This window comes from Oncorhynchus mykiss, chromosome 9 (genome assembly GCF_057628025.1).
Source record: "Oncorhynchus mykiss isolate SJ-2025 chromosome 9, ASM5762802v1, whole genome shotgun sequence".
Classification (NCBI taxonomy): Eukaryota; Metazoa; Chordata; class Actinopteri; order Salmoniformes; family Salmonidae; genus Oncorhynchus; species Oncorhynchus mykiss.
The window spans coordinates 70,800,211-70,943,359 of record NC_143030.1 but is presented as its reverse complement, the minus strand read 5'-3'; the positions used below and the strand labels follow the sequence as shown (position 1 = coordinate 70,943,359).

At 45.7% G+C, this 143,149-nt stretch overlaps 4 protein-coding genes across 11 annotated transcripts in view; 1 reads left to right on the top strand and 3 right to left on the bottom strand.

Annotated features, from left to right (window-relative positions):
- The window catches only part of LOC110532699 (activin receptor type-1B), a 25,032-nt gene extending 3,046 nt beyond the window's left edge, over window positions 1–21,986 (top strand). Inside the window, exons 2-10 of the mRNA XM_021616793.3 lie at window positions 15,463–15,702; window positions 15,998–16,127; window positions 16,387–16,499; window positions 16,745–16,975; window positions 18,692–18,859; window positions 19,513–19,669; window positions 19,776–19,900; window positions 20,163–20,293; window positions 20,515–21,986. Coding sequence (XP_021472468.1) covers window positions 15,463–15,702; window positions 15,998–16,127; window positions 16,387–16,499; window positions 16,745–16,975; window positions 18,692–18,859; window positions 19,513–19,669; window positions 19,776–19,900; window positions 20,163–20,293; window positions 20,515–20,640 — 1,421 coding nt within the window. The 3' untranslated portion in view covers window positions 20,641–21,986. The remainder of the gene's footprint in view (window positions 1–15,462; window positions 15,703–15,997; window positions 16,128–16,386; window positions 16,500–16,744; window positions 16,976–18,691; window positions 18,860–19,512; window positions 19,670–19,775; window positions 19,901–20,162; window positions 20,294–20,514) is intronic.
- Window positions 21,987–22,948: 962 nt separating this feature from the next.
- LOC110532701 (histone-lysine N-methyltransferase 2D) lies at window positions 22,949–70,338 on the bottom strand. 7 transcript variants are annotated; one of them, XM_036988713.2, is made up of 49 exons: window positions 69,670–70,338; window positions 67,280–67,356; window positions 66,982–67,093; window positions 66,349–66,560; window positions 64,118–64,233; window positions 63,711–63,873; window positions 63,392–63,563; window positions 62,926–63,040; window positions 62,430–62,608; window positions 61,738–62,168; window positions 60,535–61,502; window positions 60,219–60,356; window positions 59,298–59,417; window positions 59,051–59,155; window positions 58,600–58,781; window positions 58,007–58,171; window positions 55,948–56,057; window positions 55,814–55,861; window positions 53,999–54,181; window positions 53,517–53,696; window positions 53,086–53,226; window positions 50,191–50,321; window positions 49,634–49,934; window positions 49,292–49,468; window positions 48,709–49,017; window positions 48,376–48,500; window positions 46,513–48,198; window positions 46,208–46,375; window positions 45,834–45,964; window positions 43,906–45,656; window positions 43,609–43,820; window positions 43,394–43,460; window positions 42,980–43,212; window positions 39,737–42,868; window positions 39,143–39,286; window positions 38,754–38,918; window positions 37,599–37,734; window positions 36,634–36,715; window positions 36,058–36,233; window positions 35,738–35,862; window positions 35,345–35,477; window positions 34,917–35,053; window positions 29,552–30,917; window positions 29,202–29,338; window positions 28,813–28,943; window positions 26,529–26,835; window positions 26,226–26,299; window positions 26,044–26,152; window positions 22,949–25,827 (listed from the first exon to the last, which is right to left on the bottom strand). In XM_036988713.2, the coding sequence occupies exons 2-49, from the start codon at window positions 67,326–67,328 to the stop codon at window positions 25,735–25,737; spliced, it is 15,627 nt and encodes a 5,208-aa protein (XP_036844608.2). In that variant the 5' UTR covers window positions 67,329–67,356; window positions 69,670–70,338; the 3' UTR covers window positions 22,949–25,734. The 7 variants fall into 7 exon arrangements, with proteins under 7 accessions (XP_036844608.2, XP_036844610.2, XP_036844609.2 ...); XM_036988715.2 differs by having other exon boundaries at window positions 49,295–49,468; XM_036988714.2 differs by lacking the exon at window positions 69,670–70,338 and adding an exon at window positions 67,725–68,158.
- Window positions 70,339–73,223: 2,885 nt separating this feature from the next.
- LOC110532702 (indian hedgehog protein) lies at window positions 73,224–81,666 on the bottom strand. The gene is made up of 3 exons (XM_021616797.3): window positions 80,580–81,666; window positions 75,316–75,577; window positions 73,224–75,100 (listed from the first exon to the last, which is right to left on the bottom strand). The coding sequence occupies exons 1-3, from the start codon at window positions 81,000–81,002 to the stop codon at window positions 74,256–74,258; spliced, it is 1,530 nt and encodes a 509-aa protein (XP_021472472.2). The 5' UTR covers window positions 81,003–81,666; the 3' UTR covers window positions 73,224–74,255.
- A 9,557-nt stretch (window positions 81,667–91,223) lies between these two features.
- Window positions 91,224–117,314, bottom strand: LOC110532703 (limb region 1 homolog-like protein). 2 transcript variants are annotated; one of them, XM_021616798.3, is made up of 13 exons: window positions 117,001–117,314; window positions 107,659–107,746; window positions 103,764–103,797; window positions 103,293–103,432; window positions 102,294–102,518; window positions 102,077–102,145; window positions 101,755–101,819; window positions 101,584–101,656; window positions 101,387–101,473; window positions 96,827–96,981; window positions 95,266–95,497; window positions 94,801–94,962; window positions 91,224–93,704 (listed from the first exon to the last, which is right to left on the bottom strand). In XM_021616798.3, exons 1-13 carry the CDS (start codon window positions 117,061–117,063, stop codon window positions 93,619–93,621), a joined length of 1,479 nt encoding a protein of 492 aa, XP_021472473.3. In that variant the 5' UTR covers window positions 117,064–117,314; the 3' UTR covers window positions 91,224–93,618. The 2 variants fall into 2 exon arrangements, with proteins under 2 accessions (XP_021472473.3, XP_021472474.3); XM_021616799.3 differs by lacking the exon at window positions 107,659–107,746 and having other exon boundaries at window positions 117,001–117,266.
- Window positions 117,315–143,149: the final 25,835 nt, after the last annotated feature.

The window sequence follows — 143,149 nt, the reverse complement described above, 5'->3', positions numbered from 1 at the left end:
TTCCATCTCATATAGTGCAAGTGAACAGCAAACCTGGTTTCACAAAACAAAGCAACACCTCACAGCACAACGCCTCTCCCCTGAGTGGCAAGTGGCCTAGTGTTTAGAACATTGGGCCAGTAACTGAAAGGTTGCTGGATCGAATCCCTGACCTGTTCTTCCCATGAGCAACGCAGTTAACCCACTTTCCCGGGAGCTGAAGACATGGATGTCAATAATGGCAGCCCCCCGCATCTCTCTGATTCAGTTGGGTTAAACCCCAAAGATGCATTTCAGTTGTAAAACTGACTAGGTATCCCCCTTTCCCATGTGACCTAGTTGTTGTGTGTATGTGTAACTGACTAGCTGTCACCATCGGCTAATGGGGATCCTGATAAATAAACAATCTTCCCGTTGCAACTTGCCACTGACAAAAACATTTTAAAATGGAGAGACTGAGAAAGTTACCCATATCTGCCAATGTCAATAACCTTAAGTGACTCATTCAACTTCCAAGAAGCAGAGAGCAACATTGCATTCCTCCCTTGACCGGATGGTTTTTAGATGAGGACATGGTGCACTTTGATTGCTCACATTTGAGTATTTTCACATAGGCCGTGTTGAAGTGAGATGGATAGAGGTGAGAGCAGCATAGACTACAGGGTTGAGACTCTATGCGAAAGTATATCTAGGACCGGCTGGGATGTACCGGAGTTGACCATTTGACTGGGTTAGTCAAATGTCACACTCCAGTGTAATGTAGTCCTCTAGTACCAGTGAGAGCGGAGGAGGTTGGTTTCTCAGGCCAAGCAGACAGACTGGGCATGAAGGGTTTGTCCAGCTGGACTGGGGTTGCTTTATGAAGAGGGGCCCACTCGGCTCTGTCTGGGGCCACAGTTTCACACCACATAATGGATTATGCCATGCCAAAGCTGAAACCAGATGGTACCAGAAGTAGCCTAGCTAGTGCGGTTAAAAGTTGTTGGGCTACTGTTGGCCCTGGGGGTCTGGTCTGTGACTCAATTTACTCACAGGATCGTCATGGCTCACAGGACGCCAGTTTCATCTCCTGTTGATGGCATCATTTGAACGTACCAGTCATTAGCTTAGTCATGATGCCTTTGTGACGTAACTTATTTTTGTGGATCGATTGTTTTTCTCTAAGCTTTGGTGCACAATTAAAGGTCAATACACTGCTTTTCAACCAGTCAGGAATAATCTAATGAGTTCAGGGCTTATGAAAGTATACCTAGGCTAAATAGAAGCCTTCAACAACCATAAGACCCACCAATTACATTATTTTATCAAAATAGTTTAAGCTTCTTTTTTTTTTTTTTCAATCACCGATCTGGCTTTCAAGCCTATGAAAATTGCCATTTTGTTACAATTGTAACCAGAACCAGTCACATCCACTAATAATGAACAACATCTGGTAGCAGTCTTTATAGAGCATTAACACAGCTTTCAAACAGTTTCTCAAGCACAAGCCCACCGCTAGCGAGTAGCCAGCTAGTTTGTATATTTAAAGTCTAGCCAACTTGGATCTATTTGTTTGTTAACAAGGTAGAACAGTTGAACTGTTATAAATACACCCTGCTGTCTGTCTCCAACTGTTTAAACAGCCTGTTCACTTTTAGATGTTGAAATCAAGTGGGCTACCTGGGTAAGGTGATGCTTATTACTCAGAATGAGCACGAGTTGCCAAGTAGAGAGAAATGAAAAGGTATCGTTATGAGAATCAACTGATTCTGTTGGAACAAACTTCAAATGTAAATAGCGAGTTGAAACTTTCTCAGACAACAAGCAGTTATCTTTCATCTTTGTTGTTGTGAGTGGCAGGGGGAGGGGCTTGGTGTCTGTGTGTACAAGTGGGAAGGAGCTAAGCAGACACCACACAGAAGGAGTTAAGGAGACGAGACCAAAAAGACAAATGTTTAATAATAATTAGATATATTGCCTAGTCCCAAATGTATTTATTTCATGCTAATAAGGTGAATTTATTGCCTTAGAAGGCCTTGCCTATATATAAAGTTATATTGGTTAACCAGAAGAGCATCTAGAACTGGGGTCTGTCAGGTCCATTCAGCCTCAGGTCTGATTGCCCCCCCCCCTTTCTTAAAAAACAACATTTTTTTTATCGGACCTGGGTCTGATTGTCTGTCTGGGTCCAACTTTTTGCACCCGAGAAGACCTCTACCAGAGACACTGCTGTGAGGCAGTGCAGGGCACATCTCTCCTGCTTTCTTTCTCTTCCCGTCTCTCCTGCTTTCTCTTCCTGTCTCCTGCTTTCTCTTCCTGTCTCCTGCTTTCTCTTCCTGTCTCTTCTGCTTTCTCTTCCTCTTCCTGTCTCTCCTGCTGTCTCTTCCTGTGTGTCACATTCACAAAGCCTATAGTGGACCTGGCTGTCCCTTCAGACTTTTATCTGTCGTCTCACTTATGCCTCCTTCCTCTGCCCACTCTGCCAGTAACCTATAGACATATATCTAGTCTGGGTTCTGTTTCCTTGTCGGTAAAGGAAGCTCTGTGCTCCAACTAGCCTGCTGCATTGCTGCTGTATTATACAGCCAAGGCTACCTCTCTTGTAGCTACTGCCTGTCGTTGCTGCTGTATTATACAACCAAGGCTACCTCTCTTGTAGCCACTGCCTGTCATTGCTGCTGTATTATACAGCCAAGGCTACCTCTCTTGTAGCCACTGCCTGTCATTGCTGCTGTATTATACAGCCAAGGCTACCTCTCTTGTAGCCACTGCCTGTCGTTGCCTTGTGTGTTCAGAATCAGATTTCATGTAACCAGAGATGACTTAATAAATACAAGAAAATACCCTTTTTCCTTGGCTGAACTGTAAACTGTACACAGAATATGATTCGGTGTGGTGCTGAACTATCTCTACAGCTGCTGGTGTGGTGCTGTTTCATGTCCTAATGATGTTGTGGGAATGAAAAGGAGCGCATCAAGTCAGATTCCAACATGTGCATGCCTGTCTACCAGATTAGAGTCAGGGGAATGTACAGGAACAGAGCTGCCTGGGAGTCACAAGTGATGGGAAGTTGGGACTCTTTTTACTGGCTGATGTTTTCAACCTGTTCAGTGAAAAGAACAGATCATTCTACTAATTTAGTTTGTTTGATTCAGTAATGCCCTAGAGCACGCAGGACTGGCGAACGAGGAACTTAAACTTGAAAGTTCTACAAGCTTCTTATTCACCATAGGGGTCTTATTGGTGCTGCCATTGAACACTGTTATGCACACAAATCTGGTTATTTATTAACCATGTCACATCCAACCTCTTTATGTGGGTAAAGTACATGTGGGTTATAAAATGGCCTGATGGAAACAGAACATTTTTCAGTAAACTTTCCAAATGTCGACAAAACAAAATACGCTAAACACGGCTTTGTGTCGGTAAAATGACCTGTGAGAAATGTTGGTGAAAATGTGATTATGTGCGAATATTGATATATTGATAATCTCATGTAGGCAATATGTGCGCTCTGTTCTTATCTGCGCTCTGTTGGCTAGAGCTCACATGCCAATACCAGAGTATCACACAACCATATAACACTACATTTGTTTGTGAGAGAACCATCAGTAGAGTTGAAAATGCGATGGAAACCCATTTTGTGCACAACTTCATCACGTATAGCATTTTAATTTGCAACAAGTCAAAACATATTGTTTTATACAGATTTTTTAAATATATTTGCATGTGAATCTATTGCCAGTTGGCTGTAAATCTAGTTGTTGATACCTTTTTTGAAACGAGGTCTAGTTGTGGCTGCAACCGGACTAGATTGTGAACGGCTCTTGTCGGAATGCTTGAGCCTTCCATGTTTGTTGATCAGTGGTAGGCTGTGTTTTGGTTCTACAAGGCTGTCCATCAATAAAACTCAATCAATTTGTTGCATTCATTCTTACACCACGTGATCAATTATCAGTTATTTTCCTTCTCTGTGCTGCCTGCAGCATGACCTATTTTCCTTCCTGCACATATACAGTTGGTGGTGGTTGGAGCCCGTCTCCGGAGCCGCCAGCAGCTCGGGCTTTATTGCCAAAATCCAGAACTATCCCTTTAACGACCTGGCTAATAACCTCTTCTCTCTGCGTGGTGAATGTTGTAGCCTGGGTCCGCTGGGGATGAGTGTAGTTTTCCCCTTTAATTACCCGGCCCTCTAATGACCTCCATCAACCGAGAAAGCTCTGGATGGCTAATTACAGCTGCAGACATTCTGGCCTCTCATTGACCCGTGGACATAAGTGCTCTGGTATTGTTGCTGTTGGATGAAAACCTCTTATCTGCAAAACAGAAACCTTTCAGTAAATTGGGGGGCTGGGGATTTTCCATAAATGAACATACAATTATACAACTTCAGAAGCTATTTAGGAAACAAATGATTGGGGTCCAGGGGTTCTCAAATGGGGGTCTGGTCCGTGGAGGTACTGCATTTCATTTCTAACATATTCAATGACTTTCGACCAAGGATTTGTGGAATACGTTTTTTAAATTGTGTAATACAATTCCTATTCATCTACCATGTACAGTTGAAGTCGGAAGTTTACATACACTTAGGTTGGAGTCATTAAAACTCATAGTTTTGGCAAGTCGGTGAGGACATCTACTTTGTGCATGACACAAGTCATTTTTCCAACAATTGTTTACAGACAGATTATTTCACTTATAATTCACTGTATCACAATTCCAGTGGGTCAGAAGTTTACATACACTAAGTTGACTGTGCCTTTAAATAGCTTGGAAAATGTCATGGCTTTAGTCTTCTGAAAGGCTAATTGACACTATACTGTGGAGGTATTTTAAGGCCTACCTTCAAACTCAGTGCCTCTTTGCTTGACATCATGGGAAAATCAAAAGAAATCAGCCAAGACCTCAGGAATTGTTTTTTAGACCTCCAAGTCTGGTTCATCCTTGGGAGCAATATCCAAATGCCTGAAGGTACCACGTTCATCTGTACAAACAATAGTACGCAAGTATAAACACCATGGGACCACGCAGCTGTCATACCGCTCAGGAAGGAGATGCGTTCTGTCTCCTAGAGATGAATGAACTTTGGTGCAAATCAATCCCAGAACAACAGCAAAGGACCTTGTGAAGATGCTGGAGGAAACAGGTACAAAAGTATGTGTATCCACAGTAAAACGAGTCCTATATCGACATAACCTGAAAGGCCGCTCAGCAAGGAAGAAGCCACTGCTCCAAAAAAGCCCGACTACAGAGGAATGGGCCAAAATTCACCCAACTTATTGTGGTAAGCTTAGCTAGCGTCCCACCACGCTAGCGTCCCACCTCGACAACAGCCAGTGAAATTGCAGGGCGCCAAATTCAAAACAGAAATCTCATAATTAAAATTCCTCAAACATAAGTATTTTACACCATTTTAAAGCGAAACTTGTTGTTAATCCCACCAGTGTCCGATTTCAAAAAGGCTTTACGACGAAAGCACCAAACGATTGTTAGGTCAGTACCTAGTTACAGAAACACAGCCATTTTTCCAGCCAAAGAGTAGTCACAAAAAGCAGAAATGGAGAAAATTAATTACTAACCTTAGATCTTCATCAGATGACACTCATAGGACTTCATGTTACACAATACATGTATGTTTTGTTCGATAAAGTTCATATTTATATCCAAAAATCTCAGTTTACATTGGCGCGTTGTCTCAAACAAACATCAAGTAAAAGTGCAGAGAGCCACATCAAATTACAGAAATACTCATCATACACATTGATAAACAATACAAGTGTTAAACATACGAATACAGAAACTTCTCTTTAAGGCAACTGCTGTGTCAGATTTCAAAAAGGTTTTACGGAGAAAGCACACTGCGATTATGTTAAGTCTGCATCTAGCCACAGAAACCCATACAGCCATTTTCCAGCAAAGGAGAGTCAAAGTCAGAAATGGCATTAAAATGAATCACTTAACTTCATCTGGTGGCACTCCCAGGTCTCCATGGTAGACGACAAATGTTTTTTTTTGTTCGATAATGTCCCTCTTTATGACCAAATAGCTCCTTTTTTGTTTGCACGTTTTGTCCAGTAATCCAAATGCTTAAGGCGCATGCACTAAAGAAATCCAGACAAAGTTATTTTTTTTCTCCCCCAAGTACAATAAAAGTTTGTAGAAACATGCCACACGATGTTTAAAATCAATCCTCCAGTTGTTCTTGTCATAAATAATCAATAATATTTCAACCGGACAAAAGCTTCATCAATAGGAAAGGAGAAACCAGAAATGCGTGTTCCCGATCAGGCGCATGGCTGATGAATGGAGATGTCCACTGGCCACTCCTTGAAAGTGCTGTATCTCCCTCATTTTTCAGAGTAAAAGCCTGAAACAATGCCTAAAGACTGGCCACATGTAGCGGAAGCCATAGAGATGGTGAACTGGGTCCTAAGTCTTTGTATGGTAGATTGTTTTTCCATTGAAAGCCTGCCTTTCAAAATAATAGTACTTCCTGGATGGATTTTCCTCTGGTTTTCGCCTGCCATATCAGTTCTGTTATACTCAGGCATTATTTTAACAGTTTTGGAAACTTTAGAGTTTTCTATCCAAATCTACTAATTATATGCATATCCTATCTTCTGGGCCTGAGTAGCAGGCAGTTTAATTTGGGCACGCTTTTCATCCAAAATTCAGAGTGCTGCCCCCTACCCTAGTGAAGTTAAGCAATTTTAAGGCAGTGCTACCAAATACTAATTGAGTGTATGTAAACTTCTGACCCACTGGGAATGTGATGAAATAAATAAAAGCTGAAAAAAATCTCTACTATTATTCTGACATTTCACATTCTTAAAATAAAGTGGTGATTCTAACCGACCTAAGACAGGGAATTTTAACTAGGATTTAATGTCAGGAATTGTGAAACTGCGTTTTAAATGTATGTAAACCTCCGACTCCAACGGTATATTCTTAACCCTGGGCAACATGGGCCTGGGAGGCTCACAGGGATATTGGTATCCATAGTACTCTACCAATTTTACATTTTTTGTTCAGATGTTGAAGTCAAGTGGCCTTCCTTACTTCTCAGAATGACAGTGCGTTGCCAACTCCTTAAACAACTATCCTTTATGCTTATTGCCCATTTCTAAAACTGACCAGACATCTAATATAACAGTCTGACTAAACTGCTGCTAGTGGTAATGGTACCACAATGTGCGACAGACTGAGCAATCATTTTCCAGAATCAATGTTCCATCGACACTCCTGTTTTAGTAGTGCCTGCTCTGCACACAATATGAGGAGTTGAGACAAACCGGGTATCGTTAAAGGTTAACCTCTATTACAGTAACATAAATGTTGCCATGTCTTTCGGTGTCCAAATGACCGATTTGTTGGCCCAAACCTCAAATGCAAATAGCAAGTTGAAACCGCTCGTCAGAGAGGAAGAAGTGATCTCATCTTTGATGTGAGTGGCAGGGGGAGGGGCTTGGTGTGTGGAGTGTCAATCTACCATGTAGATTCTTAACCCTGGGCAACATGGGCCTGGGAGGCTCACAGGGATATTGGTATCCACAGTACTCTACCAATTATACATATTTTTTGTTCAGATGTTGAAATCAAGTGGCCTTCCTTTTTCTCCAATTCCTTATACAGCATCTGAACAAAACCTTTTATTCCTAATTTGTATTTTATTTTAAACTTACATAAACACAGCCATTTAAATGATGCACTATGCAGAAATCACCCCATTTCCTGGTTGCAAAAATGTGAATAGTTCACCTAATTTTAGTTGGTTACAAAACAAGCTAGTGTAGAGAATCATTGAACCATCTAAACCGCTGTTAAATATATTTTCCTTAAACAAAAATATTGTTTGAAGCTGGTGTACAAAACCAAAAGAAGCCAAAACTAAACTTAAGACCGGGAAGCATAGAAATGGTGCACACAGAACAGATCTACCGTTTCTTTGAATTCGCTTTCAATGAAGATGACAGAACTTCCATTTCTGGGCCTTTAAAATGTGATTTCCCCATTGCCCGAGGGACCTGGTTCATCCGGCCATGCACAGCCGAAGTCACAGTAAAACTCCTTGTTGTATATTTTATTTATCTCACATTGTGTTCTGACTATGAGGGGGTCCCTGCTAAATTTGCTATTACAAAAGGGGTCCCTGGTCCTAAAAAGTTTGAGTCATGAAATGTATAGTGAATTGGAGGGCAGTTAGGCTACTGCTTTCAATACTAGTGGAAAAATGGTTACATGGTCAGACATTGACAGTATTTTACAGACCGGAGTAGGGGACTTCAGTCATGTTAGTCACCTTGTCAAATAGGGTACAGATGTCAGACCTGAAATTAAGTCTCAGACAGTGTAGCCTCTCACGGACCTGTGGACATGATCACTGCTCTCACAGGAGTAGTGTAGAGTATTCCTCATCCCTCGGTACAAGTAGTTCCACCTGTCTGGGTCCTTGGCAGTTTATTTCCTCAAGCATGTTAGTTGGGCCTACTCTTAATTAGTTCCGAATGCAGACCCGGAACATGATTAGGTGGTCATTCATATTATATGTGGATTTCAAATACTAGGCCTGTCCTGAGCTCTGTCAAAATTAAACGGAAGCACTGGTTGTGGCAACAACGTTTTCTTAATTCCTTCCTTCACTGTGTTACATCCCAAATGGCACCCTATTCCGTATTTTAGTGTGCTACTGGGGCTCTGGTCAAAAGGAGTGCACTACATAGGGAATAGGGTGCCATTTGGGACAGTGCATGTCTGTCTGGCAGGAACACAGCAGGAATGATAGGAACTTCACACTTTCTTGCAGCCAAAACAGCTCCATCTATCCTGCATTCAATTATTTATTTATTTTTAAGTCAAAGTCTAGACTGGGTTTTAATGACTGAATGTCACAGCTGCTTGCTCTAGCTAGCTGTAGACCTCACAGCTGGGGGGGATGCTTAAGCCCCCACCCCCACCCTTATTGTCCCCTCCCATCATATCAGTTCTCCACAGAAGACAACATTTTCATTCACTCTTTACAGGACATTAGAAGTTTGCATCAAAAATAGATTTATTGTTCACAACCAACACGTTTCATCAAATGACATCATGGTATTGGATCTGTATTCTCTATCCCCAGAGCACAAGGTCTGGTGAGTGTGACCCACCCGCCACTCCGGCTGCCCCTCCCCCATTCACCCTCTCCATGCTTCCCTGCTCTTTGTTGGGCACAGGGCCAGTCCAGTCGCTCCTCGTTTCCCTCTAATCTCAGCACAAAGGACCAGTGTAAGGACACCAATTATGTGAACTGGATACAAGAGCAGAGTTCACCCAACCAACTCAAACGCCACACTGTGCCCAACTGTCCTTCCCACGGGCCATTCATATTTAGATATTAGGCCTACTCAATTCTGTTTCAAAACGCCAAGGAAATTAAATCATGAGCAAAAATGTTGTTCTCTGACGGCTCTGTTTATTTTGGGCACTGATGTGTCGTGGTAGTCCCCCCCGCCCCTCATTCTCAGTTTGAGAACATTGGTCATTTTTTCTTTCTTCAAAATCTATGTTCAAGTGTAGTATGTTACCATCTAGGTTTTTTAATTGAGCTTGGAGAAATTGTGATCTTTTCACACTTGTACAGCCGTTGTGCAGCTCAAAGTCCAGATCAGATTCAGCTTGGCTAGTTTTAAAGCCATAATTACCATAAGGACTAACTGGCCACAACCCAAGGCTCTGGTAGGCCACAGACCACACAGTGACCAGTCACTAACTACTTCTAGGAACGGCTGCTGTGTTGTGTTCAGCCATGTTGATTTTCCTTCCTCAGCTGCTGGGGTACTGGTTTTCTGTCTATGTACCCAGAAAGCCTATCACCTCTATCTTGTCTGTGAACTGGTCAATAGAGGTGTGTTTGAATACATTCAATTATGAGTTTCTCTCATTTTCTGAAAATATGTTCAAGATTGATCTGACATCTAAGGAATGGCCACATTGACATTCTCTGATGTATTCAAGAAGACTTCTGTTCTCCAGTCATCATAAGGATAGAGGGAGTCTAGAGGGAGTCTATGTAGCATAGCAGACTGTCCTTGTACCGAGCTCTTAGTTCAAGGCTGATCCCCTGTGTTATGGAAACCTTCCCTGAGGCTTTGAAAACTTCTGTAAACTGCGTGTGTTGTCTGGGCCAATCGCCAGGCTATAGAAGGTCTGCAGTAGCCTCTCTGCCTGGGTCTTTCTCCTGGTCATATTTAGCTAAACCATGTTCTCTATATAGCTTCAGGTTAGAAGGATGTGGCACTGGCTTGTTTTTCTCCCTTTGTCAGAGCCTGCTGCTTCACCGCTGTATAATCTGCAGGAAATGTGTGTGAACTTTATTGAACATGAACACGCGCTCCACTAGGAGTTACTTACTGGCATTTTCCCGGTCAGACCGACATACCGACATGAGATGTAGCAAGACAGACTCACTCTACTTCTTCCAGAAAAAAACAACACTGTTCCAACAACACGCATGCACACATTTAAAAACACACACCCACACCTACGCAAAACACAGCAGCTGTTTAACTGTGGGAATCGCTCCCAGGACTTGGGTGGAGTGGTTTGGCCACTTGCATGTCACCGTCACTCATCATGATGTTGCAATGTGTGTGTGGGAATGAGTAAACCTGGGAAGTGGGTTGAGTAAGACCGAGAGGAGAGGGAATACTGTAACAAACTCAGAGAAAGATTAATGGATACCAAGGAGAGATGTGTGGTGGTTACCCTTTTTATGCAGGTTTTATATAAATTCTGTTGAAAGTCCAAACCTAGAGGTAGTCCTAAAGCGTGTACTGACATGGCTTGCCAGTGAGTTGGAGAGACAGAGACTAGTGCTAACAGGAGAGAGCTCAAGGGCTGTTTGAAAAGCCTCCAGAACAGGGAAAGGATTAGCAGAACGCTTCAGAGTAAATCCCCCTTTTTTTTATCCATGCGGAGGATGTAGAAGTCTGACGGCGCTAAGCCCTTTAGGGGTCTGTCTTTAGTAGGTACCAAGCCTGAATCCACCCAGTCCCACTCAGGGTTTGAATATATTCTAATGCCACAGTGACTGGGCAACTATTGTAGCCAGGTTAAAAACGGTAGGAACCCTGTATTCACCATTGAGCACAGTGTTTAGTCTGGTTTAATCAGGCTACTGCCATTGTCCTTGGATCCGTTCTTAAGGTGCCACTCTTCACTCGCATCCCAGTTTGTTCCGCCCCTAACTGACTGGGGATCAGTGTGTTGTCCCCCTCTGTGAATACCTGTCCTGCTGATATAGCGTAACAAATCTAAAAGAAAGTATTTCATTCATATCGGAATCAGATTACTTCCTGGGTTGCAGCAACCAAAATCGGCTACTTATCTAGCTACATGTCTTTGTAAGAGTCGAGTCTGTCAGATTTGGAATATCGGTCTTAATTTGAATGTTTTAAGTGCAACATTCCGTATGTCTGTATCACAAGAAGCAGGTATATTTGTATTTTTATGAGAGTCTTAACGCCCGTCCGTCTTCTTGGTCTCCTTCTGCGGTGACACGCCCCTTTTACACCCCTCCCCCTGCCAGATCACTTCTTCCTCTCTGACGAGCAGTTTCAACTTGCTATTTGCATTTGAGGTTTGGGCCAACAATCGGTCATATGGACACCGAAAGACATGGCAACATTTATGTTACTGTAATAGAGGTTAACCTTTAACGATACCCGGTTTGTCTCAACTCCTCATATTGTGTGCAGAGCAGGCACTACTAAAACAGGAGTGTCGATGGAACATTGATTCTGGAAAATGATTGCTCAGTCTGTCGCACATTGTGGTACCATTACCACTAGCAGCAGTTTAGTCAGACTGTTATACTAGCTGTCTGGTCAGTTTTAGAAATGGGCAACAAGCATAAAGGATAGTTGTTTAAGGAGTTGGCAACGCGCTGTCATTCTGAGAAGTAAGGAAGGCCACTTGACTTCAACATCTGAACAAAGTACACAGGCTAGGAAAGCATGCTGTTAAAACCGTTGGAGATGGACAGAAGGCTGTGTTCATAACAATTCAACTGTTTTACCTAGCAAATAGATCCAAGTTGGCTAAACTTAAAATATAAAGATTAGAGAGCTACTCTCTAGCATGTGGTGAGTAAGGTCAAGTGTTGGTCCCATGTTTCATGAGTTGAAATAAAACATACCAGAAATGTTCCATATGCACAAAACACTTATTATTTTGGGTGAGTGTGTAATTGGCATGCTAACTGCAGGAATATCCACCAGAGCGGTTGCCAGAGAATTGACCACTTCTCTACCATAAGCCGCCTCCAACATTGTTTTAGAGAATTTGGCAGTACGTCCAACCGGCCTCACAACCGCAGACCACGTGTAACCACGCCAGCCCAGGACCTCCACATCCGGCTTCTTCACCTGCGGCATAGTCCAAAACCAGACAGCAGATGAAACTGGGTTTGCACAACCCAATAATTTGTCAGAAACCGTCTTAAAGATGCTCATCTGCATGCTCATCCTCACCAGAGTCTTGACCTGACTGCAATTTGGCGTCGTAACTGACTTCTGTCGGCATATGGTCACCTTCTATGGCCACTAGCATGCTGGAGAAGTGTGTTCTTCATGGATTAATTGTGATTTCAACTGTACCGGGCAGAAGACAGACAGCGTGTATGGCGTTGTGTGGGCGGGGGGTTTGATGTTGTGAACAGAGTGCCCCGTGGTGGTGGGGTTATGGAATGGGCAGGTATAAGTTACGGACTACGAACACCAATTAACATTTTATCAATGGCAATTTGAATGCACATAGATACTGTGAGTTCCTGAGAACCATTGTCGTGACTTTCATCCACCACCATCACCTCATGTTTCAACATGATAATGCATGGCCCCATGTTGCAAGGATCTGTACACAATACCTGGAAGCTGAAAACGTCTGTTCTTCCATGGCCTGCATACTCACCAGCCATGTCACCCATTAAGCATGTTTGGGATGCTCTGGATCGATGTGTACGACACCGTGTTCCAGTTCCCACCAATGTCCAGCAATTTCGCACAGCCATTGAAGAGTGGGACAACAGGCCACAATCAACAGCCTGATCAGCTCTATACGAAGGAGATGTCGTGCTGCATGAGGCAAAAGGTTTTGGAATGAGATGTTGGCCGAGCAGGCATCCACATACTTATGATCATGTGTTATATCTCAACAATAAGTTTAAAAATATATATATTTTATTTTTTAGGCCATATCGCCCATCCCTACCCGCCAGTGTTGTGATTGGCTGTGATTTTCACCTTTTTTGATTTCTCCTACCGGGCTGGTGTCTATTTTTTGCTGTCTTATATAGTGGAAATTGGGTCATGCAGCCAATGTAGAAATTGCGCTGTCATTTCCTGGTTGCTCAAATTCTACATTGTAGGCTCCCAGGACAGTGTCCTCTCCCTTCCTCTCCTCTGTGTGTTTTGGGTTCATCTGCAGTGGTGGATCTGGTTTCAGCCACAGGGCTGTCTGCACAGACCCCACTCCACTGGGTGTGTTGTCTATTCTGATTGGGACTATCCTGGGTAGTCCATTTAGATGGAATGTATGTATGTTTTTCTTTAATAGTTGGTTTAGGATGCCCTCTGCTGGAAATAGTTAATTGTTTTCCACTTATGGGTTGATGCTCAACGACAGTTCATCTCATTCTGTTCTGGAAATAAATCGATGCTGATTTTTAAAATATATATTTTTTAAATTGATTTGTAATAATCACAATTACAACAATACTGAATGAACACTTTTAACTGAATACATCAATAAAATACATTTAGCCTCAAATAAATAATGAAACCTGTTCAATTTGGTTTAAATAATGCAAAAACAAAGTGTTGGAGAAGAAAGTAAAAGTGCAATATGTGCCATGTAAGAAAGCTAATGTTTAAGTTCCTTGCTCAGAACATGAGAACATATAAAAGCTGGTGGTTCCTTTTAACACGAGTCTTCATTATTCCCAGGTAAGAAGTTTTAGGTTGTAGTTATTATAGGACTAGTTCTCTCTATACCATTTGTATTTCATATACCTTTGACCATATACCTTTATTAGATGTTCTTATAGGCACTTTAGTATTGCCAGTGTAACAGTATAGCTTCGGCCCCTCTCCTCGCTCCTACCTGGGCTCGAACCAGGAACACAACGACAACAGCCACCATCGAAGCAGCGTTACCCATGCAGAGCAAGGGGAACAACTACTCCAAGTCTCAGCGCGAATGAAGTTTGAAACGCTATTAGCGTGCACCCCGCTAACTAGCTAGCCATTTCACATCACATCGTTACACCAGCCTAATCTCGGGAGTTGATAGGCTTGAAGTCATAAACAGCAGAGCTGCTGGCAAAACACACGAAAGTGCTGTTTGAATGAATGCTTACGAGCCTGCAGCTGCCTACCATCGCTCAGTCAGACTGCTCTATCAAATCATAGACTTAATTATAACATAACACACAGAAATGCGAGCCTTAGGTCATTAATATGGTCGAATCCGGAAACATTCATCTCGAAAACAAGACGTTATTCTTTCAGTGAAATACGGAATTGTTCCGTATTTTATCTAACAGGTGGCATCCCTAAGTCTAAATATTCCTGTTACATTGCACAACCTTCAATGTTATGTCATAATTACGTAAAATTCTGGCAAATTAGATCGCAATGAGCCAGGTGGCCCAAACTGTTGCATATACCCTGACTCTGCGTGCAATGAACGCAAGAGAAGTGACACAATTTCACCTGGTTAATATTGCCTGCTAACCTGGATTTCTTTTAGCTAAATATGCAGGTTTAAAAATATATACTTGTGTGTATTGATTTTAAGAAAGACATTGGTGTTTATGGTTAGGTTCACGTTGGAGCAATGAGTCCTTTTTCGCGAATGCGCACCGCATCGATTATATGCAACGCAGGACACGCTAGATAAACTAGTAATATACTAGTGATTTATGATTGATTAAGTTTAATGCTAGCTAGCAACTTACCTTGGCTTCTTACTGCATTTGCGTAACAGGTGGGCTCCTCGTGAGGCAGTTAGTCAGAGCGTTGGACTAGTTAACCGTAAGGTTGCAAGATTGAATCCCTGAGCTAATAAGGTAAAAATCTGTCGTTCTGCCCCTGAACAGGCAGTTAACCCACCGTTCCTAGACCGTCATTGAAAATAAGAATGTGTTCTTAACTGACTTGCCTAGTTAAAAAAATATATACATATATTTTTTAAATTAAATAGGCAAAATCGGCGTCCAAAATTACCTATTTAACGATTTGTTATGACAACTTGAAATCGGCCCTAATTAATCGGCCATTCCGATTGATCGGTCGACCTCTACCCTCTGTCTGTTATCTTGGTCTCTGATTCAAGCTTCCATGATGCTCCTCAGACCACAACGGAAATGTCTGACTTTGCAATCCTTAATCACAGTTGTTTTTACTGACCAAATAAAAATCATCAATTGGCAGTTTTTCTAACCTCCTTCCTCTCTCTTTTCCCCAGCCCTGCGGTGTAACTGCACCAACTGTGCAAAGTCTGGTTATGAGTGTGAGACGGACGGGGCGTGCATGGCCTCCACCTCCTTCATCCAGGGGCATGAGCAGCATGTAAGGATCTGTATTACCAGAGACAGCCTTGTGCCCCCTGGCCAACCTTTCTACTGTCTGAGTGCTGAGGGACTTCTCAACACACACTGCTGCTACACTGACTACTGCAACAGCGTTGACCTCAAGGTCCCCTCGCGTGAGTAAAGCTGAAGTTACACCAGCCGTGTATTGCATGTGCATTCCACAAGAATAACTTCCTGTCATCGTCTCCTTTATCTGCAGTCATTTGAGAGAACAGGACTGGTGAAGGCCACCCCCTTGTAGACATTCCCCATGTTGCTTTTACCCCTCCAATTCTTTCATATCAGTGTAGATAAGGGAGAGGTGATGAGAGGAAGCCACTTTGGACTATTGAGATGCACCCTTTGTGTTTAGTTTAAACCGGAAAGATAGTAATACCACTACCTTTTTCTCAATGTCTCCCTCTCCAGTTCCAGTGAGCTCTGGTGGCCCCTGGGGGCCAGTGGAGCTTGTGGCTGTGATCGCAGGGCCAGTCTTCCTTCTGTGCATGCTGCTGCTGGTGGGAGTGTTCCTGTTCCAACACCACCAAAGGGCCTACAGGTGAGTTGGCACTGCGTGATGGGAGGGCCCTATAGGTTGGTTGGCACTGCGTGATGAGAGTGCCCTACAGGTGGTCCATCAGGTAGCCTAGAGGTTAGAGAGGTGGGCCAGTAGCTGGAAGGTTGCTAGTTCAAGCCCTGAGTGGGAACTGACCTGGCAACTGGAGGGCTGCTGGTATCAGATCTGTGTGGGTTGAGATGACCAGAAGGTGCATTTCAGGTTCTCACCATAGAGACAATAAATCTCTCTTCTGGTACAGCCACAGGCAGAGGCTGGAGGTGGAGGACCCCTCCTGTGAACACCTCTACCTGGCCAAGGACAAGACCCTGCAGGATCTCATCTACGACATGTCCACCTCCGGGTCTGGTTCTGGTGAGTAGACTGAGCCTACACTGCTTGAATAAAAGGTTCTAGATATGGAACTGCAAAGCATGCTTATTTTTTTTAGCAGTATCCTCTACCCTCTCCTGCAAGCATTGCTGTTCAATGTTAAGAATATCCTTTAGCCATCTCCATAAGGAATGTAGTAGATGCATACAAGTTTGTATTTAGGTAAAAGCCAAGCGGCATCAGCCAGGAGTACCACTATTTGCTCTTCTCTCTGCTTCCCCCGGCAGGCCTGCCCCTGTTTGTGCAGCGTACCGTAGCCAGGACCATTGTTTTGCAGGAGATCATAGGGAAAGGCCGCTTTGGAGAGGTGTGGCGGGGGAAGTGGCGTGGAGGAGACGTGGCGGTGAAGATCTTCTCTTCCCGGGAGGAGCGGTCGTGGTTCAGAGAGGCTGAGATCTACCAGACCGTCATGCTGCGACACGAGAACATTCTGGGATTCATTGCCGCCGACAATAAAGGTGAGCGTTCTCTCACCACACACACAATAGGGCAGGGTTTCCATTGTAGCACTGGGCGTTTCACCAGCAACATTCATTTATTTACCAGACATTTTATAAATGTACTGGACCCATATGCATTGCATGCATAACCTGATTTCATTTGATTTTTTTACCTTTATTTAACTAGGCAAGTCAGTTAAGAACAAATTCTTATTTTCAATGACTTTCAATGATTCTTACAAAATTCCGATGCTCATTTTGAAGATGTTTAGGATAATTGTTTACATTTCCTTTTCCTCAGCCAGCAAGACGAGTAATGAATAGCAACATCGCTAGTCTATGTCAATCTAATATCCCCCATACTAGAAAAGTGTACCTATTCTATTGGTCAGCTTGTTGTTCTGTGCATGAAAGAAATGGCCTAATAACTGTTGTGGGATGATGGATCCCAAATTCATCCAACCAGTAGGACCTAGGCTACATAAGAAGCAATGAGGCTGATACAACTAATCAGAACGTTTGGCTTAAGATGTTGCTAAACTATTATTTCTTCACATTATAAACGCAGCAATGTGCACAAAGCAGCAGGCTACGCGCAAATGTTTGTTCCATAATGCAATTAGTGGGGACACACTGTTAAAAGGGCACATTCATGTGACGGAGATTAAAATATCCATTATAAATTTAGAAAGATGGGAGATCTAAAGATGCAACAACTAGCATGGGTTAGTAATATGACTAGGATTGTGCCTTTGGCGAATGGACAATGAAAGAAAGTTGATTTGAAAACCAAGAGAACATGAAAAAAATAGGCTACTGGTTTCAATGGTATATGTAAATCATTATAAAATAATTGCTTCTATGGTTGGATATAAATTTGAAGCAAGGTAAGACTTTCCTCATCTGAAGCAAGACGTTCAGGTTTCAAACAAATATGTATATGTTTTCAGAAAAATAAAAACCAGATACCTTATTTACATAAGTATTCAGACCCTTTGCTTTGAGACTTGATATTGAGCTCTGGTGCATTCTGTTTCTATTGATCATCCTTGAGATGTTTCTACAACTTGATTGGAGTCCATCTGTGGTAAATTAAATTGATTGGACATGATTTGGAAAGACACACACCTATCTATATAAGGTCCCACAGTTGACAGTGCATGGTGGAGCAAAACCAAGGAATTGTCCGTAGAGCTCCAAGACAGGACTGTCGGCACAGATCTGGGGAAGGGTACTAAAACATTTCTGCAGCATTGAAGGTCCTCAAGAACACAGTGGCCTCCATCATTCTTAAATGGAAGAAGTTTGAAACCACCAAGACTCTTCCTAAAGCTGGCTGCCCGGCCAAATTGAGCCAGCAGGAGAGAAGGGCCTTGGTCAGGGAGGTGACCAAGAACCCAATGGTCACTCTGACAGAGCTCCAGAGTTCCTCTATGGACATGGAAGAACCTTCCAGAAGGACAACCATCTCTGCAACAACACTCCATCAATCAGGCCTTTATGGTAGAGCTGCCAGGCAGGAGCCACTCCTCAGTGAATGTGCATCTTAAAACATAATAATATTTTTGTTTGTGTTGTGGAAAACATCGAGTCATGTGAATACGTTCTGAAGGCATTGTATCTCTGGTGTTATGTAGGTGCATTTCAAAACAGCGCACCTACTGGCTGTAGTTTATTGACCATAGAATTCTCTCTCCCTCCCTTCTGTCTCTGTGTCTTCTCTTCCCTCGCCAGATAACGGAACATGGACTCAGCTGTGGCTGGTGTCAGACTACCACGAGCACGGCTCTCTGTTTGACTACCTGAACCACTACTCTGTGACCATCGAAGGCATGATCAAACTGTCCCTGTCTGCTGCCAGCGGCCTGGCTCACCTGCACATGGAGATACTTGGAACGCAGGGTTAGCACAGCGGGGAGATTTAATTATATGGACCATCCACGTTCACTCAGCCCATACGTGTTTACATTCATAGACTAGGGCGCGTTCAGCAGGCTTGGAACATTCAGATAGAAATATGTTATGTACAACAAACATTCCTCTGACATGTAGAACAAGGAATCATGTCAGCTCTATTCATGCCATTTCTATCTGCAATGTTTTGCAGCTGAACGTGGCCCAGGTAACCAGATCGATTGGTGGTTTAGCTCCTCTCTTGTTAAAATATTCCAGATATTAGTAAGGAAGTTGGCCTTGTCCGAGCCAGAACTGCTATATGTAAATATAATGTATTCCAGATATTTGTTTTGCTGATTTGAATTGTTTTTCTTCACTTGACATGTTACACCCCTCACCATGGCCATAGCTTGCACCTATTGCCCTGCCTTTGAATTTTATAAGGATTCTCATTAGCTGTCGTCAAGGCGTCAGCTAATCTTCCTGGCGTCTAACACACAACTAAAAATACATTACAGACAAAATACAAGACTGTTTACAAAGTAGTAGACATTAAAAACATTTAACAAAATAGACAGTACAGACATTAATTCACCTGGTTTAAATATTGTGTGCTCCCTCCATTCCAGTCTTCCAACTCAGTGTGTGTTCCCCTCTAGGCAAACCTGGCATCGCCCACCGTGATCTGAAGTCTAAGAACATTCTGGTGAAGAAGAATGGCATGTGTGCCATTGCTGACCTGGGGCTGGCAGTACGCCATGAGTCAATCTCTGATACTATAGACATCGCCCCTAACCAGCGCGTTGGCACCAAGAGGTACTGAGACCACTGGTTGCCCCATCACACACACACACACACACACACCTTTTCAATCTTTGAATTGGTTTTAAAATGAACTTTAATTCAATCCTGTCTGTTCCAGGTATATGGCTCCAGAGGTCCTGGAAGAGACCATCAACATGAAACACTTTGACTCATTTAAGTGCGCTGATATCTACGCCCTGGGGCTGGTTTACTGGGAGATCGCACGCCGCTGCAACACTGGAGGTAAGATACTGACTGGGTTTCAAGTCTTTCTTGGAGTCGCCTGGAGAAGGTTAGTACGCGCTTGAGATTGATTAAATAACAAACTGCATAGAATCACTGATCTACAAATCAGTGCCCCAAATAACTAGTCACTATGAGTTCAACATTAGGGATTCTGTGCCACACCCTGTAACTTCTCAGGAACCACATTAATATGAACAAATGATCTGATGTTCTGATATGTGTTCATGAGTGTCCTGGCTGCTGCTCTGCCCCCCTATAGGTATCCATGAAGAATACCAGCTCCCCTACTTTGACCTGGTGCCCTCTGACCCTTCCATAGATGAGATGAGGAAAGTGGTGTGTGACCAGAGGCTGAGGCCTAACGTACCCAACTGGTGGCAGAGCTACGAGGTAATGAGCGAGCACAAATACAAACACCTCTGGACAGAAACATCGCATTTGTTGACTTGCTGGACAGAAACATTGTTTGACTGAGCGTTTAAATGTAGACATGGTGGCAACATAACAAATCTTATTTTTATTGTACTTTATTCATACAAGGCAAATCGTTTGACATTTCCTTTGTGTGTGTGTATGTAGTTGGTTGACCGAACCCTCTCACTCTTCTCCAGTCTCTGCGTGTGATGGGTAAGATCATGAGGGAGTGCTGGTACTCTAACGGCGCAGCCCGCCTCACAGCTCTACGCATCAAGAAGACCCTTGCTCAGCTCAGTGTCGAAGAGGACATCAAGATGTAAGCTCAGTGTGGGACGGACGGCAGAGCCATGTAGCTCGCTGGAGACTCACAACTACAGACGACATGAAATGTGTCCCAAAGGGCACCCTATTCCCAGTGTAGTGCACTACTTTTGACCAGGGCCTATAGAGCTCTCGTCAAAAGTAGTGCACTATATATGCACTAGAGTGCCATTTGGGACTAGACTACAGAGAGAGGACTGACACTACACAGGGAAAGAAAGGACAGACCAAATCCTGCCAGTTTAAAAGCCACTCCAAGTTGTGACAAGGCCTACCTCAACTTTTTATCCAAAACGACTGAGAAATGCCCTTCTGCCCCTCTTCCTCCCTTTGTTCTCCTTCACCATGATATCCCACCCTCCTCTCCTTCCCATTTCACCTCACTACCGCTGTTCATACTACCATTATTATCAGTACAAACTGCCCTGTTCAGTTTGTTTTGTGTTCTGAGGCAGGAATTATTACTATTGTACAGTGACAGGAAAAAAAAAGAATGTTTTTATCTTAAAAACAAGAGTTCCCTTCAACGGACTAGCTACATCCTGAAAACTCATTGATGTGACTTCATGCCCACATTTTTAAGTTCAGAGTATTGTGTTATAACTTGTTTGTTTTCATGGCAATGTATTGCTTTTGCATGTGGGAGAGTAGCACAAGCACTGTTTTTGTCCTCCAGCCCCACCGTCTGTACAGGATGAAACCAACCTACCATATAAGGCAGGAAAGTCACTTCTCTAGGCATGTCCCAATATACATCAGCAGAGTAGACTGCAGCTATTCTAATACTGTTTTCAGAAGCCTGGAAAAAACTACAGGCTATTGGACATTTCACATTTGTCATTTAACATTGTGTTTTTATTTAAAGCGATGTAGTGTGCATTCTGCTACTTGAATAATCCACAAAAAACATGTTGCACTCCAAGTCTGTGACTCACTCCTCCTTATACGTGACTCCTATATGTATCTAATTTTACATTTGGTCCAGTTTTTTATTTAATTTAAATGTTTTAAATCTGGCAGGGATGTTTAAGGGTTTTATTTATTTGTTAATAGTTGTATTATTTCATATTTTGATGAATACACTGTGATTTTTGATGTGATGAGGAAGCCAGTGTCTCAGCCAGTCAGATGATTTATAACATTTTTAATTCTGCATTTGTGATAAGTTAGAGGTTGGAGCTACCCCAGTTAACTACTGGCTTTCACATGTTCATTCTAACAAAATGGACTCCTTTCACCTGGGGGTAGTGCTAGTGGCCAATACACTGAGCAATGAAAATCCTGTTTTATTATAGACACTACTGATGGATCTGTTTTGATTTGTATATAAACATCTTTTATCTCATTGGGTGTGTAGTCATTTTTCAGCGACACATCTTCAGTGGTTCTGATGCAGAACGCAAAGGAAAGCTTGTCGCAGAGCAAAACACTCTGTCCTTTCTTGGGTTGTAGCCATCTATTTTCCTTTTGACACTGGAATAGTTAGTTATCTCCCCATAATTGGGGCGGCAGGGTAGCCTAGTGGTTAGAGCTGTCGTTCTGCCCCGAACAGGCAGTTAACCCACTGTTCCTAGGCCATCATTGAAAATAAGAATGTTATTAACTGGCTTGCCTAGTTATATATTTTTTTACCTTTATTTATTTTATTTTCGATTGAACAAGGCAATAGGTTGGCTGTGCATTATAATGGTTATTAGGCTAACACTTGAACTAGGCTCTCTGAAACAGGACCTTGTTCTGCCCCTAAGCAAGGCAATTAACCCACTGTTCCCTGAGTGCCGACGACGTGGATGTCAATTATGGTAGACACCAGCACCTCCGATTCAGTGGGGTTAAATGTGGTAGACACATTTCAGGTGAACTGACTTGGTAGCCCCCTTTCCCTTGTTCTGCATGCCGTCTCAACACTGGGACCTCCTTTTTGGAGGTAAAGATGCATGCTATTTGTTTTTCATTTTGATATAGGGCGTGTATACCAATAATTGTATGTTGCTGGTACTATAATATTGGAAAGGATTATACCACTGATTTAAGTACTTTGGGGTCAATCCTGGTATTTCATGAGCTTTGAGGAACAAATGGTTGTCAATAGAACCTAATGTCATATTCCAGTCTAACGGGATTTAGTTTTATTAAACATACTGTATACACACCCCTTCAATATTTTAAACCAATGTTTTCCAGAATAGTTTGAGTTTTAATTTGAGTCAATGTCACTTAGATTTAGCCTACTTTAACTTAACCTATTTCAAGTCTCATTCTAATCTCAAGTTAATATTTTTTATAAAACAAATGCAAGATCCAAGATTATATTTAAAATGCATTTTATTTTCCTTTACAAGAAAAAAAAAAAAGCAAGAAATGGGAAAAGCTGTAACCTCTGCCGCCGTCCCAAAAAATTTACAATTCAAAATTATATTCATACAAAACATGCCACAACCTTTTTTATATTCCCTAAAAGCGCTGCTGTAACAAACATTTTTAAAAAGTAGGTTAGGTAAAAAAAAACTTTTTTTAGCAATCTTTAAATCCATAAGATATTCAAATGATTTAGGCTGAAATTCAGTGAGCTGCAAAATGTCTTGGTCTTTCCTTGAAATATAAATATACCAAGAAAAAAATGGCAATCACTGCCTCATAAAACTTTGAGAATTACTCCATTTACTATTGAGTGCAATTCATTCTCAGGTACGGGGTTCACTTTGAATATTTAGTTATGACATACAGGCCGAGTAGCAGTTTTCACAAGATATACCAACACGTTCACTTCTATAGGGAAGATAAAAATAAAACACCATATTTAATATCTCAGTCAAGGAAGAGTTGAAGATTTTCCATTTACTTATAATCCAATGATGACCAAGGTATAGATAGGTTTTGGTAACGACAAGCAGTAGCATAAATAACTAAATTAACTAAATGTTATGCACCGTTGTACTCCTTTTACACAGTAAGTGATTTCTCATGTAATAATCATGACAACTTTCCATAATGGATCAACTTTCTCAACATTTATTCCACCGGTGGCTTCTCGTCCAAGTCTTTGGAGAAGCCCAGTCGTGTCCACATACCTATTTTAACAAACTGTCTTTGAAATCTTATAGCACAAAACGCTAATAGAAAAACAGGTCAATGCAAAAACACTGGTTCATTTACATAAAGATATTACATAGTTCCTTATATATATATACACAGCTTAATCTCTCATAAAATGATATCCAGTGGTAGATTTTTTAAATCAACTTTATTTCTCTACAATTTTAGATTTTTATTGATTAAAAAGGGGTTGATAGTTTTTTGCCCCCTATAGTATATAATATACAGTTTGTACACTTTTGCATTTTTCTTACGTGAGGTCAAGGTAGGAGTACAAGTAGAAGGGAGACGTCGTCATGGAGACCTCAGAACCCCCACATACTTTCTTTAAAGATTTACTTTGTTATTAATTTACTTTCATAGAAAAATGCCCTTTTTTTTAACAAGTCTTCCCCTGCCATTTCTTCAAGCCTCCAATATAGAAGACCGTACTACCACTAAACCACAATACAGGGACATTTATAAATACACCTAGCTGTGGTGTGGTAAGACAGGCAGGGAAAGACTCACTACAGTAAAGTTTACAACAGTCCACTACATGATAAAGAGAGGAAGAGGCTAGATTCATGGTTGATGGTCATTCAAGAAAAGAAAATATCAAAATGCAGATGGGATTTTAAGGACTAAAAGGTGAAAAACAAATGGGATAGTAGTCTAGTCTTGCATCATTACCAGCAAGCTTTTTGCTTAATGTGTGACTTAAAGGCATTAAGCAGCAAGCGTACATTACATTTCCTTCACTCATTAGTTGGACTTGATCGTCTTGCCAAAGACTTGTTCAATTAGCGGTGTGATCCTGCTTCACTTTACATACTGAAGCTGTGTAAGCAACAATCATTCACAACAATCTCTCCCTCTCAGTCCTCAGCAACACAAGGGTGACTTATTGTGTCAATTCCCACACAAAGGAAAAACAATAAAAGATACATGGAATCCAGGATGATCAGGAGTCATTTAAAGACACCTATTAAGCTTGTGATTGATCTTAATGCGATGGCTTAATTAATAATAGGATTGTTGGCTAATTATTGTAAAATGATCATCAGCATAGAACAGAGAACAAACCTGCTGTTAGTTAAAGTTTCCCTGCTTGTCTGAGAAGGCTATATACTAATAGCCTAATGAAAACATCCCCCCCCCCCCACAGTAGCAGTTAACAGTATTTATACAAAGTAAGCAGTCACTTCCCACTAGATTAATGAGGTAGACTGAGGGTCCAACTAACCCACCTTTAAACTCCTTTAGTCAGGACAAGAATAAAACACCTGTCTGTCTGGTGCCTCTGGAGCCACAGGTCAACTTTTATAGTATTTGACAGCTTTCTCTTCTGCCTCTCAAGGATACATAGTTCTTCTCTACACACTCAGAGCCACTGTCTTCAGGATTGTCTAGCTAGCCAATAATATCCACTTTGGGAAGTCAATCTTCAATGACGATGGGAACGTGTATTTTCCTTGGGGGTAGGAAGGGGGGAGTGCAGGAGGAGGAGGATAGGTCTGCCTTTTTAAAAAAATGCATTCGTTATTTATTAGTACTTAAAATGTCTTCTTTCATCAAAGCTCAAGGTAAGGTCTGCCCTATGAGAGTATTGATATCACATAGAATCTGAACATTTGGTAGATGTGGAGAGGATTGTAATTCCATCCATAGTTACTTAAGGGGTAGGTAGAGGAAAGAGTTGCTTTTGGCAGAGAGGACACAGTTCATCCACAAAAAGACTGTCCCATCATTCGACTGGATGTCAATACAGTTGGTTTGTTTTCTTGTATATCCATAATGCTCTTCAAACCTTTGGCTACAGGTGTGAATGCAAACGTCTTAGTCTTATTCTTTTGGAGGTCAGTTTCCCTCCTCGTTCGTCAGCTTATGAACAGCTTACGAACAGCTTATGTACTGGGTAGTAGTAGCAATATTCTAAAGGCTTTGGCGCAGTAGTGTTCTGGCACCGGGGAGAAAGATACATTTTTTTTTTTCCCTCTCCATTTCTCACAGTTAGTTTAGTTCATCCACTTTCGGCAATTCCAGGCTCCGCAGTGGCAAGGGATTTTGTGCTGATCGTCCTCAAAGTCAAACTGATAGTCGTACGTCAGCTAAGAGAAGAAACAGAGGTCAGTAAACAACACTCTGCTGTAACATGTATTCATAAAATCTGGTTCAGTTGTCCAAACATGCTTTACAGTAACACAACCAAGACCCTCTAAAGAGCCAGTTAAGATTTAAACGACTAAATCAGTGAAGGAAATTGTATATTATGTACACAGTGGTACAAAAACGGTATACTGCGTGACCAGGGCTCTGTGTCTCACCTCTTCTCCCTTGGGGATCCTACGACTGGAGATGATGATGATCTTGTCCTCTTTGTCAAACGTCACCACCTCGGCAACACAGTTGGGCGCACAGGAGTGGTTGACATAGCTGAAGAGGAAAACAGGGTGAGACAGGGACAAACAAGCATAATATGAAAGAAAAAAATAGACCCAACACTTACCGAGCAGGACCGCCAGTCAGAGTGGCATCGATTACATGCTCGTTATTGGTGCGGAACATGTAGATCCCACGGTTCTAGAAGAAAAGAAGCAGGAAGAGAGGTCATGTAAACATTTCCAATCCACTGATACCTTATGGACAAAGATATTACAACCTTAGTCTTTTAACCTTCTTATTCAGTTTGTGTGTAAAATCAATAAACAATTGATCACAGCTAATGGGGATCCAAATAAACAAAGAAAACAAAGACTATTGTCTGCTACTACTAGTCAACTACCTAGACTACTACTCAAGAACCACCCACCTGTTCCTCATAGATCTTCTCCCGGCGGTTGGCCACCTCGTTGCGGATGATGGTTCCTATATACTCGATGACCATGGTGTGTTTGTCCAGGTCCTTGGCAGCGTATAGCCCCAGGCCCTGGATCTGGGACCGGGCCAGGTAGACGTTGTTCTTCCACTCGGTCTTCAGGCGCCGGTACTGGGAGGACTTGGAGTGGACAAACTGCTTGCTGTAGGGGGTGTTGATCTCGCCGGTGAAGGTGCTCTGGTAGGCCTTGGACATGGACGTACTGTTCAGGGTGTGAGGCCTAAGAGAGAGAGACACAGAACTAGATCAGAGTCAGTCTGCACAGTCATCATGTCAATCATTCAGTTTAGACTTGTTAGTTTACTACTAAGAAACTACTAGTTTCACTGCTCAGTATGACAACATTTGATAAAACACATTATGAGGGGATGTGGTATATGGCCAACATACCACGGCTAAGGGCTGTTCTTAGGCACGACACAACGCGGAGTATATACCACAAACCCCCAAGGTGCCTTATTGTTATTATAAACTGGTTACCAATGTACAGTGCATTCGGAAAGTATTCAGACCCTATAACTTTTTCCACATTTTGTTAAGTTACAGCCTCATTCTAAAATGGATTAACATTGTTATCTCCTCTCGTCAAGCTAAAACACAATACCACTAAATGACAAAGCAAACACAGGTTTAGACATTTTTCCAAATGTATTACAGAGGAAAAACTGAAATATGACATTTCCATAAGTATTCAGACCCTTTACTCAGTATAATGTTGAAGCACCTTTGGCAGCGATTACAGCCTGGAGTCTTTTTGGATATGACACTAAAAGCTTGGCACATCTGTATTTGGGGAGTTTCTCTCATTCTTCTCTGCAGATCTGACAGGTTGGATGGGGAGCGTCGCTACACAGCTATTTTCAGGTCTCTCCAGAGATGTTCGATTGGGTTCAAGTCCAGGCTCTGGCTGGGCCACTCAAGGACATTCAGAGACTTGTCCCAAAGCCACTCCTGCGTTGTCTTGGCTGTGTGCTTAGGGTCATTGTCCTGTTGGAAGGTGAACCTTCACCCCAGTCCTGAGCGCTCTGAAGCAGGTTTTCATCAAGGATATCTCTGTACTTGGCTCTGTTCAGCTTTCCATCGATCCTGACTAGTCTCCCAGTCCCTGCCGCTGAAAAACATCCCCACAGCATGATGCTGCCACCACCATGCTTCACCGTAGGGATGGTACCAGGTTTCCTCCAGACGTGACACTTGGTATTCTAGCCAAGAGTTCAATCTTGGTTTCATCAGAGCAAAGGATCTTGTTACACATGGTCTGAGTCCTTTAGGTGCCTTTTGGCAAACTCCAAGCGGGCTGTCATGTGTCTTTTACTGAGGAGTGGCTTCCGTCTGGCCACTCTACCATAAAGGCCTGATTGAGTGCTCCACAGAGGAGCTCTTGAGCTCTGTCAGAGTGACCATTGCATTTTTGGTCACCTACCTGATCTAGGAAGGGTCTATGTGGTTCCAAACTTCTTCCATTTAAGAATGATGGAGCCCACTGTATTCTTGGGTACCTTCAATACTGCAGAAATGTTTTGGTACACTTCCCCAGATCTTTTCCTCGACACAATCCTGTCAGAGCGCTACAGACAATTCCTTCAACGTCATGGCTTGGTTTTGCTCCGACATGCACTGTCAACTGTGGGACCATATATAGACAGGTGTTTGCCTTTCCAAATCATGTCCAATCAATTTACCGCAGGTGGACTCCAATCAAGCAGTAGAAACATCAAGGATGATCAATGGAAACAGGATGTCCCTGAGCTCAATTTCGAGTCTCATAGCAAAGGATCTGAATACTTATGTAAATAAGGTATTTTTATTTTTTATAAATTTGCAAAAAAAAACATTTTGCTTTGTCATTATGGGGTATTGTGTGTGTGAACTGATGATACTTTTTGTAAATGTTGATCCATTTTAGAATAAGGCTGTAACGTAACAAAATGAGTGAAAGGGGAAGAGGTCTAAATACTTTCTGAATGCACTGTACATTTTTACAGTTAAAATACATGTTTTGTCCTACTCGCAGTATACGGTCTGATATACCACGGCTTTCAGCCAATCAGCATTCAGGTCTCGAACCACCCAGTTTATAATATAACTATTACTATAGATCTATTTGGAATAGTATATTGCAGTCTTACATCTTGCAGTGCAAAAGGATCTTGATCCTACCTGCAGTTTCTCTCTACAGTACAATAACAATCTGTGGAGGACTATACTGCATTCTTACCTCTTGCAGTGTGTGAGGATCTTGGGTTCGGAACGGGCGCAGCCAGTGGGGTTGATCATAAGGGGCAGCTCCATCAGAGGGTGGCGACCATAACGGAACACATAGTTCTGGCAGTTCTCCACTCCAGGCAACTGATAATGTAACACACAGGATGTTAGTGAAGTTAACGATGAAATAACATTGTCTATCTCTCAGATGAAACCTTATTTCCTCTACAGTGCACTACTGTTAACCAAAGTCCTGGTGACTCTGGTCGAAAGGACTCAAAGTAGGGCACTGTATGGCTTAATAGGGTGACATTGGAGACACAGACATTGATATTATGGAAACAAATGAGAGCAGATGGGAAAAACAAAATGGCGATGCCGCTTTCCCTTAGGACTTCTTACCGACTCAGTGATGCGCAGCACGGCGTGGACAGTGAGGCCGTACATCTCCTCTGCCTTCACGTGATCAGTGAACAGTTTCAGCATGGCAGACTCTTCTCTCAGCTTAGCTACAGACTGAACCACTCTGTCCCAGATCCCTAGAGGAAACACAGGACATGGTTACAGATTAGTAAATAGCAGAGGTGGAGTCAATTTCATTTCAATTACAGAAATGGCTGGGATTGCAATGAAATTCTGAATTAAAGGCAATTTAGACATATTAACCTGAACTGTGGTCAGTTCTGTGACTACACATTTCAACACAGAGCGGCAGCCAGAGCAGGGTGTGGCGACAGACTTTAAAAATGTACCTTCTGGGCTGGTGTCGCGGTAGTGCAGGTCCTCCTGTCCATGCTCCAGCACCCGTACCTCGAACATCGGCCTTCCCTCCGTCTCGCTGATACGGCAACGATACCGACACCGGCGGTTAGGCACCCGCGTGCTCCAGTAGATCCTGGTAGCCTCGAAGCCCACAGGGAAGATGGCGGTCGGGGAGTGGAAGGCTTGCATCTGAGACGGCAGCAGCTGGCCCACGGCGTGGAAGATGAGGCCCCCTACGCGGAACAGGTGGATGCGGTCGCCGCGTTGTAAGATACTGGCGATCTGCTTGACCTCGTCTCTCTCGATGTAAACGCGCCGGAATACGGCGAAGCCCGTCAGCTCCTCCTCGCTGGGTCCTTTCAGTTTGTGTTGGGTGCACAGCATGGTCTTGTCCCTGAAGAACATGCAGCGGGCCCGGATGCCGCAGGTGAAGTGGTAGACGTTGGGGCAGCGCAGGCGGTTGCAGCTGTTGGTAGCACCAGTCTTCTGGCAGCAGGCACAGCGGGTGCGGAGACCGCGCCTCAATGCCATTTCTACGTTCATCAACGCGCCTCCCTGCGTCTCGTACACCTCCGTGCTCCACAGGGCGCAGTTGAGATGAACCCACAGGTCCACATCGATGTTGAGGAGCCTGGCGGGGCCGTCTGTGGCGCCATCGCCCTCCTCGTGGCAGAAGCAGCACTTGCGTTTGTCCCGGGGCAGCTTGTCAGGCCTCAGGGTGATGCGGAGACGCTCCATGAGCTCTGAGACCCCGCGGCTGCTCTCCTTCTTGGAACCTCCTTTACGGATGGTGATGACGATCTGGAGACGCTTCCAGCGAAGGCCCTTCCACTTCTTCACCTTGGGCCGGACCACCATCTCCTCAGGGTCGGGGGAGAGGGGCCTGCTGCGGTGCTTGACCTTGGGGGAGGTCACCTCCAGGCTGGGGGTTGGGGAGGTGGGGATGTCCTGGGGGGCTGGCTGGTCAGCAGGCTTGGCATCATAGTCTGCCTCAGCATTAGCATCAGGAGGAGGAAGGATGGCTTCAGCGTCAGGCTCCATTTTGATCTGAACAGTGGTGGTGCCAGGCTCTGTTTTGACCTGAATGGTGGTCTGAGCAGGACTGGAGGGAGCTTGAGAGGGAGATGCTGGCTGTGTGGTGGAGGGGGAGGCTGGCTGGGTGGTGGAGGGGGAGGCTGGCTGGGTTGGAGGCTCAGTCTCAGGCTCACTAGTAAGAGCAGGGGCAGGAGGTGGAGGAGAAGGAGAGGAGGGCGGGGAGTCTTCAACAGGGATGACGGGAAGGTGGTGTACATCCAGGTCAGACACGTTAGTTGTATAACAGTGCTGAACCGGTTTGTCCTCTTGCTCCGGCAACTCCTGAGAGAGAAATGAAAGTGTTTTTAGGGATCATCTCCCGGTCACTGACAAAAAGAAAGCCCTGTGCAAAGGTCTCCAGCTAACCAGACTAATAGTAATTGATTGGATTTACAGTGACTTTTTTCCTATGTTGTTGCCTTGCAACCTGGATTTTGGGGAATTTTGTATCATTTGATTAACACAACATGCCTACCACTTTGAAGATGCAAAATATTTTTTTTATTGTGAAAACAAAAAGACAAAAACCAGAAAACTTGAGCGTACATAACTATTCACCCCCCCCAAAGTCAATACTTTGTAGAGTCACCTTTTGCAGCAAGTCTCTTGGGCTGTGTCTCTAAGCTTGGCACATCTTTCCACTGCGATTTTTGCCCATTCTTCAAGGCAAAACTTCTCCAGTTGGATGGGTTCCGCTGGTGTACAGCAATATTTAAGTCATAGCACAGATTCTCAATTGGATTGAGGTCTGCGCTTTGACTAGCCAATTCCAAGACATGGAACTCGAGTATTGCTTTAGCAGTATGCTTAGGGTCATTGTCCTGCTGGAAGGTGAACCTCCGTCCCAGTCTCAAATCTCTGGAAGACTGAAACAGGTTTCCCTCAAGAACTTCCCTGTATTTAGCACCATCAAACATTCCTTCAATTCTGACCAGTTTACCAGTCCCTGCCGATGAAAAACATCCCCACAGCATGATGCTGCCATCAGGTTGATTCAAAACTCGGATAGAAAAGTCGAGGTGATGAGATGTTGGGTTTGAGCCAGACATAGCGTTTTCCTTAATGGCCAAAAAGCTCAATTTTAGTCTCATCTGACCAGAGTACCTTATTCCATATGTTTGGGGAGCCTCCCATAAACCTTTTGGTGAACACCAAATGTGTTTGCTTACTTTTTCTTTAACAATGGCTTTTTTCTGGCCACTCTTCCGTAAAGCCCAGCTCTGTGGAGTGAACGGCTTAAAGTGGTCCTATGGACAGATACTCCAATCTCTGCTGTGGAGGTTATCAAGGTTATCTTTGGTCTCTTTGTTGCCCCTCTGATTAATGCCCTCCTTGCCTGGTCCGTGAGTTTTGGTGGGCAGCCCACTCTTGGCAGGTTTGTTTTGGTGCCATATTCTTTCCATGTTTTAAATAATGGATTCTTAATAACCCAACCCTGATCTGTACCTCTTCACAACTTTGCCCTTGACCTGTTTGGAAAGCTACTTGGTCTTCATGGTGCCGCTTGCTTGGTGGTGCCCCTTGCTTAGTAGTGTTGCAGACTCTGGGGCCTTTCAGAACAGGTGTATATATACACTGAGATCATATGACACTTAGATGAAGTTCACCTGTGTGTAATCTAACTAATTATGTGACTTCTGAAGGTAACTGGTTGCACCCGATCTTATTTAGGCGCTTCATAGCAAAGTGGTGAATACATATGTACACACCACTTTTCCTTTTATTTTTTAAACAAGTACTTTTTTTTAAAAATTCCACTTCACCAATTTGGACTATTTTGTGTATGTCCATTACATAAAAATCATAAAATTACAGGCTGTAATGCAACAAAATAGGAAAAAACACCAAGGGAGGTGAATACTTTTAAAAGGCACTGTATATAGCTATTTCCAGATGCTCAAAGGATTTTACATAATAAGGGATAAAGGGTCATTTTTGGAATGTTATATATAGACAAGTATAGACAAGCACAGATTTATATGAGCATACTATTAACATATTTGAGCTAAAATATAATGATAAATTGGGTATTTCAAGCCCTGAATGCTGATTGGCTGACAGCCGTGGTATATCAGACCATATACCACAGGTATGACAAAAAATTTTACTGTTCTAATTATGTTGGTAACCAGTTTATAATAGCATTAAGGCACTCCGCGTTGCGTCGTGCATAAGAACAGCCCTTAGCCGTGGTATATTGGCCATATACCCCACCCCCTCTGGCCTTGTTGTTTAAATATAGCTACATCATAAATATACAAGGTTATATCATAGGGAGACTGTACAGGGATGTGATCAGGATAAGGATGTTGGCGTAGCGATAGGTCTGCAGACTCAGTTGTCCTGAGTCTGCACAACACTGCCAGGACCTAGAATCAATGGAGACAAGTTTTTTAATTCTATATCTCTTGACACATTCATGAAAATAGTCATGGCCTCTAAATCTTGAAGTTGCATACTGGACCCAAATCCAAATAAACTACTGAAAGAGCTGCTTCCTGTGATTGGCCCTCCTACGCTGAACATGGCAAACGGCTACCAATCCACCGGATGTAGCCGTGGCAATAATACATCTCTTGAAAAAGCCAAATCTTGACCCAGAAATTGTAAAAACACTCAATTCGGCCTTAAACGAATCTCCCATTCCTCTAAAAAAAAAAATGAAAACGCTGTTGCGCGTAACTCACTGCCTTCCTGAAGACAAATAATGTTTTTGAAACGCTTCAACAGTCTGGTTTTAGACCCCATCATAGCACTGAGACTGCATTCGTGAAGGTGGTAAATTACCTTTTAATGGCGTCAGACCAAGGCTCTGCATCTGTCCTCGTGCACCTAGACCTTAGAGCTGCTTTTGACACCATCGATCACCACAGTCTTTTGGAGAGATTGGAAACCCTAATTGGTCTACACGGACAAGTTCTTGCCTGGTTTAGATCTTATCTGTCGGAAAGATATCAGTTTGTCTCTCTGGATGGTTTGTCCTCTGACAAATCAATTGTAAATGTCGGTGTTCATCAAGGTTCCGTTTTAGGACCTCTATTGTTTTCACTATATATTTTACCTCTTGGTGTTGTCATTCGGAAACATAATGTTAACTTTCACTGCTATGTGGACGATACACAGCTGTACATTTCGATGAAACACGGTGAAGCCCCAAAATTGCCTACCGTGGAAGTTTGTGTTTCAGACATAAAGAAGTGGATGGCGGTAAAAGTTTTACTTTTAAACTCAGACTATTTAAACTGACTCTACTACGAGGGCTGAGTCACTGGCTTACTAGTGCTCTTCCATGCCATCCCTAGGAGGGTTGAGTCACTGACGTGATCTTCCTGTCCGGGTTGGTGCCCCCTTGGGCTCATGCGGTGGTGATCTTCGTGGGCTTTACTCAACCTGGTCTCAGGGTAGTAGGTTGGTGGTCTGTTGATATCCCTCTAGTGGTGTGGGGGCTGTGCAACTGCCTGGTTGGCCCTGTTCGGGGGTATCAGATGGGGCCACAGTGTCTCCCGACCCCTCCGGTCTCAGCCTCCAGTATTTATGCTGCAATAGTTCATGTGTCAGGGGGCAAGGGTCAGTCTGTTATATCTGGTGTAATTCTCCCGTCTTATCTGGTGTCCTGTGTGAATTTAAGTATGCTCCCTCTAATTCTCTCGCTCTCCCTCTCCTCCCGGAGGACATGAGCCCTAGGACCATACCTCAGGACTACCTGGCCTGATGACTCCTTGCTGTCCCCAGTCGTGCTGCTGCTCCCGTTTCAACTGTTCTGCCTGTGGCTATAGAACCCTGACCTGTTCACTGGATGTGCCACCTTGTCCCAGACCTGCTGTTTTCGAATCTCTCTACCACACGCACCTGCTGTCTCAAACTCTGAATGCTCGGCTATGAAAAACCAACGGACATTTACTCCTGAGGCTGTTGCCCCCTCTACAACCACTGTGATTATTATTATTTGACCCTGCTGGTCATCTATGAACATTTGAACATCTTGGCCATGTTCTGTTATAATCTCCACCCAGCACAGCCAGAAGAGGACTGGCCACCCCTCAGAGCCTGGTTCCTCTCTAGGTTCCTTCCTAGGTTCCTAGGGAGTTTTCCCTAGCCACCGTTCTTCTACATCTGCATTGCTTGCTGTTTGGGGTTTTAGGCTGGGTTTCTGTATAGCTTTATAAATACATGTGATTGATTGATTCTATATTATTGGAGAATAAATCTAAAAAAGTAAGCCTTTCTGATTAATCAGGAAATATCCCATTCCTGAAATAAATAGAATGCAGTGGGACGTACCTGTTTGATGAGTGAGAGGATGTCCACCTGTTTCTTCAGAGTGCAGCCTGGCAGAGAAATATCAAACTGTCTCAGCCACTCTGCATTCTGGCTGGGTGAACTACCTTCTATACCACCAGTCTTCACACACAGGGCACCTGAGGGGAGACTTCACTGTTACCGTGATTGGTTTTATCAATAAATGTATCTGACCATTTTATGTTCTGTTTCTCCAATACATTTATCTAGCTAACCATGTTCTCCAAAGTAAGACGGGGTAAATTCAACCTGGAGAAACTTTAAACTCAGGATGAGCTTATCCTCCTTGCTAAACCTTAGGTTTCTGGTTAGATCAATATTTAGTAGGTAACAACATTGTATCTACATTATATTTGGGACTTTTTAAGTGTGAAGATAAATATAATACAAGTCAGCTGGAGGTCCAGTACCTGGTTGTACGGGTTCTTTGCCAGGTCCTGAGGCTCCTGCCCTGCCTGGGCTGGGAGAGAAAGCTACCTCATAGGAACCAGGCATCCGTATGTGCAGCAGCTGAGCCACCACCACCATCACATGGTTCAGATTCTAGAGAAATATACATCAACCATTCAATCAAGATCTTGGTTGTTTTCAATGAGACACAGTTCATGGTTCAGTTCAGGCAGAAGATCGCCTGGTGCCACATCGGTTTGTGTCATATTGCCAAACATGATGCAACAATTACCATAGGAGTTGGCAAGACAGCACAAACTGATATGGGACCAGTCTAGATAGGAGAGGGGTTGAAGTGAAAATGAGAGTGGGTAGGAAAGGGGTGTAAGGATGGAAGGGGGTTAGCTCGGTACCTTGGCTGCAGCGGAGGACAGTGTGAAGGTCACAGCAACCTCGTTGCTCCTGGCTTTGTCCCAGGGGTTGGTTGTAGACACGGCCTTGCCATCAGCTGCTTCAAACAGCTGGTTCTCTGGAAACACTGGACAAGGACAGACAAAAGGTGACGTGGACTGGCAAGACAGAGTGAATCCATAAGTAAGTTATTTCAGAAGTGATAGTCCAAATATTTGTTTTATGTACTTTTTAAAGTATTTTAGTTATTAGATGCTTAAGAATCACCTACAATAAGTGCATTTTCAACAAATATATTTTTATGCCTGTATAGTGGTCCTACCAGGGATGGCAGTGCGGGGGATGAGTGGTATGGTAGGGGAGATGGATCTCTCCATCTCCTCCTCTTTGGGTTCTCGGAAGCGAGGGAAGCGTAGCGCCTCGTCACCTAAGTCACACTCAGGAGAGGACGCTGGGACAATACTATCTGGAGCATCGCTGTCCTCATCACTTTCCATCCTGAACGATACAGGGAAGGTCATGTCTGAGATTAACGTCATACTAAATAACTACTCATTATTATTGGAGTACTTTTTTAGTATTGAGAGCAAAATTTATGCTCTCCATCCTGGAAAATACAGTTGGTCAGTCTAAAGGCCACACTGGGTAATATAATGGGAGGTAATATACATGGCAGAGAAGTAGAGGAGGATATTGAGGGAAAGTTTAAAACAGTAACAGCAATGTGATCCCAATAAAAGCATGTCATCCCATTGGCTTAGGCAATTTAAAAAGTTATTTTCTCAAATGTATTTTCACCTATCCTCCTTCAAAACGCTTTAAAATCACTAACACAGCCGTCACTGATACGGTACATGTCACGCAGAGACGCAGGATTCAGACAGGCTCTGTATCATACCTGATGTCCTCGTTCTGGTTGTGAGGTGGGGTGGGGAGCGCAGCTAAAATATCCACACTCTTCACCTCCTCAGTCACAGAATCTACAGGCAAATTATAGAGATACAACTATTAACATACTGTTCAGCTGCTCATCAAGTCAGACTGCAATCTACAAAACCCTTCCTTACATTGGTCCTTCAAGCCGGATGGGAACACAAAATTGCTAAGGGTTTTAGATTACACAATTCACTACCTGAATTGTGGGGTGGCTGTACAAAACCCCACAGACGTTCAGAAGAGAGACTTAAGTGGTGTGGGGGCTGTGCTTTGGCAAAGTGGGTGGGGTTATATCCTTCCTGTTTGGCCCTGTCCGGGCGTGTCCTCGGATGGGGCCACCCCTCCTGTCTCAGCCTCCAGTATTTATGCTGCAGTAGTTTGTGTCGGGGGGCTAGGGTCAGTTTGTTATATCTGGAGTACTTCTCCTGTCCTATTCAGTGTCCTGTGTGAATCTAAGTGTGCGTTCTTTAATTCTCTCCTTCTCTCTCTCTCTCTCTCTCTCTCGGTGGACCTGAGCCCTAAGACCATGCCCCAGGACTACCTGACATGTTGTCCCCAGTCCACCTGGCCGTGCTGCTGCTCCAGTTTCAACTGTTCTGCCTTATTATTATTCGACCATGCTGGTCATTTATGAACATTTGAACATCTTGGCCATGTTCTGTTATAATCTCCACCCGGCACAGCCAGAAGAGGACTGGCCACCACACATAGCCTGGTTCCTCTCTAGGTTTCATCCTAGGTTTTGGCCTTTCTAGGGAGTTTTTCCTAGCCACCGTGCTTCTACACCTGCATTGCTTGCTGTTTGGGGTTTTAGGCTGTACAGCACTTTGAGATATCAGCTGATGTACGAAGGGCTATATAAATCAATTTGATTTGACTTAAGTGTGATTTCATTTTTAATAAAATTAAATAAAAGCATCTTCTTACCCATAGTGTCCTCTGTTTCCTGTTCCTCAGTCAGCTCCTCCACAGCTGTAGCCCCGTTGAGCAATTTGTGCTGCACCGAGGGGGGTGGTGTGGGGGGCAGGGAAGACGGGGGTGTCGGTGGATTACTAAGGTTACTCTGTTAGGATATAGGGTTAGCCAAGGTTACACAGTTGACAGTGGGATAATTGAGAGCAATAAAAGTGCTTGTTGTCATATGCACATCTTCTTAAACTTAGTTGCTGGGCGAGTGAATACATACTGAATTTTTTTTTTTTTTTAAATAGAAACACAACATGTAAAGTGTAGGTCCCCTGTTTTATGAGCTGAAATAAAAAGATCCCAGAAATGTTTCATATGCACAAAAGGCACATTTCTCAAATTTGGTGCACAAATGTGTTTATATCCCCGTTAGTGAGCATTTCTCCTTTGCCAAGATAATCCATGCACCTGACAGGTGTGGCATATGAAGAAGCTGATTTAAACAGCATGATCATTACACAGGTGCACCTTGTGCTGAGGACAATAACAGGCCACACTAAAATCTGCAGTTTTGTCACACAACACCAAAGATGTCTCAAGTTGAGGGAGCGTGCAATTGGCATGCAGATTGCAGGAATGTCCACCAGAGCTTTTGCCAGAGAATTGAATGTTCATTTCCTCCGACATCATTTTAGAGAATTTGGCAGTACATCCAACAGGCCTCACAACCCGCAGACCACGCGTAACCACGCCAGCCCAGGACCTCCACATCCGTCTTCTTCACCTGCGGGATCGTCTGGAACCAGCTACCCAGACAGCTGATGAAACTGAGGAGTATTTCTGTCTGTAATAAAGCCCTTTTGTGGGGAAAAACTCATTCTGATTGGCTGGGCTTAGCTCCCCAGCGGTAGGGCCCTCCCAGGCCCAGCCATGCACTCTGCCCCTGCCAAGTCATGTGAGATCCATTGATTAGGATCTAATTAATTTATTTAAATTGACTGATGTCCTTTTATAAACTGTAACTCAGTAAAATGGTTGAAATTGTTGCATGTTGCTTTTATAGTTTTGTTCAGTATACACACTAATACTCCTGCATCAAGAGCAATATGCAGCTGGAAATTTGGACCACAACAGTAAGTCCATGCTGTACTCATCAGGTTGCTTAACGGAACATACCTTGGTGAGCAGCTGAGAGTAGTAGTCTGGGATGTTCCCCAGTAACGCATTTCCAAAGGAGCCCTTGAGCTGGGCCTTGCCGTTGGCTGGGCTGCTGCCGAAGGGGGCGAACAGGTCCAGACTGGCAGTGATGGAGGGCTCCATCAGGGGAAGGAGAGAAAGGCCCTGGAAGAAAAGAATGACAAAATTGTTACGTTTTTGTCACAGCAACAAAACAAGCCATATTAGGTATTACTGTCAACAGTGGCATCCTACTAAACATGTACTGTGTAAATAAAGTTGTTTTTTATATTGCTTTTCATCACACATTAATTGAAAAAAATATATACAGTTCCATCCTTTCATTAAATTCAAGTGTCACACTACGTTTCAGTAAGAAAAGGTGTTACCTGTTTCAGTTGTTTCATCAGGGCCTCAGTGCTCTTCCCAATCTCCTCTTTCTTCTTCTTACGGGACTGGGGTGCTCGTTCTCCAGGCTTGTTGGATCGCTTTGCCTTGGCAACAGGAGCCCTCTTTGTGATGGACTGCAGATCCTGAGACAAACAAAAGCAATGAAGCAATTCATTGGCACAAATTCATCCACTTCAACTTTTAAAATAGAAGTAGATCTGTAGGCATCCATAGCACTGTTTTAAGCATCAATTTGTTCCCATGTTCTTACCCAAATTGTGTGCAACACCAGTTAAACTCTAATATGCCTCAAACACAGGGACGGGATAAGGACCTTGGAGTTTGATGAAAAACAGCAGCTTTTTGGGGGAATAATAACCTCCATGCCAAGTAAAAATGACTGACATGGCAGATTCTGACCGGACAAAATGTACAGATGTCGTCTTTTGTGAACGTAATTACATTACCCGACCTCCCCCAGTAAAACGAAACCTGTCCAAATAGGGCTCAAGTCTATTTCTATGACTAGTACCTACTAGTTTTCAACATGGAGAAGAAAGACATCTGTAACGGACAGGATATATCCGACTCACCTCCATATTGCGTGGAGTCCCCTGTAGTTTCTGCTCCAGCATGGCCAGCTTGCTGTTGATGTGTCCGTTTATCTCATTGTGGATGCCCTCAGAGGGCCTCTGAGCGGCCAGCTGCAGATTCTTGGTCCTCAGAAGCTTCTGCAGTAGCTGTTGTCCTGTCTCAGTCCTAGGGACGTGGGCTCCAGGGTCCCCTCCTAGTCCAGGACCATTGTTACCAAACCCTCCAACCGGCTCCCCAGTCACCTCCCTTTTGATGGCCCCAGAGTGAGGACCACTACTTCCTTCCCCGTCACAAGTCAACTCTCTGGGCTCCTGTTTGATGTTCTGTAGTGTCATCTTACACAGAGTTCCCTCTCTTGAGCCTGGTAGAGGTTGAGGACCACCCTGGTTCACTGAGCCCTGTTGTGGATGCTGTTGCAGTCCATTCTCGCCCTTCTGAGGCGAAAGTCTATTCGGGGGGACTTGACTCTGGGTTGTGTCGCCACTTTCGGCCTTAAGACCAGGGTAGTCCAGGGGACTCTTGGATGCTCCAGGCGACCTGAGAGGAGAGGGCTTGCTCTGACTGTAAGGACTACGTCTCCCAGCTGCCCCGTCGGTTACAGACGGAGAGGCAACGTGGGTGGAGTGTGGCGTGCCGGGGGTAGCTGGGCTCATGCCTGCTTCCGGTTTCTGGACTGAGGATCCTGCAGGGGAGCCTGCGTGGGAGGGAGAGCCCTGGAAGCGTTTTTGAGCCATGTGGAGCTGTTGTTGCTGGTGTTGCATGACTTGGTTTGGGTTGGGTTGACGCATCCCCAACCCCTGTGTCATGGCGTGCCGCTGGGGTTCTCCTGGGGAGTTGGCCAGGGGCTGACGGGGAGACATGGGCCTGATCTGGCAGCCTTGGGGGGGCCCACCACGTACCTGACCCATGGGGGAGCGAGTCATGGGCAGCTGGCCTCTCATCTGGTGTTGTTGGGCCTGTTGCTGCATCATCTGCTGCTGTTGGACACTCAAGGCATACTGAGGCGAGGCTCCTGGCTGCTGCTGTTGGACTACAGGTCCCATGATCCCTTGCTGCTGCAGCTGAGGAGTCACCACGCCTGGTGGTTGGCCGGGGGCTATCATCCCTGGTTGTTGCGGGGAGCCCAATCCCCCTGGTTTCCCCAGAGCTCCTCCATAGTGCATCTGCTGGGCCTCCAGACCTCCAGGCATTCTCTGGATCTGTCCCACCTGCTGCCCCAGACCAGGGGGCCCCTGGGGCCTCATCTGCCCTGACTGTCCCTGACACACCTGGAGCCTCATCATCTGGCCCTGTTGTTGTTGCTGCAGTTGGAGCTGGCGCTGTTGGATCATGGCCTGGATGTGCTGGATCTGCTGGTTGGGGGTGAGGTGTCGGAGCTGGGGGTTCTGGGCTATGATAGCCTGGATGTTGACTGGGGTGCGTATCTGACCGGGTGGAACTCCAGGCCTCTGGCCAGGCATTATGACCTGCTGCTGGGTTCTCAGCATGCCCATCATGGCCTGCTGCTTTTGCTGCTGGGCCTGCTGTGCCATGAGGGCCTGTTGCTGGGGACTAGGGTGGCCTGGCATACCAGGGACAGGTTGAGGCTGACCAGGGTGGTTCTGTTGACCTATCACATTCTGCATCTGGCCCATACTGTCATGTTGTTGTTGTTGCCCAATTGGGTCTTGGGCTTGCTGCATAAGATTATGTTGTTGTCGTTGTTGCTGGGCCATGAAACACATCTGCTGTCCTTCTTGCTTGACGGTGACCAAACCAGACTTTGAGGGATCAGCATTGAGGGAACTCTGTCGCTGTAAAGACGTTTGTTGATGAAGCTGCTGTTGCTGCTGTGGTTGCTGCTGTTGTACTTGGGGATGCATGCCAACCTGTTGGTAACCTGCTTGCTGTTGAAGTCCAGCTTGAGTATTTTGAGGAGGTTGTTGCTGTAATGCCGGCTGCTGCTTCTGGGCCATGTACTGCTGCTGTTGTCCCACTGCCGCCTGTTGCTCTCCAGAAGCCCCTGGTTGGGTCATCTGGCCCGGGATTGAAGGTCCAGGTCCACCCTGCTGTGGAGGGGTCCTAGAAATAGGACTAAGGATGCCACCCTCCCCCTGCTGCAGCACCTCAGCTGGTTGAGGGGTGACCCGAGTGCTCCCCCCTGCTGAAGCTGGAGAAGAGCCCATTTGACCTGGGGTGGCAGGTTGAGAGAGTCCTCCCTGGGAGTCTTGAGACTGGTTGGGTTGGCTGATGAAGCCCTGTGGTGGTGGTTGAATGAGCTGATGTTGTGCCACTTGTTGCTGCTGCTGTAGCTTCAGTTGCTGCTGCGCCAACATGCGCTGAGCCAGGAATTGTTGTTGTTGAGGTGTGAGCTGGGCCTGGCCAGGTCCTCTGAGTCCGTGGAGCTGAGGGGGTCCCACTACTCCCTGCTCACCCATCATGAGCTGAGGCCTCTGTTGCTGCTGTATACCTGTCTGGGCCCCCGTCATGCCTAAAGGCTGGTCCATAGGCTGCCCTCCCATCAGGGTCTGCGGTGGCTGGGGCACAGCCTGGCCTGGTACTGTAATCTGGGGCAACATGGCCTGGTTGGGCATCATTCCCTGTTGGAGGTTTGGTTGTTGACCCATCAGAGGGTTACCCATGATGCCTGGCTGTGATTGTGGCAACATACCTGCTTGGCCACCTGGATGTGGCATGGGCTGCTGGCCTTGCATCATCGCCTGTTGTTGTTGCTGCTGCTGCTGCTGTTGTAGTTTCTGAATGATCTGCATCCTGTGTTGTCTCTCCTGGAGAAGTCTTGGGTCTGCTCCTTGGACTCCTCCTGGACCCTGGGGGAAGAACACTGCAGGTGGACCACCAGGAGGACCAGGATGTCTAACTCCCAGAGTTCCAAGGTGCTGGCTTCCTCCCAGGAACAGCTGCCCCTGTGGGGGCATTCGGACGGGCATACCTCCCTGGGGCATGATTCCTGGAGGTTGGCTTATCACAGAAGCCCCTTGCTGGCCCATCATCTGCCCAGGCATCTTGGAGAGACTGTGGGGCCCCTGAGTAGAGGGGCCTGGGGCCAGGAGACCAGAGCACTGCTGGTGCTGCTGCTGCTTGCTTCTGTACTCTGCAATCAAGTTGGTGTGTTCCTTCTGCTGCTTTCGCACCTGAATCACAACAAGAGATACGGGTTAACAGGTGCCTAATACCATCTTAAGACTGGAAACATGAGGGTTGGTGGATGGAGAGGGTAAGGATTTTCAGAGTTTCTTCCCCACCTGGTCCAGCTGTTTCTGGATCTTGCTTTGCTCCTCAGTGACCAGTTTGAGTTTCTCTGCGTCAGCCTCGGCGAACTCACGGCCTGCCTTCTTGGCAGTGCGCTGCTTGGCACACAGAGCCTTGCGGGACTTGCGGTGAACTCCGATCTGCTCCTCCAGGAACTTCAGCTGCATCTGCAGAAGCTGCTGGGTGTGCAGGAGCCACTCTTCATACTGGTGCTGCTCTGCATCGTCTGGTATGGAGAACAGGGGGTGATTAGTTGACCAATTCAAATCAGGTTGGCTTGTACTGGAATATATCAAATATGTGCAATGGCTGGGGGTACCCAAGGAGAGGTATGGGAAACACTGGACTATATCAACTAACTGAAATACATTTAAATATTAGAAAGATTAAACACTTGTAGAACTTACTGATGATCCCTTGTACAAACTGGGGAGGGTTGGGTCTTGATTGTGTTGGGTCACTGCATTCCCCTTCCTGAAAATAAAAAGTAGTCAAAATATATAACTAACTAAACAAATCAAGTGATTGTGTTTTGAAGATCCCATGGCAATTGATCTGCTTTACAAAATAAATATTATGAACACATATTGTCCTGGTTATGTTTGGACAAGTGACACTGTACCTTAGATGGGCCAGATGCCAGTTGACCCTGAGGGTCTCCTGTTCCTGGCGCTGAAGCTAGTCTCTGGGCCAACAGAGAGACCTGTTGCCTGTTGATGCCAGAGGGAACCCCCATTGGGTCCTGTGCCAAAACTCTCTTGATGCCCTTCAGTGCCACCATCTTCGCCTTGGCGATGGGATCCATGATGTCGTCCGTCACAAACTTGTCTAGATCTGTGAGCAAGCAGAAACACCAGGTCAAATATATGAAAGGAAAGCGTCATGATTCAAACAATCTCACGAACTCATATGTATTTACCTTTATCAGGGAAGAAGTTATTAGCCAGAGCTGACTGTTTGACAATCTGCTGCGGCTGAGGGTTGAGTCCTGGGTGAATGCCACCAGGCTGCCCCACCCTCATCACTCCTTGTTGCTGAGCCATGGCAGCCATGTGCTGCGGTGTTATCCCAGGTTGTCCCATGAGTCTTTGCTGTTGCAAAAGGTGTGGAGGGCGTGGCACCATACCTGGCAGTCCCATCATGCTCTGGGGTGGGGGGCGGTGGTGCTGGGGCAGCATGATATGTCCAGGACCCCCCTGGGGGTTGGGGTGGCCTCCCATATGCCCCCCCATCGCCCCCTGGTGGAGGGAGCTGAGCTGCTGCTGTTGCTGCTGTTTCTGGAGCTCCTTCTTCTCGTGCTCCAGCAGGTCCTGGATCAGCAAGGGAAGCTCGCTGGCTTCCAGGGAGCTCTCAACTTTGTCTAGATCCACGGCAGGGGAGTGCTGTCCCCCTCCGTCGGGCAGCGCCAGGGGGTCCTCCCCCAGGGAGGATAATGAATCAGCCTGACCCGGCAGAGGGTATGGGAGCCCTCCTAACCGCACAGAGCTCAGTGAAGCACCCTGGTTCTCTGGTTGAGTGGAGGGTTTGTTTGTTTGAAGGAGCATGGAGACAGCATCTCCCATCTCATCCTTCACCACAGCTTGGCCTGGCTCCAGCTTTATCCTGGAGGTGACGGCAGACTCCGAGGAGGATGGATGGAGAGTTGAGGAGGTCATGGAACCACCTGTGTTTGGGGTTGGGTTTTGCTCAACTTTTGGTTTGTGTTCCACTTTGTTGTCCTGAGCCCCAGAGGTACCTGGAGTTTCACCCTCTGCTTCCACCAACCGCAGCTGGTCCGAGAACACATCCTTGGGGTCCCCTTGGTCCAGCTCGGGGTCCGTATAAGCCAGCAGGTCAAACTCGTCACTGTTGAGTAAGTCGTCTAGGTGTGGGTCCGTGGTTTCCAGGTTGTCAAGATTACCCAGGTCGTCGTCACCCTTATCAGGGTCTAGATCCAGAGCCAGATCATCCTCATCTTCCACACCTCCATCCCCGGGGGCATTTCCTAGCCCTTTGGGGGCAAACGGGTCCTCCAGGTCAGGCTCGGGAAGATCAACACTAGATTCCCCTGGAGCTCCAGCCTGGGTCTCTGTGGAGGTCTGGTGCTGCTGCCCAGAGTGAGAGCTGAGAGTGTTAGGGGTCTGAGGAGTGCCTGTCTGGGACTGGAGATTGGGTTGTTGTTGTTGTTGCTGCTGCGAAGAGCCAGTGCTCTGCTGTGGCATTAATAGACCCATACTACCCTGCTGTAGCCCCAGCCGTGAGTCTCTGACCCCCTCTGTCTGAGGGTCCATACCTTGAGGCACTGGATGCTGAACAAACTGGCTGGGGGCCATTTCCTGCTGCTGGGGAATGTAGAGGGGGGGCCGTTGCTGGGGCCCTCGTTGGGGAATCTGGGGCCCCAGGGGCAGCCTCTGGGAGTTGTGCCTTAGCTCGATGAACTGTGGTGGGGGTCCTCCGGGGTCCATGCTTGGCTGCATGGGTTCCCCTCCAGGGCAAGGCACCAGGCCACGGGGGTTAGCCATACCCTGCTGCATGGCCTGCTGGATGTTGAGGGGAGCGTTGAGGTGGTGGCTGGGGCCCACACCCTCCATGCCAGGCTGAGGGAAGCGACGGGGACCTGGGCCCTGCTGCCACTGCCCAGGGAACTGAGGACGACCATACATGCCCTGGGGGTTGGGTGGCCCTGGTTGTCTACAAAAGACAAATACAGACAACAAATGCAAAACATGTACAGCAAGCTAATGAGAAAGTATTGTGCACAAAAGTTATCTTTGCTGAAAACAACTCAGGATGGCATTTATTTCAATGTACAGCTATGTGTGCATTTAAGAAATAGACGTAAAGAGAAGGGGTGGGGGGGGTGCATACCTGAGCTGGTTGGGGTCCATCATGGCAGGGGTCCCTGGGGGTGGCGGACAGCCAACATCCATGGGACCCACAGCATGGGGCATCTTCCCTGCCAATGATGCCTGGGCACCAGCAGCAGTAACGGCACGGTCCTATAGGGACAAACAACAAGGACCTACTATTAATTCAAAACTATCAATCCCCTCAGGAGCATTTAAAACAAAATACTAAGAACCCGCTGAGAAGGGTTCAGTAAGGCTAACTGTAGCAAAATGTTTTGTAATAGGGAAGGACAAAAAAAGCATTGTTATTGGACAGGTACTGCCTCCCAGTTTCAAAACATTTTTGAACACAACCCAAGTTGATTTCAGACATTGGTTGACATAACAGTGTACCTGTGGGTAGGGTGGTGGAGCACGGTGGGCTTTGTCTTGCTGATATGCTGCCATGTCTCCTCCAGGCCAACCGGTGGCAGCACTGCTGGATGCTGCAGCCTCTTTCTCCTGCCGGATAGAGTTTCGCTGCATCTGCTGCCGGATCAAAAACTCCCTCAGTTTCTGTCGCTATCAGAGGAAAATAAGAAATACAGGCCAGAGGTCGTTAGGACAAAAAAATGACAAATATTTACCTGTAGATGTTGAAGGATTCAGAAGCCCTGTGATGGAATAAAAGATCCTCATCAAATAGAACATGTACCTACCTGTCTGTGCTTCTCCAACTCAGAGGGGCTGAGGCCCAGTAGTGAAGGATCCTGAACTGCTGACATGTCGGGCATCTCCTGGGCACCGGGCATAGCCCCCAGGGGGTGAGGTGCCTCAGGGGGGCAGGGGGCTGTGGGGTTCTGCTGGAGGGGCATCCTGGAGTGGAAGTCGGCACCTATAGTCTGAGTCTGTTGTTGTTGGAGTTGTTGCTGTTGCTGTTGCTGTTGTTGTTGCTGTTGCTGTTGTTGGAGGAGTTGCTGTTGTTGGAGGAGTTGTTGCTGCTGCTGCGCCATTTGATAGGCTATGTTGGGGCCCCGGCTGAACCCATGCGGCCCAGAGGGTTTCCCAGAGAGAGGGTCCCCCACAGGGGTGGACGACGGGGGGAGTGAGGGAGGCTGGTTGGGGTGAGGTGAGCCTCTGAAGCTGGGGGTGCCCTCGGGAGCAGTAGAGGTGGGCCGGGGGGGCTTGTGCAGAGCAGCGAAGGGGTCCCTGGACTGAGGGCGTGAGGGGGGGCGGGAGTAGGGGTCAGGGGACTGGAAGCGGGAGGTGGAAGCTGGGGACTGGACAGAGAATGCGTCGTTGGAGGGGGCTCCAGGAGTGAGGGGGGAGAGGGAGCTGCCCTGGGACTGTGGGCTGGAGGGGACCCTGGGGCAGGACTCCTGCTGAGTCTGGGGGTGCCTCTGCTGGGGGAGGGGGGAGCAGCTGTCCCCAGACTGGGGCCTTGGGGTAAGGGGAGGCTGGGCATAGGGGTCCTGGAACGGGGTGGAAGTGGACTGGCGGTAGCCCTCAGAGGGGTGGTTGGGTGAGGCTCCGGGATGGAGTACCACCCCACTCTCTCCTTGGTGCATCCGTGGTGTCATGGGAGCCTTGAACAAGCCATCCCCAGAGTCCAGCATCCCTGCAGGGGAGCCCGTGTTACTCAGATCCTGACGTCCCGTGGAGGAGGAGCGGGGAGAGGGTCCCCCGCTCATATCAGCCCTGTACTGCCCATGTCCCATCCCAGAAGGCGAGGACACCTGGGAGGGGGAGGAACCGTATTCTGGACGCCCCATCCCCTGCTGCTGGCCTCGGAATGGGTCTCCATAGTGGGTGGTGTGGGGCGGGGAGAAGAGAGGAGAGTCCCCGGGCCCTCCACCCCTGGGCCGAGGGCTTTCTGGGGGGCCTAAGTGCTCCTGAGAGCCCTGCTGTGACTGGGGCAGGTGACCCTGGATCTGCTGTTGCTGCGGCCTGAAGAAGGGGTCGACCTGCTGAGCCCGCCGGGGATTCCCTGGCTGCATGTCGAAGGGGCCAAGGCTAGCCGGGTGTCCCTGAGGGGCCTGTGGCCCGGGGTGGGGGTAACCTGAGGAAGAGGCCTGGCCCTGCATGGGGCTGGAGGCGGCCTGGTGGGAGGAGTATGGGGTGGAGGGGTGGGGTGACTGGGGAGGCATCTTGGCAAAGGGATCTGTCCGCATATCTGCCGATGCCGAGCCCGGGGTCTTGACAGGACCGTCAGGGAAGAAGGTGGAAGAGGATCCCGAGTCAGGGTGGAAAGGGAAGGGGCTCTCCGCCGAGCTGGGTTGAGAGGAGGTGGAGACAGAACCTGAGGGCGGGGGGATCTGGAGGTGCAGGTTGGGACGTTCACCTTTGACCCGAACACCACCACCCCCCTCTGTCTTGATAGGCCGACACACCTGGCTCTCTGCCTGCTGTGGAATGAGAAGAGACAGTTGGAGAGAAGCAATGAGGTTGCATACAGTGACAACCTTATGCTTTGGGCTGGTTTCCTGAAGATTAAGACTTCAAGTGGACTTAGTTTAGGAGTGGGGTTGATCTGGGTCAACGAAGCTGGCCCTATGAATCAATGCTCTGGCCTAAACTCTCACCTTCTGTGCCTTGTTGATCCGCTGAGCCGCTCGATTGTCTTTGGCCTTTTGCAGGAAAGGAACCTTGTCAGCAGCTGAAATCTTCCTCCAGATCTTCATGATCTGTTTACAGCGACTGGACCAGTCTGTCAGAGAGGAGAGAGGATCACAACTTAAATTATTTCTATTCCAGTCAACTGAAGTGAAAACATTTGATATTTGGTTCATTTTCAGAGATAACAAAAGTTTGTTTCATTAGAACTCTGGAAGCACCATCTCATTAAGAGCAAACAAATACATAAAAATTAGAATATTCCACGTTTTCATAGTCTTTTATTTTTACTCTTAAGTCACCTGGGTAGTCCCGTCTGAGAGTGGGGAAGTTTGTGTTTGCGTAGAGTACAGGGGAGATGGTGGACATCTCTCCTAGCTCCTCGTCCTTCTCCCAGCGCTGGAGGCTGCGCTGGTTATAGGACAGCCCGTCTCCATCTGCCTCGGTCGGGGTAGGAGGGGTGGAGGGGGTGGCTGGGGTGGAGGGGTTGGCCCACGGGCTCTCCTCTCCGCCATCTGGACTGAACAGGCCACCCCTTTCCCGCATGTCAAAGAAGGGAGACTGAGAAAGTCCAGGGAAGGAGTCCATCATACCAGCAGAGGGCAGGGATACTGAAAGAGATCAGCTTGTATGAAAGACCTGTCCTGTTTTACCATGACCTTTGAACGGCCATGAGCGGTTCCTGAACATAAAGGGTCCTTTACAACAACAAACTATTGCTCCATATAGCATCACACTGTTCCCCTTTTCTAGTCCTTTCTCTAAGTCAGATGTCTAAGTTAAACATCACACTCATTTCTACTTCCTCTAAAAGTGCGCTCTCTAGGTATGATAGTGTGAAAGGGTATCGATCCCCCTAGCAGCACTCAGGTCTGTACCACTCACTACCTGTGAGAAGGCTCCTCTGTGGCAGACTGCTGCAGTTCATCTCCCCCTTTCCTCCCTCTAGGATGGGCCTCATGCTGCTCTGTAGGGACCCTCCTAGAGACACTCCCTCTGATGACCCCAGGATCTTCCTGAAGAACTGCTCAGAGTCCTGACTCTCCATGCCCTCAGGAAGTCCTGGGAGAGAGAAAAAACAAGAGTGTAGGACAGTGGGCAAAAACATCCACCAAGACCAAATTGATAGCATGTCAAAACACAATTCCTGTAAGTTAGTAGAAAATAAAGTTTTGAAGTGTCAATTTTATTACAATTGGCAACATTTTAGCATCTATGATATCTTACCTTCATTTTTCTCCTTTTCGGAGCCTTGAGGATCCGTTGAGCCCTGATCTTTGACAGCTGAAGACAACACTGATCCCTCGACCTGAGCCTGTGATCCCTCACCCCCCTCCTGCTTCAGGTGCATCCCAGCCCCCATCGCTCGCTCCCGGACCTCCACTGTGTCAGGAGCGGTGGGTCTGGCCCCCCGTGCATGAGGCAGTGGAGGACGTAGGAGACCCATGGCCCCATGATGCCTCTGTCCTGGGGTAACCAGGAGAGCCTTTTTACTCAGGTCCATCAGTTGTTTACCAAAGAATGCCTCCTACACACACATAGACAGAGAGAGAATGATGATGTTAGCCTATATGGAGTTGAATGGTCACTAGACACTATGGGCTGGTTTCCCAGACACAGATTAAGCCTAGCCTTGGACTAAGAAGCAACATCAATCGAGAATCTCAATTGAGCACGCTTTGTAGTCCATTAGGCTAAATTTGTATTGGGGAAACCAGTCCTTTAGGTTGCTATATGAATGCCTTAGACTAGCCCATGGTGAGAAGTGGTGAGAGAGAAGGTACCTGCAGGTACGCTGGGAACATGTCCTCCAGTTTGCTCTTCTTCCTGCCTCGTCGTTTCTTGGCCTGCTCCCCTTCTCCCTCGGCTGGCTTAGTCTCCGGGGCGCCATCTGTAGGTGTGTCTGGGTGAGGCCCTGTCAACAAACACAACCCGGTGTCATTTCAGATGTTCAGAATGCCAATTTTGAACTGAATTTTATTCAATTTTATTTTGGGTTACAAACAATGTTTCGTACAATTTGTTTTGGCACTGAGCAAACTTCTGGTTTGCTGAGCAGAAATTTGAACTTTGTGAAAATTATGTGCAACTTTCAGTTGTTTACTGTGAATATTAATGCTGTACCTGCTTTAAGTTACAGTTTTAACAGTGGCCAAGTAGGCTACTGTGGCTATTTGATCATAATGTGGGACTACCAGAGCAGCCTACCATCAACAACATGGAGAAAATGCATGCCATAACATTTTAACATGGAAATAGCTGTTCTATCATTCAGCCTACAGCAGCAGCCAATGTGTGGTGTTCAATGTAGACCTGCATTCCATGAGACTTAAAAAATAAAAATAAAATGCAGGGCTTGACATTAACCTGTTAATCCACTTGTCCTTCAGACAGGGACGGAGCGGCAGGTAGCCTAGTGGTTAGAGCGTTGGACCTGTAACCGAAAGGTTGCGAGATCGAATCTCCGAGCTGACATGGTACAAAGAAATCTGACGTTCTGCCCCTGAACAAGGCAGTTAACCCACTGTTCCTAGGCCATTATTGTAAATAAGAATTTGTTCTGAACTGACTTGCCTAGTTACATAAAGGTACATTTTAAAAAATTAAAGGAGGTGACTGAAAATGTGTAGTTTGATTCAAGAAACCACTTTACAAAATAAAATGAATTATTATTCCAATACCAATATCACAGAGAATCAGACCAATTATGCTACCCTCTGCGTATTGGCTACTTATTCAAGCCCGTCTCAAAATACAACAGACCCCCAAAAAATTATCTTTACCCGACTTGCTTTTCAAAGATGTACACGTGTTGTGCTCTTGTAGGAAACAAAATCACTCCTATTGCTGACTACAAATGATCTATAACTGGGCTAATAACTAGCTAAATAGCAAAGGATATGAATAAAATGTGCACACGTGTCTACATGCAGTATGGCTTTGATCTCAAAACAAGCGCATCTACTCATGACCGCTCATGCTGTAAAAACAGTCCAGTTGAAAATATGGCAATGGACTATTTGCATATAGGTCTACTGCAGCTCTGATTGTTTATCCCACACGGGTCTGTTTAGAGTACGGGCTGAGTAGTGCGGGTCAATGAGATAGAATCCTACTTGCATAGTTCGTTGTATTTCGGTATGTTGTATTGAAAGTGGCTAATATTGCGTGTCACAATTGCCTCAGTAAAGAGAAACGTTAATCGTGTTAACAGGGAAAACTCTAGAACAGTGGTCACCAACATTTTTTGAGTCAAGATCACAAAATGTAAGCCTATGCAACATTAACCAATTAAAAACAGTACTGTAGAAATTAGGTTTGTGCAGTAAGCTATAGGCCCAATACATTATCACCATATATTGGCTTTGCTTGAATTACCCTGCCAATGCATTGCTGTTCAGGAAAGTTTTATAAAATATATTTCTACATTTAAGGTAGGCTATATGATCACGCCGGTAATAGATCCGTTGTTGTATTACTGGTGAGGCATAGCTGAGTGAGTATACATTTAAATAATTAGCTTTTTATTTTACTGGGCTGATGGTGCCTGTATCTGATGTTCAGTCTCAGCGTAGGGAGAGAGCAGCAGACCGAGGGTCCACCTGTCAACATCCATTTCCTCCACTCACACTGACCAAAAAGTGACGGTCTTCCAGCTGATGGCCAAACTCGAGTCACACCGCATTATTTCTGCCTCATGCACAAATTCATGTTGTTACTCCTATGAACAGATACATATTATTCCTGGATATTAAAAAAGACCCAAGCCGGTAATAATAACATCAACGCTAGCCTAAAGATAGTCTTTCCTCCTCATTCATTACTGCTGCAGTGCTTGTTGTAGCGCTGTGTGGAAGTAGGGAGAACACACATTTTATGTCTTATTAAAAAGTGTTGAATACAAAGTGTTGACAGTGCTGAGTAAGAACTTAAACATGAAGTCACTCATAAAAACAGCAGCTCTTTACTGCATTCGTTGACAGTCTCTCTCTAGTCTTGTTGTAAACGTTTAGAAATCTCACAAGTATCAACTTTGCGGTCGCTTTTTCTTAATGCCTGCTAAGTTACTGAAGACACGGTCATCAGACATCTGATTGGCCAGCGTTAGGCCTATAGTGCACCTGATTTGATATCTGCGCCCACCAGGAAGGCAGAGTTTGTACCTTCAGACACATGAAATGGTTGAAAAAGGCAACAGTTGGCTGACCCGGTGCGCAGGGCAGCTGAATCAGGTGCACCTACTGCCAGACAGATGAATAAAACAAAAAATAAGAACATGGCTTTATCGTTGCTTTTTTAACAGAGATATTTGGAGATCAACTAGGAATGCCTTGGAGATCGACCAGTCGGATGGAATTGACCGGTTGGTGACCACTGCTCTAGAAAGTTGAGTGAAGTTGAATCACATGCTTCTCTCTGTGGGCTGATATTTCTGCGTGGCAGTCTCAGGGCTACCGCGCTCAGCTTAGAGGGAACATTAATTACAAATAAATCATACATCCACACTATAAACATTTAAATCCCGGAGGATGACACATTAAAACATATGAATGAAAACACTTATTTCCGCAGTGGTCGTCAAAGGTTTATCATATTCCTTGAAGAAATTAGAATTTGACCTCTATCAGATAGTGGTCAAACACTGAAATGTTCTGACTTAGATGGCTTCTGTAACTTGCCTTCCTCTAGGGCAGGCTTTTCTCTTGTCGGTCTGGCTGTCGTAACAGTTCCATCTCCAGCCAGATGAGACAGATGGGGGAACAGACCCTTCTTCATCCGTGTGTGACACTTTCTCTGACGCACCATGAAGCCACCAATCCCTGCAGGAGATAAAAATGTTTTAAAAAGTCAATTTCAAAATGTTGAATTGCAGTTGGCTTGAATGTGACCATCATAGAGCAGTGACAAATGATATCCTCTCACTACAGGGGTCTGTTGGACAGACCTGGGCTCTAATAGTAGCTGTTTTCTTTCAAATACGTGGAGTGCCAGACCTGCACTTTCAGGACGTTTCAGGACGTTTCATTGCACCAGGCAAACTCAAATCAAGCAAATCAAAGAAAATAAATACTATTTTACCCAAGATGTTTAATTAGAGTTGACCTCTGACCTGGTCTGTAGGGTTTTCTCTTCCTCTTCTTTCCCTCGTCCGTCTCTTCTACTCCTTTGAGGAGGCCTTCCTCCATACCCTCAGCACCTCCCTCTGCTCCCAGCTCCCTGTATGGGCTCCCTGAAGGCTCCTGTTTAACACCAGGAACTCCTGGCTCACACTCCATGGGCTCCCCACAGCCTTGAACAACAGATTGGGATTAAAGGTCAATTCAGAGGGTAAGGCAGGGTGGGTAGTCAAATACATGCCTGATGTACTGTATCCAAGCAGACCTGTTAAAGCAAGTAGACACAGTTGGTAGAAGTTGGTCAGTTCTGGGATCAGCTAGCTTACCAAACCCTACTCTTATCCATTAGGGGAAAAATACAAATCTGACCATAGATCAGTATCAAAGGGCAACCGACTTCATCCTTCTCCTTTACAACCCCCGTCACTTGGACAGTTAAATCATGGAAAGAGGAGAAAGAAATGGCAACACCCACCTTTTCCTTCGTCTCCATCCCCGTCCTTTAGCTCCATGCTGTCGTGTCCTCCATCACCACACAGCATGCCCAGGCGAGAGCGCCGCTGCCGCCTCTTGTGTAGGGGAGACATGGAAATCCTGCGCAGTAGGGACATTCCCGTCTCGGTCAGCCACACCCCCTCCAACCGGTAGAACTGAGGCTCTAGACGGGGAGGAGGAAGTGTTTGGAGATGGACTGATATGTAACTATACAAACAGTGAATATGCTATACCAAGTTGTCATTGCAAGTAAGATTAACGTAAACTCACCCCATTCCGTACAAATGTGTGCAACCGTGACATTCAAACGAGGCTGCAAAGAAAACTAATGGGATTGTAGTGACTGTGTTGACTTCAAAATCTGGGGTGTGAACTGGGTTTCTATTCAAGCGTTGATCGACATGATAATGGCTCTATACTATTGGAGAAACGTTTTTAAAAACCGACCCTCCGTTACATTGTGGCGTGTCATGTCGTAACGGACAGCACGCATAAAGCAACTATTTCTGTCTTACAATCTCTCCACCGGGTGTAGCACTCATCCTTTAAAAACAAGACATGGACAGTGACGGGGGTAAGGGGTGTGACGTAGAAGTTCGTCACTGACCGCGGGCGGCATTTGGTACTTTAACGCACGCACACATTCATCACTCCCCCCTGCTCCGTTATCAGAGTTAACAATGTGGGTCGACACACAAGTTAACTTCTCTGTCTTAGTACATACATTTCACACTTATGTCAGTGTTCATGTTTAATATAAGCAATATGTATTATACTTATCGATGTTGTGGATGAGCACGTTTGTTTGTTCTGTTCCTCGCTCTCTCCATCTCTGTAGCTTCCGGGTATGCTGGATAAGGACCCGAGCTAAGGAAATTGGGCTGACTTTGTAGTGCCTGTCCCAAATGGCTCATTAATGTAAATGGGAATATTGAAAGACACTGTCAGTAGTGATGTAATTTTGTAAATGTTAGGTTGTGATATTGTTTCAGAAACATGTTGCAATGTATATACTTTAGTATGTTTAGTTAAATGGAAAATGTAGGTTTGTATAGGTAATTGCTTAATTATTTGGTGTTGTTCTGAGGGGCTAGCCCTACAAAAGGAGCCTCTCTTTCAGTTCATGGAGAGGCATTTTGGATTGAGCTGTGGATGGAGCATTGTTTTTAGCTTTCCCATAAGGTATATGTTTGATGGCAGTACTGTTGTTTTTGTTCCGGAATCACTTTGTAAATAAACACACTTGCACAGAAGAACTTTTTATTTTGATGGAGGTTAGGTTTTCCAGTTCAGCCTTCTGGCCTACTCTACGTGACAGGGGGATACCTAGTCATTTTTTGCGTCATCACTGCAAGCGATCATGACTCTCAAAAGCCGCTGTTTACTTCTGAAGATCACTTTGGCACCGCCCTAAAAACCCGATTCAAATTCGACACAAAACTTTAAATAGGTATGTAATGACACATTATATAAACTCTTTATAGTGTTTTATTTCCATTTTAAAGGTGATAAGTAGGACAGATGGAGCTCCACCACGCATTAGTTTCGCTTCCCCACCCGTCATTTAAAAGAAAGACCCGACGGAGCTCATTGCCTTGTTGAATTATGCAGAAACGTGCAGCGTGGCGGTCTCGGCATGGATTTTGTTGGAAAGGGGAGAAATTGTGCTTTACAATGCTATTGACATTACGTTTTCTGGGCGCTAAAATAAGGTCAATTGTACGAACCAAGGTGATGTACAAAAGTGAGTGAGTTTACGTTAGCTGAATTACAAACTGAGGAGGCGAAAACATACCTGGTTCTTTTATCTTCATGGCTGTCATGTAGGTTGAATCCACCGTTACTGCAGACAGAGAAGCAATGTGAGAAATCCACAAGTCACTGAATGTTCGCCTTTTCTACTCATATGTTTTAAGTTGATAGACTTGCCTATGGGTTTGGGGACGTAGGGAGTGCAGGATGTGCAAGCAAAGCCCTCATCAGATGCCTGCTCCACCTCGTCCTCAGTGTACAGACTCTCACACACAGCGTGCACCCACCTGCATGAAGAGAAACAATGCAGGATAGAGCTCTTATTCTGATAAAACATTAACATGGTTTGGAACTTCAAGAACCATGTGTTAAGTTCATGTTTTAAGTATCCCTATATTTCTGTTATTACGGTGCTATCACTCTGTTATTAGTACGCCTGCTCCGTAGTCTCACTGGAGATGGACCTGGCTGAAGTGTGAAGGTGTACTGTGGAAATACGGTGAAGTAAACGTTGTTAAACTGGAACCTAGTCGTTGTATCATTTGAAGTTAACATTGGTAGCAGAGGATGGCTAATAACTACAATGGGCCCCCTCACCTTGACGAGAAGAAGTCCTATGAAAGTTGGACTTGGAATCTGAACATGGGTTACTAATCTGGACGAGAAAAAGCAAGCACTATCGGTGGTATTATTGCTCGAGGGAAGAGTGAGAGATACAGCACTGGAAATATCCCTGAAGGATTTGAACAAGGATGACGGTATGGGAACTTTGATTCTGTATTTCTTAAAGAAGAGAAAGACTGTGCCTACGAGCCATATTCAAACTTTGACAGTGTTACTAGTGTCACGGCCCCTCTGCAGTGCAGGGGCGCTTCCTCCTGCAGGCAGAGGAGGGTCCTTAGTGATTGGAGTCACCTGGGCTCAGGGTATTTAAACGGCTTCACTAATCACTCTCTCTGCTCCTCCAGGTATGATCCTGTTTTGTTTGTTCCTTTGTAGTTTTGCATAGTTTTCGCTCAGTCATTCACACACACAGATTCACACATGCCTGCACTTTACATACACCTCACATTATGATACTTTCACACCTCATTCCTTTTTCTTTGTTTAAAGTTAAGTTTTGGTTTACAATAAAGAACCTTTTTGATTGGCTTATACCCGTTGTTCGTGTCCCCTCACTTTTGCCACAGGCTATGCGCCGGCCTGTGACACTAGAGGTATTCCGGGTTGCAATAACGGACTACATCATTGATTTCGAACACAGGTACAATAGGATGCACAAGTACGACATGGTTCTCCCGGATGCAGTGTTATCTTTCAAGTTGCTAGATACAGCCTGTCTGTATGGTAGGGAGAAACCGTTGGCTTTGACTGCTTGTACTGTGCTGACTTTTGTCGGCAATATACATTTTTTTTGGCGAAAATACGTCTGTCGGGCCAATAACAGATGGAATGGAATGCAAGTGAGTTTCACTGAGCAGCAGAGAAAAGGCACCAACAAGTCACGTTCTCAAGACAACCAGAAGAGGGCGCAATTTCCGGGCAAATATCCACAGGACCGGTATGGAAGGAGATCAAAATGTGCCATTTGTCAATGCACTTACCATTGGGTTAAAAGACTGTTCTCATAAAAATGAACAAATTAAACAGAGGAAAATGTAAACACAGAGATAGTGCAGTTACATTACACTGTTTCTAAACCAATCTGCTTCTGATACGGAGATCTTTATAGTTGAAACCTTAGGATCTGCTGTGATTGAAACTGCATGTACACAGACAGTGTGTGGTGCAAAATGGCTTGATAGCTATGTCAGTAAACTAAATATGAAAGAAGTACACAATTTGAATGACACACCAAGCAACAGAGCTTTCACATTTGGAGATGGGAGAATTGTCCATTCTACCAAGAGAGTTAAGATACCAGCAAAAATGTGTCAGACCAAAAATGTGTCAGCCCATACCAACTAGTGTTCAGGCAGAACCCTAATCTTCCCTCTGTACTGGTTGACAAGCCACCAGCACTATAAGGGACCAGTGTGTGAGTCCATGGGGAGGGGGCAGCACCTTTCAGCACTACATGCAGCGAGAAAATTATTCCCTGAAGCAGTGTTCAGAGAGAATTCACAGGGCTCTGTGTAAACAGCCACAACCCACAGATGAGAAGTACGAGACTGGAAACAATCTTTCAGATATCTACTGTATGTATGTTTGTGTAGTTGTAATGAGTGGTACCCACCGGTCACAGTGTTGGCACTGCAGCAGCAGCTCCTCCTCCATGAAGTTCTCCCTGCAGACAGGGCAGGTGACCAGGCTGGCACAGGGGCCACAGTGGGTGTAGTTGTTCTGCCACTCACAGTGGAACCCTGGGCTGCTGGCACCACACTGCATACAGGACACACACCTAAACAGGGAACAACCAATTAATGAATCAATAAATCACAAAACAACCTTTTAAAAAAAGGGGTGTACAAGTACATTTGATTGACAAAAGCAAATAGGCCAATGAGCCATCAGGTTAAAGTTCATCACCTATCAGACCAAGTCAAAATTCAGGTGAAATCCAGAGATGGAAGAGGATGTTATGGGCAGAGTGAGGCAGAGGACTGAACTTTCAAGCTTAGCAGCAGGACTTTCATGCATATCATGCAGACTCTCCATTTCAGTTCATTTTCATCTGTACCTTTTCAGATCCAAAATGACTGAACAGGGAGTGTCATGGATGGTGAGAGTTGGCTGCCGTCTCAAACAGGTGTCTCTTGTAAAATAGATGTTATTTTTCAATGAGAATAACCTGCATGAATAAAGGTTAAATGAATGAAAGAGTTGTACCATTTGCACTTCCACCCGCCCTTGGGTACAGTGTGTAGGGGCGGGTCCAGGCAGTAGGTGTGGTAGCTGACGTCACAGTCGTCACAGAGCAGCAGGCGGGCCGGGTCTGAGGCTTTGCCACACACCTCACACACGATACATTCCAGACAACGCCAGCCCTTACGCAGCATCATCTTAGTCATCTGTAGGAGGGAGACAAGAGGGGCATAGCGTGGAAAATCAAAAAGAGATTTACATCTTTCATTCCTGAAAATGTCATCAGGAAGCCAGATGTGTTGTTGCAACACTTGAACCCTTGATTTTGATTTCTTATAGTGGCCTACTGTAAAGCATCTATAGGTATGCAAAAGGTGCTATAACAATGACATGTTTTATTATTAGGGAGACTATCCGTGGCGAATGCGTCTGCTTAAATAAGAAGTTCTAAAGAATAAAGAGGTTGAATGCTTACTTTGCTGTTCACACAGTATGGATGGTAACACTGGGCACACTGAGCACACGCCAGAAGCTGCCCCTCCACACCTTTCCCAAAACTGCCACACACCACACACATGTCCTGTTGGGGAGAGAAAGAGAGAAGAAAAAAACCCTGTCAGCTTGAGTTACAGCAAAGGTTCTTAAATGTCTAAGACTATCTGACATGGTAAATGCCACAGGGTAACTGGGAAATGTCAAACGGAAAAGCATGAAGCCATTACCTGAAGCAGGACAAATTTATCAGTGTTTGAGAAGAGCACCACTGTGTTCTGCATAGCCTCATCTTCCTCCCCCTCCTCTTCCTCTTTACTGAGTCCAGTGTCTGCTGCTGTCATGCTCAGCTGGGGAAAGGAACCGTGGTGTAAAGTACTTAAGTAAAAATACTTAAAAAGTAATTTTAAGTAGTATCTGTACTTTACTATTTATATTTTTGACAGCTTTTACTTCACTACATTCCTAAAGAAAATAAATGTACTTTTTACTCCATACATTTTCCCTGACACCCAAAAGTACTTGTTACATTTGGAATGCTTAGCAGGACAAGAATTCACGCACTCATCAAGAGAAAATCCCTGGTGATCCCTACTGCCTCCGATCTGGCGGACTCAATAAATACAAAATGCTTCATTTGTAAATTGTCTGAGTGTTGCAGTGCGCCCCTGGCTATCCGTTAAAAAAAACTGAAAATCGTGCCGTCTGATTTGCTTAATATAAGAAATGTGAAATGATTTATACTTTTACTTTTGATACTTAAGTAGATTTAAAACCAAATACTTTTACTCAAATAGTATTTTACTGGGTGACTTACACTTTTACCTGAGTCCTTTTGTATAAAAGGTATCTTTACTTTTACTTAAGTATGACAATTGGGTACTTTTTCCACCACTGGGAAAGTATTATACATAGAATGTATTATATTCTGATACAGTCAAGTTCCAATCAAGTGGTTTGTGTCAAATGAACTTTAGACAGAGATCAAGCTCCAAACATTCAAGATCTCTGTGATAAATTGCTGCTGTGGGTTGTATATACTGTAAAGTTCAATGTCAACATTTGATGACACAATCCAATGAGTGAGTGAATGGATGGATGATGGATGAAAGTGTCTGAATGTTTATGTATCGTCGGTCAGTTCAACTCACCAGGAACGCGTCGATGCAGGAGGCCATGGCTTTGAGGCGGTTCCTACCTCCACGGCCCCTTCCACCGCCGCCGCCGCCGCCACCACCACCACCACCACGAGGCCGCCGCTTCCCCGGGAAACTGCTGCTGCCCCGCCCCTGAAAAGACCAACACCAACCATGCCAATACCTCACATACTGAATCTAGCTATCACCCAACACAGAAGCATTTGCAGAGACAGTTTTGGAAGCTCATTATCACTGTAAAATGGCCTTCTGCTCCATGGCAGTTAACACTCATTCCAAAGTCTGTCTATGACCTGTTACTGGACCTTACTTGTTTGACCCTGGAGCGTCCCGGCGAGCCTCTCCTCTTCTTCTCCCCGTCTGGTTTGAGGGGGTCAAAGGGCAGCGAATCGTCTGTCTCAGTGAGCAGGGAGTCGGAACGCGAGCGTTCGGTGGGTATGAGGCTGAGCTCCATGGAGAGCTGTGCATCGGGCTCTGCCTCCCCTTCGGTCGGGGAGCCCAGGAAGCCAGAACTGCTCTCGTCCCCGTGACTCGGATGGCTCTGATTGGACATCTCATCCAGGAGGAGCTGATCAGGCTTCCTCTGCTCCTGGGGTTCCTGCTTGATCTTAACCCTTCTGTGATGACTATGATGACCATCTCTGTCTGCATCCTTCCCCTGCTCCTCCTGTTCTCCAAACTCCTCCTCTTCCTCAGAGTGAGTAGCCCTGACCTCCATGTCCACAGTAGGAGCAGTCTCCTGTGTGTCGGCACATGGAGCAGGAGGAGACCCTGAGCGCTCCTGCTTTGGGTTCCTTGCAGCTTCCTCCTTTAGCCCCACCTCCTCTGTGTCCACGGAAACATGCTCCACCTCTTGCGTGGAGATGGGAGGGGCTGGTGACTCTGGCGAGGTGGTAGACACGCCCTCACTGCTTCTCTTCTCCTCCAGTTTGGTCTGCTGCTGTGTTGAGGGTTTGACTTCCTGGTTCTCCCCATTCTTCTCCTTTCTGTGCACAGGGCCCAGCTCTACTACTGCTGCTGGCTCTGGCCACTGTGGCGGTTGCTGTTCTGGTGACTCCGGAGACTCAAGGACATGGCTGGCCTGGGGTTGGGGTGGCGGACTAGGAGCCTTCTCTGGCCTCTCATCCACAGGTAAACTAGAAGCCTCCTGTTGTTCTGTTGTTTCACATTGTTCTATAACCTCAGCCTGGCCCATGGGCTGTTCTGCAGGGACTTCCTCCGTTCCCAGCTGAGGCCCCTCCTCTACCCCTGTTGTTTCTACCACTTCAGCCTCCGTCCCTGTTGAAAAGACAAAATCATCTTCATCACACCACTAACACCATACACTCAGATTCTATACCATTCTTTAGTGCATCCCAGAAATTACATTGAGTCAGGGTGGCTTAGATAAGATAAAACGAGGGTAGAGTTAATCATTTTGCTCTGTCAGAGATGGAGCAGTCAACTCTACCCTTCTATCAATATCTGTAGACCATTTTATCAAGGACAACAGAAAGCAGTCCAGTCAACGTACCCAGCTCCATGGGCACCTCCTCGTCCGACTTGGTCTTCGTCTGTACCCCGGTCATCTTGGACACGTCCGTCTGTCCTATCGTAGCTTCACCCGCTGCTTCTGTCTGGAGTGTCATCGCAGCCAATGTGTCAGTCTGTCCTTCTATCGTCACCTCACCCGCTGCTTCTGTCTGGAGTGTGATCTCAGCCAATGTGTCTGTCTGTCCTTCTATCGTCACCTCACCCGCTGCTTCTGTCTGGAGTGTCATCTCAGCCAATGTGTCAGTCTGTCCTTCTATCGTCACCTCAGACCGGTCTTTCTCTGTAATCTGCATTTCCACCATGTCTGTCTGTGTGACAGGGTCTGCCAGAGGCTCTCTGTCTCGGCAGAGCGAACAGATACACTTTTCCTCAGGTGGCTCTGATATAGAGGAGCATTCACTGTGAACCCACCTAGGAAGACGACAGAGGATTGGTCAAGAATGGATGAATTAAAGTGGGCCAAATGCTACATAAATAGTGGTAGTTATCAACGTCTGCTGGTGTCTAGGCCGGGTCACTGTCAAATACAGTGTGACAACTTGATGAAAAAGGTTTATTAACTTGCCAATTTAATCATTCTGAGGCAGGAGACGTACCTGGGGGCAGGAGACGTACCTGGGGGCAGGAGACGTACCTGGGGGCAGGAGACGTACCTGGGGGCAGGAGACGTACCTGAGGCAGCTGATGCAGCGCGGCAGCATGACGGGTGGTTCCGAGGCTTTGCTGCAGACACCACACATAGAGCTGCGGGTACGTTGGCAGCCCTCACACACGGCATAGTTGTCAAACCAGTGGGTTGAGCCGGGCAGCGTCAGACCATGAGCACCACAGTCCACACACACCCGACACCTCTGATATGAGGAATACATGGGGGAAATTAAATGAGTAATTCACACAGGAAACACAAACTGATACATTTTCAGAATTTATCACGTACTGGAAAAATATTATATTTCTGCATACCCTTATTTTAATTTACAGAAGTAATTGTCATTCAAATGTTTCCATTGAAAACCTCTAAAAAGCAAAAACAAAGCAATAACATGAACCATTTACAGTAAGACATGGTCAACATATGGGAAAGGACTTCTAGGCCTTTATAGTGCAGCGTTATCCTTCTTCCCTAACAGAGGAGACTATCGTCAGTGGAGGTGAGACATGGTCTTACTCTGCACTTCCATGTGTCGGAGGGAAGAGAGGTCATGGCTGGCTGGAGACAGAAGGTGTGGTAGCCCTTATCACAGGCATCACATACTAACATCATGGAGTCTTCCCCTGGTTGCCTGGAAAATGTGAGAACCCAAATTTTACCCTCCAGAGTCGACCTATTCAATGACAGCTACATGCCTCGTTTCTAAGACCCAATAGACTTTGACAACTGCCAAGACTTTTTCCCCCTGGTAATGTCACATGATCAGGGAAACCCCTGCCCCTACTGATTGAGAGCATGTGGTAGTAGATTGTCATGGTAGATAGTGTTCAGGAACGGCTCTTCACAGTCTCCCAAATCCCACATCAATTCAGTGAACAGAAAATGTATTTTACAAGTAAAAAATTGAGAGCTTTTCCCATTTTAAACAAAAATATTACCAAAAAATGTGTAATGTGAGATTGGGCAGCAAAGAGACACTCACCTGCATGTCTGGCACACTTTACACTCCGGGCACTGCCACCCTGATCTCTGTATGGGCGTGGCACTGATCTCCAGACAGGAGGCGTGGTAGTGCTGCCCACAGCCTGTACAGAACAGCAGGTTTAGCAGCTCCCCCGCAGAATCACAGACAGCGCACCACGCCTCCTCACCCGCTGGAGGGCAGACAAACCATAGTTAGCAAACCAAGTGACCAAATCGTTACACAAAGCACAGAGGACACACACACCTCACTGTTACAAAGCATAACCTAATAATCGAGTTTGGGCTTTGACCTCAACTAGATTGGGAGGTGTCCTTACCCATCTCCTCAGCCTTGTCCACGTGCTCTGGACAGAGGAGAGCCAGGAGCTTCATGGACTGGAAGGATCCGCTGGCAGCAGAGCAGGGGAAGTGGTAGAACCGTGAGCAGCCCTCAGCATGGCAGCGGATGGTAGCACCCAGACGCTTGCAATATTCACACAGCTAGAAGGAAGGTTCAAAGACAAGGTTACGGGTCAGAGACAGTGCCAGTAGGAAGAATTTCAGGATCCCACAATTGAAATTAATTAGAATTCTTAACTATTACTTCCAGATGGTGTATATATATATTTTGTTCTTCAACTGTACCACTCTAGGGTGCCTACATGTTTATTCCAAGAACAATCGCCAAATTGTGACTTCAGAGCTTGCACAGATTTCTATCAGAGGTGTCATTTGTTTAACCTACCCGCTGTGTCCCTGAGATGACGGCCTTGTCCACATTCTCCAGCTCCTCTTCAGCCTCCTCCGCCTGCTTCACTCCCTCTGACCACACAGCACACCAGTGATGCACCCAGCAGCCCCCTGTTCACCACAACACACGATTAGACACTTCTCATCTGTATGGTTCCTCGCTTCTGATCAGGATTATATCTCTCCTGGATCAATCAATTTGCTTTAAAACTACAACAGAGAATGGGAGGTGAAATGGGATTAGATCTAAAACAAATGCCTAGAGAATTTTGATTAAACCCTTTCCAATATGGTTTTGGGATAGGTTTACTGTGCAGGGTGCACACTGTGTATAATATCAACGGTGGGTATAAGGTATTTTAATGTAACCTTTATTTTACCAGGTAGTCCCATTGGGGTCAAAATACCTCTTTCTCAAAGGAGACCTGACCAAGAAGGCAACTCGAGTAAAAAAACTAAATCAAAATGTGATGAGATGTTTGAAATCAAATTGTATGTCACATGCACCAAATACAACCTTACAGTGAAATGCTTAATTACAAGCCCTTAACCAACAATGCAGTTAAGAAAAATACCTTAAAAAAGAAACGAAAGTAACAAATAATTAAAGAGTAGCAGTGAAATAACAATAGCAAGGCTATGTACAGGGGGTACAGAGTCAATGTGCGAGAGCACCAGTAAATCGAGGTAAATGAGGTAATAAACTCAAGAAAAAAAAAAAAACGTCCTCTCACTGTCAACTGCGTTTATTTTCAGCAAACTTAACATGTGTAAATATTTGTATGAACATAACAAGATCCAACAACTGAGACAAACTGAACAAGTTCCACAGACATGTGACTAACAGAAATGGAATAATGTGTCCCTGAACAAACGGGGGTCAAAATCAAAAGTAAACAGTCAGTATCTGGTGTGGCCACCAGCTGCATTAAGTACTGCAGTGCATCTCCTCCTCATGGACTGCACCATATTTGTCAGTTCTTGCACAAAGGCACCTGCAAGTTCCCGGACATTTCTGGGGGGAATGGCCCTAGCCCTCACCCTCCGATCCAACAGGTCCCAGACGTGCTCAATGGGATTGAGATCCGGGCTCTTCGCTGGCCATGGCAGAACACTGGCATTCCTGCCTTGCAGGAAATCACACACAGAATGAGCAGTATGGCTGGTGGCATTGTCATGCTGGAGGGTCATGTCAGGATGAGCCTGCAGGAAGGGTACCACATGAGGGAGGAGGATGTCTTCCATGTAACGCACAGCATTGAGATTGCCTGCAATGACAACAAGCTCAGTCCGATGATGCTGCGACACACCGCCCCAGACCCACCACCTCCAAATCGATCACACTCCAGAGTACAGGCCTCGGTGTAACGCTCATTCCTTCGACGATAAACACGAATCTGACCATCACCCCTGGCGAGACAAAACCGTGACTCGTCAGTGAAGAGCACTTTTTGCCAGTCCTATCTGGTCCAGCGACAGTGGGTTTGTGTCCATAGGCAACGTTGTTGCCGGTGATGTCTGGCGAGGACCTGCCTTACAAACAGGCCTACAAGCCCTCAGTCCAGCCTCTCTCAGCCTATTGCGGACAGCCTGAGCACTGATGGAGGGATTGTGTGTTCCTGGTGCATCTCGGGCAGTTGTTGTTGCCACCCTGTTCCTGTCCCGCAGGTGTGATGTTCGGATGTACCGATCCTGTGCAGGTGTTTCATGTGGTCTGCCACAGAGGACGATCAGCTGTCTGTCCTGTCTCCCTGTAGCGCTGTCTTAGGCGTCTCACAGTACGGACATTGCAATTTATTGCCCTGGCCACATCTGCAGTCCTCATGCCTCCTTGCAGCATGCCTAAGGCACGTTCACACAGATGAGCAGGGACCCTGTGCATCTTTCTTTTTGTGTTTTTCAGAGTCAGTAGAAAGGCCTCTTTAGTGTCCTAAGTTTTCATAACTGTGACATTAATTGCCTACCGTCTAAGCTGTTAATGTCTTAACGACCGTTACACGGGTACATGTACATTAATTGTTTATGGTTCATTGACCAAGCATGGGAAAGTGTTTAAACCCTTTACCATGAAGATCTGTGAAGTTATTTGGATTTTTACAAATTATCTTTGAAAGACAGGTTCCTGAAAAAGGGATGTTTATTTTTGTTGCTGAGTTTATGTACATGTAGGTAGAGTTATTAAAGTAACTATGCATCGATATTAACAGAGTAACAGCAGCATCCCACCTGTGTCATCAAAGAGTGCTGCCAGACAGGATGCGTCGGAGTCTGAGAATCCGATGGAAGACAGGTCATCGTTCCCGGGCCCTGGCAGTGAGGAAGCGGAGGGATCCAGGGCGGGCCGGGAGGAAAATGGCCCAAAATGTCTGAGTTCCCGTTGTCCGTGCAGGCTGCGCTCCACACAGTTACATAGAACACAGACCCTTACACTGCTCTCCCTGTGCAGGCAGAGACTCAGTATTAGACAGACAGCATGCAGGTAAATGGATCCAAATAAGGCCTAGCTTGTGGATCAAGAAGTAAAATTACTAAAGCACTCAATTCAATTCTATTCCATATTATACTCCATACATTATACTCCTCCAACATGAACAAACACAGAAAATATAAAACCCAGCTAAGACTATTTGGGAGTACACCTCTAACTGCATGTCTCCCATGTAATGCTGGGCAGTGCACTACAGCCCTCATGATCTGAGGATATTTAGCAACTCTTGGTAGCACAGTGGGAGTTTGAAAAATCAATATTTTGTGGTGAATGCTATATGGGTATGACTTGTTAACATATAGGTATTGCCAAAATAAATCTATTTTTTTCTAGCACTATGCCTTTGTTAGGGTATCTGAGAAGGGACTTACACATCTGTGCTGGAAGAGGCAGCAACAATTTCAGAGGAGTCCTCTGCAGCCAGAGGGGCCTCTGACTCCCCCTCTGAGGGGATTGGCTGCTCCATAGGGGCGCTGTCATCAGCTGGGAAAAGCATTAGTCCACATGTTTTAGGACTTACCCATTGAACCTATATTTGTCTTCAATTTTAAAGAACATTCCAATAAGCTACTGTATGAAAATCCATGCAACAAATTGAAAAATAAAGAATTATTATAATTAGCAACAACTACTTTTTTTTCTGACACCACAGCAGGTATGTTATTGTACCTGTCGGTTCAGAGTCATTTTCTTCGCAGTTTGATTTCTGCTCGTCCATCCCCTCTCCTGATCTCCTTGACAGAGGCCTGAAACGTAAACAAAGTTGCCGAATAATATTAGAGGTAAGGCACATCATAATTTACCAAAATTAACAACAAAAACATTAAATATACACATTATTTACCACAGTCGTACGCGGGGAATAACAACTACCGGTAGTCACATTTATGCTATCTGACGTCCAATCGCAAAATCCAGCGAGGCTCAATTTCCCTTTGTGCCCGGCAAAAGCCCAATATTTCACATTGATGCAGTATAACAGCTAGATTAAAATAGATATCCGACGTCAGCTAGCTGATTTGGCTAACGTTAGCGTATAACCTCAGACGTGACAAATTCACAAGAACTGTATAAATAATAAATATAGCTAGCAAGAAGCTTATTTAATACAAACCTTTAGCTATATGCATGGGACACTAAATGCATAATTTTGAAACACGTAATTGATTAACCGCGATCCAATCTAGATGAATGAATATGGCTGTTTATGTCCTCAATTTAGTTGAAACCGCAAGCTAGCTAACGTTAGCTACGTCGTTAACTGGTAGCATTCTTGCTAACAAAGTAGCTCGCTAACGTTACTCGGGATTCGCAAACTCTGCATGAAAATAGCGTGTCAGTGACTAGCTAACTAAATAAATAATACATGTTTGAAGACATTTCCATCTTTGTTTTGCCAGAAATGCATAATCCAAACCCACACAAGTCATGTATGGAAAAATAACAAAATATAGGAACTGAAATGTTGTTTTCTTTAAATAAAACAACCCTAAACCGAGATACACAAAGAAAATACAACTTCCTTGTACATTACTTCCTGTTGCAACTGTCAAAATCGTGCTAAAACCCTATCACTGTGCAGCATAGTTCCGACTAAATTATACGGACTAAAGGTACATTAATTTAAAAAATCCACAATTGTATGAGTAATCGATTTGTGATACGTCAACGATGAAAAAAACTACATTTCCAACTATGTAGCAATATGACAGATTTAGTGAGAGTTTAAACCAGTTCTAGCCACACAACTTTCTGTAAAACTCAGGAAAGCATTGAGCCCATACCACCTCCTCCAGTAATGGCTGCAGCCCGAATGAGCCCAACAACAGTTTATTCCAAAATCTGCCTGACGTTTTCAGTTTTCAAAGTGGTCTTATGTCAAATGGTCCACACTAATTGTTGTGTACAGCTATGCCTTAACCCTAAAATGAATGAAAAACAGGGGATTGGATGAGAGCTGAGAAGACAATATCTGTCCAAACCTCCTCTACTGTGAAGTGTGAAACACTAGCTAACAACAAATCAAATGTACCTCGCCTCCACCTAATGATGTAATGTACGCGTATGTATGTATGCGTGTAGTGCACAATGGGTAGCCACATTGAGGGTTACTTTGGCGTATCCCATTCAACAAATGTCACTAACTTGGGCCTTGAAGCAGAAACTCACAAATCCCAGTGTTATAGGCTACCTGTGTTTACAGCAAGCCATGGTTAGTTGCTTGCGTAACAATATGTTCCAATGCAATTGGTTGTGTTCAGATCACAATTTGCACATATTGCCATGAAAATGAGCAGAGTGCGATTTACACATCAACACCAAAAGTTGGCACATAGTTTGAATCATATAGCTAACGTTACTAGCTGTGTGATTGAAATAACGCTGAATATAATGTATGTGTTTGGGGGACTAGTCAATTTCCCCTGCACTGAAGGGAGACTAGTACAGCACAATGTTCCACTGCTACCTAACGTTACTACACAGCCATGTAACTAGCTAGTCATGTAACCAAACCCAATAACTAGCTATAATCTATCAGCGACCACTATGATGATTACTGTAAACTCAGACCACATAACTGAAAGCCACTGACAACACACTTATAAACCAGAGAACTCCATTTGTTTGCTAGCTAGCTCAAATCAATGCGTCCAAAACGGCAACTCCAAAACCTCAAAAGCGTGTTGGCATTAACCGTTAGGTAAACTCGCTAGCGAAGTTACATGTTAGTTAGCTAACTAGGAAACAAGATAGTTAGGTCGCCTGCCAACTAAGGCACTCACTCAGTTGGCTAGCTACGCAGTTGAAATAATAAGGGTGTTCAGTTTAACTAAATATGTAGCTTACATTTACGTTAGCTAATGTAATTTGAGTGAATTATTATATGAATTTGTGTTAGCGAGTAGCTAGTTAACTTAGTGTCGTTAGCTAGCTAGACGTTAGCCATCCTGATCAACGAACTTAACGTTAGCTAGCTACAACCTAGCTAGCCTTAAAGGTCAGAGAAATTGATTCGTCAAATAAGTTCGTTAGTGATGTTATTCAACCAAACGACTCACCTTACAATGAGATGGTTGTGTCCTCATACATCCAAACAATCCATATTTGTAGGAGTCTACACAGTTAAATGGTTGATGCTTGCCTCATTTTACTTAGCGGGCTTGCCGGCTGGAGAATGAGGTGAGTGGGGGAAGTGCACGGAGTGTGGCTGGATAACTAGCCAGCCACGGAGCTCGAAAGACAAGAATTGATGGCCAGTTGCTAACACGCCGTGAAAATTGTTAAACAAAAAGCAATGGTCGACGAGTATAACATTATAGCCAATCTTCCATAAACATGCACGATCGACAGCCCAATGTTCCGAAACATAGGGGAATGTTTAGTAGTTGATGGTAACTCAATTAGATAGACAGATAACGTTAGCTAACTAACGGCACAAGTTAACTAGCTTCTCTGCATTTTACTGGTTCGGACTTGCATTAAGTTGGCATCCGATATTCGACCCAAAACTGAGTAATATCTCAATTTATTAACGTTAAACTTTCAGACATTATCTGAAACAATGTTTTCGACACCTAACGTCTTAACTTTAGCGAGCTATTCCTGTCCGGATCACCACTAGTGTGTCGGTGTGTATGTTCCGTCAAGTCGCTAAAACAACAACATTTCTCATGTCTGCAAGGGAGCATTTTGTACGCGCCTCTCCAAGTTGTTATCTTATTGGCTTTGAGCTGAACTAGTTAGCTATCTTAACTTGTTCAGGGTTATAATATTTTAGTGGATAGCATATTCTGATTTTGAACTTGTAGGACGAGATTTTGAAAATATTTTTTTACACCATATGTTAGATCATCAGACTGAGCCCAATGCAAATTCATTAACAAGGCAAAAATGTGACTCGTCAATGTCCATGCACGTTGTGTATAGAAGAGCGCATGAAACAATAATGGAATATGATTGGCTTTGGATGCCTCTATTGTATGTTAGATTTTAGGAGGATACATTGGCTATCGTGTGACATTCGAGAGGTTATGGTATTCATTGCTATAATTGCCTCTTTCTTTAACACATGCCCAGATTCAGTCCCACTTCTCCTGTTGAACCGGCAGGCTTCTTGCCTTGAATGACCCCTTCACCCTTCCCAGAGTCCTAGTATGTTACTTTCCCATTCTATAGCACTGGCCCATAATGGCATGCAGCTCCATGGTGACTCCTGTCTCCTGGCTATGCATTACCATGCCCTTATCTGAGAACATGGCAGCATGTCCCACTGATCTTGCATGTTTTTCAGAGGAATCAATCAACCTCATTCTGCCCACATCCACCTAGTTCCTAGTACAGTTGAGTTTCTAGAAGGATCAGGTGCTCTCTCACTTTGGTCTACACCACTGCAACTCCCATTTGACTATCATTTATATGCTTGGACCAATGTATTTTCCCAGTCCAAAATGCTTCTTCTGGCAATTTAGTTATTGCTGCACTTAGGCCTAATTCTAGGTAGGATATTAGGCATCTCTGATTCCTCTTTTCTGGATGTGGGCATTAATGCTTGGATCAAATTCAAGGCCCTGATGCTATATCTTGATCAAGACACTCATACGTGACACTTCATACTTCTGTATGTTGGATTTCTGTGGGTAAGAGTATCCATTGGTTGAGCAAAAATTATGCATATTAAACAATGCAATGTTGCACAATGTTTTGCAACATTGTACACAATAAACATGTCTCAACATTCACTCCTGAGCCCTGACTTTGTCACATCCAGGACCAAAACATGTTCGTGTCTCACAACCTTTCACCATACCGAATTTCACCCCAATTTTTTAATTGATGAAAACATGTCGGTCCATCTGTCTATCCACATTGAATCAATATTTATGAGGCCTACACCAGTACAGACTGTTCAACTTTCTATTAAAAGATCTGCTCTCAGAGATCTCTCCCAGATCAGAAGAATAGTTTTTCTGGCTATGAACTAACTAACCATAAATGATTGGTTGTGCTGGTTTGGTTTTCATAACGAAATAGGCGATTAAGATACTGGTTGTCCTGACAGGATTACCCAACTCCCACTCAATTTTAGCAGGATTGGATTGGATTTTTGAGGGCAGGGACTGGTCGGGATTCTCTGACAATCTGACACTGCTGTGATTGGTCAACAATGGTAAAAGGTGGGTGGTATTATGTTGTGGGCTTCTCCCGTTGGTCTGATTTGATGAGTGTGTGCATTCTAATCTGCCCCTTCTATCTCAAGGATAATCTCCTGGATGGAATACCTCCACAGCTGTGAGCTGTCTACTACACAATGCTAACTGGAACAATGACATTCAGTTTGTTACCTTTTTATTTTTCATTTATTTGATTTTGTACGTATTTCAAGTCCCCCACCCACTGCTTTATCTTGGCCAGGTCTTAGTTGCAAATGAGAACTTGTTCTCAACTAGCCTACCTGGTTAAATAAAGGTGAAATAAAATAAAATAAAACATATTATTCTGCTCTTCTCCAATGTGCCTGATGATCCTATTCTGCACACAACACTGGTCAGGTTCAATGTAATCTTTGACTGATTTCCAAAATATGGAGCTGATAGAATATAGTATAGTCTCCCTCTCTCAACAATCAGGCTATTCCTTCTTCTAGGACCTATTGAGTATCCAGAATGAAGGTATGGGAAGATGGAAAACTTACCTGGACTGGATAACTCAATACTATGCATTCATTACTACATTTCTATGTTAATAATAGCATCAATAAAGTGTTGTTAGTTACTATTGTTTACTGCATTAATTACACAGGCAGGTAGAAGAGCAATAGCTGCAAAGACCTAAAAGTAGATATAATCCACAAGTATGATGTCAGTTACTCCACAAGGGGGTGTATAACCTTGTATTACACATCACAGGATGTACTCACTGTGTAAATCTGAGGATAAAGGAGCTGAGAGGAGAACGTTTCAAGATAAATAAATGTGACAAAACAGAGACAAGGCATTGTTCGTTTAGGTTAATAACAGAAAGGAAGTGTCAATGACAGGACAGGTCACCATTAACAAGCTATGTTGCAAATACACTGAAATACTTGGAAAATCAGAGCATGGAGATTCCATTACTCAGGAGCCCAGGATGGAGAACATGATTAAGATAAACACAGAGAGATCGGGCAGCAAGGAAGAATATTAAGTCTGGGTTTCTTATTAACTACTGTAGACTGGCCCACCAGTTCTGCTGGATGTCTGAGTTTTAACCCTTTCTGTTACAGTACACATGCTCTGCTACAGTACACATGCACCAAGAAAACAGCTCCCACTGTAATTCGGAGGCTCCAAATATGACTATAGGCCGTGGTCAGATTTCTCAAGTTTTTCATGTAGTCTTTTTGGTATTTTATTAGGATCCCCATTAGCTGTTGTGAAAGCCGCTGCTACTCTTCTTGGGGTCCACATGAAACATGACATAATACAGGACATTAATAGACAAGAACAGTTCAAGGACAGAAAAACATAAATGAAACATATTCTAACATCTTCTGTAAATGTCATTTGCAAACCCTAGGAGAGACAGAAGGATTTAACGGAGAGAATCTACATTTAAAACAGGAACACAAGCAGGGTTTACCTTACACAATAATGTATTATTATTTGTTTAATTACACCTTTAAAAGACAAAATAGCAAATGAGGCCATAGTTATAATAATTACAATAAATTGCTACATTTATATATTATGATTCAGAAGGTACAAAAATAAAGCTTTTATTTGTTCTGGCACATACTCATATTTCCTCATTGTTATAGAATAATAAAGCATATAGGAAACCCACATTTTATGTTGGCTTATACTGTAGATGTTATCTAAATAAGATACATATACAATGGATTCTTGACAATACACATATACAATGGATTCTTGACAATACACATATACAATGGATTCTTGACAATCCACATGCTGATTCCGTTATTATGGTGTCCATTTCTCTCAGGAATGAACCTGTATAAAAGCCTTCTAGAACGCATCATCTTTGAAGACATAGTCTCTACATGCACCCAAACCAACCATCAACACATTTACTGAAAGTAAAAGAGGAAATACAATGTTAATACAAAAATACATTACAATGCATTTACCGGTGAGTAAAATGCAAATATACTCTTTCGGGGTGCATAAGGTTTAACATTTTAGTAAAAGACAGGGCAGTAGAAAAATAAGAGCATAAGTGGAAATGTAACAGTAGCAATTATCTGTAGGACACTGTGGAAATGTAACAGTAGCAATTATCTGTAGGACACTGTGGAAATGTAACAGTAGCAATTATCTGTAGGACACTGTGGAAATGTAACAGTACAATAGCAATTATCTGTAGGACACTGTGGAAATGTAACAGTACAGTAGCAATTATCTGTAGGACACTGTGGAAATGTAACAGTAGCAACTACCTATAGGACACTGTGGAAATGTAACAGTACAGTAGCAAATATCTATAGGACACTGTGGAAATGTAACAGTACAATAGCAATTATCTGTAGGACACTGTGGAAATGTAACAGTACAATAGCAATTATCTGTAGGACACTGTGGAAATGTTACAGTAGCAATTATCAGTAGTATACAGGCACCAGAGTTGAGTCTATAGTGCCTTTAACCTAATGATGAAATGTCTTTGGGTCTAGAAAGAACTGTCCAATTCTGTGTAGCAGCCTAGCATACCAGTGCACACTCGAAATCTCTTTTCGCACAGAGTCACAGTGTCCCCCCTCAATGTCTCTGTTTATGGGTACAGCAGCGCAACTGCTTTGTCTGTCTGAAGTGTTTGTATTCACATACACGCCTGGGCTGCTGAGTGTCTGATTCACACAAATGTGTTGAGTGTTGCAGTGAGGGGGCTTCTTCGTGTGCTCTCTCTCTGCCTCTGTGACCTGCGCTCCCAGTGTGCCCTCCCCCCGAACCAGCTGGGTGAATGACAGTAGCAGTCTCAGAGGCCCAAATGCCCAGTGTGCCAGTCTATGGTCCTCTATAAGTGCATAGCTGGATGCCAGCACCCCATCCACAAACAGAGTGCCGTGTTCTGTAAGTGGTGCGTATACACCCATCCCTTCCTCCTGCGATACAGATGTGATCCTGGATGGTTGTACTCGGCCGTCCACTCCATGGACGAGTACATAGTCCCCCGGTTTGGCTCTACTGGCAAACTGAGCCTTGTACTCACTGTAGTGGAGTTTGTGATGGGGTGCGAGGAAGACCAGGTGGTGGGGAGTGAGGGCTAGGCGGCGACCATCTTTTGTGGCCAGGACCAGGAAAGTGGACCTGCTCTCATGGTCTTGGTGTAGGAATAGAAGGACGCGGCTGAGGACAATGTGTCCTGACCCAGACAGGGCCAACACTCTGTCTCCAGGCCCCAGGGAGGCCAGGGTCTTCTGTCCCCCTCCGGCCAAGGTCACCCGGGCCCAGCCTGGGAAACAGCCCCCTTTCTCCACCGCCACAGAGTGATCTGAGGGGGGAATCAGAGAAGGGAATAGAGAAGGACCTACTGTAAGATGACTAAAACACGATATTTTATTAATAACATTGATATGGTATAATATGACATAAGATATGTATGAAAATAATGACAGGAATAAATGTAAAATACATCCAAAGGCAAATCACTGGAAATAATATATTTGTCATGTATTAAATAAACCAGTTAATATCCACTTGACTTACCAGCTTTGACAGAGCAGTGCACATGGTACTTGGACTCATAGTACACAAAGTCAAAGCCAGCCTCCACAGCCAGCTGGGCTAGCATGCCGTACTTGTCTGGGATGCGGTCTGACGTGGTAATGTCCACGGCCCGTCCCTCATAATGAAGAGAGTCAGGGGGGTGATGGCCGTCCTCATCCCAGGCCTCTGTCACCCTCAGCTTCGTCCCAGGCCAGTGGTTCATCACCGCTATGGCTAGTTTGTTGAGGCAGTCTTTACAGCGCTGAGGGACAGGGAGAGGGGTGGAGAGATTTCATTAATACAATATGATATGACACCATTCAATTGAACTATGCTGTCATAATGTATCTACTGTATGCCAATAGAGTCATTCATTTGCTCTCAATGATTGCTCTCAATTAAATTAGCCCTCATATTCTTGTGAGAATTATTAGGCAATTGGCAAGTATTTTCAGCATTATAGGCGGGTCTGTCGATAGCAACTCCAGGACTATTGACGTGTATGAACCCCCTTAGAGGGGAGGTACAAGAGACAGTTTTAATCATTCATTAACGAGGGAAAGGGAACCGCTTGAGACAGAGAGTAGATGTGAGCCTGTTGTCTACCTCACCCACAATGACCATATATTCATTCACTCATAGTCTCATTCAACCCCTTGTAACTCAATACCTAAAACCTCAACACTACTGCAACTAACTGTATTCCTCCTGCTATCCCCGCTAGGTTATTTGTCTATAGCTTGGTCCCCCAACATTTTTTGCTGTCTTGCCACCTTGCAAAAAAACTGATCTGGAACCAGGCTAATTTGTCTCTCCATTGACATCATCAGATTTAAATTGTCTGTATTCAGAGCTACTAAAGGCCATTGCCACCCTCTCCAACCTTTCTCAAACAATTAGAACATAAGAACACAAAGCTACTGTAGCCATTGTAGAACATTCCTTGGCCTTTTCTGCTGGGTGAGGGCATAATTAAGGCTATTCAGTGAGTCAGTGGAACCTTTTTGAGACATTTGATCAGAAATGTGAACACCAGATATACACCCACTACTGGGCTGCAATGATACATACTGTATTATGTTTGAATGTCACAGGTAGGTAGGTAGCGGCAGGTATCCTAGCAGATAAGAGCTTTGGGCCAGTAACCGAAAGGTTGCCGAAAGGTCACTGTGCAGACTAGTTGGAAAATCTGTCTGTGCCCTTGAGCAAGGCATTTAACCATACTTTTTCCTGTAAGTCGCCGTGGATAAGAGTGTCTGCTAAATGACTAAAATGTCAATGTAAAATGTAACATCACACAATGGCAGTTTACAATATGTCATGTCAGAGGCTAAATCTCTGTACTCTGATTAATACATTCGTAACACTCTCACAGGTAATAGGTTAACTGTACAGCCATTCCGATTAATCGGAATGGCCGATTAATTAGGGCCAATTTCAAGTTTTCATAACAATCGGAAATCTGTATTTTTGAACACCAATTTGGCCTATTTAAAAAAACTTTTTTTTACACCTTTATTTAATCTTTATTTAACTAGGCAAGTCAGTTAAGAACGCATTCTTATTTTCAATGACGGCCTAGGAACGGTGGGTTAACTGCATTGTTCAGGGGCAGAACGACAGATTTTTACCTTGTCGGCTCAGGGATTCAATCTTGCAACCTTATGGTTAACTAGTCCAACGCTCTAACCACCTGCCTCTCATTGCACTCCACGAGGAGCATGCCTGTTACGCGAATGCAGTAAGCCAAGGTAAGTTGCTAGCTAGCATTAAACTTATCTTATAAAAAACAATCAATCAATCAATCATAATCACTAGTTGATGATATTACTAGTTTATCTAGTGTGTCCTGCGTTGCATATAATCGATGCAGTGCGTATCGTTGTTCCAATGTGTACCTAACCATGAACATCAATGCCTTTCTTAAAATCAATACACAGAAGTATATATTTTTAAACCTGCATATTTAGTTAAAAGAAATCCAGGTTAGCAGGAAATATTAACCAGGTGAAATTGTGTCACTTCTCTTGCGTTCATTGCACGCAGAGTCAGTGTATATGCAACAGTTTGGGCTGCCTAATTTGCCAGAATTTTACGTAATTATGACATAACATTGAAGGTTGTGCAATGTAACAGCAATATTTAGTCTTATGGATGCCACCCGTTAGATAAAATACGGAACGGTTCCGTATTTCACTGAAAGAATAACGTCTTGTTTTCGAGATGAATGTTTCCGGATTCGACCATATTAATGACCTAAGGCTCGCATTTCTGTGTGTTATGTTATAACTAAGTCTATGATTTGATAGAGCAGTCTGACTGAGCGATGGTAGGCAGCAGCAGGCTTGTCAGCATTCATTCAAACAGCACTTTCGTGCGTTTGCCAGCAGCTGTTTATGACTTCAAGCCTATCAACTCCCGAGATGAGGCTGGTGTAACCGATGTGAAATGGCTAGCTAGTTAGCTGGGTGTGCGCTAATAGCGTTTCAAACGTCACTCGCTCTGAGACTTGGAGTAGTTGTTCCCATTTCTCTGCATGGTAGGAGCAAGGAGAGGGATGGAAGCTATACTGTTACACTGGCAATACTAAAGTGCTTATAAGAACATCCAATAGTCAAAGGTTAATGAAATACAAATGGTATAGAGAGAAATAGTCCTATAATTCCTATAACTACAACCTAAAACGTATTTTTTGTGAATATTGAAGACTCCTGTTAAAACGAACCACCAGCTTTCACATGTTCTCATGTTCTGAGCAAGGAACTTAAACATTAGCTTTCTTACATGGCACATATTGCACTTTTACTTTCTTCTCCAACACTTTGTTTTTGCATTATTTAAACCAAATTGAACATGTTTAATTATTTATTTGAGGCTAAATTGGTTTTATTGATGTATTATGTTAAGTTAAAATAAGTGTTCATTCAGTATTGTTGTAATTGTCATTATTACAAATAAATAAATAAAAAAATTGGCCGATTAATCGGTGTCTGCTTTTTTTGGCCCTCCAATAATCGGTATTGTTGAAAAATCATAATCGGTCGACCTCTAGTACAGACCATCAAACTGAGGCAAACTTTTAAGAGGCTCTTAAGCATTGCCTCCTGAAAGTCCCAATTCCCTAGGAATTGGAACCATAGAGATGTATAGAGATCATTGAAAGACTCCAGCACTGCACGGGGCGGTAAGTCACCAATATTAGCTTGACACTTTTTTTAAACATCAAAATAAGAAGAAAATTGTACTACGTTAAAATGGATGATGTCACAGATGCCACAATGGCACAGACACAACGTTGCAATCTCTATACATCTCTATGGTTGGAACAGAGTTTGTTAACCATATTTAAGAGAGAGAGAGACTTGGCAAGAGAGACGCAGAGCAGCTAAGAGGCCAGGTCCAGGCTAAGTGAGAGGGCAGAGATACAGATGGGAGGAATGCATGGGCATGCACTCAGCCAGAGTGAGAAAAGAACTAGGGATACAAAACAAACTGCCTACATTTTTCTCGCCATGCCATTGAAGAGAGGCGTTTCATTGTCATTGAACTACAATAGTCGGTTTTTCCGACGGTGCCATTACTTCAGCAGGCGAGAATTTTGTATAGGCGACCCCTTGGAGTGTCCAAACCCTACACAAAGAACGTCTTTCACATCTGGCCAGAGAGAGGGGCACATGCACACATACTGTACACACACACACACTGACGCAGACACACACACACACACACTGGTACATGCACGCATATACACACTGGTCCTCAGACTGGGAATCAAAAGGGCATACACACACTCAACCACAGATTTCCATCACATACTGTACACTCCTTCAAAAAAAAGAAAGAACACAGACTGAACTCCAAGCATCACCACATGAGTAGCCTGCATTTACAGAAGAAATGTTATGCTCAATTGTGAAGGATAGTCTTGATGTTACAAATGATGGTGAATTTTAAGAATCTGACAGTTAGTTTGAAGATGACAGTAGGCCTACTGTATGTCTTAAATATCCCATGTCCAAGATTACATTCCTCTTGTACATGGATCGATTCTCCCTTGACATCAGAAGTTGAGAATACCAGCCATTTGAGAGAAATAACAATACGTTTATTGTTCCACGGCCTCAACTCAAAATGCTAACATCACACTGTGGCTTCCTTGATATTCCAAAGAGGTCAGATATGACACAAGAAAGAGGTCTGTGCCTGTGTGGGAACTCAATTCCTGATCATATTTGAATTGTCATATGTAGGGTTTAAAAATCCTGGGAACTTTCAATCAATTCCCTGATTTTCCCTAAATCCGTTTGGAGGATTCCCGGAATCAGGAGGACATAAGCTCCTGGAATCCTCCAACCAGGATGTCTGAATGACCAGGGAATTTATTGAACTTTCCTGGAACTTTGCAATCCTAGTCATGTGGCAAACCTTACTCTAATGCAAGTTCACCTGCCTGGCCTCACCTACGAATCCCTCCTAGTATGCACACACAGAGCAATAGAACCAGAGGAATCGTTTTATTACCAAGCAACAAAGACTTTGGTTAAAGATTAAGAGGACATGATCCCCACAAGTTGGAACACATTCTCCCAGAGTCATATTAAATGACATCCTGATTCCCCCCCCCCCCCATCTTATAAAGGAGGGGGGAAAATTAGACACCTGGGGAAAATTAGACACCTGGAACAGAATTATTTGATTAAACAAGAAGTTCACACCAAAATAGTTCAACCAGAGACTGTAAACTGTCCATTACTGAAGTATCTATGGTTTAGCACCTTGTGAGTAACTATCCAGCCCACTATTTATTTGATTGCCTTTTATCAAGTAACAAAATAGGAAATTCAGGGAAAGTGATTGATTAATTAACATCAGTTTATCAAGTTGAAGTTGTGGATTGGAGAAAATGAATCCTGAAAATGTCACAATAGTGATAAAAAAAACTATTTATACCACTACCTGCTGCAGTTCATCAATCATCCAGCAGAGAGATTCCCCTTATGAGCTAGCACAGAGAACCAGTTTCCTCCTATGGTATTATACTAGGGACCTACTGGCCTGTCTAATAGTAACTATATTACTGTACCACATGGTCATGAGTGACCAGTGACTTAAACCGGTCAATGGAAAGGGCACCAACTGGGTCGATGGGATCTTGACGTTGTCACACAGTAAATGTCCTACAAAATCAAACTGAAACCTGGAGATAATTGTACTTGATTAGCCATTACAAACAGTGTCTGACCCAGTCTGTCAACCAGTCTTACCTTGGTCATGAAGCGGTCAGCAAGGGTTTTCTCCTCATCTTTGAAGATAATATCGGTGTTGTAGTTACACACCAGTTCATTAAAGCGTTCAGAGTTACGTGTGATCTTGCCCTCCACCCTCCCGCTGGCACCTAGGTTGTTCTCGGAAAGTTTGGGGAAGGAGGTCTTGTAAGGCATGGGGGTGAGTTTCCTGGGCCTAGGGCGGTTGCCGTACCCAGGGCCTGGCCCGCATCCCTGGACCAGGGAGCTCCACGTGAAGATAGCGAGCAGGCCAAGCCGTGCCAGGCTTTCCCACCAGGAGGACACCTTCATTGGGGACACCTTCAATGATCCACCGTGCCCACTAAGCAAGCCCCGTCTCGGGCACTTAAATGCATTTGAATGATGGGGTTCAAATCTTGGTGGTGGTCCGTTCCAGACCATGAGTTGTAAAGGAGTTCTAATGTTTCTATAGAGCAAGGTTGGCCATTATGGATCAAAATCCACACTGGAAGTACAGGGACGCCGGTCTTCTGTAAAATCCATGTTGACTCTTTAAAATGAACTTTAATCTCTACTGTATTGTTATATCCTCTTGCTTATGTAGTTTAATGTTTTGTCGTTTACTCCCTTAATAATTTATGCCACTTGAAAACTATTTTCCTTTCCAGAATGTTTAAGATTTATCATCCTTTATGCTGTTCACAATAAATGAAAAATAAATAGTTATCATCCTTATTAGTCTTTGGAGGTACAGGTAGGTAGGTACCTGTTGCCATGCAGGTGTTTCTCGAGCTTCCAGTCGCCTACCTACTTACCTACCGCCTCTCTCTCCAGTCACCGGGCAGTTCAGCAATAGCAAACCTGACGCGCACCTACATCACTGTTGCGTCTCTGTGAAATATCTCCTCTATGAATTCTCAGAATCTCATCCCATTCCTGCCTCCAGCAAGCGCCTCGAGATGTTGTGTCCGTCCACTTGTGTCTCGTTTCGTGTTGAAGCGCTCCTGCCCGCCGTGCGCCAGCCATTGGGTTCTTATTAGAGTCTGGACAAGATTGCCCTCCCTTCCTATACACGCTCCCACCGCGACAGCGCACGCCTCCACTTACGTTATTGCCGGACTTTATGTTGTTATACAGTAGTACGTGACCGGTCTTTTTCCCTCCCAAGAGGCAGAGGTGAAGATAACCGGATTACGAATTATGGTGATGTTGGTTTTATTACACACACACACTTGGGGAGGTCGACCAGGGGGATTATTAACCTACTTGTTCGACAACTCATTTAACACAGAATCATGGGATACGAACGATTTACAGCGGCAAGAAAAAGTATGTGAACCTTTTGTAATTACCTGGATTTCTGTATAAATTGGTCATACATTGTGATCAGATCTTCATCTAAGTCACAACAATAGACAAACACATTCTGCTTAAACTAATAACACACAAGCTATTGTATTTGTCTTGTCTATATTGAATACATCATTTCAACATTCACAGTCTAGGTTTGAAAAAGTATGGGAACCCCTAGGCTAAGGACTTCTCTAAAAGCTAATTGGAGTCAGGAGTCAGCTAACCTGGAGTCCAAACAATGATACGAAATTGAAGATGGTTAGAGCTGCCCAGCCCTATTAAAAACACTCACAAAATTTGAGTTTGCTATTCACAAGAATCATTGCCTGATGTGAACCATGCCTCGAACAAAAGAGATCTCAGAATACCTAAGATTAAGAATTGTTGAATTGCATAAAGCTGGAAAGGGTTACAAAAGTATCTCTAAAAGCCTTGATATTCATCAGTCCACTGTAAGACAAATTGGCTATAAATGGAGAAAGTTCAGCTCTGTTGCTACTCTCCCTAGGAGTGGCTGTCCTGCAAAGATGACTGCACGAGCACAGAGCAGAATACTCTATGAGGTTAAGAAGAATCCTATAGTGTCAGCTAAAGACTTACAGAAATCTCTGGAACATGCTAACATCTCTGTTGACGAGTCTACAATACGTAAAACACTGAACAAGAATGGTGTTCATGGGAAGACAGCACGGATGAAGCCACTGCTGTCCAAACAAAACATTGCTGCACGTCTGAAGTTCACAAAATATCACCTGGATGTTTCACAGCGCTACTGGCAAAATATTCTGTGGACAGATGAAACTAAAGTTGAGTTGTTTGGACTGAACACACAACACTATGTGTGGAGAAAAAAAGGCACACCAACATGAAAACCTCATCCCAACTGTAAAGTATGGTGGAAGGAGCATCATGGTTTGGGGCTGCTTTGCTGCCTCACGGCATGCTATCATTCCCCCTGACCGTTGTGCAGGTCGGATCCACAACTACAGGAAATGTTTGGTTGAAGTTATTGCTGCCAAAAGGAGGGTCAAGCAGTTATTAAATCCAAGGGTTCACATACTTTTCCCACCCTGCACTGTGAATGTTTACACAGTGTTCAAAAAACACATGAAAACAAATCATTGTTTGTGTTAGTTTGTATTAGTTTAAGCAGACTGTGTTTGTCTATTGTTGTAATATGATGAAGATCAGATGACATCTTATTACCAATGTATGCAGAAATCCAGGTAATTCCAAAGGGTTCACATACTTTTTCTTGCCACTGTATAAAAAGAGGCAAATGGTTAGAGTTTATTGTCTAACCTAATGAAATATACTTTGTTACACATTTAACAGGTTGGTTAGAATTGAATTGAGTTCCTACACCAATAAACATCCTGATATCCCTCTGAACTTTGTATGCCCTTGTCCACAGATCATTCCTACTTGGAGGGATTCCCCACTACTGTTATTCATTTATTAATAGATAAAAGGTGAAGAGGGTCCATGACAGAAAGGCTGTGTAAGAGCTTCCTGCTCAGTAAAGAGCTACTCCAGCCCTATCTCTCTCTCTCACACACACACACACACACACACACACACACACACACACACACACACACACTCACACACACACACACAGACACACACACACACACACACACACACACACACACACACACACACACACACACACACACACACACACACACACACACACACACACACACACACACACACACACACACACACACACACACACACACACACACACACACTCTCTACTGTCTCTCTCTGACTTCCAGCTTTGCTTTCCTTTGTTTTCTGGAGACCCAGGTTGACACCTTGGCCCTTGACCCCCGCCCTGATCCTCCTCAACCCAGCGCACCCAATACCTCTTAGCTGGAAACACCCCGCCAGCCACTGCTGGCTCTATCAACATATTATGTGTATTCGTCTCAGAACAATAGCTGAGATTTGAGAGAGTCGTAAAAAGGGGAAATATTATGTCACAATGAAAGGGATAATTAAGAATCTGTGTCTCCAGGAGTCTGATGTTACTTATCATTTATAGAGGCTTAAATAAACAGAGAGGTCAGAGGTAGACGTTTGTCATTCGATTCTTCTAGCTTCCTGGATATCTCCTGAACACTGTCTGTTTGCCAGTGGATACAATATACTGGCCTTACAATACTACAAAGTCTTGTGCTGCCTCTAAAAACAATTCACACTTTTAGGAGAACTCTTTAGCCCTTCAGCCTATGATACATTGTGACCCATAGATGTTGATACATCACTCTCACATGCCCCTCATTCTTTCCTGATATTCCAGTGTTGTTTCAACCATATATATCTATATCAGAAGACACCAGGAATAACACTATTCATAGCCAGAGGTCAAACAGTCATAGCATAATAGTAAATATAGTCTAATTGTTATTTCTCTGAATAATCAAAATGAACATGAGAGAATACTGAGATGATACAGGCCAAAGTTTACCTTTATTTAACTAGGCAAGTCAGTTAAGAACAAATTCTTATTTTCAATGACGGCCTAGGAACAGTGGGTTAACTGCTTGTTCAGGGGCAGAACGACTGATTTGTACCTTGTCAGCTCGGGGGTTTGAACTTGCAACCTTCCGGTTACTAGTCCAACGCTCTAACCACTAGGCTACGCTGCCGCCCCAGCGGCAGAGGAAAAGCGAGGGGGGTTTGTGGGAAGGTAGGAGAAGATTTTGAAGGGAGGGAAGGTGGTCAGGGCTGTGAGGGCCGAGACTCAGATGAGAAATATCATAGTACATAATGACAAACGTAGGGAATGCCGTGATCCAGCTCAATCAAAAGAAGAAACTCATTTCACATGAATCGAAACAATCAGTGATATTGATATTGTTATTTTTGAAACTGGACGTGGCAGGCCACAAAGAAGAAAGGAGAGATTTCATCTCATCAGACAGGAAGGAAGCTAACATCTATGTGTTAAAGATGGAAATAAAGTCATTCTTACTATATTATTTTTATTTGGGGGATAGTGGTGCAGCCTATACCCCTCCCTCCCTCCCTCCCTCCTCCTGGCTCTTAACAGGATCGATCACTCCCCCAGCACCCAGTCCAGGATGGAAGTATATGGCTGGGTAAATGGCTGAGTTTCCTGCACAGCCACAGCACAGAAAACAAGATCTTTCCTGCTTGGGAAGGCTGGGGCTGCGTCCCAAAACGGAACCTTGTTCCCTATCTAGTGCCCTAATTTTGACCAGAGCCCTATAGGCCCAGGTCAAAAATAGTGCACTATATAGGGAATAGAGTGCCAATTGTATGGGGCGGCAGGTAGCCTAGTGGTTAGAGAGTTGGGCCAGTAACCGAAAAGTTGCTTATTTGAATCCCTGAGCTGACAAGGTAAAAATCTGTTGTTCTGCCCCTGAATATAGCAGTTAACCCACCGTTCATAGGCCATCATTGTAAATAATAATTTGTTCTGAACTGACTTGCCTGGTTAAATAAAGGTTGGCTCAAGGTCAAAGTAAACTACAATCATGTCACTTTTCTGTTTTACTACAATCATGTCACAATGTCACTTTTCTGGTTTGTCTAAAGCTGTTAGTGACACTGGCAGGAATATATTACTCTCACATGTCCACAATTGGCAGATTTTGGCACTTAATGGAGTCGTAACTGTACTGTGAGGTTAGTTTAGGAAACAACTTGGGAGTTCTTTCTGTAATATAACATGAAGGGTTTGTAATGTAGTTAGTGTAAAGCAGCAGTAGTTATGTATCCTGAACAATGCTTGGTTTTGACATCTTAAAAAAGTGTTTGTCTTTTAGAGCTGAATAGACAATCTGCAGGATTCACTTCCTTAGACAGAGGCCGTTGGGAGTGGTGTGTCTGTCTCTCACCCTGGCCTGTTATCAGTGTCAGGAAGAGGCATGCTGGTGTGTCTAGGAGAGACAGAAGAGGGAGAGATTCAAATCTAAGAGGATATAAGAACTCAACAGTTACCAAAAAACACACAAAACAAAATTCTATTTAATCACAAACTTCAATGTTACCAAATTCTAAATAGAGACATCAAATTAACACATCTTGTCAAAATCAAAAAATTGAAACAAAGGAAGACATTAACAATGCACGGACTCAGTGACCAATAGAGACAGGACGCCATAGAAAAACATGGAAGGTCAGAGAGGAGAGACTTTGAAAGTACGGTGGGTCAGGTGAAGTTTAAAGAAAGAAATGCAGGATTTCTTAAACTGCCTGTTGAGGGAAAATCTGCATTTTGTTTGGATAAAACGTAGACAGTAGATCTTGCTACAGATGATGTCATGGTCTGTCCTAATATGAAAGAGACAGTAGATCCCTGTCATACACAAGGGCCGTCGTAGATTTCATTTCTCAAATGTTTTTCTTTTTTGTGTAATTATTTTCAATGTATGATTGTTTTTTTGTTGCTCAAACATATTGTTAATTTATGTAATAGTTCATATACAGGCTTTGGCAACATCTGCAACCACCCATTCATGTCAATAATGCATGTACAGTGCCTTGCGAAAGTATTCGGCCCCCTTGAACTTTGCGACCTTTTGCCACATTTCAGGCTTCAAACATAAAGATATAAAACTGTATTTTTTGGTGAAGAATCAACAACAAGTGGGACACAATCATGAAGTGGAACGACATTTATTGGATATTTCAAACTTTTTTAACAAATCAAAAACTGAAAAATTGGGCGTGCAAAATTATTCAGCCCCCTTAAGTTAATACTTTGTAGCGCCACCTTTTGCTGCGATTACAGCTGTAAGTCGCTTGGGGTATGTCTCTATCAGTTTTGCACATCGAGAGACTGACATTTTTTCCCATTCCTCCTTGCAAAACAGCTCGAGCTCAGTGAGGTTGGATGGAGAGCATTTGTGAACAGCAGTTTTCAGTTCTTTCCACAGATTCTCGATTGGATTCAGGTCTGGACTTTGACTTGGCCATTCTAACACCTGGATATGTTTATTTTTGAACCATTCCATTGTAGATTTTGCTTTATGTTTTGGATCATTGTCTTGTTGGAAGACAAATCTCCGTCCCAGTCTCAGGTCTTTTGCAGACTCCATCAGGTTTTCTTCCAGAATGGTCCTGTATTTGGCTCCATCCATCTTCCCATCAATTTTAACCATCTTCCCTGTCCCTGCTGAAGAAAAGCAGACCCAAACCATGATGCTGCCACCACCATGTTTGACAGTGGGGATGGTGTGTTCAGGGTGATGAGCTGTGTTGCTTTCTTCTTGCCACTCTTCCATAAAGGCCAGATTTGTGCAATATACGACTGATTGTTGTCCTATGGACAGAGTCTCCCACCTCAGCTGTAGATCTCTGCAGTTCATCCAGAGTGATCATGGGCCTCTTGGCTGCATCTCTGATCAGTCTTCTCCTTGTATGAGCTGAAAGTTTAGAGGGACGGCCAGGTCTTGGTAGATTTGCAGTGGTCTGATACTCCTTCCATTTTAATATTATCGCTTGCACCGTGCTCCTTGGGATGTTTAAAGCTTGGGAAATCTTTTTGTATCCAAATCAGGCTTTAAACTTCTTCACAACAGTATCTCAGACCTGCCTGGTGTGTTCCTTGTTCTTCATGATGCTCTCTGCGCTTTTAACGGACCTCTGAGACTATCACAGTGCAGGTGCATTTATACGGAGACTTGATTACACACAGGTGGATTGTATTTATCATCATTAGTCATTTAGGTCAACATTGGATTATTCAGAGATCCTCACTGAACTTCTGGAGAGAGTTTGCTGCACTGAAAGTAAAGGGGCTGAATAATTTTGCACGCCCAATTTTTCAGTTTTTGATTTGTTAAAAAAGTTTGAAATATCCAATAAATGTCGTTCCACTTCATGATTATGTCCCACTTGTTGTTGATTCTTCACAAAAAAATACAGTTTTATATCTTTATGTTTGAAGCCTGAAATGTGGCAAAAGGTCGCAAAGTTCAAGGGGGCCGAATACTTTCGCAAGGCACTGTATTGGAGAGAGCAAGAGAGATGCAGGGAGGTTGAATGGATTCTGGCTCCAGATCTCTGAGCCACCCTGATAAAGAGGCCTGTGTGGTGAAGCTGTATGTGTCCTGCTGTATATGTAAACTAACATAGCCATGTGACGTGTCATAACGTCATGTATACATCAACATGTTAAGTCCAGATTTCAGTACAGTCCCTTCACTCACCCTATAATAGTATGCACTCACCAATAGGGGATCGCACACACACACACACACACACACACACACACACACACACACACAGTATCTTTAAAAAATATATATAACCTGTTGGGAGTTGATGCGTCAGTCAAATGGACAATAGTGGACCAGGGTGGAACTTCCTGGTCTGAAACAACAGGTCAGAGGTCAACCATAGCGCTACTGTACCTCTGATACTGTATCTGCTACTGTACTAGATTTATATATCCTCCACAACATGCATATCCCATTTACACATGTATAACAACACCCCACACAGCTTCATCATTTAGATATGTCTGATGTCAGAGGGCCGTCATATTAACGGAGACTGTGTGTGTGTTGCTTCCCACTTCAAGTGTTCTTATACTCGTTTCTAACACTTTCAACTGTACTGGGCTGGCTTTGATATTTTCTTTTCACATTGTCTTTCCAGGACGGTTCCCACAACTATGGTTCCAGGCCATCACAGTACAGCTGGGCTCAGTTGTGTGAAATGGGTGTCAGAGTTCTTCATTTTCTGTGTGAGGCCCTGTCTGACGGGTCCATTTCTATTGGATTCTCATGTGTGTAATGCCTGTTTTATGGGTGTATAGAGAGATCAGAGGACTGCCCTGCCAGTCTGCCTGCTGAGCCTAGTCCACCCAGTGTGTGAAGCAAGTGTGCCGTGAGTGTGTAGGCAGGGTGGGGGTCCGCCTGCCCTGCCATCCCCGGGGCAAACGGACAGTGTCAACGCCTTTATAAGTTGATTAGCTAGAAAGTCTCGCCTTTTCCTGTGAGCAGCTCTGTGTGTTGCCAGCCAGCTAACAGCGGGAAGAATAGAACCCTAATGCACTTTGGCACACACATCAAATGGCCAGCTGTCAGGAAAGCTAGTCTGTGTCTTTTTTCCCCTTGATTCTTGTGTTTTGACAATAAAGATAACCTATCTCATCCCGTTACAATACACGCTGGCTGTCTCCCAACTCCTGCCTCGTTTCTGATATGGACACTGAACTCCCAGTCAGATGGTGGCCTTGCGTGTGTTAGTTACCCTACTGGACTTCTTGTCTGTGACACCACAAAAAAAGAGAATAAAAAAAGAAGGGCGCACGCTCGTCTCTCCTTGCAGTGAACGTTTAGGACCAGCGTTGTAACCACCAATCTTTAACTCGTAGCCTTCATCAAATAACACAGCAACTCCCAGGGTTCATCTTCCCCCAGTGTTTCAGTAAACAGAAGATAGCGTTTGAAAAATGCTTATTTACATATAAAGGTGAGGTTTAAGTTCAGAGAAATAGTGAATGGGGACATGTTTATTGGAGCGCATAAAAGCAAAAATAGGTTTTTAGAAATTATTGCAAATTGATTAAAAATAAAAGTGAAATATGACATTTCCATAAATATTCAGACCATTTTCTCAGTACATTGTTGAAGCACCTTTGGCAGCGATTACAGCCTGGAGTCTTCTTGGGTATGACGCTACAAGCTTGGCACCTGTATTTTTTGGTAGTTTCTTCATTAACCATGTGCAATCGAGTCGGCACATCAAATCTCTTCACAAATTGCATGGCACCGCTGTCAACATTTATCCTCAAATGAAACTAAGACTTGTTAATTGTTACCCAGAAATTATTGGATATGGAAATAAAAACAGCTGCATCAGACCTTTAATAATGAATATAGACTAAATTGTCCAGTTGTTAAATGGATAAATTGAAAGGCATCACTATTGAACGTGATGGGTTATTTGCAGGATCACTTAGAGAGCATTGGTCTATTGTTTTCCTTCCCTGTCAGTTATGCCAAGTTATGACATTGTTGTAATACAAATGCCACCTCCTTCTCAAGGAGCTTGTTAACTATCAAATCCTCTCATAAGATTATTTCTAAGAAATTTACACAGCAACTCAAAAGTCTTATTGTGATAAACAGAACTAATTTCACAAGGCGAGTTTGCACATTCACTAAAATAATTAGGTTAAGTTGTGGTGGTGGGTCAATAAAATGTAAATTGCTCTGAAAGTTTCAAACAGGTAGATGCACTTATTTCTGACACACACACCTGTATTCATTAAGTGCCATGTCTAGGTGGTGTGTGTGCCTACAGCCCACAGGGCGAACCAAACCTCTGATATGTACATTTGTATGTTTGGCATGGGTCCTCAGATACTCAAAAAGTTCTACAGCTGCACCATCGAGAGCATCCTGACTGGTTGTTTGGCATGGGTCCTCAGATACTCAAAAAGTTCTACAGCTGCACCATCGAGAGCATCCTGACTGGTTGTTTGGCATGGGTCCTCAGATACTCAAAAAGTTCTACAGCTGCACCATCGAGAGCATCCTGACTGGTTGGTTGGCATGGGTCCTCAGATACTCAAAAAGTTCTACAGCAGCACCATCGAGAGCATCCTGACTGGTTGCTTGGCATGGGTCCTCAGATAATCAAAAAGTTCTACAGCTGCACCATCGAGAGCATCCTGACTGGTTGCGTCATTGCCTGGACCGGCAACTGCCCGGCCTCCGACCGCGAGGCACTACACAGGGTAATGCGAACTGCCCAGGACATCACTAGGGTCAAGCTTCCTGCCATCCAGGATCTCTATACCAGGCCATGTCAGAGGAAGGCCCTAAACATTTTCAAAGACTCCAGCCACCCTAGTGATAGACTTCTCTGCTACCGCACGGCAAGCGGTACCGGAGCGCCAAGTCTAGGTCCACGAGGCTTCTAAATAGCTTCTACCCCCAAGCCATGACTCCTGAACCGCTAATTAAATGGCTACCCAGACTATTTGCATTGCCCCCCCACTTTTACACTGCTGCTACTCTGTTTATTATCTATGAAGTCACTTTAGTAACTCTACATGTACATTTTACCTCGACTAACCTGTGCCCCTGCATAATTACACTTATTTTTCCATAAAACTGCGTTGTTGGTTAAGGGCTTGTAAGCATCTACTACATCTGTTGTATTCAGCGCATGTGACAAATCAAATTTGATTCACAGGAAGTAGCATTCCGCGAACATTTAGACACTCCCTTTTAGTGGAGGAAAAGGCAACACAAAACAAAAGACAAATCAAACATCCAACAAAAGAAAACAAGAAAGAAACATAAACAAAAATCAAGGAGAAACAATGATTTATTTTTCTTCCTTCCAAGAGGACATGAATAATATGCAAGGAAAACTGGAGGAAAAAGAGGATTAGGTGGGTGGTGGTGAAGGAGAGCGCGCTCGAGAGTCTCCTCTTGATTTGTGTGTGGGCTTGGGTTGTAGCGGCGTCAGGGACGGCCTCTGATGACAAACAGGTCAAAATACAACAGCTTTGTTCTGGACCTGATTAAAGCAAGGCGACTAAGGGTGGAGGGACAGAGGACAGACACGCACACGACACTCAGAAGACAGACACACTGGCACAGGATGGGCCGACACTCGCAATCACACAGCCCGGAACCGGGATGGGCTGGACAATGAGACCCGATGATTTATAGATGTACACTAGATCTAACTGCACTCTAAACAGTCTTATTACTCATACCAATCCAGATGACAGACTATGTATAAGAAAATGCAATGCATGTCCTTTTTCCTCCCTATATATATATAATTATATATTTCAACAGCTACGGTCACATTCTCATTACTGTCGTTCTGCCCCTGAACAGGCAGTTAACCCACTGTTCCTAGGCCGTCATTGAAAATAAGAATTTGTTCTTAACTGACTTGCCTAGTTATATAAAGGTAAAATAAAAAATATAAAAAAATTACGTTAGCGTTTTTAAACAATACGAAATAAAATGTCCATCAGCTCCCAGATTAAAGAGAGGTTCTGCAGTCTCACAGTAAAAAATGCCCTTGATTAACTAATAAAAATAGTAGCACTTTAACATTATCACCCCTAAGTAACCAGCCCACTCAAACATTGTGCTCCCCAAAGAATATATTGAATTGATGGGTCCCAGATCTGTTTCTGCTCACTTGCCAAATTCTTCTGGAATCTTAATGCTGTTTAGCATGACAATGAGTGGCAAAGGAGTTGGCAAGATGGCACAAACAGATCTGGGACCAGGCTAGTGAAATGAGTCAACTTTAATGACAGACCATTGATCAAGGATAAAAGAACTTCAGGTAAACGTTCAGCAGGCTGCCAGGTGAGTTTGGTGAATTTGGAGACCCTGCCCCCTGCTGGTGATGAACGGAACAGAAATCATAAAGAATACTACCACAACTTAACATGCTGATACAGCAAAGGAGAACCATGACACAAATAAAAACAAAGCCACAGATCATTGACTATTCCAATATGAATTGAACAGAAAAAAACATCTGGAATTGGCAGTGGACAGTAACCAGTATTGCACTTAGGTTATTATTAACGTTAAAAACATTCACAGTAAGACTGGTCCAAGGCAGGACACCCAAAACTAGTGAGCGTCACTTTGCATTTAGGAAGCTCTCCTTTAGGGAGTTAAAAACACATGAGAAAAAGTAAACAGAAATGCCATTATACGACCAATGACACAACCTCCTTAAAAAATAAAATCATCTGTATGTGTTAAGGTATCTTTTCATGTATCATTCACTTATTCCAAGTGGTGAGTTTAAAAACAAGTCATGGGTCGTGTTCATTAGGCACCACATGGAAGAAAAGAAAAAGACCGAAACGCAAACTTATTTTCTGTTGCAAAAAGTTTTCAAACGTAACCTAATGAACACAACCCTTTCCTGTCCCGTTCTCTTCCTCCACGATATGAAGGTCAAGGTATGTAGAATAGAGTGAGTAATCCCTCAACCCGCTTTTTAAAACATCCTCCTCTCATTAACAAACACAACACCATTACAGACAGACGTCTTAAAAAACATGGAAGTGGGATTCACAGGATGAGTGAGGCCCAAAAAGAGTGGTTTAACATGAGGGGGGAGGGGGAGGCGGCAGCGAGCGAGAGACGATTCAAACGCTGAACCCCAGAGCAGGAAAAGGAAATGTCAGTCAGTCACAATGTAATGTTCCAAAATAGCTTTGACACGTGTGTCCAAAGAGTAAAGTAAGTCAGTCCCAGCTCAACCTCTCAAACCCACAGAGTTTCTCACAAGGCATTAGGACATCCAGGATGCTCTGTATGATGTCACAATGTCAACAAGAACCCTGATACAGATTAGAGCCCTTTTTCAGTTCCAGAATCTTTCATTGGTTCCAGAACATCTCGTTTTTGGCTCAGATTACTGTGCACAATGATTCCAATATAACCCCAGTATTGTAGTCTGAGACGATTTAAACTGATTCCCCAGGTCAACTTGTATTAATTGGTGATTAGTCAGTGAGCAGCGCTCTACTGCACCATTGGACAAACTGCACTTCTACTCCTCCACTTCTGTCTTTTCATTCTGGTGATCCAGACACCGATAGGCTGGAGGACTGAAGACAAGGTGCCTTTTGTTCCAATGGGAATGCTCTTCAGGAAGCTTAGGTCCCGGTCGGGTGTTAGAGATGACAATTGATTGGTCAAGGGAATGTCAGTCACTGGATCTTTGACAGGCCATTGTCCAGGAGGAGCTTGAGGGGGATGGTGGTGCGGGACACGGTCAGAGGCAGTTTGTGGAGACCTGCGGAGACATAAAACACATACGGTTAAAAAGGTGTAACGACATGTTTACCGCCAACACACACAGAGATCACGAGCAAGAGAGAAAGACGGTGAGCAAAGGAAAGAGAGGGATAGAGTATGTGGGCAAGGAAGTTTGGGTGCTAAGAAAGTTTATCAATCACAAAACAGAACAAAAGCAGTTGGGGAGGTCGCGGGAAAGGAGAGATGACATCTGTTGTGAGTAAGGGGTGTGTGTGTGTAATATATATATATATATATCTCTACACTGTTGTTTTTGTTGGGCTGGGGAGTGTGTATGTGTGTGTGGGGCTGGGGAGTGTGTATGTGTGTGTGGGGCTGGGGAGTGTGTATGTGTGTGTGGGGCTGGGGAGTGTGTATGTGTGTGTGGGGCTGGGGAGTGTGTATGTGTGTGTGGGGCTGGGGAGTGTGAGGGGCTGGGGAGTGTGAGGGGCTGGGGCGTGTGTATGTGTGTGAGGGGCTGGGGCGTGTGTATGTGTGTGAGGGGCTGGGGAGTGTGTATGTGTGTGAGGGGCTGGGGAGTGTGTATGTGTGTGAGGGGCTGGGGAGTGGGCCAGCGGCTAGACCTACAGGCCCCTACGGGAATCCTACTCCCCTCTCACTTTCCTGAGAGAATTGTATAGGCCTTTATCTGATATTTAATTGTATCTGAGGAAAGGAGAGCAGCCCATTGGGAAACATGGCCAGGCACAGAGTTGGGAGGGAACACCTTGCTAGCGTGCTCACAGTTCAGTCACTCTGAAAACACACTGACCATCGGCAGCTAGCCCAGCCCTTCTACTGCATAATGAAAGTAACACAATATGACCAATCAAATCCATATTCAATAGCTGATGAGGGGATTCGGCTGCAGCCAAGATAGGTGGACAAATCATGTACGGTTGTATTTGGAGTGGAACATCCCTTTAAATGGAAAGATGTAAAGTTATATGAAAGCGTTATTATTTTAAAAACTAAACAAAGAGCCAACATATAGAACAATCAGGAAACAGGTCCAGAGACATATCTTCCTGTCAAGCACTGTTTCATGTATATAGGGGCTTTAGAAATACATTAGGATTGATTGATGTAAGTACCAAAGGCACGTATGAGTTCTCTCTGCACAGTCCAGGTGAGAGTGTTGATGAGGCAAGCAGAGGTCAGGCCAGCGAACAAAATGTTGTACAGGAACACTATGTGGAAGTTCCCCAGCCAGTTATACCTCCCAAAGTCTCCCAGCAGGTCAAACCGTGTGATGCCTGAAGAACAGATAGAATGTGGTTAGGTTCAACGCTCTGTAACTGCTTTACTGCTCATCATGGATGGATAAAGTTCAGATCTTCAGACTGGTGAGGGTGTATTTGTGAAGCGCAGTACTTGAACATGGCCAAGGTCACACAGCGTTCATAGTGATTGACTGCATAGACACGCCCTCTTCTGGTCAGAAATGATAATGCAACCAGAAGCTCTGTCTAATTACAGTAGGCAATGCGTCACTTTTTGTTCAACCATATGAGACAAGAATACAGAAACTCAACCAGGGGAAAGAGGAGAGCCCTTACCCAGAGTACGAGAGAAGACTGGCAGTGCTGAGCTGAGGACCAGAAGAGAGACACAGTTCCCAATGATCTGTGTGAGGTTGGTGTCCTGAGTGTGGGGCAGCAGGGAGGTGAAGAGAGGAGAGCTGTAGAAGCCCACCACAGACGACACCATCAGGTACAGGATGAGGACCACCTGCACCACTGCTCCCAGAGAACCAAACATGGAGAAGGAAGTTGTCCCCAGGCGAGGGTCCTATCACGCAGAGGAAACACATGGTTAATGCCAATTGGTTGTAAAATGTTCCCTCCCTCCCTCCTCCGCATGTTCCTTGTATTTGTGTCGTCTTAAATCAATATAACATAATGGTCTTCAGTAACTTCATATAGAATAGAACAGGCTATTCAGGAGCAACAGTGGCAATATACAATTAGAATTCAACATACACTACATGATCAAAAGTATGTGGAGAACTGCTTGTTGAACATCTCTTTCCAAAATCATGGGCATTAATATGGAATTGGTCCTCCCTATAACAGTCTCCACTCTTCTGGGAAAGCTTTCCACTAGATGTTGGAACATTGGAAGCAAGTCCCTGCAGCATTCAGCCACAATAGCATTAGTGAGGTTGGGTGATTAGACCTGGCTCGCAGTCGGCATTCCAATTCATCCCAAAGGTGTTCGATGGGGTTGAGGTCAAGGTTCTGTTTAGGCCAGTAAAGTTCTTCCACACCGATCTCAACAAACCATTTCTGTTGCCACAAAGTTGGAAGCACAGAATTGTCTAGAATGTCATTGTATGCTGTAGCGTTAAGATTTCCCTTCACTGGAACTAAGGGGCCAAGCCCGAACCATGAAAAACATTCCCAGAACATTATTCCTCCTCCACCAAACATTACAGTTGGCACTAGCATTCTTCTGGCATCCGCCAAACCCAGATTCAACCCTCGGACTGCCAAATGTTGAAGCACGATTCATGTATGCGGCTGCTCGGCCATGGAAACCCATTTCGTGAAGCTCTGGAAGTTCTTGTGCCGACGTTGCTTCCAGAGGCAGTTTGGAACTTGGTAGTGAGTGTTGCAACCGAGGACAGAATTTTTACGCACTTCAGCACTCGGCGGTCCCGTTCAATGAGCTTGTGTGGCCTACCACTTCGTGGCTGACCGTTGTTGCTACTAGATGTTTCCACTTCACAATAACAGCACTTACAGTTGACCGGGGTAGATCTAGCAGGGGAGAAATTTGACAAACTGACTTACTGGAAAGGTGGCATCCTATGACAGTGCCACGTTGAAAGTCACTGAGCTCTTCAGTAAGGCCATTCTACTGCCATTGTTTGTCTATGGAGGTTGCATGGCTGTGTGCTTGATTTTATACAGCAGTCAGCAACTAATTTGAAGGACTCACTCATACGTATGAAAAAAAATATATATAATTAAATCAAGATAGTTTTCAGCCATATCGCCCAGCCCTACAAGAAGACTAACAGCACGTGGTCTAGAATTGATGCTATAAAAGCCAATAATCCATACAAAGCCCCTACCAGCTCACACATCCCCGTATTCCCCTTGGTAGAGTCCTCACCCCCATTCCTCTGGGCATGGCCGTCTCGTCGAACAGGAGCTCCAGAACGTGGAAACATACCATCAACACACACACCACCGTTAGAGCTAGGAGCAGGAGCATGGCCAGAGGGTAGAACAGGTTACGCTGCCATGGTGATGCTCTCCTCCGCATCTCTGGGGGGTGGGGGGGAGAAAGAGCGAGAGACCGAGACGGAGAGAGACAGAGAGAGAGAGAGACAGAGACAGAGACGGAGCCAGAGAGACAGAGAAAGAGCGAGAGCGAGAGACCGAGACGGGGACAGGGACAGAGAGAGAGAGAGGCAGGGACAGAGAGAGAGAGAGGCAGGGACAGAGAGAGAGAGAGGCAGGGACAGAGAGAGAGAGATGCAGGGACAGAGAGAGAGAGAGAGAGAGGCAGGGACAGAGAGAGAGAGGCAGGGACAGAGAGAGAGAGGCAGGGACAGAGAGAGAGAGAGAGAGAGAGGCAGGGACAGAGAGAGAGAGAGAGAGAGGGAGAGAGGGGCAGGGACAGAGAGAGAGAGAGAGAGAGAGAGAGAGAGAGAGGCAGGGACAGAGAGAGAGGGGCAGGGACAGAGAGAGAGAGAGGGGCAGGGACAGAGAGAGAGAGAGGGGCAGGGACAGAGAGAGAGAGAGGGGCAGGGACAGAGAGAGAGAGAGGGGCAGGGACAGAGAGAGAGAGAGGGGCAGGGACAGAGAGAGAGAGAGGGGCAGGGACAGAGAGAGAGAGAGGGGCAGGGACAGAGAGAGAGAGAGGGGCAGGGACAGAGAGAGAGAGAGGGGCAGGGACAGAGAGAGAGAGAGGGGCAGGGACAGAGAGAGAGAGAGGGGCAGGGACAGAGAGAGAGAGAGGGGCAGGGACAGAGAGAGAGAGAGGGGCAGGGACAGAGAGAGAGAGAGGGGCAGGGACAGAGAGAGAGAGAGGCGCAGGGACAGAGAGAGAGAGAGAGGCAGGGACAGAGAGAGAGAGAGAGAGGCAGGGACAGAGAGAGAGAGAGAGCCAGGGACAGAGAGAGAGAGAGAGAGGCAGGGACAGAGAGAGAGAGAGAGAGGCAGGGACAGAGAGAGAGAGAGAGAGAGGCAGGGACAGAGAGAGAGAGAGAGAGGCAGGGACAGAGAGAGAGAGAGAGAGAGAGGCAGGGACAGAGAGAGAGAGAGAGAGAGGCAGGGACAGAGAGAGAGAGAGAGAGAGAGGCAGGGACAGAGAGAGAGAGAGAGAGAGAGGCAGGGACAGAGAGAGAGAGAGAGAGGCAGGGACAGAGAGAGAGAGAGAGAGGCAGGGACAGAGAGAGAGAGGGAGAGGCAGGGACAGAGAGAGAGAGAGAGGCAGGGACAGAGAGAGAGAGAGAGAGGCAGGGACAGAGAGAGAGAGAGAGAGAGGCAGGGACAGAGAGAGAGAGAGAGAGAGGCAGGGACAGAGAGAGAGAGAGGGGCAGGGACAGAGAGAGAGAGGCAGGGACAGAGAGAGAGAGAGAGAGGGGCAGGGACAGAGAGAGAGAGAGGGGCAGGGACAGAGAGAGAGAGAGAGGGGCAGGGACAGAGAGAGAGAGAGAGGGGCAGGGACAGAGAGAGAGAGAGAGAGGCAGGGACAGAGAGAGAGAGAGAGAGAGAGGGAGGCAGGGACAGAGAGAGAGAGAGAGGGAGGCAGGGACAGAGAGAGAGAGAGAGAGAGAGAGAGAGAGAGAGAGAGAGAGAGGCAGGGACAGAGAGAGAGAGAGAGAGAGGCAGGGAGAGAGAGAGAGAGGCAGGGACAGAGAGAGAGAGAGAGAGGCAGGGACAGAGAGAGAGAGAGAGAGGCAGGGACAGAGAGAGAGAGAGAGGCAGGGAGAGAGAGAGAGAGAGGCAGGGACAGAGAGAGAGAGAGAGAGAGGCAGGGACAGAGAGAGAGAGAGGCAGGGACAGAGAGAGAGAGAGGCAGGGACAGAGAGAGAGAGAGAGGCAGGGACAGAGAGAGAGAGAGAGGCGGGGACAGAGAGAGAGAGGCGGGGACAGAGAGAGAGAGAGAGCCAGGGACAGAGAGAGAGAGAGAGAGGCAGGGACAGAGAGAGAGAGAGAGAGAGGCAGGGACAGAGAGAGAGAGAGAGAGGCAGGGACAGAGAGAGAGAGAGAGAGAGAGGCAGGGACAGAGAGAGAGAGAGAGAGAGGCAGGGACAGAGAGAGAGAGAGAGAGAGGCAGGGACAGAGAGAGAGAGAGAGAGAGAGGCAGGGACAGAGAGAGAGAGAGAGAGGCAGGGACAGAGAGAGAGAGAGAGAGGCAGGGACAGAGAGAGAGAGGGAGAGGCAGGGACAGAGAGAGAGAGAGAGGCAGGGACAGAGAGAGAGAGAGAGAGGCAGGGACAGAGAGAGAGAGAGAGAGAGGCAGGGACAGAGAGAGAGAGAGGGGCAGGGACAGAGAGAGAGAGGCAGGGACAGAGAGAGAGAGAGAGAGGGGCAGGGACAGAGAGAGAGAGAGGGGCAGGGACAGAGAGAGAGAGAGAGGGGCAGGGACAGAGAGAGAGAGAGAGGGGCAGGGACAGAGAGAGAGAGAGAGAGGCAGGGACAGAGAGAGAGAGAGAGAGAGAGGGAGGCAGGGACAGAGAGAGAGAGAGAGGGAGGCAGGGACAGAGAGAGAGAGAGAGAGAGAGAGAGAGAGAGAGAGAGAGAGAGAGAGAGAGGCAGGGACAGAGAGAGAGAGAGAGAGAGGCAGGGAGAGAGAGAGAGAGAGAGGCAGGGACAGAGAGAGAGAGAGAGAGGCAGGGACAGAGAGAGAGAGAGAGAGGCAGGGACAGAGAGAGAGAGAGAGGCAGGGAGAGAGAGAGAGAGAGGCAGGGACAGAGAGAGAGAGAGAGGCAGGGACAGAGAGAGAGAGAGGCAGGGACAGAGAGAGAGAGAGGCAGGGACAGAGAGAGAGAGAGAGGCAGGGACAGAGAGAGAGAGAGAGGCGGGGACAGAGAGAGAGAGGCGGGGACAGAGAGAGAGAGAGGCGGGGACAGAGAGAGAGAGAGGCGGGGACAGAGAGAGAGAGAGGCGGGGACAGAGAGAGAGAGAGGCGGGGACAGAGAGAGAGAGAGGCGGGGACAGAGAGAGAGAGAGGCGGGGACAGAGAGAGAGAGAGGCGGGGACAGAGAGAGAGAGAGGCGGGGACAGAGAGAGAGAGACGGGGACAGAGAGAGAGAGACGGGGACAGAGAGAGAGAGACGGGGACAGAGAGAGAGAGACGGGGACAGAGAGAGAGAGACGGGGACAGAGAGAGAGAGACGGGGACAGAGAGAGAGAGACGGGGACAGAGAGAGAGAGACGGGGACAGAGAGAGAGAGACGGGGACAGAGAGAGAGAGACGGGGACAGAGAGAGAGAGACGGGGACAGAGAGAGAGAGACGGGGACAGAGAGAGAGAGACGGGGACAGAGAGAGAGAGACGGGGACAGAGAGAGAGAGACGGGGACAGAGAGACGGGGACAGAGAGAGAGAGAGACGGGGACAGAGAGAGAGAGAGACGGGGACAGAGAGAGAGAGACGGGGACAGAGAGAGAGAGACGGGGACAGAGAGACGGGGACAGAGAGAGAGAGACGGGGACAGAGAGAGAGAGACGGGGACAGAGAGAGAGAGACGGGGACAGAGAGAGAGAGACGGGGACAGAGAGAGAGAGACGGGGACAGAGAGAGAGACGGGGACAGAGAGAGAGAGACGGGGACAGAGAGAGAGAGACGGGGACAGAGAGAGAGAGACGGGGACAGAGAGAGAGAGACGGGGACAGAGAGAGAGAGACGGGGACAGAGAGAGAGAGACGGGGACAGAGAGAGAGAGACGGGGACAGAGAGAGAGAGACGGGGACAGAGAGAGAGAGACGGGGACAGAGAGAGAGACGGGGACAGAGAGAGAGACGGGGACAGAGAGAGAGACGGGGACAGAGAGAGAGACGGGGACAGAGAGAGACGGGGACAGAGAGAGACGGGGACAGAGAGAGAGACGGGGACAGAGAGAGAGAGAGAGAGAGGCAGGGACAGAGAGAGAGAGGCAGGGACAGAGAGAGAGAGAGAGAGAGGCAGGGACAGAGAGAGAGACAGGGACAGAGAGAGAGACAGGGACAGAGAGAGAGACAGAGACAGAGACAGAGAGAGAGAGAGAGAGAGAGACAGAGAGAGAGGCAGAGAGAGAGGCAGAGAGAGAGGCAGACAGAGAGACAGACAGAGAGACAGACAGAGAGACAGACAGAGAGACAGACAGAGAGACAGACAGAGAGACAGACAGAGAGACAGACAGAGAGACAGACAGAGAGACAGACAGAGAGAGAGGCAGAGAGAGAGGCAGAGAGAGAGGCAGAGAGAGAGGCAGAGACAGAGAGAGACAGAGGCGAGCTGAGAATCATTGTGTACAATGCGGTGAGCAGTGTTGCTATTCCTGGACTTTTTATAATGCCTGAATGAAATCAATGTTGTACTTTTATAATAATAATCTTCCAATGAATGCTATCCAACCCTAGTATCCCCACAGTGATCCCTGTATGCTGCAGCCCTAAATCAGTCAATACCTACAGAAGGTAATAAAACACAGTAGTATTATATACACATCTTGGTCTTACGGAGGGCGATGCGTTTGGCCTGGACGCCGAGGAACTGCATCCTCAAAGGCTCCACGTTTACGCTGATTCTGCATGACGTGCTACCGCCTACAAGGAACAGAGCAAGGTCAACACCACCTCCTCTAGGATGAGTCATAATAGCATGGTGTATTGTGAGCATCCTGTCTGTGTACTCTAGCACACGGTAGTCAACTCACTGTTGAGTTTCCTGGAGAGAGAAGCCTCCTCGAACGCAGCACAGTTCATCTCCACCTCCACATTCTCCAACAGCTGAAGAAACACAGGGGATGGATGTCATCAAGTTATAACAATGGTATGGTGTTGTTATTGTCTGTATATAGGGGTATAGTATGTGGATTGTCACTCACCCCTGGTTTGACCAGTAGGCTCCCAGTGACACTGAACATGCGGGACAGCCCGAAGGGAGTGCACACTGCAGGGAGACAGGAAGTGGTAGGGTGGCAGATAGTCTAGCGGTTAAGAGCGTTGGGCCAGTAACTGAACAGTCGCTGGTTCGTATCCCAGAGCCAACTAAGTAAAACAATCTGTCGATGTGCCCTTGAGCAAGGCACTTATCCACAGTGACTTACAGGAGCGATTAGGGTTAAGTGTGTCTGCTAAATTACTCAAATGTAATACAAAAAAATATCTGACCAAGACCAACTGATCACAAGTTAGTCAGCTACTTACACAGGAGCAGGAGCACTCCAAACAGAGAGATGGCAGAGTAGAGGTAGGGCAGGTAACACTCCCACACGTCTGAGATGGGATATCAAAAGGTCACCAGAGAAAGGATTTTCATATATGGTTCTCAAAAATAAAGGACTCCAATTCAATTCTTCAAAATACCCATTGCGAACAGTAGCAAAATGGCTTATATGAATAGCAAAGTCAAAGATCAACTGACCGTAGAGGCTCTCCCTGGCCGTGTTGTTCAGCAGGGCAACACCCACCCACACCATGCCCAGCACCAGCAGGGTGAGCAGCAGCAACACCACCGCCGTCTCATACACCCGCGCCATCACCCCCTTCTTACAGCCCACGAAGCCCTCCGACTCAGTGAAGAAGTAGGCGAAGGGCATGAGGAAGACCAGGGACAGGTTGGAGAACAGGAACACTAGGTTCCATAAGCCTGATGGAGAGAAAGAGAAGAGATATGGTCAAAACATGACAGATTAGAACGTTATGAAACACCAGCAAATAGATAGAACAATCTATTAGCAAATCTTATCTACAGGTCCTAAGTTTGACTGTTAACAGTATCACAGTCCGCCACAAGGAGGCGCAGCCTGGCTGGGTAGGGTAAAACTATTGGGGGGCATACAGTCAAGTCCACTAACATCTGTAGGGATCCATGGCAATAAGCTACAGGGTTCAGTGACGTAGAGTTGGAGTTGACACTGCTCCTTGTTATTCACACCAACAACTAACATATGGGGCCCACTTCTGCTGGTTGTTTAATTACTGTGAAAGGATAACATGACTCACCTTTTCCAAACACCACACTATATTTGCCATAAAACCAAAGGCAACAGTTGTGGCTGCTTTGTGTGATGTATTGTTGTCTCTACCTTCTTGCCCTTTGTGCTGTTGTCTGTGCCCAATAATGTTTATACCATGTTTTGTGCTGCTACCATGTTGCTACCATGATGTGTTGTCATGTGTTGCTGCCTTAGGTCTCCCTTTATGTAGTGTTGTGTTGTCTCTTGTCGTGATGTGTGTTTTTTCTTATTTAACAATTTCCAACGTCAAGCACGGTTCATATTGATTTCAAGCTCACTGACTATCGATACTTAGGATTTAAATATGGTTTAAAACAGAAGGCTATAGAAGTACAGATTGAGTGCGTTGTTGTGGTGTAGACATGAAATGCTGTGTTGGTTGTAGTATAGACAAGGTACAGTACCGTGGATGAGTGAGCCATTGAGCCACTGCATGTAGTAGCTGTGAGGGAAGGTGAGCAGCACCTCATTGGACAGGATGGAGATGGGGAGGAGCAGCACAGCACACACCGCCACAGAGAGGGTGAATGTACACAGCCACAGCCTGGAGGGGGAGAGAGTTTGTGACAGTGTAGAAATTCATTTTCATGGAAATGGACAAAGCATTTTGGAGTGTGTGTTTCCTGTAGCTTCTCTGTGAGAAGGGAAGGGGACAGTATAGTGCCAACTGGTATGACAAAGGGTAGGAAGGACATTAACAGTTACACCGGACAGACTGATAAAACTACAGCCAAGTGGTGGTGTCATTCCAGTTGGTCACATTGACTCAGATACTAGGTCAAACGCTCTGCTCACACTTACACAGTGAGTGACTGAGTCAACGTGCTGCAGACTGCTACCAAGTCAGTTTGTTCAGCCTTACGTTCTTTACTTACGCAATTTTGTTGACGGTCGCATCTTCAATGTCATCTGAAAAATGGCGAAAAACATATGAGTGAGTAATTCACATTTATACCAACATGCTAGTAAGGCAACCTAGTACTGACTAAAGGAACATGAGCATCTTGGCAACTGAAGGAAACCTTGAAAACAGACAGCTCCAAACCAAACAACTAGACAGATAACAGAAGTGAAATGGTAGGAATGTTGATGGAGCCTGGAGGTAGAGGAGAGGAAGAAGTGAGGAGAGGAAGAAGTAAAGAGAGGTAGAGGAGAGGAAGGGGTAAAGGAGAGGTAGAGGCGAGGAAGAGGTAAAGGAGAGGTAGAGGCGAGGAAGAGGTAAAGGAGAGGTAGAGGCGAGGAAGATGTAAAGGAGAGGTAGAGGCGAGGAAGAGGTAAAGGAGAGGTAGAGGCAAGGAAGAGGTAAAGGAAGGTAGAGGCGAGGAAGAGGTAAAGGAGAGGTAGAGGCGAGGAAGAGGTAAAGGAGAGGTAGAGGCGAGGAAGAGGTAAAGGAGAGGTAGAGGCAAGGAAGAGGTAAAGGAGAGGTAGAGGCGAGGAAGAGGTAAAGGGAGGTAGAGGCGAGGAAGAGGTAAGGAGAGGTAGAGGCGAGGAAGAGGTAAAGGAGAGGTAGAGGCGAGGAAGAGGTAAAGGAGAGGTAGAGGCGAGGAAGAGGTAAAGGAGAGGTAGAGGCGAGGAAGAGGTAAAGGGAGGTAGAGGCGAGGAAGAGGTAAGGAGAGGTAGAGGCGAGGAAGAGGTAAGGAGAGGTAGAGGCGAGGAAGAGGTAAAGGAGAGGTAGAGGCGAGGAAGAGGTAAAGGAGAGGTAGAGGCGAGGAAGAGGTAAAGAGCGGTAGAGGCGAGGAAGAGGTAAAGGAGAGGTAGAGGCGAGGAAGAGGTAAAGAGAGGTAGAGGCGAGGAAGAGGTAAAGAGAGGTAGAGGCGAGGAAGAGGTAAAGGAGAGGTAGAGGCGAGGAAGAGGTAAAGAGAGGTAGAGGCGAGGAAGAGGTAAAGGAGAGGTAGAGGCGAGGAAGAGGTAAAGGAGAGGTAGAGGCGAGGAAGAGGTAAAGAGAGGTAGAGGCGAGGAAGAGGTAAAGAGAGGTAGAGGCGAGGAAGAGGTAAAGGAGAGGAAGATTCTAAAAACAGAGCAATAAAATGGAAAGACACCGATGAAAACGGATGGAGGGGAAATAAGGAGTTGGCCTCAACAACAGAGATATGCAGAATACACCGTGTTCAAGAGGTCCAAAGAACAAACATCTCTGGTATGCCTGTATGAGTCAAGAAGAGGAACAGGAGAGTTTGTAAAAACACAGTCTGAGTGTAAGACAAACCAGTTAGTAGCATCCCAATTGATTCAGACCATCAACACTATTCAACTAAAGCTGTGAGGCACAAACGTTCTGCTGGTGGTGTTGACTGACTGCTGAGGACATTCATTGCATTCAAAAACACCGTATTGCTAATGCAGAGCAGGTTCAGCGGTGCACCTTTCCAAAACCCAATAAACACACTCGCTGAGTAGGCTGTGGGCTGGGCCACTACCAAACCTCTGCCAGAAGGATACAGATAGAGGTGCTACAGCTGTTTTCTATAACCACACCTTATTGGAGTGATTACATAAAGCCACATAACCAATTGCATTTTTTTTTTATTTTTTTATTTTACCTTTATTTAACCAGGCAAGTCAGTTAAGAACAAATTCTTATTTTCAATGACGGCCTGGGAACAGTGGGTTAACTGCCTGTTCAGGGGCAGAACGACAGATTTGTACCTTGTCAGCTCGGGGGTTTGAACTCGCAACCTTCCGGTTACTAGTCCAACACTCTAACCACTAGGCTACCCTATTTGCACATCCACACGTTGTGTTCACTTGAGAGCAACATAACACACATTCAATTAGAAAATGGTCATACTTGGAAAGGACAGGGTACGTGTTTATCTTAAAAGGAACATTCCTCCCACCCCTCACCCAGCTGACCCACAAGCCTGAGGCGTTTCCATAACAACCTCCTGCAGCAGTGTAGGGCCCTGTGTGTTCTGGCCAAGGTCCCCAGCTATAGGCCCAGATAGATAGCTGCTACCCCTCCACATGTACAGGTTGGTGGGGAAACACACATTCAATTAGTGATGGGGGGTCTATACAGTTACATGTTGAGATATTACTTATTTTACTCCAGTTTCGTGATATGCAATTGGTAGTTACAGTCTGGTCCCATCGCTGCAACTCCCATGCGAACTCAGGAGAGGTGAAGTCAAGAGCCATGCGTCCTCCGAAACACGTCCCCGCCAAGCCACACTGCTCACTTAAACCAGAAGTTAGCCTCACCAATGTGTCGGAGGAAACACCGTACACCTGGCGACCCGGTCAGCGTGCAGTGCTAGAGTAACACGTCTATCACTGCATGCAATGCAGTGCCTTAGACTGCTGCACCTCTCAGGAGGCGCAGAGATATTAGTTTTGACAATGTATCTTATTATTTTGACAATATCACAATATTATTTTTGTGCTAGTTGGCTGTACCAAAACGTCAGTATTTTTTGTCCATAGCTTGTCTCCCTATATTAAAAAGATGGAGAACAACTTGTTTTGTCAAACAAATATTTACTGGAACATTGATCTGGCCTTACTGCCAGTAGCCCATAGAAATGCATTGAATAACAGACATTTTGGGGGAACTATGTGGAAGTTTGTTTTTAAGTGTCTGTCCTATATCTGAGAGATATAAGAAAGATCAGGAAACTACTTATAAAATACATACTACACATATTTAATCCTCCCTTTGGGCGGGGGGGGGGGGGTAAACAACTTATAATATATTTCATATATAACATATTTAATCCTCCCTTTGGGGGGGGGGGGGGGGGGTAAACAACTTATAATATATTTTATATATAACATATTTAATCCTCCCTTTGGGGGGGGGGGGGGGGGGTAAACAACTTATAATATATTTAATATATAACATATTTAATCCTCCCTTTGGGGGGGGGGGGGGGGGGGTAAACAACTTATAATATATTTAATATATAACATATTTAATCCTCCCTTTGGGGGGGGGGGGGGGGGTAAACAACTTATAATATATTTAATATATAACATATTTAATCCTCCCTTTGGGGGGGGGGGGGGGGGGTAAACAACTTATAATATATTTAATATATAACATATTTAATCCTCCCTTTGGGCGGGGGGGGGGGGGGTAAACAACTTATAATATATTTAATATATAACATATTTAATCCTCCCTTTGGGGGGGGGGGGGGGGGTAAACAACTTATAATATATTTAATATATAACATATTTAATCCTCCCTTTGGGGGGGGGGGGGGGGTAAACAACTTATAATATATTTAATATATAACATATTTAATCCTCCCTTTGGGGGGGGGGGGGTAAACAACTTATAATATATTTAATATATAACATATTTAATCCTCCCTTTGGGCGGGGGGGGGGGGGGGTAAACAACTTATAATATATTTCATATATAACATATTTAATCCTCCCTTTGGGGGGGGGGGGGGGGGTAAACAACTTATAATATATTTAATATATAACATATTTAATCCTTTTTTCCATCTAATTTGTCTTTTGACCAATTACATCAGATATTTTTCAGAGCTAGTCTGATTGGTCAGAAGATCAATTCCAATAATCAGAATTTGTGTAAAATACAGTCTAAGAGGTCTGAACGATAGGTTTCTGCTGTGCACACAAGGGAAGGTGTGGTCGCCATAAACATAACACTACAAGAACATTCCAAAAAGCAAATGTCATCTAGAGGTTTTTCAACAGCTTCCATTTCCTCTAACGGACTGTTAGTTTAGTTTGATGGATGTGTTGAACATAATCCCTCAGGTCATTTCAGCCAGGAAAGCAGACTTTCATACTCACCAGTGGTGATATAGTCTGCATTCTTCTTGAAATGGGTGAGGATGAGGTAGGACAGTATGTAGAGGCAGGTGAAGAGGAGAACACAGATCTTGTCAGAGGAAATAAACAAAAGATTAGGCTAATACAGATCATTGCATATTACCAGGATTTTACTTGAAAGACATCTTTTGTTTTCTTGGAAAATATGCAGCTCAATTCAATAATCCCAACCTCAGTCTAGGAGCCAATCCCCATTATTTTCATCTCTACTTTGTACATTCTTCCACTGCAAATCAACCAGTCCAGTGTTTTACTTGCTATATTGTATTTACTTTGCCACCATGGCCTTTATTTGCCTTATCTCACCTGCTCACATTGTATATAGACTTGTTTCTACTGTATTATTGACTGTGTGTTTGTTTTACTCCATGTGTAACTCTATGTTGTTGTATGTGTCGAACTGCTTGGCTTTATCTTGGCCAGGTCGCAATTGTAAATGAGAACTTGTTCTCAACTTGCCTACCTGGTTAAATAAAGGTGAAATAAATCAATTCTAACAAAAAGTCTAAATAAATATCAGGTAAATGTTGAGATAATATCTTCAGATCAGCACATACAACAGATCAAGTCACCTATGTCGTTTGGTTTAAACTCAGACTCTCTGACAGGTGATTATCATCTTTATTTACATTGGAGTCATTTAGCAGGTCTACGCTCTTATCCAAAGTGTATACTTCTCCATACTGGCCCCCAGTGGGAATCGAACCCACAACCCTGGCATTACAAGCGCCATGCTCTACCAACTGATCCACACAGGACCCTGTTATGTTGGTCATCATCACTAGGAGCTGTACTCATGGCTGACATGAATTGCTGTGAAAGTGATTATCGAAGAAGCTTGACAAGGTTGGGGGTCCTTGAGAGTGCAGACATACTTTAGGACTGTACCCAGGTTATTATAGTAAACTGAAAATAAAATTACAACTAAATGAAAAAAATATTTAGTAAACTGAAATACAAACTATTATCTTTGACTCCAAAATTAACTAAAATCCATCACAAATTATGTTAAGTGTCTTTATTCTAAATTTAGGACAAAAATCAAATGGGGTTTTCAAGCTTTTTTTCGAATGGGATTTTCATGCTTCTGACAGGTCACATGGAGATTACTGTTAAATGATCAAGTGAGACTCAGCAAGATGATATTTCCACCAGCAGCACAGCAGATATTGACATGAGCGCCATGCAAGACCTCTCTCACACACTCACTGCGCTGTGCTACAAGTGGTAGCTGTAGCTACAGGACCAAAACAGCAGAGAAGTTTAGCCTCACGCATCAACACTCCTGGTTGCTGCGGAAATCGACCCACTACTATTGTTTACATCTACATCACCTCGCTGAGTCTACCTTCAAACCTAATCTATAACCTGACCCATCACTTTATGCAATACTGCTCCACAATGGCAAGAAGTGACATCCCAGAACGTATACAAACACATACATGGCTCCTAGCCTCCCAAGCATAGGCTACTTCGTCCCCTAAAAATAAATATAAAAACGGAAGTAGTATCTTTTTTTTAGCAAACTTTAAAAACATTTTTTTTAAATAGTCAATCTGATCTAAAAAACTTAAACTGAATTTCAAATAGAAATCTTAACTAATAAGAATAACCAAAGAGAATCACAATAGTAATAACACTGGAATTTAGAGAACAGCTGGCTGGACAGGATAACAGGAGGATAGACAGGATAACAGGAGGATAGACAGGATAACAGGAGGATAGACAGGATAACAGGAGGATAGACAGGATAACAGGAGGATAGACAGGATAACAGGAGGATAGACAGGATAACAGGAGGATAGACAGGATAACAGGAGGATAGACAAGATAACAGCTGTCTGGACAGGATAACAGGGGGCTAGAAGGGATACAGCTGGCTGGACAGGCTGACTGGGGGCTAGATAACAGAGGAGGATAGACAGGATATAGCTGGCTGGACAGGATAACAGGGGGCTAGATAACATAGGAGGATAGACAGGATATAGCTGGCTGGACAGGCTGACTGGGGGCTAGATAACAGAGGAGGATAGATAGTCTGGTTGTTCTCCTTTCTGACTGGCACAGTTGTGTAACTAGCTATCTAGTCAAGATGTGTGGGTTGGACTCAGGAAGCCTCACCCAGTCAATGTTTTGAAGTAAACCGTTTCAGGTCACAATAAGCTAGGATTTGTTTCTTCCATCACAATGCATTACTATCCACTGTCAACGGTGCGGTGGGTTTTGAAATGACCCAGCCTGTATAGTGACATGGTGACAGAGACATACAAGACAAGGCCACTAGGCCAAGAGAAACAGATGGAGTCTGCAGATTTAGCTATACCAGTTTAGCCAGATGAAGATAGCGGGAGAAACGGGGTGAGAGTGGGGGACTGGGATCAGGTTAGGACAGGAAGGAAAAGCGTGCAACTAGACAGACCTTAAACCCCTATTTGGGTCAATATACAGCCAGCCTCAATGAATCTAGGGATATTGTCTTCTGTAAGAGAACGGACTCCTTGACCAACTGAACATTGATTAATCCCATTTAATCGGATACAGTCTAATAGCTGTCTGCCGGCCTGGTCGTCTGGGGTAAAAATCTGAGAATGTGCCTCTTGAAACTAAATCAGTGGTCAACTGTTCACAACTATACTCACAGAGCTTCAACTCTAAAATCACAGGATGTGGTGAGAGATTAATACGTTTCACCATAGGTGTTGGAGGAAATGCGGAGTTAACTGGAACTATTCAGAGAGACAACCAAGGACACACAAAAAACACAACATGTAAGGCCTAGACAAACATCCTCTCCCCAGCCCAGAGGAAGAGAGGCGATGGTGGCAGGATTCAGGAGTTCACCCTGAGGTGACATTAACTGCAGAGAACAATAGTTGAGAAAGAAAGTTACCTCATCCTGAGAGAGTGGCAGAAATGTGACAAAATGACTACCACTGCCTGGAAAAATACTGTTTCCTGTAGATTGAATAATGCTTACCCAAGCACATCTTGTCCTTGTGAACTAAATAAAATGGAACCTTTGACAGTCAATCCACTGAAATATGATAGCATTCCTCTTATTCAATTGTAGGCCTATTTGTTCAATACATATGATCACGTTTCTAGGGCATTATTTCAGTGCAGTAGAAGGTCAACAACTTCTTGTTCTATTCTTCACTGTAGAATAACATTTAAGGAGAGGAAAACGCATCTGCACACGCACCCAACTCATGTCAATGCCTAGACACTACATTACTCTGACATACAAAGTACATTTAACAACGGAAGATGAGGACATATGGTACAGTGACAAAGTGGGATTCCTCCTCCTCCAATCCATGGGTGGGACAGCTGATCTCCCTGACCCTCTTTATACGATGGCAGCAATGAGATTTGGGGAAAACCAGTGGTTGTATCACCCATATTAACAACTGGGCCCTAACCACAGTGAAGTTCCTAAAATCTCTGCCATTGCAGGATTGTTTCTCATTGAGGCAGTGAGAATAGATCCAACACTATAGCCTGGTTGGGCTGATGTCCCCAACAGTGACAATTTAGCACTTGGACAATAGATTCCAGCTAACAGGACAGGTATCTGAGACTGTCTACAGTGTTTTGTTTTCCCAACTGAATGCAACACAAAACAATGCCTTCTCTACAGACATGACTGGTGACAATCATTCCCATTCACCGTTCCTTACATAACGCATACGCCAAGTAGCCTATGATTTTGTAGGTTTGTTGAGAAATTCTTACCAATCGTGACGTATAGCTAGCCTGGTACCGCAAAATGTCAAATGCATGTCGCAACAAAACAATGACGCTACAAATGCTCAGCATCAAAATTAGCCAACAAACTGTGGAGGAAATCTTTCAATGTGCTGTGTTCGCAATAAGCCTGCTATATCCCACAAAGAGAAAGTACCGGTAGGTAGGAGGGGGATCACAAGGGGGTGAAAGACCTAGCCAACAAACAGAGAGAGGGACAGACCGAGAGACGAGTCAGCAGTTGTAGGTGAAAAACACATGAGTTCTACCTGGAGGAAGGCAACTTTTTGTCCAGGCAGTTCTAAACAAGGAGCTGGGCTTAGAAGGGGTTTTAATGGCCGGAGGCTGGGCTTCTGTCCAGGCAGTTCTAAACAAGGAGCTGGGCTTAGAAGGGGTTTTAACGGCCGGAGGCTGGGCTTTCTGTCCAGGCAGTCCTAAACAAGGAGCTGGGCTTAAAAGGGGTTTTAACGGCCGGAGGCTGGGCTTCTGTGGTGGAAGGTGGTGGTGGAAAGTTGGGCAAACTTAAAATGAATAAACCCTTTCATGCATGGTGTTCTACTGCTCACTTCCTGCCCCAACATGAACCTGATTGTTGAGAATAGGCCGAGGAGCTAGAGTTTAGAGTGTCTAACGGCCAGGGTCTCTGCCTGCCTGAGCTTTTGTTGAAGGCACTGCCCAGTTGGCCAGGCATTTGAGAACAAGGAGCTGGAGTTTCAAGAGGGTTTCATTTGGGTTTTAATGGCCAAATGATGGGCTTTTGTATTGAAGGCGGTGCAGAAAGTGGGCGCAACATTGTACAGGTGGAGGCAGCGGCAGAGTAAAAACCCATTCTGTACAGATGGAGACAGCGGCAGAGTAAAAACCCATTCTGTACAGATGGAGACAGCGGCAGAGTAAAAACCCATTCTGTACAGATGGAGACAGCGGCAGAGTAAAAACCCATTCTGTACAGATGGAGACAGCGGCAGAGTAAAAACCCATTCTGTACAGATGGAGACAGCGGCAGAGTAAAAACCCATTCTGTACAGATGGAGACAGCGGCAGAGTAAAAACCCATTCTGTACAGATGGAGACAGCGGCAGAGTAAAAACCCATTCTGTACAGATGGAGACAGCGGCAGAGTAAAAACCCATTCTGTACAGATGGAGACAGCGGCAGAGTAAAAACCCATTCTGTACAGATGGAGACAGCGGCAGAGTAAAAACCCATTCTGTACAGATGGAGACAGCGGCAGAGTAAAAACCCATTCTGTACAGATGGAGACAGCGGCAGAGTAAAAACCCATTCTGTACAGATGGAGACAGCGGCAGAGTAAAAACCCATTCTGTACAGATGGAGACAGCGGCAGAGTAAAAACCCATTCTGTACAGATGGAGACAGCGGCAGAGTAAAAACCCATTCTGTACAGATGGAGACAGCGGCAGAGTAAAAACCCATTCTGTACAGATGGAGACAGCGGCAGAGTAAAAACCCATTCTGTACAGATGGAGACAGCGGCAGAGTAAAAACCCATTCTGTACAGATGGAGACAGCGGCAGAGTAAAAACCCATTCTGTACAGATGGAGACAGCGGCAGAGTAAAAACCCATTCTGTACAGATGAGGCAGCGGCAGAGTAAAAACCCATTCTGTACAGATGGAGACAGCGGCAGAGTAAAAACCCATTCTGTACAGATGGAGACAGTGGCAGAATAAAAACCCATTCTGTACAGATGGAGACAGCGGCAGAGTAAAAACCCATTCTGTACAGATGGAGACAGTGGCAGAATAAAAACCCATTCTGTACAGATGGAGACAGCGGCAGAGTAAAAACCCATTCTGTACAGATGGAGACAGCGGCAGAGTAAAAACCCATTCTGTACAGATGGAGACAGCGGCAGAGTAAAAACCCATTCTGTACAGATGGAGACAGCGGCAGAGTAAAAACCCATTCTGTACAGATGGAGACAGCGGCAGAGTAAAAACCCATTCTGTACAGATGGAGACAGCGGCAGAGTAAAAACCCATTCTGTACAGATGGAGACAGCGGCAGAGTAAAAACCCATTCTGTACAGATGGAGACAGCGGCAGAGTAAAAACCCATTCTGTACAGATGGAGACAGTGGCAGAGTAAAAACCCATTCTGTACAGATGGAGACAGCGGCAGAGTAAAAACCCATTCTGTACAGATGGAGACAGCGGCAGAGTAAAAACCCATTCTGTACAGATGGAGACAGCGGCAGAGTAAAAACCCATTCTGTACAGATGGAGACAGCGGCAGAGTAAAAACCCATTCTGTACAGATGGAGACAGTGGCAGAGTAAAAACCCATTCTGTACAGATGGAGACAGCGGCAGAGTAAAAACCCATTCTGTACAGATGGAGACAGTGGCAGAGTAAAAAGAAAAGCTGCAGCTACCTCGCTTTCAAAGCAGCTTTCATGCCAACACATTGAGGAGTTTGTACAATGCTAGGTTTACAAGTGGAACAAGAGGATAGATCTAATTGATGCGCAACAGCCAAAAACAAATCAACAAATGGTATGGAACATGAAAAGTCTGCATGTCCTTATAATAATAGTCCAAATATTTCCCATTACCGAGAGGAAGTTGAATAACAGATCAATACTGATGTGCGACAGAACATCTTCTGGTCTCTGATACACTTTGGAAGGATGACGTCACAAGATTACTGAAACGTTAACTACCAAGTCATTTTCAAAGGTAGCAAGATGAGAGGGGCTTGTATCAGGGTCAATGATGATAAGCTAAGGCTAAAGCCCCTTTAATGACCAGAGGTCAAATGATTACGCCGTGTGTGAGAGAGAACAAACAGTGAAGAAATAAGCTTAGGACTGTATGGTAGGTAAAAGCTTAAGCAAGGCCCGGGGTACTTGAGTAGAATCAGGCCTAGGTGAAAGGGACAATGTCAAGATACGCTTTGGGCATTGAAGCATATTTTTAGTATTAATCCTACTGGGCGATTCCACACCAGCGTAGCCCAAAAGTGTTTTTGGCATCTCAGATGGGGGGGCAGGGGCGTTTCACATTTGTATCAAACATATTTTTGTTATGATAATTTTAAGGACCCATAAGACCATATGAGCCGTGAACCATACATGATACACACCTCATCTTTGTATAATTCTACCCATTATAGTCTGCTGTAACATTTGGGGTATGTCTAGATTAGAGGTTGACCGATTCATTGGAATGGCCGATTGATTAGGGCCGATTTCAAGTTCTCATAACAATCGGTAATCAGCATTTTTGGACACCGATCATGGCCGATTACATTGCACTCCACGAGGAGACTGCGTGGCAGGCTGACTACCTGTTATGCGAGTGCAGCAAGGAGCCAAAGTAAGGTGCTAGCTAGCATTAAACTTATCTTATAAAAAACAATCAATCTTAACATAATCACTAGTTAACTACACATGGTTGATGATATTACTAGTTTATCTAGTTTGTCCTGCATTGCATATAATCAATGCGGTGCCTGTTAATTTATCATTGAATCACAGCCTACTTCGCCAGATGGGTGATTTAACAAGCGCATTTGTGAAAAAAAGCACTATCGTTGCACCAATGTGTACCCAACCATAAACATCAATGCCTTTCTTAAAATCAATACACAATAATATATTTTTAAACCAGCATATTTAGTTAATATGCCTGCTAACATGAATTTCTTTTAACTAGGGAAATTGTGTCACTTCTCTTGCGTTCTGTGCAAGCAGAGTCAGGGTATATGCAGCAGTTTGGGCCGCCTGGCTCGTTGCGAACTGTGTGAAGACCATTTCTTCCTAACAAAGACCGTAATTTGCCAGAATTGTACATAATTATGACATAACATTGAAGGTTGTGCAATGTAACAGCAATATTTAGACTTAGGGATGCCACCGGTTAGATAAAATATGGAACGGTTCCGTATTTCACCGAAAGAATAAACGTTTTGTTTTCAAAATGATAGTTTCCGGATTTGACCATATTAATGACCTAAGGCTCATATTTCTGTGTTTATTATATTATAATTAAGTCTATGATTTGATAGAGCAGTCTGACAGAGGTGGTAGGCAGCAGCAGGCTCGTAAGCATCCATTAAACTTTCCTGCATTTGCCAGCAGCTCTTCGCTGTGCTTCAAGCATTGCGCTGTTTATGACTTCAAGCCTATCAACTCCCGAGATTAGGCTGGCAATACTATAGTACCTATTAGAACATCCAATAGTCAAAGGTATTTGAAATACAAATGGTATAGAGAGAAATAGATCTATAATAACTACAACCTAAAACTTCTTACCTGGGAATATTGAAGACTCATGTTAAAAGGAACCACCAGCTTTCACATGTTCTGAGCAAGGAACTTACACGTTAGCTTTTTTACATGGCACATATTTAACTTTTACTTTCCTCTCCAACACTTTGTTTTTGCATTATTTAAACCAAATTGAACAGGTTTCATTATTTATTTGAGACTAAATTGAAGTTAAAAGTTCAAATAAGTGTTCATTCAGTATTGTTGTAATTGTCATGATTACAAATATATGCATATAAAAATAAATAAAAAAAATGGGCTGATTAATCGGTATCGGCTTTTTTTGGTCCGCCAATAATCAGTATCGGCGTTGAAAAATCATAATCAGTCGACCTCTAGTCTAGATACTGAAATACAATTTCACATCATGAGGGTCTTGGCATTCTGCAACGTTGTCGTCATTTCTGACTCACAGAACAAACCTACAAAATGCAAGATTAGATGTGGTCTTTAAAGTACAGTGCTGTTATCTTTTTGGCGCATGGAACAAGGCGTGCTCTGCTGTAGCTAGGTCTACATGAGAACTGCTGTGCGTTGCGGGGTTAAGGGTCGTCTCGATGTGCCCTGTTGAAGCAATAGTAATCAGGTCTGAAGTTCAGCAGGAGCTGTTCTGTGCCATCCATACAGTGTTGTATTCAGTAAGGAGAAAACGTTTTAAAACTGAGTGAAAGCGGTACCACCAAAACTTGTCCAAATAGAATGCAAATATACATTTAATGTTGCGAAACGTTTTGCTACAGTGTGCCCTACTGAACACAACCCAGCATAACATCCCATAAAGAAGTCAATGTGGTGGAACCAGGTGGCAACAGTTCAGGTAAAATCATTACATATAGCCAGCCATTCATTAAAGTACATGTTTTATATACTGAATGGAATCTATACAACTATAAGTTATACATGGCTCTCATTACACACAACCATGATAGTCTACAGCCAAGGCTTTACAAGAAGAAACATACAGAAATGCATATGGATGGAGGCCCAAGGTGGAAGAAAAGGCTCCTTGGGTTACCCTTCTGTGTCTCAGCCACATTAATGACCAGCCACACACACACACCCCCCTGTAAAGGGATTCCCTTGTAATAAGTTATAGGCTACAGTAACCACCGAGCTTCAGTAGAGGAAGAAACGATATCACTATCAGTATGCAAACTTTTATGAACATAATACAGCCACTTCCTGAAATGCACCACGGATTAATATCTCGCTGAAATGATTTATGTTTTGAGGTTTATAAACAAAGAGCATTAGCGTACTTACAAAAGTCTCTCGCACTTTGTTGTGGAAAAGTTGCTCTCTAACCGACACGTCGTCTACTTCCATCCTACGAAACCATGACGCAGGGGTTAAAATATGATAAAACGTGGCTAAAAGCGCTGGGACGGGATGGTAGTACAGTAAAACAACAAAGCATCTCTCGCTGGTTAGAACAGTGTGGCAAGCGAACTACATTTGTCCTAAACTTCTCAAACTAACGACAAAGCTACGGTCGCGCACCCTGTTTCGTTTAAACTCCATATACAAGCAACCGTCCTCCGTGCGCGTTACACATAGGGGGTGGCGACTGGGCGGGCGATCCGGGAGAATGGGTGGTGGTTAGATGTACCGCAACCTGGGCTGCGTTCAGTACGTTGTTATTCGTGGATCTATATATTTATTTTCTCGAACACAATCATAATTGCTTCTATTTTACCAGGGCTCTGTTTCAGAAAGCAGGGTTAACAAACTCTGAGTTTAAACCTGAACTCTAGGTTGACTAACTCTAGGTTGTCAAACTCAAGAGTTTTCAGTTTTAGAACAGATGATACATTTAAATCAATCAAATCAAATGAAAGTTTATTTATCACGTGGCCGAATACAACAGGTGTAGTTGACATTACAGTGAAATGCTTACTTACGGGCTCTAACCAAGAGTGCAAAAAGGTATTAGGTGAACAATACGTAGGTAAAGAAATAAAACAACAGTAAAAAGACAGACTATATACAGTAGCGAGGCTACATACAGACACCGCTTAGTCAGGCTGATGTACCTTTAGATATGGTTAAAGTGACTATGCATATATGATAAACAGAGAGTAGCAGCAGGGTAAAAAGAGGGGTTGGGGGGGGCACACAATGCAAATAGTCCGGGTAGCCATTTGATTACCTGTTCAGGAGTCTTATGGCTTGGGGTTAAAAACTGTTGAGAAGCCTTTTTGTCCTAGACTTGGCACGCCGGTACCGCTTGCCATGCGGTAGTAGAGAGAACAGTCTATGACTGGAGTGAATGGGGTCTTTGACAATTTTTAGGGCCTTCCTCTGACACCGCCTGGTGTAGAAGTCCTGGATGGCAGGCAGCTTAGCCCCAGTGATGTACTGGGCCGTATGCACTACCCTCTGTAGTGCCTTGCGGTCAGAGGCCGAGCAATTGCCGTACCAGGAAGTGATGCAACCAGTGGCAGGTGTAGAACCTTTTGAGGATCTCAGGACCCATGCCAAATCCTTTTAGTTTCCTGAGGGGGAATAGGCTTTGTCGTGCCCTCTTCACGACTGTCTTGGTGTGTCTGGACCATTCTAGTTTGTTGTTGATGTGAACACCAAGGAACTTGAAGCTCTCAACCTGCTCCACTACAGCCCCGTCGATGAGAATGGGGGCGTGCTCGGTGCTCCTTTTCCTGTAGTCCACAATCATCTCCTTAGTCTTGGTTACGTTGAGGGATAGGTTGTTATTCTGGCACCACACGGCCAGGTCTCTGACTTCCTCCCTATAGGCTGTCTCATCATTGTCGGTGATCAGGCCTGCCACTGTTGTGTCATCTGCAAACTGGCCATACAGTCATGGGTGAACAGGAAGTACAGGAGGGGACTGAGCACGCACACCTGGGGAGCTCCAGTGTTGAGGATCAGCGTGGCAGATGTGTTGCTACCTACCCTCACCACCTGGGGGAGGCCGGTCAGGAAGTCCAGGATCCAGTTGCAGAGGGAGGTGTTTAGTCCCAGGATCCTTAGCTTTGTGATGAGCTTTGAGGGTACTATAGTGTTGAACGCTGAGCTGTAGTCAATGAATAGCATTCTCACATAAGTGTTCCTTTTGTCCAGGTGGGAAAGGGCAGTGTGGAGTGCAATAGAGATTGCATCATCTGTGGATCTGTTTGGTCGGTATGCAAATTGGAGTGGGTCTAGGGTTTCTGGGATAATGGTGTTGATGTGAGCCATTACCAACCTTTCAAAGCACTTCATGGCTACGGACGTGAGTGCTACGGGTCTGTAGTCATTTAGGCAGGTTGCCTTTGTGTTCTTGGGCACAGGGACATGGTGGTCTGCTTGAACCATCTTGGTATTACAGACTCAATCAGGACATGTTGAAAATGTCAGTGAAGACATTTTGCCCGGAGCACATGTCCTGGTAATTCGTCTGGCCCCGCAGCCTTGTGTATGTTGACCTGTTTAAAGGTCTTACTCACGTCGGCTACGGAGAGCGTGATCACACAGCCATCCGGAACAGCGGATGCTCTCCTGCATGCCTCAGTGTTGCTTGCCTCGAAGCGAGCATAGAAGTGATTTAGTTTGTCTGGGCTCGTGTCACTGGGAAGCTTGCGGCTGTGCTTCGCTTTGTAGTCTGTAATAGTTTGCAAGCCCTGCCACATAAGACGGGCGTCGGAGCCGGTGTAGTATGATTCAATCTTAGCCCTGTATTGACGCTTTGCCTGTTTGATGGTTCTTCGCAGGGCATAGCAGGATTTCTTTTAAGCTTCCGGGTTAGAGTCCCACACCTTGAAAGGGGCAGCTCTACCCTTTAGCTCAGTGCGAATGTTGCCTGTAATCCATGGCTTCTGGTTGGGGTATGTACATAGTCACTGTGGGGACGACGTCCTCGATGCACTTATTGATAAAGCCAGTGACTGATGTGGTGTACTCCTCAATGCCATTGAAAGAATCCCGGAACATGTTCCAGTCTGTGATAGCGAAACAGTCCTGTAGTTTAGCATCTGCTTCATCTGACCACTTTTTTATATACCGCGTCACTGGTTCTTCCTGCTTTAATTTTTGCTTGTAAGCAGGAATCAGGAGGATAGAGTTGTGATCGGATTTACCAAATGGACGGCGAGTGAGAGCTTTGTACGCGTCTCTGTGTGTGGAGTACAGGTCATCTAGAATTGTTTTCCTTCTGGTTGCACATTTAACATGCTGACTAAGTTATTTATTTGCTGATTAAGTGTCTGTGTGTGTGTGTCTGTGTGTGTGTCTGTGTGTGTGTCTGTGTGTGTCTGTGTGTGTGTCTGTGTGTGTGTGTCTGTGTGTGTGTCTGTGTGTGTGTCTGTGTGTGTGTCTGTGTGTGTGTGTCTGTGTGTGTGTCTGTGTGTGTGTCTGTGTGTGTGTCTGTGTGTGTGTCTGTGTGTGTGTGTGTGTCTGTGTGTGTGTCTGTGTGTGTGTCTGTGTGTGTGTCTGTGTGTGTGTGTTGAAATATGAAATATATGAAATATAAAGATGAAATATAAAAATACTTCAAACAGGTAAGGTATAATTTCATTACAAGCAATTGTGATGTTGTTTAGCCTACCCTTCCTAATTAAACAGCATTCAGTGGCTACATTCAACATGTGATATATTTAAGCAATTAGTGAAAAAAAAAGTTGATTTTTCAGCCATCCCAACACTGGCAGTATTTAATATTGTCTATTTGAAAGTAACACCTAAATGTTAAACTTTATACATACATGTCTCTCTACATGTTGTGCTTACTGGACATGTTCAAATTTGACCTCCATTATAGCCAATAGAAAAAAGTCTGAGTGCTGAAAAACACTCAGAGGATGAAGAGATGGCCCTCAGTCTAAACAGTGGATGACGTATTGCTGAAGGCATCTCTGGAGGAAGATCTTCTGAACCAACCAAACCCCAGGACACAAGGGCCTACATAAGAGGTTAGTTATTAAAATTCATGATATATGTACATTTATCCTTTTACCTCAGTTACGCCCACACATCCATCTTAGACACAACTTTGCACACTGATTTTATTGTATCGGTACAATTCTTTGTAATTAACTGCTGTTACTTTTTCAGATTCTTAGTTGTCCTTCAGACATAATCTATTTTAAGGTGACTCAGAGTTATATATTTGAGAAATTGTGATGTGGCACACAGTTGTAAAATTAAAATTAGGTGGGGCACTTTTCTGGGTAAAGTTATAATTTAACTGTCTAATGTTCTACCAGTTACTAACGGTGTAATCTGTCTGGTGGAGGCTTCTGCCATAACTGACCTCCATGGAGTTGTAATACTCAGCAGATTTTTCATAATGGGTTAGAGTAGAACACAAAAATTGTTCATTTTCATTACAGGAGGATGAAGACAGCTTGTCAGCTGCCACAGAGAGGGATGATACAGAGAGACCTACAGAGGTTTACACCTTAAAAATAACATCTAACAGTTGATGATAGTGTTGTACCATAATAAAACTTCCACCTTCTTTTTCTCTAACAGACCAATAAAATTACAATGAGGGTCCATCCACCTCCACAGCACAACTTGTTCAGCATTGGGTTTTTTGCCCTTTATTTAACCAGGCCAGTCAGTTAAGAACAAATTCTTATTGACAATGATGGTCTAGGAACAGTGGGTTAACGGCCTTGTTCGGGGGCAGAACGATAGATTTTTACCTTGTCAGCTCGGGGATTCGATCTAGTAACCTTTTGGTTACTGGCCTAACACTCTAACCACTATGCTACCTGCTGCCCCAAAATATGAGCATTGGCCCATGACTTGCAATGAAACGAAGAAGACCTGGCACTGTGAAATTCAATGTCATTTTTTGTGTCCCTATAGCTCCCTGTGGAACAGCTGTACAGGGTGTACTTAGAGAAACACATGGGAAAATGTCATTTATAAACTGACCACATGAAGCTGCAGATGCAAAATATAAAAATAGAAATACAACTGCTGGAGCATCAGTTGAAGGTGGTGAGGTGTCCACAGGTAGAACACCAGTTAAAGGTGGTGAGGTGCCCACAGGTAGAACACCAGTTAAAGGTGGTGAGGTGTCCACAGGTAGAACACCAGTTAAAGGTAGGTGAGGTGTCCACAGGTAGAACACCAGTTAAAGGTAGGTGAGGTGTCCACAGGTAGAACACCAGTTAAAGGTGGTGAGGTGTCCACAGGTAGAACACCAGTTAAAGGTAGGTGAGGTGTCCACAGGTAGAACACCAGTTAAAGGTGGTGAGGTGTCCACAGGTAGAACACCAGTTAAAGGTAGGTGAGGTGTCCACAGGTAGAACACCAGTTAAAGGTAGGTGAGGTGTCCACAGGTAGAACACCAGTTAAAGGTAGGTGAGGTGTCCACAGGTAGAACACCAGTTAAAGGTGGTGAGGTGTCCACAGGTAGAACACCAGTTGAAGGTGGTGAGGTGTCCACAGGTAGAACATCAGTTAAAGGTGATGAGGTGTCCACAGGTAGAACACCAGTTGAAGGTGGTGAGGTGTCCACAGGTAGAACACCAGTTAAAGGTAGGTGAGGTGTCCACAGGTAGAACACCAGTTAAAGGTGGTGAGGTGTCCACAGGTAGAACACCAGTTGAAGGTGGTGAGGTGTCCACAGGTAGAACACCAGTTAAAGGTAGGTGAGGTGTCCACAGGTAGAACACCAGTTAAAGGTGTCCACAGGTAGAACACCAGTTAAAGGTAGGTGAGGTGTCCACAGGTAGAACACCAGTTAAAGGTAGGTGAGGTGTCCACAGGTAGAACACCAGTTAAAGGTGGTGAGGTGTCCACAGGTAGAACACCAGTTGAAGGTGGTGAGGTGTCCACAGGTAGAACACCAGTTAAAGGTGGTGAGGTGCCCACAGGTAGAACACCAGTTAAAGGTGGTGAGGTGTCCACAGGTAGAACATCAGTTAAAGGTGGTGAGGTGTCCACAGGTAGAACACCAGTTAAAGGTGGTGAGGTGTCCACAGGTAGAACATCAGTTAAAGGTGATGAGGTGTCCACAGATAGAACACCAGTTAAAGGTGGTGAGGTGTCCACAGGTAGAACACCAGTTAAAGGTGGTGAGGTGTCCACAGGTAGAACATCAGTTAAAGGTGGTGAGGTGTCCACAGGTAGAACACCAGTTAAAGGTGGATGAGGTGCCCACAGGTAGAACATCAGTTAAAGGTGGGTGAGGTGCCCACAGGTAGAACACCAGTTAAAGGTGGGTGAGGTGTCCACAGGTAGAACACCAGTTAAAGGTGGATGAGGTGTCCACAGGTAGAACACCAGTTAAAGGTGGATGAGGTGCCCACAGGTAGAACATCAGTTAAAGGTGGGTGAGGTGTCCACAGGTAGAACACCAGTTAAAGGTGGGTGAGGTGCCCACAGGTAGAACACCAGTTAAAGGTGGGTGAGGTGTCCACAGGTAGAACACCAGTTAAAGGTGGATGAGGTGCCCACAGGTAGAACATCAGTTAAAGGTGGGTGAGGTGCCCACAGGTAGAACACCAGTTAAAGGTGGTGAGGTGTCCACAGGTAGAACACCAGTTAAAGGTGGTGAGGTGTCCACAGGTAGAACACCAGTTAAAGGTGGGTGAGGTGTCCACAGGTAGAACACCAGTTAAAGGTGGTGAGGTGCCCACAGGTAGAACACCAGTTAAAGGTGGTGAGGTGTCCACAGGTAGAACACCAGTTAAAGGTGGTGAGGTGTCCACAGGTAGAAGACCAGTTAAAGGTGGTGAGGTGTCCACAGGTAGAAGACCAGTTAAAGGTGGTGAGGTGTCCACAGGTAGAACACCAGTTAAAGGTGGTGAGGTGTCCACAGGTAGAACACCAGTTAAAGGTGGTGAGGTGCCCACAGGTAGAACACCAGTTGAAGGTGGTGAGGTGTCCACAGGTAGAACACCAGTTGAAGGTGGTGAGGTGTCCACAGGTAGAACACCAGTTAAAGGTGGTGAGGTGTCCACAGGTAGAACACCAGTTAAAGGTGGTGAGGTGTCCATGGGTAGAACACCAGTTAAAGGTGGGTGAGGTGCCCACAGGTAGAACACCAGTTAAAGGTGGGTGAGGTGTCCACAGATAGAACACCAGTTAAAGGTGGTGAGGTGTCCACAGGTAGAACACCAGTTAAAGGTGGTGAGGTGTCCACAGGTAGAACATCAGTTAAAGGTGGTGAGGTGTCCACAGGTAGAACACCAGTTAAAGGTGGATGAGGTGCCCACAGGTAGAACATCAGTTAAAGGTGGGTGAGGTGCCCACAGGTAGAACACCAGTTAAAGGTGGGTGAGGTGTCCACAGGTAGAACACCAGTTAAAGGTGGATGAGGTGTCCACAGGTAGAACACCAGTTAAAGGTGGATGAGGTGCCCACAGGTAGAACATCAGTTAAAGGTGGGTGAGGTGTCCACAGGTAGAACACCAGTTAAAGGTGGGTGAGGTGCCCACAGGTAGAACACCAGTTAAAGGTGGGTGAGGTGTCCACAGGTAGAACACCAGTTAAAGGTGGATGAGGTGCCCACAGGTAGAACATCAGTTAAAGGTGGGTGAGGTGCCCACAGGTAGAACACCAGTTAAAGGTGGTGAGGTGTCCACAGGTAGAACACCAGTTAAAGGTGGTGAGGTGTCCACAGGTAGAACACCAGTTAAAGGTGGGTGAGGTGTCCACAGGTAGAACACCAGTTAAAGGTGGTGAGGTGCCCACAGGTAGAACACCAGTTAAAGGTGGTGAGGTGTCCACAGGTAGAACACCAGTTAAAGGTGGTGAGGTGTCCACAGGTAGAAGACCAGTTAAAGGTGGTGAGGTGTCCACAGGTAGAAGACCAGTTAAAGGTGGTGAGGTGTCCACAGGTAGAACACCAGTTAAAGGTGGTGAGGTGCCCACAGGTAGAACACCAGTTGAAGGTGGTGAGGTGTCCACAGGTAGAACACCAGTTGAAGGTGGTGAGGTGTCCACAGGTAGAACACCAGTTAAAGGTAGTGAGGTGTCCACAGGTAGAACACCAGTTAAAGGTGATGAGGTGTCCACAGGTAGAACACCAGTTAAAGGTGGTGAGGTGCCCACAGGTAGAACACCAGTTGAAGGTGGTGAGGTGTCCACAGGTAGAACATCAGTTGAAGGTGGTGAGGTGTCCACAGGTAGAACACCAGTTAAAGGTGGTGAGGTGTCCACAGGTAGAACACCAGTTGAAGGTGGTGAGGTGTCCACAGGTAGAACATCAGTTGAAGGTGGTGAGGTGTCCACAGGTAGAACACCAGTTAAAGGTGGTGAGGTGTCCACAGGTAGAACACCAGTTAAAGGTGTCCACAGGTAGAACATCAGTTAAAGGTGGTGAGGTGTCCACAGGTAGAACACCAGTTAAAGGTGGTGAGGTGTCCACAGGTAGAACACCAGTTAAAGGTGATGAGGTGTCCACAGGTAGAACATCAGTTAAAGGTGGTGAGGTGTCCACAGGTAGAACACCAGTTAAAGGTGGATGAGGTGTCCACAGGTAGAACACCAGTTAAAGGTGGTGAGGTGTCCACAGGTAGAACACCAGTTAAAGGTGATGAGGTGTCCACAGGTAGAACATCAGTTAAAGGTGGTGAGGTGTCCACAGGTAGAACATCAGTTAAAGGTGGTGAGGTGTCCACAGGTAGAACATCAGTTGAAGGTGGTGAGGTGTCCACAGGTAGAACACCAGTTAAAGGTGATCAGGTGTCCACAGGTAGAACATCAGTTAAAGGTGGTGAGGTGTCCACAGGTAGAACACCAGTTAAAGGTGGATGAGGTGTCCACAGGTAGAACACCAGTTAAAGGTGGTGAGGTGTCCACAGGTAGAACACCAGTTAAAGGTGATGAGGTGTCCACAGGTAGAACATCAGTTAAAGGTGGTGAGGTGTCCACAGGTAGAACATCAGTTAAAGGTGGTGAGGTGTCCACAGGTAGAACATCAGTTGAAGGTGGTGAGGTGTCCACAGGTAGAACATCAGTTAAAGGTGGTGAGGTGTCCACAGGTAGAACATCAGTTGAAGGTGGTGAGGTGTCCACAGGTAGAACATCAGTTAAAGGTGGGTGAGGTGTCCACAGGTAGAACACCAGTTAAAGGTGATGAGGTGTCCACAGGTAGAACATCAGTTGAAGGTGGTGAGGTGTCCACAGGTAGAACATCAGTTAAAGGTGGTGAGGTGTCCACAGGTAGAACACCAGTTAAAGGTGGTGAGGTGTCCACAGGTAGAACACCAGTTAAAGGTGATGAGGTGTCCACAGGTAGAACACCAGTTAAAGGTGATGAGGTGTCCACAGGTAGAACACCAGTTAAAGGTGATGAGGTGTCCACAGGTAGAACACCAGTTAAAGGTGATGAGGTGTCCACAGGTAGAACACCAGTTAAAGGTGATGAGGTGTCCACAGGTAGAACACCAGTTAAAGGTGGATGAGGTGTCCACAGGTAGAACACCAGTTAAAGGTGGGTGAGGTGTCCACAGGTAGAACACCAGTTAAAGGTGGATGAGGTGTCCACAGGTAGAACATCAGTTAAAGTTGGTGAGGTGTCCACAGGTAGAACACCAGTTAAAGGTGGTGAGGTGTCCACAGGTAGAACATCAGTTAAAGGTGCCCACAGGTAGAACACCAGTTAAAGGTGGTGAGGTGTCCACAGGTAGAACACCAGTTAAAGGTGGTGAGGTGTCCACAGGTAGAACACCAGTTAAAGGTGGTGAGGTGTCCACAGGTAGAACATCAGTTAAAGGTGATGAGGTGTCCACAGGTAGAACATCAGTTGAAGGTGGTGAGGTGTCCACAGGTAGAACATCAGTTGAAGGTGGTAAGGTGTCCACAGGTAGAACATCAGTTAAAGGTGATGAGGTGTCCACAGATAGAACATCAGTTAAAGGTGGGTGAGGTGTCCACAGGTAGAACACCAGTTAAAGGTGGGTGAGGTGTCCACAGGTAGAACACCAGTTAAAGGTGGGTGAGGTGTCCACAGGTAGAACATCAGTTAAAGGTGGGTGAGGTGTCCACAGGTAGAACACCAGTTAAAGGTGGGTGAGGTGTCCACAGGTAGAACATCAGTTAAAGGTGGGTGAGGTGTCCACAGATAGAACATCAGTTAAAGGTGGGTGAGGTGTCCACAGGTAGAACATCAGTTAAAGGTGGTGAGGTGTCCACAGGTAGAACATCAGTTAAAGGTGGGTGAGGTGTCCACAGATAGAACATCAGTTAAAGGTGGGTGAGGTGTCCACAGGTAGAACATCAGTTAAAGGTGGGTGAGGTGTCCACAGGTAGAACACCAGTTAAAGGTGGTGAGGTGTCCACGGGTAGAACACCAGTTAAAGGTGGGTGAGGTGCCCACAGGTAGAACACCAGTTAAAGGTGGGTGAGGTGTCCACAGATAGAACATCAGTTAAAGGTGGGTGAGGTGTCCACAGGTAGAACATCAGTTAAAGGTGGTTGAGGTGTCCACAGGTAGAACACCAGTTAAAGGTGGTGAGGTGCCCACAGGTAGAACACCAGTTGAAGGTGGGTGAGGTGCCCACAGGTAGAACACCAGTTGAAGGTGGGTGAGGTGCCCACAGGTAGAACACCAGTTGAAGGTGGGTGAGGTGCCCACAGGTAGAACACCAGTTGAAGGTGGGTGAGGTGCCCACAGGTAGAACATCAGTTGAAGGTGGTGAGGTGCCCACAGGTAGAACACCAGTTAAAGGTGGGTGAGGTGCCCACAGGTAGAACACCAGTTAAAGGTGGGTGAGGTGCCCACAGGTAGAACATCAGTTAAAGGTGGTTGAGGTGTCCACAGGTAGAACACCAGTTAAAGGTGGTGAGGTGTCCACAGGTAGAACACCAGTTAAAGGTGGGTGAGGTGCCCACAGGTAGAACACCAGTTAAAGGTGGGTGAGGTGTCCACAGATAGAACATCAGTTAAAGGTGGGTGAGGTGTCCACAGGTAGAACATCAGTTAAAGGTGGGTGAGGTGTCCACAGGTAGAACACCAGTTAAAGGTGGGTGAGGTGTTCACAGATAGAACATCAGTTAAAGGTGGGTGAGGTGTCCACAGGTAGAACATCAGTTAAAGGTGGGTGAGGTGTCCACAGGTAGAACACCAGTTAAAGGTGGTGAGGTGTCCACAGGTAGAACACCAGTTAAAGGTGGGTGAGGTGTCCACAGGTAGAACACCAGTTAAAGGTGGGTGAGGTGCGCACAGGTAGAACATCAGTTAAAGGTGGGTGAGGTGCCCACAGGTAGAACATCAGTTAAAGGTGGGTGAGGTGTCCACAGGTAGAACATCAGTTAAAGGTGGATGAGGTGTCCACAGGTAGAACATCAGTTAAAGGTGGTGAGGTGTCCACAGGTAGAACATCAGTTAAAGGTGGGTGAGGTGTCCACAGGTAGAACATCAGTTAAAGGTGGGTGAGGTGTCCACAGGTAGAACACCAGTTAAAGGTGGGTGAGGTGTCCACAGGTAGAACATCAGTTAAAGGTGGGTGAGGTGTCCACAGGTAGAACATCAGTTAAAGGTGGGTGAGGTGTCCACAGGTAGAACATCAGTTAAAGGTGGGTGAGGTGTCCACAGGTAGAACATCAGTTAAAGGTGGGTGAGGTGTCCACAGGTAGAACATCAGTTAAAGGTGGGTGAGGTGTCCACAGGTAGAACATCAGTTAAAGGTGGATGAGGTGTCCACAGGTAGAACATCAGTTAAAGGTGGGTGAGGTGCCCACAGGTAGAACATCAGTTAAAGGTAGGTGAGGTGTCCACAGGTAGAACATCAGTTAAAGGTGGGTGAGGTGTCCACAGGTAGAACACAAGTTAAAGGTGGATGAGGTGTCCACAGGTAGAACATCAGTTAAAGGTGGGTGAGGTGTCCACAGGTAGAACATCAGTTAAAGGTGGTGAGGTGTCCACAGGTAGAACACCAGTTAAAGGTGGTGAGGTGTCCACAGGTAGAACATCAGTTAAAGGTAGGTGAGGTGCCCACAGGTAGAACATCAGTTAAAGGTGGGTGAGGTGCCCACAGGTAGAACATCAGTTAAAGGTGGATGAGGTGCCCACAGGTAGAACATCAGTTAAAGGTGGGTGAGGTGCCCACAGGTAGAACATCAGTTAAAGGTGGTGAGGTGCCCACAGGTAGAACATCAGTTAAAGGTGGGTGAGGTGCCCACAGGTAGAACACCAGTTAAAGGTGGGTGAGGTGCCCACAGGTAGAACATCAGTTAAAGGTGGGTGAGGTGCCCACAGGTAGAACATCAGTTAAAGGTGGTGAGGTGCCCACAGGTAGAACATCAGTTAAAGGTGGGTGAGGTGTCCACAGGTAGAACATCAGTTAAAGGTGGGTGAGGTGCCCACAGGTAGAACATCAGTTAAAGGTAGGTGAGGTGTCCACAGGTAGAACATCAGTTAAAGGTGCCCACAGGTAGAACACCAGTTGAAGGTGGGTGAGGTGCCCACAGGTAGAACACCAGTTGAAGGTGGGTGAGGTGCCCACAGGTAGAACACCAGTTGAAGGTGGGTGAGGTGCCCACAGGTAGAACACCAGTTGAAGGTGGGTGAGGTGCCCACAGGTAGAACATCAGTTGAAGGTGGTGAGGTGCCCACAGGTAGAACACCAGTTAAAGGTGGGTGAGGTGCCCACAGGTAGAACACCAGTTAAAGGTGGGTGAGGTGCCCACAGGTAGAACATCAGTTAAAGGTGGGTGAGGTGCCCACAGGTAGAACATCAGTTGAAGGTGGGTGAGGTGCCCACAGGTAGAACACCAGTTAAAGGTGGGTGAGGTGTCCACAGGTAGAACACCAGTTAAAGGTGGTGAGGTGTCCACAGGTAGAACACCAGTTAAAGGTGGTGAGGTGTCCACAGGTAGAACACCAGTTAAAGGTGGTGAGGTGTCCACAGGTAGAACACCAGTAAAAGGTGGTGAGGTGTCCACAGGTAGAACACCAGTTAAAGGTGGTGAGGTGCCCACAGGTAGAACACCAGTTAAAGGTGGGTGAGGTGCCCACAGGTAGAACACCAGTTAAAGGTGGGTGAGGTGTCCACAGGTAGAACACCAGTTAAAGGTGGTGAGGTGTCCACAGGTAGAACATCAGTTAAAGGTGGATGAGGTGCCCACAGGTAGAACACCAGTTAAAGGTGGTGAGGTGTCCACAGGTAAAACACCAGTTAAAGGTGGTGAAGTGCCCACAGGTAGAACACCAGTTAAAGGTGGTGAGGTGCCCACAGGTAGAACATCAGTTAAAGGTGGATGAGGTGCCCACAGGTAGAACATCAGTTAAAGGTGGTGAGGTGCCCACAGGTAGAACACCAGTTAAAGGTGGTGAGGTGCCCACAGGTAGAACACCAGTTAAAGGTGGTGAGGTGCCCACAGGTAGAACACCAGTTAAAGGTGGTGAGGTGCCCACAGGTAGAACATCAGTTAAAGGTGGTGAGGTGCCCACAGGTAGAACATCAGTTAAAGGTGCCCACAGGTAGAACACCAGTTAAAGGTGGTGAGGTGCCCACAGATAGAACATCAGTTAAAGGTGGGCGAGGTGCCCACAGGTAGAACACCAGTTAAAGGTGGGTGAGGTGCCCACAGGTAGAACACCAGTTAAAGGTGGGTGAGGTGCGCACAGGTAGAACATCAGTTAAAGGTGGATGAGGTGCCCACAGGTAGAACACCAGTTAAAGGTGGTGAGGTGTCCACAGGTAAAACACCAGTTAAAGGTGGTGAAGTGCCCACAGGTAGAACACCAGTTAAAGGTGGGTGAGGTGTCCACAGGTAGAACACCAGTTAAAGGTGGGTGAGGTGCGCACAGGTAGAACATCAGTTAAAGGTGGGTGAGGTGCCCACAGGTAGAACATCAGTTAAAGGTGGGTGAGGTGTCCACAGGTAGAACATCAGTTAAAGGTGGATGAGGTGTCCACAGGTAGAACATCAGTTAAAGGTGGTGAGGTGTCCACAGGTAGAACATCAGTTAAAGGTGGGTGAGGTGTCCACAGGTAGAACATCAGTTAAAGGTGGGTGAGGTGTCCACAGGTAGAACACCAGTTAAAGGTGGGTGAGGTGTCCACAGGTAGAACATCAGTTAAAGGTGGGTGAGGTGTCCACAGGTAGAACATCAGTTAAAGGTGGGTGAGGTGTCCACAGGTAGAACATCAGTTAAAGGTGGGTGAGGTGTCCACAGGTAGAACATCAGTTAAAGGTGGGTGAGGTGTCCACAGGTAGAACATCAGTTAAAGGTGGGTGAGGTGTCCACAGGTAGAACATCAGTTAAAGGTGGATGAGGTGTCCACAGGTAGAACATCAGTTAAAGGTGGGTGAGGTGCCCACAGGTAGAACATCAGTTAAAGGTAGGTGAGGTGTCCACAGGTAGAACATCAGTTAAAGGTGGGTGAGGTGTCCACAGGTAGAACACAAGTTAAAGGTGGATGAGGTGTCCACAGGTAGAACATCAGTTAAAGGTGGGTGAGGTGTCCACAGGTAGAACATCAGTTAAAGGTGGTGAGGTGTCCACAGGTAGAACACCAGTTAAAGGTGGTGAGGTGTCCACAGGTAGAACATCAGTTAAAGGTGGGTGAGGTGCCCACAGGTAGAACATCAGTTAAAGGTGGGTGAGGTGCCCACAGGTAGAACATCAGTTAAAGGTGGATGAGGTGCCCACAGGTAGAACATCAGTTAAAGGTGGGTGAGGTGCCCACAGGTAGAACATCAGTTAAAGGTGGTGAGGTGCCCACAGGTAGAACATCAGTTAAAGGTGGGTGAGGTGCCCACAGGTAGAACACCAGTTAAAGGTGGGTGAGGTGCCCACAGGTAGAACATCAGTTAAAGGTGGGTGAGGTGCCCACAGGTAGAACATCAGTTAAAGGTGGTGAAGGTGCCCACAGGTAGAACATCAGTTAAAGGTGGGTGAGGTGTCCACAGGTAGAACATCAGTTAAAGGTGGGTGAGGTGCCCACAGGTAGAACATCAGTTAAAGGTAGGTGAGGTGTCCACAGGTAGAACATCAGTTAAAGGTGCCCACAGGTAGAACACCAGTTGAAGGTGGGTGAGGTGCCCACAGGTAGAACACCAGTTGAAGGTGGGTGAGGTGCCCACAGGTAGAACACCAGTTGAAGGTGGGTGAGGTGCCCACAGGTAGAACACCAGTTGAAGGTGGGTGAGGTGCCCACAGGTAGAACATCAGTTGAAGGTGGTGAGGTGCCCACAGGTAGAACACCAGTTAAAGGTGGGTGAGGTGCCCACAGGTAGAACACCAGTTAAAGGTGGGTGAGGTGCCCACAGGTAGAACATCAGTTAAAGGTGGGTGAGGTGCCCACAGGTAGAACATCAGTTGAAGGTGGGTGAGGTGCCCACAGGTAGAACACCAGTTAAAGGTGGGTGAGGTGCCCACAGGTAGAACACCAGTTAAAGGTGGGTGAGGTGCCCACAGGTAGAACATCAGTTAAAGGTGGGTGAGGTGCCCACAGGTAGAACATCAGTTGAAGGTGGGTGAGGTGCCCACAGGTAGAACACCAGTTAAAGGTGGGTGAGGTGTCCACAGGTAGAACACCAGTTAAAGGTGGTGAGGTGTCCACAGGTAGAACACCAGTTAAAGGTGGTGAGGTGTCCACAGGTAGAACACCAGTTAAAGGTGGTGAGGTGTCAACAGGTAGAACACCAGTAAAAGGTGGTGAGGTGTCCACAGGTAGAACACCAGTTAAAGGTGGGTGAGGTGTCCACAGGTAGAACACCAGTTAAAGGTGGTGAGGTGTCCACAGGTAGAACATCAGTTAAAGGTGGATGAGGTGCCCACAGGTAGAACACCAGTTAAAGGTGGTGAGGTGTCCACAGGTAAAACACCAGTTAAAGGTGGTGAAGTGCCCACAGGTAGAACACCAGTTAAAGGTGGTGAGGTGCCCACAGGTAGAACATCAGTTAAAGGTGGATGAGGTGCCCACAGGTAGAACATCAGTTAAAGGTGGTGAGGTGCCCACAGGTAGAACACCAGTTAAAGGTGGTGAGGTGCCCACAGGTAGAACACCAGTTAAAGGTGGTGAGGTGCCCACAGGTAGAACACCAGTTAAAGGTGGTGAGGTGCCCACAGGTAGAACACCAGTTAAAGGTGGTGAGGTGCCCACAGGTAGAACATCAGTTAAAGGTGGTGAGGTGCCCACAGGTAGAACATCAGTTAAAGGTGCCCACAGGTAGAACACCAGTTAAAGGTGGTGAGGTGCCCACAGATAGAACATCAGTTAAAGGTGGGCGAGGTGCCCACAGGTAGAACACCAGTTAAAGGTGGGTGAGGTGCCCACAGGTAGAACACCAGTTAAAGGTGGGTGAGGTGCGCACAGGTAGAACATCAGTTAAAGGTGGGTGAGGTGCCCACAGGTAGAACATCAGTTGAAGGTGGGTGAGGTGCCCACAGGTAGAACACCAGTTAAAGGTGGGTGAGGTGTCCACAGGTAGAACACCAGTTAAAGGTGGTGAGGTGTCCACAGGTAGAACACCAGTTAAAGGTGGTGAGGTGTCCACAGGTAGAACACCAGTTAAAGGTGGTGAGGTGTCCACAGGTAGAACACCAGTAAAAGGTGGTGAGGTGTCCACAGGTAGAACACCAGTTAAAGGTGGTGAGGTGCCCACAGGTAGAACACCAGTTAAAGGTGGGTGAGGTGCCCACAGGTAGAACACCAGTTAAAGGTGGGTGAGGTGTCCACAGGTAGAACACCAGTTAAAGGTGGTGAGGTGTCCACAGGTAGAAAACCAGTTAAAGGTGGGTGAGGTGCCCACAGGTAGAACACCAGTTAAAGGTGGGTGAGGTGTCCACAGGTAGAACATCAGTTAAAGGTGGATGAGGTGCCCACAGGTAGAACACCAGTTAAAGGTGGTGAGGTGTCCACAGGTAAAACACCAGTTAAAGGTGGTGAAGTGCCCACAGGTAGAACACCAGTTAAAGGTGGGTGAGGTGCGCACAGGTAGAACATCAGTTAAAGGTGGGTGAGGTGCCCACAGGTAGAACATCAGTTGAAGGTGGGTGAGGTGCCCACAGGTAGAACACCAGTTAAAGGTGGGTGAGGTGTCCACAGGTAGAACACCAGTTAAAGGTGGTGAGGTGTCCACAGGTAGAACACCAGTTAAAGGTGGTGAGGTGTCCACAGGTAGAACACCAGTTAAAGGTGGTGAGGTGTCCACAGGTAGAACACCAGTAAAAGGTGGTGAGGTGTCCACAGGTAGAACACCAGTTAAAGGTGGTGAGGTGCCCACAGGTAGAACACCAGTTAAAGGTGGGTGAGGTGCCCACAGGTAGAACACCAGTTAAAGGTGGGTGAGGTGTCCACAGGTAGAACACCAGTTAAAGGTGGTGAGGTGTCCACAGGTAGAACACCAGTTAAAGGTGGGTGAGGTGCCCACAGGTAGAACACCAGTTAAAGTTGGGTGAGGTGTCCACAGGTAGAACATCAGTTAAAGGTGGATGAGGTGCCCACAGGTAAAACACCAGTTAAAGGTGGTGAGGTGTCCACAGGTAAAACACCAGTTAAAGGTGGTGAAGTGCCCACAGGTAGAACACCAGTTAAAGGTGGTGAGGTGCCCACAGGTAGAACATCAGTTAAAGGTGGATGAGGTGCCCACAGGTAGAACATCAGTTAAAGGTGGTGAGGTGCCCACAGGTAGAACACCAGTTAAAGGTGGTGAGGTGCCCACAGGTAGAACACCAGTTAAAGGTGGTGAGGTGCCCACAGGTAGAACACCAGTTAAAGGTGGTGAGGTGCCCACAGGTAGAACACCAGTTAAAGGTGGTGAGGTGCCCACAGGTAGAACATCAGTTAAAGGTGGTGAGGTGCCCACAGGTAGAACACCAGTTAAAGGTGCCCACAGGTAGAACACCAGTTAAAGGTGGTGAGGTGCCCACAGATAGAACATCAGTTAAAGGTGGGCGAGGTGCCCACAGGTAGAACATCAGTTAAAGGTGGGTGAGGTGCCCACAGGTAGAACATCAGTTAAAGGTGGGTGAGGTGCCCACAGGTAGAACACCAGTTAAAGGTGGGTGAGGTGCCCACAGGTAGAACATCAGTTAAAGGTGATGAGGTGCCCACAGGTAGAACACCAGTTAAAGGTGCCCACAGGTAGAACACCAGTTAAAGGTGATGAGGTGCCCACAGATAGAACATCAGTTAAAGGTGGGTGAGGTGCCCACAGGTAGAACATCAGTTAAAGGTGGGTGAGGTGCCCACAGGTAGAACATCAGTTAAAGGTGGGTGAGGTGCCCACAGGTAGAACACCAGTTAAAGGTGGGTGAGGTGCCCACAGGTAGAACATCAGTTAAAGGTGATGAGGTGCCCACAGATAGAACATCAGTTAAAGGTGGGTGAGGTGCCCACAGGTAGAACATCAGTTAAAGGTGGGTGAGGTGCCCACAGGTAGAACACCAGTTAAAGGTGGGTGAGGTGCCCACAGGTAGAACATCAGTTAAAGGTGGGTGAGGTGCCCACAGGTAGAACATCAGTTAAAGGTGGTGAGGTGTCCACAGGTACAACATCAGTTAAAGGTGATGAGGTGTCCACAGGTAGAACATCAGTTAAAGGTGGGTGAGGTGCCCACAGGTAGAACACCAGTTAAAGGTGGTGAGGTGCCCACAGGTAGAACATCAGTTAAAGTTGATGAGGTGTCCACAGGTAGAACATCAGTTAAAGGTGGGTGAGGTGCCCACAGGTAGAACACCATTTAAACGTGCCCACAGGTAGAACATCAGTTAAAGGTGGTGAGGTGCCCACAGGTAGAACATCAGTTAAAGGTAGGTGAGGTGCCCACAGGTAGAACATCAGTTAAAGGTGGGTGAGGTGTCCACAGGTAGAACATCAGTTAAAGGTGGGTGAGGTGCCCACAGGTAGAACACCAGTTAAAGGTGGTGAGGTGCCCACAGGTAGAACACCAGTTAAAGGTGGTGAGGTGCCCACAGGTAGAACACCAGTTAAAGGTGCCCACAGGTAGAACACCAGTTAAAGGTGGTGAGGTGCCCACAGGTAGAACACCAGTTAAAGGTGGGTGAGGTGCCCACAGGTAGAACACCAGTTAAAGGTGCCCACAGGTAGAACACCAGTTAAAGGTGGTGAGGTGCCCACAGGTAGAACACCAGTTAAAGGTGGGTGAGGTGCCAACAGGTAGAACATCAGTTAAAGGTGGGTGAGGTGCCCACAGGTAGAACACCAGTTAAAGGTGGGTGAGGTGCCCACAGGTAGAACATCAGTTAAAGGTGATGAGGTGCCCACAGGTAGAACACCAGTTAAAGGTGCCCACAGGTAGAACACCAGTTAAAGGTGATGAGGTGCCCACAGATAGAACATCAGTTAAAGGTGGGTGAGGTGCCCACAGGTAGAACATCAGTTAAAGGTGGAGAGGTGCCCACAGGTAGAACATCAGTTAAAGGTGGGTGAGGTGCCCACAGGTAGAACATCAGTTAAAGGTGATGAGGTGCCCACAGATAGAACATCAGTTAAAGGTGGTTGAGGTGCCCACAGGTAGAACACCAGTTAAAGATGGTGAGGTGCCCACAGGTAGAACATCAGTTAAAGGTGGATGAGGTGCCCACAGGTAGAACATCAGTTAAAGGTGGTGAGGTGCCCACAGGTAGAACACCAGTTAAAGGTGGTGAGGTGCCCACAGGTAGAACACCAGTTAAAGGTGGTGAGGTGCCCACAGGTAGAACACCAGTTAAAGGTGGTGAGGTGCCCACAGGTAGAACACCAGTTAAAGGTGGTGAGGTGCCCACAGGTAGAACATCAGTTAAAGGTGGTGAGGTGCCCACAGGTAGAACATCAGTTAAAGGTGGTGAGGTGCCCACAGGTAGAACACCAGTTAAAGGTGCCCACAGGTAGAACACCAGTTAAAGGTGGGGAGGTGCCCACAGATAGAACATAAATTAAAGGTGGGTGAGGTGCCCACAGGTAGAACATCAGTTAAAGGTGGGTGAGGTGCCCACAGGTAGAACATCAGTTAAAGGTGGTGAGGTGCCCACAGGTAGAACACCAGTTAAAGGTGGTGAGGTGCCCACAGGTAGAACATCAGTTAAAGGTGGATGAGGTGCCCACAGGTAGAACATCAGTTAAAGGTGGATGAGGTGCCCACAGGTAGAACACCAGTTAAAGGTGGTGAGGTGCCCACAGGTAGAACACCAGTTAAAGGTGGTGAGGTGCCCACAGGTAGAACACCAGTTAAAGGTGGTGAGGTGCCCACAGGTAGAACACCAGTTAAAGGTGGTGAGGTGCCCACAGGTAGAACACCAGTTAAAGGTGGTGAGGTGCCCACAGGTAGAACACCAGTTAAAGGTGGTGAGGTGCCCACAGGTAGAACACCAGTTAAAGGTGCCCACAGGTAGAACACCAGTTAAAGGTGGTGAGGTGCCCACAGGTAGAACACCAGTTAAAGGTGCCCACAGGTAGAACACCAGTTAAAGGTGGGGAGGTGCCCACAGATAGAACATCAATTAAAGGTGGGTGAGGTGCCCACAGGTAGAACATCAGTTAAAGGTGGGTGAGGTGCCCACAGGTAGAACATCAGTTAAAGGTGGTGAGGTGCCCACAGGTAGAACACCAGTTAAAGGTGGTGAGGTGCTCACAGATAGAACATCAGTTAAAGGTGGATGAGGTGCCCACAGGTAGAACATCAGTTAAAGGTGGATGAGGTGCCCACAGGTAGAACACCAGTTAAAGGTGGTGAGGTGCCCACAGGTAGAACACCAGTTAAAGGTGGTGAGGTGCCCACAGGTAGAACACCAGTTAAAGGTGGTGAGGTGCCCACAGGTAGAACACCAGTTAAAGGTGGTGAGGTGCCCACAGGTAGAACACCAGTTAAAGGTGGTGAGGTGCCCACAGGTAGAACACCAGTTAAAGGTGGTGAGGTGCCCACAGGTAGAACATCAGTTAAAGGTGGTGAGGTGCCCACAGGTAGAACATCAGTTAAAGGTGGTGAGGTGCCCACAGGTAGAACATCAGTTAAAGGTGCCCACAGGTAGAACACCAGTTAAAGGTGGTGAGGTGCCCACAGATAGAACATCAGTTAAAGGTGGGCGAGGTGCCCACAGGTAGAACATCAGTTAAAGGTGGGTGAGGTGCCCACAGGTAGAACACCAGTTAAAGGTGGGTGAGGTGCCCACAGGTAGAACATCAGTTAAAGGTGATGAGGTGCCCACAGGTAGAACATCAGTTAAAGGTGCCCACAGGTAGAACACCAGTTAAAGGTGATGAGGTGCCCACAGATAGAACATCAGTTAAAGGTGGGTGAGGTGCCCACAGGTAGAACATCAGTTAAAGGTGGAGAGGTGTCCACAGGTAGAACATCAGTTAAAGGTGGGTGAGGTGCCCACAGGTAGAACATCAGTTAAAGGTGATGAGGTGCCCACAGATAGAACATCAGTTAAAGGTGGGTGAGGTGCCCACAGGTAGAACATCAGTTAAAGGTGGGTGAGGTGCCCACAGGTAGAACACAAGTTAAAGGTGGGTGAGGTGCCCACAGGTAGAACATCAGTTAAAGGTGGGTGAGGTGCCCACAGGTAGAACACCAGTTAAAGGTGGTGAGGTGTCCACAGGTACAACATCAGTTAAAGGTGATGAGGTGTCCACAGGTAGAACATCAGTTAAAGGTGGGTGAGGTGCCCACAGGTAGAACACAAGTTAAAGGTGGTGAGGTGCCCACAGGTAGAACATCAGTTAAAGGTGGATGAGGTGCCCACAGGTAGAACATCAGTTAAAGGTGGTGAGGTGCCCACAGGTAGAACACCAGTTAAAGGTGGTGAGGTGCCCACAGGTAGAACACCAGTTAAAGGTGGTGAGGTGCCCACAGGTAGAACACCAGTTAAAGGTGGTGAGGTGCCCACAGGTAGAACACCAGTTAAAGGTGGTGAGGTGCCCACAGGTAGAACATCAGTTAAAGGTGGTGAGGTGCCCACAGGTAGAACATCAGTTAAAGGTGGTGAGGTGCCCACAGGTAGAACACCAGTTAAAGGTGCCCACAGGTAGAACACCAGTTAAAGGTGGGGAGGTGCCCACAGATAGAACATCAATTAAAGGTGGGTGAGGTGCCCACAGGTAGAACATCAGTTAAAGGTGGGTGAGGTGCCCACAGGTAGAACATCAGTTAAAGGTGGTGAGGTGCCCACAGGTAGAACACCAGTTAAAGGTGGTGAGGTGCCCACAGGTAGAACATCAGTTAAAGGTGGATGAGGTGCCCACAGGTAGAACATCAGTTAAAGGTGGATGAGGTGCCCACAGGTAGAACACCAGTTAAAGGTGGTGAGGTGCCCAGAGGTAGAACACCAGTTAAAGGTGGTGAGGTGCCCACAGGTAGAACACCAGTTAAAGGTGGTGAGGTGCCCACAGGTAGAACACCAGTTAAAGGTGGTGAGGTGCCCACAGGTAGAACACCAGTTAAAGGTGGTGAGGTGCCCACAGGTAGAACACCAGTTAAAGGTGGTGAGGTGCCCACAGGTAGAACACCAGTTAAAGGTGCCCACAGGTAGAACACCAGTTAAAGGTGGTGAGGTGCCCACAGGTAGAACACCAGTTAAAGGTGCCCACAGGTAGAACACTAGTTAAAGGTGGGGAGGTGCCCACAGATAGAACATCAATTAAAGGTGGGTGAGGTGCCCACAGGTAGAACATCAGTTAAAGGTGGGTGAGGTGCCCACAGGTAGAACATCAGTTAAAGGTGGTGAGGTGCCCACAGGTAGAACACCAGTTAAAGGTGGTGAGGTGCTCACAGATAGAACATCAGTTAAAGGTGGATGAGGTGCCCACAGGTAGAACATCAGTTAAAGGTGGATGAGGTGCCCACAGGTAGAACACCAGTTAAAGGTGGTGAGGTGCCCACAGGTAGAACACCAGTTAAAGGTGGTGAGGTGCCCACAGGTAGAACACCAGTTAAAGGTGGTGAGGTGCCCACAGGTAGAACACCAGTTAAAGGTGGTGAGGTGCCCACAGGTAGAACACCAGTTAAAGGTGGTGAGGTGCCCACAGGTAGAACACCAGTTAAAGGTGGTGAGGTGCCCACAGGTAGAACATCAGTTAAAGGTGGTGAGGTGCCCACAGGTAGAACATCAGTTAAAGGTGGTGAGGTGCCCACAGGTAGAACACCAGTTAAAGGTGCCCACAGGTAGAACACCAGTTAAAGGTGGTGAGGTGCCCACAGATAGAACATCAGTTAAAGGTGGGCGAGGTGCCCACAGGTAGAACATCAGTTAAAGGTGGGTGAGGTGCCCACAGGTAGAACACCAGTTAAAGGTGATGAGGTGCCCACAGGTAGAACATCAGTTAAAGGTGGGTGAGGTGCCCACAGGTAGAACATCAGTTAAAGGTGATGAGGTGCCCACAGGTAGAACATCAGTTAAAGGTGCCCACAGGTAGAACACCAGTTAAAGGTGGTGAGGTGCCCACAGATAGAACATCAGTTAAAGGTGGGTGAGGTGCCCACAGGTAGAACATCAGTTAAAGGTGGAGAGGTGTCCACAGGTAGAACATCAGTTAAAGGTGGGTGAGGTGCCCACAGGTAGAACATCAGTTAAAGGTGATGAGGTGCCCACAGATAGAACATCAGTTAAAGGTGGGTGAGGTGCCCACAGGTAGAACATCAGTTAAAGGTGGGTGAGGTGCCCACAGGTAGAACACAAGTTAAAGGTGGGTGAGGTGCCCACAGGTAGAACATCAGTTAAAGGTGGGTGAGGTGCCCACAGGTAGAACACCAGTTAAAGGTGGTGAGGTGTCCACAGGTACAACATCAGTTAAAGGTGATGAGGTGTCCACAGGTAGAACATCAGTTAAAGGTGGGTGAGGTGCCCACAGGTAGAACACAAGTTAAAGGTGGTGAGGTGCCCACAGGTAGAACATCAGTTAAAGGTGATGAGGTGTCCACAGGTAGAACATCAGTTAAAGGTGGGTGAGGTGCCCACAGGTAGAACACCATTTAAACGTGCCCACAGGTAGAACATCAGTTAAAGGTGGTGAGGTGCCCACAGGTAGAACATCAGTTAAAGGTAGGTGAGGTGCCCACAGGTAGAACATCAGTTAAAGGTGGGTGAGGTGTCCACAGGTAGAACATCAGTTAAAGGTGGGTGAGGTGCCCACAGGTAGAACACCAGTTAAAGGTGGTGAGGTGCCCACAGGTAGAACACCAGTTAAAGGTGGTGAGGTGCCCACAGGTAGAACACCAGTTAAAGGTGCCCACAGGTAGAACACCAGTTAAAGGTGGTGAGGTGCCCACAGGTAGAACACCAGTTAAAGGTGGGTGAGGTGCCAACAGGTAGAACATCAGTTAAAGGTGGGTGAGGTGCCCACAGGTAGAACACCAGTTAAAGGTGGGTGAGGTGCCCACAGGTAGAACATCAGTTAAAGGTGATGAGGTGCCCACAGGTAGAACACCAGTTAAAGGTGCCCACAGGTAGAACACCAGTTAAAGGTGATGAGGTGCCCACAGGTAGAACACCAGTTAAAGGTGGGTGAGGTGCCCACAGGTAGAACACCAGTTAAAGGTGGTGAGGTGCCCACAGGTAGAACATCAATTAAAGGTGGTGAGGTGCCCACAGGTAGAACACCAGTTAAAGGTGGTGAGGTGCCCACAGATAGAACATCAGTTAAAGGTGGATGATGTGCCCACAGGTAGAACATCAGTTAAAGGTGGTGTGGTGCCCACAGGTAGAACACCAGTCAAAGGTGCCCACAGGTAGAACACCAGTTAAAGGTGGTGAGGTGCCCACAGGTAGAACATCAGTTAAACGTGGTGAGGTGCCCACAGGTAGAACACCAGTTAAAGGTGGTGAGGTGCCCACAGGTAGAACACCAGTTAAAGGTGGTGAGGTGCCCACAGGTAGAACACCAGTTAAAGGTGGTGAGGTGCCCACAGGTAGAACACCAGTTAAAGGTGCCCACAGGTAGAACACCAGTTAAAGGTGGTGAGGTGCCCACAGGTAGAACACCAGTTAAAGGTGCCCACAGGTAGAACACTAGTTAAAGGTGGGGAGGTGCCCACAGATAGAACATCAATTAAAGGTGGGTGAGGTGCCCACAGGTAGAACATCAGTTAAAGGTGGGTGAGGTGCCCACAGGTAGAACATCAGTTAAAGGTGGTGAGGTGCCCACAGGTAGAACACCAGTTAAAGGTGGTGAGGTGCTCACAGATAGAACATCAGTTAAAGGTGGATGAGGTGCCCACAGGTAGAACATCAGTTAAAGGTGGATGAGGTGCCCACAGGTAGAACACCAGTTAAAGGTGGTGAGGTGCCCACAGGTAGAACACCAGTTAAAGGTGGTGAGGTGCCCACAGGTAGAACACCAGTTAAAGGTGGTGAGGTGCCCACAGGTAGAACACCAGTTAAAGGTGGTGAGGTGCCCACAGGTAGAACACCAGTTAAAGGTGGTGAGGTGCCCACAGGTAGAACACCAGTTAAAGGTGGTGAGGTGCCCACAGGTAGAACATCAGTTAAAGGTGGTGAGGTGCCCACAGGTAGAACATCAGTTAAAGGTGGTGAGGTGCCCACAGGTAGAACACCAGTTAAAGGTGCCCACAGGTAGAACACCAGTTAAAGGTGGTGAGGTGCCCACAGATAGAACATCAGTTAAAGGTGGGCGAGGTGCCCACAGGTAGAACATCAGTTAAAGGTGGGTGAGGTGCCCACAGGTAGAACACCAGTTAAAGGTGATGAGGTGCCCACAGGTAGAACATCAGTTAAAGGTGGGTGAGGTGCCCACAGGTAGAACATCAGTTAAAGGTGATGAGGTGCCCACAGGTAGAACATCAGTTAAAGGTGCCCACAGGTAGAACACCAGTTAAAGGTGGTGAGGTGCCCACAGATAGAACATCAGTTAAAGGTGGGTGAGGTGCCCACAGGTAGAACATCAGTTAAAGGTGGAGAGGTGTCCACAGGTAGAACATCAGTTAAAGGTGGGTGAGGTGCCCACAGGTAGAACATCAGTTAAAGGTGATGAGGTGCCCACAGATAGAACATCAGTTAAAGGTGGGTGAGGTGCCCACAGGTAGAACATCAGTTAAAGGTGGGTGAGGTGCCCACAGGTAGAACACAAGTTAAAGGTGGGTGAGGTGCCCACAGGTAGAACATCAGTTAAAGGTGGGTGAGGTGCCCACAGGTAGAACACCAGTTAAAGGTGGTGAGGTGTCCACAGGTACAACATCAGTTAAAGGTGATGAGGTGTCCACAGGTAGAACATCAGTTAAAGGTGGGTGAGGTGCCCACAGGTAGAACACAAGTTAAAGGTGGTGAGGTGCCCACAGGTAGAACATCAGTTAAAGGTGATGAGGTGTCCACAGGTAGAACATCAGTTAAAGGTGGGTGAGGTGCCCACAGGTAGAACACCATTTAAACGTGCCCACAGGTAGAACATCAGTTAAAGGTGGTGAGGTGCCCACAGGTAGAACATCAGTTAAAGGTAGGTGAGGTGCCCACAGGTAGAACATCAGTTAAAGGTGGGTGAGGTGTCCACAGGTAGAACATCAGTTAAAGGTGGGTGAGGTGCCCACAGGTAGAACACCAGTTAAA

Bases quoted from the DNA above. Each gene is read 5' to 3' on its own strand.
- LOC110532701 (XM_090185217.1), bottom strand. From the start codon at position 67,406: ATGATGTGCCTTACCTCTAATATTATTCGGCAACTTTGTTTACGTTTC. The intron at 55,862-55,947 runs GCAAGTCTATCA...CTCTGTCTGCAG, and splicing joins CTACGTCCCCAAACCCATAG to TAACGGTGGATTCAACCTAC. The intron at 46,376-46,512 runs GTAGGTACATGT...TTCCTCTGATAG, and splicing joins AGTTGGAGAAGCACAGACAG to CGACAGAAACTGAGGGAGTT.
- LOC110532702 (XM_021616797.3), bottom strand. From the start codon at position 81,002: ATGGTCTGGAACGGACCACCACCAAGATTTGAACCCCATCATTCAAAT. The intron at 75,578-80,579 runs GTAAGACTGGTT...CCTGTCCCTCAG, and splicing joins CTGACCGCTTCATGACCAAG to CGCTGTAAAGACTGCCTCAA. The intron at 75,101-75,315 runs GTAAGTCAAGTG...TTCCCCCCTCAG, and splicing joins GCACTGCTCTGTCAAAGCTG to ATCACTCTGTGGCGGTGGAG.
- LOC110532703 (XM_021616798.3), bottom strand. From the start codon at position 117,063: ATGGAAGTAGACGACGTGTCGGTTAGAGAGCAACTTTTCCACAACAAA. The intron at 101,657-101,754 runs GTGAGTGACAAT...GTGTTTCTTCAG, and splicing joins GCCTACTGGTCAAACCAGGG to CTGTTGGAGAATGTGGAGGT. The intron at 93,705-94,800 runs GTACTTACATCA...ATGTCTCCGCAG, and splicing joins AGAACTCATACGTGCCTTTG to GTCTCCACAAACTGCCTCTG.